The sequence below is a fragment of the Rhinolophus hipposideros genome (genome assembly GCF_964194185.1).
Source record: "Rhinolophus hipposideros genome assembly, chromosome: 10".
NCBI classification, from domain to species: Eukaryota; Metazoa; Chordata; class Mammalia; order Chiroptera; family Rhinolophidae; genus Rhinolophus; species Rhinolophus hipposideros.
Window position 1 is genome coordinate 61,928,741 of NC_138056.1, and position 144,179 is coordinate 62,072,919.

Below are 144,179 nucleotides of genomic sequence, written 5' to 3' on the forward strand. Positions count from 1 at the left end.
CACCTTCTAATCCTGAATTTTGTGTGGATTAAATGAGATCATGACCACAAAGTGCTAAGGACCATTTCTGCGAGAAAGTAGATTTCAATCCATGCTAATATTTCATTTCTCCCTCGTTTGCACATTTCTACCATCTCAGGAAGGGCTTTTATACATGACCTTCGAATGATCAATAAAAATACTGTATTGTCTTTTATTACCAGCACTTAACTATCACCCTCAGCTTTTATCTGACTCATTAAAAACAAACAAGACCCTTGTGTTGTATTACCTAAAAATGTCCCTATATATAGTCTCTGAAATTGACAAACTAGATGTATATACTTCAAAGATCCTATTCTTAACAAATGGCAGGCCACAGAAATATAAATAGGGCTTTTGACAGATCACTTAAAATAAAAATATCCATTCAAAAATATATCAAGTCTAGCATTGATGGTGGTATACCAATATTTTAGGAATTGAACAATTTCAGCATTTAATAATTCAATTTTCCAAAATCCCATGCTTGCACATTTATGATGATACTTACATAATTTATTATTTTAAAGGTATGTATATATACACGTGAAATTGTTCATTCATCACAAGCTCAAAAGCAACTCCAAACCAAAGTGCCAGAGTTAGCATTTTTTAAATAAGAATCTCTATCCTATATACTGAGAGTAGAATTACAATCACTAAATCATCCTGTCTCTGGAACATGTATGAACTGCAAACTAATGAGGTAAGCGATTTTGGTTAATTAGAATCAATAGCATCATCCTTTAAGAAAACAATATTGATTGCATTATATAGAGGGCAGCCATCTGAAATATGTTCTTTGCCTTAAATATACAATAAGTCTTTGCTTTGCAAAAATATGTAAGGGGATAAGTTTACTTTGATATGGGCTATCCCCTTCTACTCCTGCCAATATAATAGCATTTTACATTTCTAAAGTCAGAACTGAAGAGATTTCCAAACACTAACTATATGACTTTTGATACCACAATATGTGTGGTTAAAGTTTCTTTTAAACTGACACAGAAGCCTCCTTCTGGTAAGAGGAAAATATCATTGGTTAGTCATGGAGAGCTTTATTTCTTCTGGCTAAAGCTGACAAATATGATGAAGACAATCAATTATTACATAATGCGATAATTTAATAGAATTTTTCCTTCAATTACCTCAAAATGTTATGAAAATGTATTATTTTCATCTGAATGTCCCACTATATTGTAGGTTCCATGAGGGCAGAAACTGATTCTACCTTGTGGTTACCTTTTGCCAAACACATGCTTGACGCAAAGTAGGCATGCAACAAATATTAGCGAGTTACCAAATGTCCCACCAGATGTATGTGGATAGCCATAGGAGCCAAGAACGATGGGCCGACAGAAACATTTAATGCCCTGTTGCCCATGACCACACTTTCCTTGACTACAGGGAATTTATAACAATCACTCCTATCATTGAAGACATACTGCATTATCACCTTCAGTCTACCAATCTAATTTTTCAAAGTTGTCACCTTCAGGAAATCTTTTCTTATTTGCAATCCAAACGTCTCATGTTATAGTTTTAAGTCTATTTGCCTTTGTTCTGTCAGCAATGGAAATGGAGAACAGCTGGGCATTAAACCTATGAGTATATCTATATGAAGAACATTAACATAAAACCACCTAAAAAGAGGAAGAAATAACTAAGATGTCCTTAATACGTTACATTTCTTTGAAGTAAACGAGAAATTATGAGTGTATATTTAAAAATAAAAAACAAATGTAAGAACATTTTAAGAGTACACCTTCTCTTCAGTGGATGAAATTATTCCAGGTCCTTGATCATTTTCCCATAGGCTTTACGTTGCAATTGTATGAAATGAGTCTTCGATAAATACAGTTCATTGGTTGTAATTGAATGCCAGTTTTGAATTGGCTCTGGTTTATGTACTGTAAGAAAAGCCAAAGAAACAGAAAAAAAGTAGCAAAGTCTAGCAGTTACAGGCATGGGGATTTCAAGATCAAAGAGACCAAGACTGAAGTCCCAGCAAGTGTAGCTACTTGCACAGTGTATGACTTTGGACAGACATTTGACTTCACGAAGGTTCATATTTTTCTTTTCGAAAATCAGGATACCGATAGCATATAACTTCTTGGTCTGCTGTAAGGATTAATTGGCATATTGTATTAAAAGTACTTAGCACAATGCTGGTATGTTATAAACTTTCACTTTTTTTTATTAACTATGCTTTGTCTCCTCAAAAAGCTTATTTGGGACAGAATCCTGATTTACTGCTCCTCAGATCATTGATGTTTCCATTATACTTCTCAGTCTGTTACACAGCTACTCATTACATTCTATAAATCTGCAATCAGCAATTCTTTTGGACTGTAGCTTACCATATATTGTGAATGCTACTTAGGCTACTAGAAGTTAAAGTGAGCAGTTCGTTTCCAACATAAGCAGAAGGAAGCAGGGCATTTTGACTGGCCTAGTCTTGGAGCTCTGATATTATAGGTAAGTGGCTGGTTAATGGATGCAGCACAAGCAAAACTGCCTAGCTAGGTTGTTTGGGCACTCAGCTGGCTTCACCGGGCACAGGATACAGGTGGAAATACCATGACATCTCCTTTACCCTCAACTTTACAAATGAGACAGCAATGCTTATAAACAGTCCGTTACTACTGAGTTAAGTGGGTAGAAAAGCATGACAGGGTATGGAAAGTGTAGGAGTTGTAGCTCCTTTGCATTTATTACAAGGCTCCCTGCTAAGGTCTTTGCTGGAATTGAGCCTATAGATCACATTACTTTATTTGAACTACTGAACCAATACCCCAAATTCCCAAAACTAATAGCCCCATTAATTCCATCTTCAACTTAGGATGGGGATGTTGCCTTTGATTACTTCCTAACAGGTGCTACTCAATGTATCGTTCAGCCTGATCAGGAGGAGCTGAGCTATTCAGTGATATCACTATTCAGTGATAACAGAGGCATACTTCATATCACCATCCCCCTACCACAAACAAGACAAGGGATGTGACAAAACTGACATGGTATTTGCAGCAGAAATCAGGGCTCCTTTGAGATTACTTCTGTGAAATTGTGAATTTCTAATAGAAAAGAGACATACCTGCCACTTTATGGGGGAAAAGGAAGACAACAGAAAACACACACTCCACCAAAATTTCAGTTTGCTTATGAAAACATGTTGCTCTTGCCCCAAAAGGAGAATCATATCTAACATTGCAATAGTCAAAAGCCAACTTATACCTCAGCTCAATAAATTGAGATTTCAGGATCCTAGATTTTATTTCTGAGCTCTTCCCATTAGGTAAGTTTCTATGTCTTCTCTCAAGTGTCTATACTAATAATTGTTCTGGTAAGCTAAAATTTATGACTGCAAAACAGGAGATTAAAATCCTAATGACAAACATATTCTAATTTTAATTGATATGTGTTGACATATGCTTTGAAAATATATTCTTCAGAAAGTTTTTAATGATTTGTGGCATATGAGTTTTTGGGGGACCCCCTCAGACAGGCAAAGTTCATAAAGAGAGTTTCAGCTCATATAACACTGAGCTTATATAACACATCCATAGTAAACTCCACCTTTCATGCAACCCATGAAAGAAAGCCACCATAAGCCCTCACAGACAGTCTCCTTCCCTGCCACCACTGGCAGTCCTGGTTTCAGATCTATCAATGGCAAGTTTGCACAATTACAGAGAACACACATAGATAAATCATTTGTGCCCAAAAGTTTCATACCCTTCTCATCACTGACAGATTATACCATTTTAGATGCCAAAAGAGAAAAATCTTTGAACTCCAGTTATTGCAAAAGAAAACAAAAGAGCTCCTGGAGAATACTCAACGTTAAAGTGTTTTCTGAATTATCTGTCAAGGATCACAAATCTTTCTAAGAAATAGATCTATATAACAGTCAATGGTGAGCAGAACCATAAAGGAACAACATGATTGGTAATAATCTCTACTTTGATGATGATGTCTCATTCTGCATCTGTTTGAAGATCAAGAATTTCGCTTTCATTTTCAGGGGAAATGAGGTACTGTTCAAGAAATGCTTATTGTTTACTGCTCTGTGTAAGACATCATTCAACGCGCTGTGGAGATATGAAGGAAGGCTTCTAATATGAACAGCAAATAATTAGATTAAGTTTGTTACAAATTGGAAGTTAATTTATTTAGAAAGTAATTCTTTATTTGGACTCAGTCTATTCACTTATGCATTATAAGGTATATATCAGACGATACTTTAGGTCCTGTGAATGTTTTCATTTCATTGAGCCAGGGATCTCCAAACAAATGCCTCTTTTTAATAGTAATTTCTTTCCTTGATCAACAGCTACCCAAAATTTCTTATATGTTACATTTCTTTGGAAGTATATATATATATAGGCAATTACAAATGACTAAATAAGACAAAACAGTATGAAAATATTTTAAGAGAAGTCTTTCTCTTTTGTAGATGAAATTATCCCAAATCCTTTATCATTTTCTCATAGGCTTTGTTTTGCAATTGTGTGAAATGAGTCTTCAACTGATGCAATTCAGTTGATAGTAACTAGATGCCAGCTTTGAACTGGTCCCAAGTCATGTATTATGAGGCAAACCAAAGTAATGAAAAGAAAACAGCAAAGTCAAGCAGTTATTGTCATAGGAGATTAGTCCCCTAAGTAAATGATGCCTGTGGTGCCTTCATTGATAACTAAGATGCTGAATCTTCATTAAAGTGCATTTGTTGGAATGTAGGCATGACTGCTATATTTGAATTTTTTAGAAAATAATTGCTCTTAGGAATATCCTTTAGAAAGACTGAAGAGTTACATGTGCCTGGGGAAGAGGGACAGTCCACAGTTGCTGACTGTTCCCAAAAAAGAGTTATGACTACATTAAAATTTATTTCTATGGTCCTGAGATATTTTGAAGTTATTAGGCATGCATTTGGTTTATGCTATTAACTCCAAACGATTTTGATCTTTCCTTTGAATGGATAACGGGGCAGGTCTCACCACCAGGACGATGGTAAACCTCTTTTCCATGTATTGCATTTCACCGGGAACAATAAAATCTATAACCCAAACTCTGCCAGGGCTAGGGGTGTCCTCCTTCCTCCCCATCTGGACAGGAGTTAAATTTTTAGTTTTACTTGTATTTACTCATGTAAGTAGAGAGGAGGACATGTTCTGTTAGACCTAATTCTAGAACTCTGCATGATCACTCTGTTGTTTGGATAAGTTATTAGGTTGGTGCAAAAGTAATTGTGATTTAAAAGGTTAAAAACTGCAAAAACCGCAATTACTTTTGCACCAACCTAATAAATGCTCAATCAAATAGTAAACTGAGTAGGAAATGAAAACAACTTTTTGATTTTATAATGTTATTTTTTTGTCTATCAAGTCAAAAACCAACTACTGTAAGTGTGCTTCTATAAATGAGTTAGGCTGTCTTTACTAACTAATTGAAATATCACCAGCATATTAATGGATCAAGGAAACAATGAAATAATCACAATATTTTAATGATTATATTATAGTCCTCCATTCAGAGAATAGGAAATGTATGCATGCATATATATGTGGAGCTACATGAAGCATAAATATGTAATTGCATCATTTTTTTTTTATCTGGGAATAACACATACCATTTGTTCACTGGCCATCTTCTCTGAGTTTTAATTCCTTTTTTTCCTTTATGGCTTACTAGAGAATTCTGCAAAAAATGTTATTTATCTCCCTGACTTCAAAACACCTTGTCTCACATTGCAAATTGATCTTAATAGGAGATTGAGTTTCAAAATCATTCACCATTTTTTGAGCATTGACAAGGATTAGCAATAAAGTAGGCTAAAACCAATATGCAGATCATTCAATCTTTAATGTTTTGAAAATTGCAATTTTCAAAACTTAATATTTTAATATTAAGAACGAACACAGAAGAAGCTGGAGGTTTAATGGGGATTCTCACTAATTACATTTGTCATGACTATACGGTAATTTTCACATTGTTGTTGTTGTTGTATCCCTATTACAAACTACCCTGTAAGCCTATTCAAAGCAGAAATTACTTTTTATGTATTTATGTTAAAGCCCCAGCACATAGTACAGTAGGTCACATATAGAAGATACTCAAAAATGGCTCCCTGATAAATGTTTATAATTCATCTGAGGGTTTTGAAGTTAGTTTTGCATAATAAGAATGTAACTTGAAACCTCATTAATATTAAAATAATTATTAAAATTAAAAGTTATGAACACTATATATTATGTGTGCATTTAAATTATGAGTCAACGCTACAGTCTAATATTCCAGGCAAATAAGAACAAACATCTGTGTTTCCATTAATTGTACAGGTACCCTTAATTTCATTAAGAGAGCACGCATTGATTAGATCTGCTCGTGGCTAACAGCAAATTAAAATGTTTGGATTTCTACAAGTTGACTTAAATTTCATTTGTCACAAAACCAAGTATGTAGCCTACTCTTTTTTCGTATTGTCTCAAACATATAACTGAAGAACAAGGCCCTTCATAATAAATATGTAATCAGAATCATGCTTAAACTGTTAATTATCCTTTCCTGAAACAAACAATTAGAATTCAGTATTCACATGGACTAGACGCGATTAACATCCATTTGAGAGTATGATGGGCAAATCACTGTTATTAGAGTTGTGGGAGATTAAACAGGGAGTTGAGAAAGACATGATTCCCACCTCTGGGAGTTTACCACCTAATAAATTGAACTTTTACACACACACATATACACGCACGCACGCACGCACACACACCGACCGATACACACGTGCACACACACAATGAATGCATGTTGTTATTCCGCCATGAGTAAAACTTAAGGTTTAACCATTGTTCTGAAAGCAAGGAAGGGGAACTCATCTGCTTATACGTGACATTCAGTGGGTAAACTTTCTATGTTTCATAAAACTCTCTTAAATGTGCTGCTTACTGTAATATTTAAATCCCAATTATTCTTTTCTTCATTTTCGTGCTCTCTTACTCTTGCTCTCAATGTTACTCTCTTTTTCAAACTCAACTGTTCTTCACACAATGGCAAGACTAAGAAGACACTCCGTGAGTATGAATATTATTACAGAGAGCCAGAGCCACTAGTTAACATGCCTCAGGGGTAAGTGATTGCAGACTGGAGTAAAACAACAGAGATTCATGTGATATGGAAGTGTTATGTCTAACTCTTCACTTTCTGTTACTTTCTTTGTTTCTGAGTTGTCTTTTACTTAGCGTGCTTTTTTTTATTCTCATTGTGCTAACCTGGAGGGATTCTTTGTGTGTGTGTGTGTGTGTGTGTGTGTGTGTGTGTGTGTGTGCAAGTTAAGCAACAGCTTTGCTGAAATGCGTGCATCTTGCATTAAAATTTGTAGAATGCTTCTTAATTTCAGAAAATGTGTACATTTTACAGTTTTAAGAAAGAATTTGCTAAATGAATTGACGTGCATTCAGTTGCACAACGATTATGTTCACGGAAAAAATGCTTGTAAATTAGGTGATTTTCCTTTGGCTTCATTTTGTGATTGGTCTCTTGAAAACATAGTACTGTTATTATTACTCTGTATCTTTATTACACATTTCTCTGCTTCATTTCCCATTGTTTCTATCATAAGAATCAACTGTAGAATTTTTAGCACTAGAATAACTATAGAAATCATCCAATCCCAAAATTTACAGTCTTTTCACCAGCAAAAACTACTTTCAATAATCTCATCTACAAAAGTAACTTCTGAAAGAATTCTGCCCACCAAGCAATGAATTAATAATAATTTCAAGATTTTTATTAAAGATGTCTGAAATGAAGAACTTGTATAGTATATGCAAACTGACTAATATCAAGCTACACAGTAATAATTAAATGTTTTTGAGTGAGCCTGGGTAGCATCAAAAGGGTTGATATGTAATTTCTATTCGGTTTTTCAAAACATTGTTAATATTTTTCATTCCTTCATTAATTTTCCAAAGGGAACTCTTGGCATATAGGAAATCTTATCCATGGAACTTCTGATCCAGCTAACCAGCTCATCGTTCTGTACGTAGAGGCAATGTGTTTTTACAATTTAAAATTATTTAAATATAACTCATATTGAGAAAATTACATAGAACATAATGACATGTCAGTGAATTGAGACAGAATGAACATCTTTTTAACCAACTATTGTCAAAAACAGAACATTTCTAGTACTCTTTTTGTGTCCCATTCAATCACTCCCCAACCCAAGAGCAATAGGCATGTATAACCTCAGCTTTAGAAGATGATGCAAAACCATTTTCCAAAATCATTGCACCCATTTAAACTCCCCCACACAGAATATGACAACTGATTTTTCATCAAATCATCTCTCATACATAGTTTTGTGGGTCTTTTTAATTTTAGTATTAAGAGCTCATTATAATTTAACTTTCTTTTCTGTTACAAAGTTTATAATTTTTCATATGTTCAGTAGGCATTTTTTTGAAGTTCCACTACTAGATATATGCCTCATATAAATGTACTTACCTATGCAAGAATAGATATGTGGAAGAATATTAATAGGGATATCATTAGCCAAATACTGGAAATTACCAAAATATACAATAACATTAGAATGGATAAATTATGGATAATTCATACAATAGAATATTATAGAGAAATAAGATGAATGATCTTAATTTAACAAAAGAAGACAGTCTCTTGTTCCTTTTAAGTTGGGTTGGCTCTTTTCCTTAGTGATTTGTGAGCGTTCTTTATGTATTCTTAAGGTGAGCCCCTTGTCAGTTTATACGTTATACATATCTTTTCCCATTATGTGGCTTTCCTTTGTACTCATTAATAACATCTTTTGATGGACATCCACTCCTAATTTTAATGTAGTTCAATTAATTGATCTTGAGTCTAGTTGTAAAACTCTCTCTATCCCCATATCTCAAAGTTTTATTATTTTGCCCCATTCGGCCAACCTGCTTTCCTTAGCTACCTATAGCAAAGTTACTGACAGCTCCCACGTTGAAGGTCAAGGCACCACACTGCTGCTCTAATGCTGACAAATGAAAGAGACTTTGACTTACCATTCAGATGATCTTGGAATTGTACTCTGCCAAGTTCAGAAACAGATTCATCTGTTATAAATTCTCCTCTCACTCTGTGCCCTATTTCTTGGCAGCAGCGCTGAACTGATGCCATTTCTTCTTATACTTTTGCACAGGCTATTTCTTCTACTTTGAATTCTTTGTTCTCTGTTATCAAATTGGAAATATTAAAAATTCCTAGTATTAGCTCCCTCCTTGCCCTCAGTCCAATGGTCAGCTCCCACCTTAAATAAATAGATCTCTGCTCAGCTGGCCCTCAAATATAGCAGCATACATTCTATTTTATAGAGTAGTATTTTAAAATCATGTTACTCCTTTTCTCCAAACCTCTCAAAGATTTCCCATTACCCTTTTAAAAAATCTAAAACACTGCACAATTTACAAAGCTCTCATGATTTGCTCCATGGCTACTTCATTAACTTAAAGGTTTGCTACTCTCCCTTTCATTACCTTCACTATAGCTATACTGGGCTTTTTTGTGGTCTCTGAACATGTCAAATGCACTATTACTTCCTGTCTGTTGAACATGGACTTTTTCTGTCTGGAATGTTCCCTCAATCCAACCTGTCCCAATTTGCTTAATTAGAAATCATCTTGAAGTCCATTCCTTTTGGAGTCTTCTCATGACCATGCCAGCCTCATCTTCCCAAGACTGCAAGAGATTCCCTATTATACCTTCTCACAATATCCTGTGCTTCCATTTTAATTACACTCCTAACTTTTATCATTAATTATTAAAGATCTGTGGTCCCTGATTCTCTGAGACTTGTTACATTGTGGTAGTAATATCATTGCTAAAGAGGTAATGTCATGAATATAACAAAATAATATATATTAAAAATGATCTATAATCTGTAAAAGTTGTTCTACAAATGTTATGAAAATATTGTCTATTTATTGCTGGCTGCATCAAGCTTTCAAGAATAAGGAATATCTTATGCTTTTGTTTTATTCCTCTCAGTGCTCAACAGAGTAGATATTCAGTAAGAAATTGTGTATCAGACTGGAATAAACATCCTCCATTCTATTCTATGTTACCCATTAGAAGGAAGGGAGGAGGGAAGGAAGAAGGAGGGAGAGACGGAGGAAGAGAGAAAAGAAAGAGGGAAGGAAGGAAGGGAAGGAGGGAGGAAATACTGCTAGCTTTTCTCAGTCACTTGTTGCATATATCACAAAAGCCAGGCAAAAAACAGATAATAGCATTCTGAATAAGTATGCTGTGTATTTTCTAGTTCACAAGCGTTAAAATAGATAGCCTGGTCTTCATATTCCTGTGCCTCTATTTACAATTAAATCGATGTCTTTCAGTAAGACATTAGAGAGGCCTTGCTACTCACACAGTTTAGGAAAGAGAGTCTCCAGGTCAGAGCTTACATAAATAGGAATGTAGCTCATTTTTCATACTGGTGAAGGCAGACTCCATCACCAAGTGCCTATCTTTCCCTCCAGTTTTATCTAAATGTGAATCATAATAAACAACCTTCTTACTGCAATAGGATACTCACAGTCGTTTTCTGATTATGAAATGCTACAATAACTAAGGAGGAGGGAAGTGTTAATATCTTCATCTTACAAAGATGAAACTCAAAGAAATCATTTAAATAGCCAAGAACACATAGCTAGTAAGTGATAAGATAATCTTAACTGATTTCAAGTACACATTTTGCTGCAACAAACCATGATCATAATTTTGAGATTCTACTTTATTCATCCACTGATTAGCTTTATCCATCCACTAATTAGTCTGTAATATTATTTAATTATTTTTACAATAGTATTAAAACTAGTCCTCACAAATTCAATAAATATTACCAAAAGCTTAGAAAATAAGTTCAAAAAATTATTTTCCAAGCAGCCAGAAGAAAGGAAAGATTGGTAATAATATAGTTAGTGCTTATTGAGTACCTGGTTAATGTTCTAAGTAACTGAGATATACTTTTTCTTGAATCCTCTTAATCCTACGATAGATATTATTGTAAGCCCCATTTTGCACAAGTCTCATTTTGTGCAGATGTGTTTGAATCTGCACAAAGATTCAACAACCTCATCTAAGTCACGCAATGAATAAGTGATGAAACCAAATAGTAAATGTAAGCCAAAGTATTAACCATTCCCCCCGGGAGGCTGTACCACAATCCAAATAGAACTTTCATGAGGCTCCCGACACAAAGCACAGAGCTCACAGTCATATGAAGAATTCTTTGTCAAGAGCCTTAGTAAGTTGCAACATTTCCAAAGCCTGCAAGACTATGCCCCACAGAGTTTCAGCATGAGATCAGCCCTTTGTCACTTCAATTTTATCAGATTTATTATCCATGGTTCTCCCAAGCTCGCAATTTCTCCTAAGGAGAAAGATTGACACGAAAATCAAATTGCAGACCCCATAGCAGAAAAAAATATTGTTTTGGAACAAGTAAGTTTAAAGAAATATCTCTGGTTAACTTTGGCCTCTACAAAAGGGGCCAATAATACCTACATGTCAGGGTTAAAAGGATTCAGTCTCAGTCCACAAAGCAAAGTGGCCGTGTAGGCAACAGCCATGTGGACAACTGATAGCAGAAAACAGCGCAGAGAAATGGAACAAGCATTGGGCATTGAGTAAAATGGCACTAATTAAAGTCATTCTCGCTCTCCCCCTCTTTCTCCCTTTCCGCTCCCCCTATTCCTACTTTTCTCCCTCCTCTCCTCCTCCCTCTCCCTCTCTCCTGCACATACATCATTAGCAGTTATGGCTGAGCTGAGCCAGAGATGAGAATGCATAAAGCTGCCAACAGACGGCAGACATCAACACTGGAGAAGTAAAAATTGAATGGGTCAGGGAAGGGAGAAACAAGATGCTAGAAATCAGAACATTTCATTCCAAATGGTTCTACTCATACTACAGTCTCAATCTGTGTGTAAGGGCTCAACCTTCCCACAGTCTAGCTCTCTGATAGTTACTTTTCCTCTGTTCTGATTTGAGAGCTCTCTGGTAAAACAGGCTACACCAGTGACAATGCTTAAGCTTCTTGATCTCCAGCTGAGGCAAGGGCAGCGATGGTGTCAGTAATGGCCGCAGCAGCAAAAGAACATAATTCATACTGGATAAAAAAGGGGAAGTACAATGACTATGTTTTAATTTCCCCAGTGTCTGCTGACTGCCAGTTTATATCCTTCCCTGAGAGAACATTAGCTAAACTGAGCTTAGAACTTCCAGCACTATGTTGAATAAGAATGATTAAAATAAACATCTTTGTTTTAGTCCCAGTCTTAGCGGAAGCACATTCAGTTTTTTACCACTAAGCATAATATTAGCTAGATTTTTTTGAAGATGTTCTTCATCAAGTTGAGAAAACTATCACTTTATTCCTATTTTTCTAAGACAACTTATCAAAAGTGAGTGGTTAATTTTATTAAATGCTTTCTTTGAATTGATTGATATAATCATTGATTTCTTTTCCTTCAGCCTGTTGATATGATAAATTGTACCAATTGACTTTGAATATTGAACCAGCTTTGCCTCAATGGAATAAACTACTTGGTCATTTTGCATAATTCTTTTTGTATTTTGCTAAATTCCACTTGCTAATCTTTTACTAAAGAATTTACACTACATTCATAAATGATATTGATTTTGTAGTTTTCTTATTTTGTACTGTCTTTGTCTGGCTTTCATATCAGGATAATACTAGTTTTATAAAATCAGTTGGGAAATATTTCTTCCTTTTGTGTGTGTGGGGGGGGGAGGAGGAGGTGGGGGGTGGAATGTGTAGAAGTGTTACTCATTCTTCCATAAATGCTTGACAGACTTCTCCGGGGAAACCATCTAGACCTGAAAATTTCCTTTTGGAGAATATTATAATCATAACTTCAATTTCCTTAATAATTATAAGGGACTTCATATTACCTATTGGTTGAGTTCTGGTAGGGTTTGGGGATTTTTTTTTTTTTTGGAAGAATTGGACCATATTCTATAAATCCTCAAATTTGTATAGTCATATATATATATACATATGTATATACACATATATATATATATATATATATATATATATATATATATATATATATATAATTCCCTTGTTATCTTTTTGATGTCTGCAGTACTATCTGTAGTGATCTCCCAATTTCATTCCTGATATTAATCATTTGTATCTTTTTTCTTTTTTCCTTTTCAAGTCTTGGTAGAAGTTTGTCAATTTTATTGGTATTTTCAAAGGATACTTCTTTGTTTTATTACTTTTGCTCTATTGTTTTTGTTTCTAAGTTCATTGGTTTCTACTCTTATTATTTATTATTATTATTATTATTATTTAAGATCTTCATTAACAGGTGCTTGCAATTTGACTTTTTTGAAAAAATCAGGTTGTACATTTTTATTATAAATTAAAAATTAAGTTCTTAAAAATCTTAACTTGACCAGATATGAAACAGTTTAAAAATCTTTGGAAGTGTATTGAGAAAAAAACAGGATTTTGTTTGTGTGTGTTTGTTTTTAACACGTTTGTCATTACCAAAAAGAGACGTCTTTAGGTAAAAAATAATAATAAAAATAAAAAAACGTCGCATAGATAATGCAGATAGTTCTAGTTATCTGGTCAATAGGCAAAAAGCAAGCACGTAAGGTCTTTAGCTCCAATCTTTTGTTCATTTCTTACGGCTGGACTTTCATGTTCATTTCTTCTTGTTGGATGACTAAACAGAAGGATGGTAGAGGTGGTGAGCCGGCACTGACGAAGGCCCCGCTCTGCTCAGCCTCGGGAGCAGCCGAATTCTCAGCTGGTGGATCGGCTGCTTTTGTCTCTTTGCCATCCTATGGTTTAGGGTTTTCTGGGCGTGTGCGTCCGTAATTGAAGTTACTGTGGTAGGGAGGTTTAGGTGGCTGCTGCCCTTGTGTCTCATCTCCTTCATTTTCCTTATCTACTTTCATTGTCGTCCTCTCTAGGCTGTCTCTGGCGAGGAGGGCCCCTGCGGAATCGTGGTCTATAGCCCCATACATATTCTGTCTCACTGGTCTACCTTGTTCTCCTGCACCCTGGTTGTCAGCACCCTCCCTCTCTCTCCCTGCACAGGAGGGTTGTACTGTCGTCGACGCCCACAGGGTCTCCACACGTAATAAATAAGGTAACAACCATCGCCTGCGGTAGGGCCGGCTCTGTTGGGCCTGGAGTTGCTGATGGGAGCCTCTCCCATCTCTCATTCTTTTCCCTGCTCTCTCTGTTCTGGTAATTCTGCTGGTAATTGCGTAGAGACCCCTGTGACTTGGATAGCGTCTCTCGTGGTTACATACAGTCTGCTGCATACCCGCTGCCTTGCGCTGGAACTCCACCAGGGCCTGTAACATTTGCTGCCTCCGCACCCTTTTCTCCTTCAACAGCATCAAACTCCAGTCTCTCCATCTCCTGCACTGTGAAGGTGCTTCCTGAGGTTATTCTTTTTTATGGCAGTCTGGTATACAAATCCATCTTCCTTAGCGTCATTCCTGTTGATGAAACCACATCCGTTTCTCACACTGAACCATTTAACCGGTTCCAAAATCTTCCTTGCAATGACCTTGTCCCCACTCGCAGGTGCTGCTGATGTAAGGTCTCCAGGGCCACAGCTCCCTGCCTTGCTGTGGGCGGTGCAGGGCTTGGTGTTGGCAGCACTGAGGGGCTGCGTGGGGGGTGGGCGGCGGTGGGCCTCTGCTGAGCTGCTCCTGGTTGCGGTGATGGTGACCAGCCAGGTAACTAGGCTCGTGGTGCCGTGGGGCTGCTCAGGGACCTCGGGGGTCTGCTCTCCGCTTCTGCTACCTGTGGAACTCTATTTTTATTATTCCGTCCCTTCTGCTTCCTATGGGTATTTTGTTCTTTTTCTAAGTTACTGAAGTGGGAGCACGAATTACTGGTTTTAGATTATTTTCTTTTCCAATATATACATTTAGTGCCATATATTTTCCTTTCAGCACTGCTGTAGCTGTTTCCCACAAATTTTGATGTTATATTTCATTTTTATTCTGTTCAGTGTATCCTTTTGTTGTTGTTGTTGTTGTTTTTGTGTGTTTGTTTGTTTATTGAGACTTCCTGTTTGACTCATGGATTATTTGGAAGTGTCCTCCTTAGTTTCCAAATGTTCTGAGATTTACTTCTCTGTCTCTGATTTATACATAGATTCTATTGTAGTCAAGGAGCACCCTGTTCAAATATTTAGGCATGTAGTGTTTATTATGGAAAGGTAATATACCTAAAGTGCACATATCCTATTTGTGCAGCTTCGTGAATTTCCATTGCATTGTAAGAAACCACATTAAGAAGTCAGCCTTCCCTAAGCTGTTTGTTCTTTTACTCTTTTCTATCCACTACTCTCAAAGGGTAACCACTTTCCTCACTTTAAATGATGTATGTATTTTGCAGATACTCTTTATCAGCCTACTCTTTATCAGTACCATTTTATAACTAGTTTTCCAAAGTTTCCTTTTTAATTGTGTTAAAATATAAATAACATAAAATTTATTATTTTAACAGTAATCTGTAATTGTAATTGTTTGAAATTTGTTGAGATTTGTTACAAATTCCAAACAACACATACTGCCGTGACGTATGATCCATATACACTTGAAAATAATATGTATTATGTTGTTCTTGGGTGATGTGATCTCTGTATGTTTACTAAATCCTTTTAGTGGATGTTATTGAGTTCTTCTATATTCTTGATGATTGTATGTGTAGTTGTTCTATTCATCCTTGAAGGTTCTAACCATAGTTATTGATTTGTCTATTTCCCTTTTCAGCTCTATCAGTTTTTGTTTTATTCATATTTCTGCTCTGATTGCTATGTCCTTTTGGTGGATTGAACTGCTTATCATTATATAATGTCTGACTGTCTCTGATTTTTCTTCACTCTGAAGTCTACTTTACCTGATATTAATATAACTGGTCCTGCTTTCCTTTGATGAAACTATGCATAACATATCTTTATACATTCTTTTATTTTCCACCTACCTAATTGTCATATTCAAAGTGATTTTCTTATAGACAGCATATAGTTGTGTGAGGTTTTTTCCAATACATTCATCTAATTTCTGTCTTATAATCGGTTTATTTAGAAAATTTATGTTTCACGTAATCATTGCTATATTTCACATTAAGTCTGGCATTTTACTTTTTTGTTTTTGTTTGTTCTCTCTGGTTTTTTGTTTGTTTGTTTGTTTGTTTCTCTGTTTTCTTTTGTCTGTCTTTCTATGGGATACTTGAATAGATTTTACAATTTGATTTTGATTTATTAATAGTATTCTGAGTACATATCATTGCATAGTGCTTTTAGTAGTTGCTCCAGATATTACATTATATACACATGACTGGTCTACTGGGGTCATGATTTTATGAGTTAAAGTGAAATATAAAAACCTTACCTTCCTTTACATCCCTTTTCTCTCCCTTATTTATAATTTTATTAGATGTTTCCTCTATGTTCATTTAGAACTATATCACATTGTGTAATAATTTTTGCTTCAACTGTCAAACATAATTTAGAAAATTCAAGAGGAGAAGGAAAGCGTATTGTATTAACCCATATTTTGGTATATCATATGTTTCTCTTTGTTGAGGTTCCTAAGTTCATACTTTTTCATTTCCTTTCTGTTTACAGAATTTCCTTTAGCCATTCTTTTGTAGTAGGACTCTCAGCAACAAGTTCTCTTAGCTTTTTTCATCTGAAAATGTCTTGATTTCCCTTTCATTCCTGAAGGTTATTTTCACTGTATACAAGAACTCGGTTGGCAGTTTTTTTCTGTTAGTAGTTGAAAAATATTGTGCCACCTCCTTTGGCCTCCAGTTTCTAATGAGAAATTCACTGCCACTCAAATTGCTTTCCCCCATAAATAAAATGTTATTCTTCTCTGGCTGGTTTCAATTTTTTTTTTCTCTATTTTCAGTTTTTACAGGTTTAAATATGATGTGTCTTAGCATGGATATTTTTGGGTTTATATGTTTGAGGTCCACTCAAGTTTCTTTTCTTTAAATGTATTATTTTTAAGGTATACAATGAGATGTTTTAATATACATATATACTGTGAAATGATTACGAAAATCAAGTTAACACATCCACCCCTTCAAATAGTCACCACTTTTTTTATACAATGAGAATATTTAAGTTCTGCTCCCTTAGCAACTTTCAAGTATACAATGCAGTATTGCTAACTATAATCACCATGCTATACATTAGGTCCCCAGAACTTATTCATCATATAATAGAAAGTTTGTACATTTTGACCAACATCACCCCATTTCTACCACTATCATCACTACCACCACCAACAAAGCCCCTGGAAACCACCATTCTACTTTCTGGTTCTATGAGTTCGACTGTTTTTAAATTCCACATACAAGTAAGTGTGTACAGTATTTGTCTTTCTCTGATTGCCTTATTTCACTCAAGTCCTTGAATCTGTAGGTTTATGTGAGGTTGGACAATTAAGTTTGTGAACTCATCCTAGAAAAAGTGCTGCATACCTTAGAAGTGCTGTCACCTTCTAAGTACTCCCCTTGGGAAGCTATGCACTGATGCCAGCGCCTAGTCCACCCTTCAAAGCAATTTTGGAACTCTTTTTCTGTCATTGCATTACCCTTGATGTCCTGAATGTCATCAAAATGTCTTCCTTTCAATATTTCCTTTATCTTCCGGTAAAGAAAGAAATCATTGGAGGCCAGATCAGGTGAGTAAGGAGGGTATTCCAATACAATTATTTGTTTGCTGGCTAAAAACTCCCTCACAGACAATGCTGTGTGATCCAGTGCATTGTCGTGATGCCAGAGCCATGAATTGTTGGAGAAAAGTTCAGGTTGTCTAACTTTTTCACACAGCCTTTTCATCACTTCCAAATAGTAAACTTGGTTAACTGTTTGTCCAATTGGTACAAATTCATAATGAATAATCCCTGTGATATCAAAAAATGTTAGCAACATTATTGCAACAAGTTCATGAATTTAATTGTCAGAACTCATATATGTCTTGGCAAAATTGGGAGGCTCTACCCCCCAACCTGATTGTCTTTCTTCTCAACTTCTGGGATTCTGATTACATGGATATTAGATTTTTTATATAGTCCCACAGGTCCCCAAGGCTTTGTTCATTTTTGTCCTATTTTCTGTCTGTTGTTCTGATTATACTATCTTCCAGTTCATTGACTCTTTCCTTTGCTTCCTCCATTATAGTGTTAGCCCATCCACTGAGCTTTTTATTTTGATTATTCTAGTCTCTGGTTCTAAAATTTTCACCTGCTCTTATTTATATCTTTTATTCCTTTGCTGAGATTTTTCTGCTTCTTTTTTGAGGCTATCCAGTCTTTCATTTGTTTCAAGGTTATTCATAATTGCTTGTTGAAGCATTTTTATCATGGATGCCTAATGTTATTTGCCAAATAATTCATTTTTTCCGTAATTTCAGAGTTGGCGTCTATTGTCTTTTATCGTTCAGTTTGAGATCTTCCTGTTCTTCATATAACAAGTGATTTTCAATTAAAAACTACAGATTGTTGTATTATGTTATGAGACTAGATCTTATCTAAACCTTTTGTTTCAACTGACTTTCTCTGATATTGCTCAATCAGGAGAAGGATGCATGCATTTGTGTTACTGCCAGATGAACATAGGAACGTAGGATTCCCAATCAGCCTTCACTGACACTTCGAGGAAGGAAGGATGTGATCCTTATTATTTCTGGGCTAAGTGGGAGTTCTGGTTCCTCTTGTGGTCTTCACTAACATTGCACTGGGGGTGGGCTCATTATCTGTGGATGATGTTAAAAATTCTGACTCCCACTGGGCCTCCTCTGATACCACCCCAGGAGGGATGAGGAGAGATGCCTCATTACTGCAAAGTAGGGGTAAAAAAATAGGCTCTCTTTGTGATCTCTACTGACATTATGGGGGAAAGGAAGCTTATTACCTGCTGGCAGGGATGAAAGTCCTGTCTATTTGGCTTCTCTGACATCTGGTAAGGTTGATTAGCACCTTGTTACAGCCTCACAAGGGTAGAAGTCTAGGTTCCCCACTGCCTTTGCTGATATATGCAGGGGTGTGGCCAGTTTTTCTCTTGTGTTTGGATAGAGTGGTATAGTTGTTATCTAAATGTTTTCTGCCTTTCTAAGCTGTCCCTTTCCTTGATCATTTGACTAAAAGGAGGAGGCTTTGGTTGAGGATTTTTTAATTAGCACCTGTTGGTGTTTTCAGGTTGCTAACTTCCTCACCACCAAGTCTGGGATATCTGAAACAAAAGATAACCCAGGGGCACCCTGTGTCATTTCCCGAGTCTAAGATCCCTAGTTGGCCTTCTTCACTCCACCCTCCAGACTCTTATGTTTGTTTTATATATAACGCCCAATATTTTTATCTGTACTTAGCAGGAGGAATAGGGAAAAGTACATCTACTTCTATATCTCAAAAGAAAAAATTGTTCTGTTTTGTTTAGAATGTTTTTTATAAATAGATATAATTTATTAGTATTTGAATATCCTTGTTAATCTGTATTTCCATTTGTACTTTAACAGCACTGCTTAATAATATAGTTTAACAACATTGTTTTGTTATTATAGTTTCCTGTTTTTCTTCATATGGTTACCATTTCTTTCCATCAAACATACTAGTTTTTAATTAATGAGAGTATTGTAATGGGAGTTATAAACAATCATAAAAAAAAAAACAGAAAATTATTTTTAGGAAAAATGTCAGATGTATAAGTGCTATATGAGAATATAGCAAAAATTATGAAGCTATAACTGGAATTACAGATGTAAAAAACAGTGAACTCCTTCAAGTTCCTTCCCTCTTCCTATACATATCATGGTTTTAATTGTGCAGGTGTCAGTAAGTACACAGTACAACTTGAACTGTGCTCTTAGTCTATTAAATCTTAGTTTTGTCACTTCAGCTTCAACATGCAGAGACCTTATATGCCAGAATCTCTTTTGCTGGATATCCCAGGATCGTTGTAGAAATGCTTTTCATTTCATTGTCAAACATGCCAATACATGCTGTGTCCCCTGATAATATTTTGTGCACAGTTTTTGATTTTTACTCTCTAGGGATGTCCACAGTTCTGAAACAATTAAGTTCAACCTGGTACATAAACTGAAACATGTTTTGCAAACATGAAGTACATGTGGTGATCGCAGTAAAACTACACACTGATTTCTGACCTAAGGCCCTCCAAGGAGTGTCCCTAATCTCCCAAGGGTGAAGTTTTGTGAGGGAATCTTTGATTAAACTGTAAGATTAAAGAAAATTTAAGTGGCTGGACAGCTCCCTACTCACTGCATGTTTGAGACATCTTGAGAACATGTGTTATTCTTTTCAAAGTTGGTTGTAAATCAAACTCTCTAAATTGCTTCCAGATCAGCCTTTTCAGGCAAAGCATTAACATGATGGTTCTATCAGCCAAAACACTAATTTTTGCTCCGATCACACACACTATTATAAATTCCCCTTACCTAATATAGAAAAAGAAGATGCCAATCCCACCAGTCATTCTTTCTCTAGGTCAGCAGATGTTCTGTCTGGTTAAGAAGCTGCTGTCAGCAATTTGGTCACACAATTTAGCTCAGATTTTTAAAGAGATCAGTTGTATGTCTCTGTGAAAAGATTTTGACTAAAATTCCAAAAATATTTTTCTTCAGAGCACTGAATATATCTCCAACGAAAGTAGAATATTCAAGTTGAACAGAAGTAGCCTTTTTGACAGGAAAATATTTTATAGTTCTTCAGATTTTGAAAAATAAAGTGTCTGATTATCCTCTTTCAAATATATGCAATACTCATTTTCGAGATTTCTCCTTCAGTTTTTTCTAGTCAAAACTTCAATTTTAACTAGACTTTAATGACTGACTACTTAAAAGTCTAATTATGTAAATCATAACAGATTCTCAACTGATTCTTAACATATGAACTTAATACATCTGTGAAGTCCCTAAATTTTTGTGCTGTTCTTTCTGGAAAAGGAGTCTGAAAAAAAGATAAACATAAAATGTGGACCAACATTTTATACATACATATATATTCTTCTGAAAATGTAAAGAGAAAGAGAAAAAAATAACTTATAACTTACTACTAAAATTATAAATACACTAATATTACGAGGCCAAGCTCGAGTGTTTGCTCAATTTTGTAGCACTGATTATTTGTGCCATTCAGGAATAATTTATTTTGTAGCACTGATTATTTGTGCCGTTCAGGAATAATTTATGACAGTAAAAGAAATTTGTAGCTTCTAAAACATCAATAGGAAACTTTCAGCTTGCTGAGATCAGGCCTCGCTCAAGATCCTTTGAGTGACAGGTAGAACTATTGATAGTACATAAATGTTCCTGGTAGACATGAAAAGTTTTCCATAGCTCCCCCAACGATAACAAATATTTTTAAACAGCATATGAGATTTCAATATTGGACAAGATGCAATAGCACACTTCACTCTGTCTCTCTCACTAAATGCAGCTATAAAACCGGAACATAATGCATGGAGCAGATCTTTGAGGTCTCTGGAAAATAAGTAATAGCAGGCAAGTTGGGGATGAAGACCAGAATTCAGAGTACTACCAACCTATTTTCTTTACCAGGATATTCTTCCAGTATTCTAGACCTGCATTCAGTGCCACCTGAAAACTGGATATGGGCACAAGGCACACAGTAGGAGACCCCTCTAGTTCTAACTTAAGAGCAGGAAAAGCAATGCCTAATGTTCAGATAGAATGAAGAAACCCCCTTTTGGTATTTTTCAATTTTTTCTCCATTCTCTTACAATCCAGCACCCCCCACCCCCACCAAATAAAACTTCAGAGGGGACAACTGGCCTTGTAACAAGATCTCATGGGATCCAAAACCCAGAAGGGAATAAACATTCAATTCCGTCAATGGAGCTGTGGTCCCAGGAAAGTGAGATGATACTCTATTGCTTTTATTCTTACTCTGTGTTATCTCTGGTTTGTCCTAGATATGGGTGTATTTATAAAAGGGTGCAGGATAAAGGAGTAACCACAGCTCCAGTTTTCTGGCCATGTCACCCAAAGGAGAGTACCAGGGAACCAGAAACATCCAGAGAGATTGCAAAAAGGAAGGAGCTTGAGAAAGCAATACCAAAGAATAATTTATGAACTTCTGAGCTCATTCTTCATCTGCATATGTATGGAGCTGATAGTAATAAAAATACCAAACAATTTGAAAACTGAACTATCAGGCAGGCCACCATCCACGTGGGAGACACATACAAACAGTACTACAAAGTCTTTGAAAACTGAAATAATAATGGATCCACATCTGATAGATGACAGGCTAGAACTTGCAGTCTTAACCTAACTAAGAAGATTGATTGCTAAAACAAAAATAAATTTTCCACAGGACTTATACAATCATAATGTACATTCAAAATATAATATTCAAAATATCCATGATACAATTCAAAGTTACTCAGCATACATAGAACTTCAAGTCTTATGAGAAAAGCTAACAAACATCAATATCAAGGAGCCACAGATCTTGAAATTACCTGAAAAGGACTTTAGAGTAGCTACTATAAAATTATTCCAACAAGCAATCATAAACATTATTGAAATTAATAGAAAAAAAAAATCACAGCAAAAGAAAGAGGGGGGATTTAATAAATAAGAACCAAACAGAAATTTTAGAACTAAAATTAAATCATTAAAAATTTAAAATTATTGAATGGAGAAAAAAGAGGAAGGAGTCAGTGAACTTGAAGATAGATCAACAGAAATTATCCAGTCTGAACAACATAGGGGAAAATAAATACATGAAACTAAGTGGACAGAGCCTCAGAAACCTATGGGACAACAAGAAAAAAGTGTAATTTTTTTAAAAATAGAGCCTAGAATAGGAGGAGAATGAGTGTGGTGTGGAAAAAATATTTGAAGAAACAATGGCTGAAATATGACAAAAGACATGAACCTGCAGATTCCAGAAGCTCAGTTAACAATAAACACAGCAACTACCACCACCCCTGCCCCAAAAATATCCATGCCTAGACATATCAAACTGCTGGAAACTAAAGGTAATAAAAATAATTTGAAAGTAAGCTAGCAGAATAAGATGCATATTTTTATGCAGGGAAACCAACTTAAATTATAATAGATTTCTCATCAGAAATTATGGAAGCCAAAAAGAAGTAACACAGTTTTTAAATGCTAAAAGAAAAAGTGGTCAACTCAGTATTTTATGTCCAGTGAAAATATCTTTCCAGAATGAAAATAAAATAAATAAGTCTTAGAAATGACACTGAAAGCACAATCCATAAGGGGGAAAAACTGCTAAATTGAACTTCATTAAAATTAAATACAAAGAAAAACCATGATGAGATACCACCATTTACCCTATTAAGATAGCTAAAATTAAAACAACAAAAAACTGAGAACAGAAAGTACTGGCAAAAGAGTGAAACAACTAGAACATTCATATATTGCCTTGGGAATTCCAAACAGTACAGCCACTCTGGAAAACCATTGGGCAGTGTCTTACAATGTTTAACGCATGAATACTTACCATATCTCTCATTAATCTTTAAACTATTACCTCAGAGGGGAAAAAAGTTATGTTCACCCAAAAACCTGTACGTGAATTATTTTATAATTTCTATTCATCATCTCCAAAAACCAAAAACAATCCATGTCTTTCACCAGCTGAGTAGATAAGGAAACTGAAACATCCATATAAAAGAATCCTACTCGGCAATAAAAAAGGAACAAACTATTGATATTCACAAGATCCTGAATTAAGCTCAAGTTCATTATACTGAATGAAGGAACCAGTCTCAAAACTTTGCAAGCTCAGTGATTCAATTTAGGTGACATTTTCAAAAATAATGGTAATACAGTACAGATCAGTGGTTACTAGAGTTTAGGAGGTAAGGAGAGTGAAACTATAGTATGAGGCAGTTTTTTGAGTACGATAAAATTGTTCTGTATAGTCACTATGCTGGTAGATATAAATTTGCTGAACTATATACCAGAAGAGTCTATTTTACTACATAAAATTTTTAAATTTATAATCTGAAAATTGTGCATGATAATTTGACAAATAAGTAAATGAATAAATATGAAGTATGTTTGTATAATGTAAAAAATACTCTGGTCCAGTGCCACACATTTGGTGCTTCCAGGGAAGTTCCCTTTTTTTTTGGAATTTAATCGAGATTAATTTTCATCCCATATAGGTTATGCCATGTCTCCTTCATGATCTACAAAGCTGTTCAGACTCAGTGAATGCATTGGATCCATCCTGAAGCTTCTCATTAATTTCACGTAAATTTGCCCAACATCTTTTTTAGATCACCTATTTCCCCTGTACAGTTCTCTATCATAGCATCCATAGCAATATTTCCCTATTAATCTATAAATCCAGGGAAGGAAGGGACAATTCACTTTCCAGCCTCATTTCTTAGCAAAGATTTTGCATACACTAAACACAAAATAAATGGTTTTTGAATAAATGAAGTGTCTAAAGCTACACATTATTTAAGTTGCCATCTACCAGATAGTATTTTACCCCTTCTATGCTAAGGTTGCAATCTATAACTATTTATCTTCAGACAAAAAAAATATCATCTTGATGAAATAAACCACTTGTCCCAGCTTATTGCTGTTATTGTAAATTAGCTCTTGTATATTTGTTATACATGTGTGAAATTCTTTTATGACCCAAATGCCAATACTGCACTAATGAAAACATCCTTTGTTTAAATCTCTTAAATACTAATTAACATGCAAGATAAATTTTAAGAAGATTAGTACATTATTAGAACTACTATATCTCATTGTTCTCTAATAGAGACTATGGAAATATTTACTTTGTGGGCATGTAGAATGTTACGTTTACTACAATTAAACCATTGTGCCTCAAGTTTGAAATATTCTTACTTTGTAATATATAAGGGGAAAGTGCAGTCTGGGCATGAGAAGATGTTAGGGTAGTAACAATGATTCTAAGAACATATACTAATATGTAGGCTACATCAATTGCCAATAATTGTCTTTTTTCCTAATGAAAATAGAAAGATACACAGTAAATGGTGTTAAGCTTTGGAGTCAATAGTCCATGATTTAATAATAGAAGTTAATTACTACACTAGAACAAGAGCTTATCAGCCCTACAGACAAGCCCATCAACTATGTGGAGGTGGATGGGTAGGTATAAACACTTAAAATGTGGCAGACCCATCTGACTTTGAACATCATCAAATCCATAAAGCTGTAAATTCATGTTCATAGTATGATTTCATGGACCGACTGTGGACAAGTAACTATTAGAGCCTCTCATCTCTCCCAGAATCAGGGAAAACACTGTTTCCCCAATAATAAAAGCCCATAAGTTCTCATCTTTGAAAGAGAAAATGATGGATGAACAGAGAAAAAAGCAACTGAAAGAGGGAGAGAAAAAGAACTAAAAAGCAATCCTAATCCTTTTATAAAGACTTTATTAAAAGAAGGCTCTGGAGAAGTAAACTGAACTGCAGCAAGTAAATTAAGAACAAGATAATTATAGTGCATTACAACAGAGCAGAGCCTAGGTTGTCCCTGACATTAAGGTAATATGTAGAGCAGGGCTGTGACCAAGAGTATCTAGAGATCACGATTACTCTGTCCCCAGTCATAACCTGAGTATAAAGACAACAAGATACAATAATACCCACTGACAACTTTCTTCTGCTCTCTGAGAAAGTGAAAAACAGAGTTGAATGATTTCTAAAATATTAACCAAGCCATTTCTAGTGATGTCCCTATACAGATATTTCAGAGACCCAAATGTGACTGCTAGACCTGTGTCCACTCTTCGAAGTCTGGTCAAGATACTAATAGAGTAGGTAAACACTGTGCTCATCTCTTCTCACAAACATAAAAATTACAACTAAACAACAGAACAACGATCATTGAAAATCACCTGACATCTAGCTGAACAGAAGTCCTACAATTAGAACATATAGAAGAAGCCACTCTGCGACTGACAGGAGGGGTGGAGACAAAGAACATGTTGGTCCCACACCCACATGTGGAAGTTAAAAATTGGGAGGGATATCTCAGCTGTGAAGGTCCCCTCCCATAATGGAGTGGGGAGTCCCAACCCCATACCAGGCTCCCCAGCTCAGAGTTCCAGTGCTGGAAAGAAAAGTCCCCACAACTTCTGGCTGGGAAAACCAGTGGAGATTGTGGCTGGGTGAAACAGAGGGTGGCTGGAGTCCCAGGTGCTCCTCTTAAAGGGCCTGCACACAGACTTACTCCCTGATGGACTCACTCCTTCTGAGCTCCAGCACTGGAGCAGCAACTCAAAAGGTGCCAGGGATACACAGGGAGGAAGTGAATTGTCTGGCCTCAGAGTGAAGGCTGGACATGCAGTTTTCTCCCAGACAGAAGTACTGGCAAAATCCACAGTTCCTTTGCTGAGCCCTCCCAATTGCCGGTGCACAGAAGCAGGCTGGTGCCAGATCTGAGTCTCCATCAATCTGGCAAACACAGTTCACCCCTCCGTGGTGATTCCCTGACCCAGCCCCACCCAACTTGGGGACTCACCCAAGCCCCCTACCAGTGGATTTTCCATACAAAGTTTATCTTGGCTCATACTATGGACTTTTCCAAAAACTCTCAAAGATCACAAACCCCAAAAGAGCAGCATCTGACCTCAGTATGCCCTGTACCTATTCCTGAGCAGCCCTAAGCCCAGCACTAGTGGCAGCTGGCCTCAGTTCAGGTTTGGCCTCTCCCAGGCACCTCCAAGTCCAGCACAAGTGGCTACCATCTGTGGATTGTTTTGTGGCTCTTGCCAGTTAGCCCTGGGCAGGGTACAGGTTGCCATTGAACTTGGCCAGTGGCGGGGCTCCCTCCCAGGAGGTCCAGGGCTGGCATGAACTGTGGCCTGCTTGGACCAAGCAGAGCACCACCCAGCTACCTCCTCATCTGACACACCCAGGCTCGGGTAGGCTCAGCAGCAATGGAGCACTGCTAAATCGAATCCTGCTCCACAGGGCCAGCTCCCACATAATAGTTTCACCAATACAGTCATGGCCAGTCCTCACAATCAATCAGCTCGATGGTCAATTTTTTGCACTGATATGCAAATAGCAACTAAAGCTCAACTACAACATCAGGGCACATACAACACACACAAGGGGCAAACCTGCATCACCTGGCTGTGCTGACCAAGGAGATGAGACTGTGCCACTCAGCCCCACAGCACACCTACTACATAAGGACACTTTACGAAGACCAGGAGACACAGCAGTCCTACCTTACACATAGAAACAAATACAAGGAGGCAGCCAAAATGGGGAGATGAAGAAATGTGTCATAAATGAAAGAGCAGAACAAAGGTCAGAAAAAGAACTAATCAAAATGAAGATAACCAATCTACCAGACACAGAGTTCAACACAATGGTTATAGGGATGCTCAATGATTTCAGTAAGAACTTCAACAAAGAGATAGGAAATATGAAAATGGAGATAGAAAACATTTAAAAAAAGAACCATTCAGAAAATAACTGAAATGAAGAATACGTTAGATGGAATCAACAGTATAGTAGATGAAGCAGAGGATCAAGTCAGCAATTTGGAAGCTAAGGTAGCAGAAACACCCAATTAGAATAGCAAAAAGAAAAAAAATGACAATAATTAAAAGGGTTTGTGGGACAACATCAAGCATTGCAAGATTTGCATCATAGGAGTACCAGAAGGAGAGCAGAGAGAGCAAGAAATTGGAAACCTATGTGAAGAAATAATGATGAAAAACTTCCCTAACGTGGCAAAAGAAATAGACATATAATCAGGAAATGCAAAGTTCCAAACAAGATGAACCCAAAGAGGCCCACACCAAGATATGTATACACCATAATTAAAATACTAAAAGTTAAAAACAAAGACAGAATTCTAAAAGCAGCAAGAGAAAAGAACGTAGTTGCCTACAAGGGATCTCCCATAAGACTGTCAGCTGATTTCAACAGAAACTTTGCAGACCAGAAGGGATTGACACAAAATATTCAAAGTGATGAAAAGCAAGGACCTAAAACCAAGATAACTATGCAGCAAAGCTATCATTGTGAAACCATGGACAGATAAAGAACTTCCCAAATAAGAAAATGCTAAAGGAGTTTATCACCAACAAACCAAGTATTACAATGTTAGAGGGACATTTGGAGAAGAAGAAATAGGAGGAGGAAGAGGAAGAGAAGGAGGAGGAGCAGGTGGAGGAGGAGGAGGAGGAGGAAGGGAAGAAGAAGAAGGAGAAAGAGAAGAGGAGGAGGAAAATATAAAAATGTGAATAATAAAATGACAATAACTACACATCTATCAAAAATTACTTTAAATGTAAATGTATTAAATGCTCTAATCAAAAGATCAGGTGGCTGAATAGATACAATAACAAGACCCTTACATATGCTGCCTACAAGAAACTCACTTCAGATCGAAACACACACAGAGTGAAAGTAAGGGATGAAAAAAGATATTTAATGAAGGATGAAAAGGAAAAAAAAAGGTGGGGTTGTAATACTTATTCCAGACAAAATATACTTTAAAACAAGTTTAAATACTTTAAAATATACTTTAAAATATACTTTAAAGGCTGTAAGAAGAGAGAGACAAAGAAAGACCCAGTAATCCCACTTCTGGGTGTTTATCCAAAGAAACTCAAAACGCTACTTCAAAAGGACACGCGCATCCCTATGTTCACTGCAGCGTTATTTACAAGGGCCAAGACATGGAGGCAGCCTGGGTGTCCATCAATGGATGAATGGATAAGAGGAGGTGGTACATATATACAATGGGATACTACTCATTAAAAAGGAGGAAATCTTGCCATCTGCAAAAACATTGATGGTCCAAAGGGTATTGTGCTGAGTAGAGTAAGTCAGACAGAGAAAGACAATTGCCATGTGATTTCCCTTACATGTGGAACCTAAAGAATAAAACAAATAAACAAACAAAACAGAAACAAACTCAGAAATACAATAGAACATTTTGATGGTTGTCAGCTGGGTGGGAGGTTAGGGCACTGGGTTAGAAAGGGGAAGGGACTAAGAAACACAAACTGGTAGTTAAAAAATAATCAAGGGGATGTAAGGTATAGCATAAAGAATATAGTCAACAATATTGTAATAACTATGTATGGTGCCAGGTGGGTATTAGACTTACTTGGGGGAATCGTTCAGTAAGTTATATAAATGTCTGACCACTATGTTGTACACCTGAAACTAATATCATATTGTATGTCAACTGTAATTGAAAAAAATATACATTAAAAAAATAGATGTGCAAAGAGGACAGAGGATCCCATGGGTTATTAAGCAAAACGCTGTTACTGCAAAGATTAATGTGACTTTGACTGTCAAGCTTGGGAATTCTTTCCCCTCTATTTCCACTAACCTCCATTATGTGAATTATCCCTCATCGTCATGTGCTTTATTTGTATGCAGTCCTTTATATGTTTTCTTAAATGATAATAGGGAAATACCTTTCACATAATAAGTGCTCAAATATTTGTTTGAATGAATAAATGAATGAATGAATTTGGCCTTCAGCTCATGTGGCACAGTAGATAGACCAAGCACAACCAAGTCAGAGAGTAAACACAAAACTGCAAAACACCCATGAATGTCATGCACTTGGAGGTCATTTACTAAAACCCCTTCATTATACAGATATTGAATAAAAGTTCAGACAGGATAAGTTTTCTGTCCAGGATCTTACAACTAGTGAACGATAGAAACCAAGACCTGAACATAGGTTCCCACTCTTTCCAAATTCACTCTCACCATTTGAATACCTTGTACAAGGTTCATTTCTGGCAAGAGAAAACTCCTATAAGCCAACCTAAAGGTATTTTTCCTCTTCAAGTCAGTCCATAGCCAGAAGATGACTGCATGAAATGGAGGGAATTGTGTTCTCTAGAGAGGAGTTGATAGAAGCTGCCCAGAGTACAGACTTGTTAAGGGATGAGACAGCAGACCAAAAAAAAAAAAAAAAAAAAAACCTGCCAAAATTACCTGCACTTGGCTTTCTGTTCTGAATGACCCCTGAAATACTTTCTTAAGCTATCTAAGGATAGGAAGGTAGAAGCTAACAGTGAAATGTCAACACACTTTCTGGTAAATATGTGCGTCTTCACCTCAATCTCCCCTTCCCTGTGTTGTCCATTCATCTCATCCTTCCACTAGCCCAAGCCCTGGGATCTGCCCTAACTTTATCTTACCTAACAACGATTTGAAGTCCCCTGTCATAATAATTTTAAGAATTCTAAAGTTCAATGGCAGTAACCTCCTTTTTTTTTTTTTTCCAGCTGGAAAACCAGAGCAAGAAAATACCTTTGTTTTGCTTAAGCTTATCGCACAAACTATCATTTCTCTAAGAAGTGACAGCCTTGGCAGATACTCCCTTCATTGATATACTAGAAACTTCATTACAGGCTGAAAACACACATTGGAGAAATCAAAACCTGGAGCTACAAGGCAATTTTCAATTTGAAAGGAATACGATTTGTAACCAGGTTTGAAGAGGGAAGCCGAAGAATGAAACACACTTGATTGTAATTACAATTTTTTACCTGGGAAGGAAGGAAACAGAAGTGGGGGGGGGAAGAGGGGAAGAAGCATAGCATAACTAAGTAAATAAAATATCCTGTGAAGGAGCAGAAGCCAACCATGATAGAGAATTCTACTTCACACGCCAGGGAAAAAGAATACATGTACCATGAAGCACAGCTCAGGTACAACTTCAAACTTAAACCCCATTCCAACAATTTGATGAGAGCTTACATCTGTTACCATAAAAAAGGACCAATGTGGTCAGCAAATACTGAACCTAAAGGATCTGCATTGCTTAGAATATCTTCAAACCAAGACACTTGCAATGTCTTACATTAAATCAGGCTTGAGAAATTAATAAGAAAAAAATTGGATTCACTGTATTGAAGAATATGTCAATTCATCAGCAGCTATTAATTCAGCACCCAATAAATACAAGCCATTTGCCTATTGGTACCTGAAAATTGAGTGCTTTATAGGAATGTCAATAGAATTAATTATGGGTTGATGAAACATAATTCATAATTTGTTTTTCCAGTAGACTGTAATTTAGTGTATATCCAATATGCTAATATTCCAGCATTGTGGATTCAGCTACTTTTGGTAAGGACTGAGTAGCATATTATTAATAGGCTAAGTGACAGAGCTGGAAAGCTCTGAGTGACATACTTTGCCCCTGAGGAATTATCATAAAATCATAAATAATCTATACAACCTGGAGGAAGAGCTCACCTCTTTTATTTTAGTTACAGGAAATAGTAACTTTAACATGTAATGAAACAAATTATTTGGCTGCCTACTATATGCTAGAATGCTTTTATTGATTTTATGTTTTTTAAAAGCACAACAAACAATGTATTAACTATTTTAAAAGAAAATATAATGATTTTTTTTTTCTTTTTATGCTTGCAACCTATTGACAGATGCTGAGATCTTTGCACTGTAAGTAAATGTAATAGATGTCTTCAGTAGAGATTCGGTTTATTCTCAGTGGGGATTCTAAGCATGTTAGGGTTTGTTTGGCTAGCTACCATGTTGGACCCTCCAAGAATTGATTCCTAGATGTTCCTGGCAAACAACTGATCAGAAGAGAAGTGGCTTCAAACACAGCACCAGAATGGCCTCAGATGTGGAATGTGAGCTGCTCCAGGTGCCTGCTGTTAGTAACCCTAGGAAATGGAGCTACAAACAAGAAAGCTTGTAGCAATTGCCTTTTCTTTCCTCCATTTTTTTTTAAATTTAAGTATAGTTGGTATACAATTTTAAATTGGTTATTTAGTTTCAGGTGTACAATATAGTGATTCGACGTTTCCACATTTTACACTGTGACGGCCCAACTAATTCTAGTAATCATCTGTCACCATGCACACTTATCACAGTATTATGGACTATATTCCCCTTCCCCGTTAGACCAACCCCCCCACACACCCTCCCTTCTGGTAACCATCTCCTTAATCTGTTTGTTTTGTTTATTTGTTTTGATTTTTTATATTCAACATATAAGTGAAACCATATGGTATTTGACTTTCTCTGCCTGACTTATTTCACATAATATAGTACCCTCTAGGTCCATCCATGTTATTACAAATGGCAAGATTTCATTCTTTTTTATTGCTGCATCATATTTCTGTTTATGTGACAAATATATATATATATATATATATATCACAAATACATATATATATACATATATATACATACATATATATATACATATATATATACATATATATCACATCTTCTTTGTCAATTCAGTGGACACCTAGGTTGTTTTCATATCTTGGCTGTTGTAGATAATTCTTCGATGAACAAGGGGTGCATATATCTTTTTGAATTACTGTTCTCATTTTCTCTGGATGAATACCCAGAAGTGGAATTGCTGGGTTGTATGGTACATCTATATTTAGTTTTCCGAGGAAACTCCATACTGTCTTCTTCAGGGCTGCACCAGTTTGCGGTCCCACCAACAGTGCACAAGGGTTCCCTTTACTCCATATCTTTTCCAACACATGTTATTTGTTGACTTTTTGTTAATAATTTCTATGGAGATTTCGGGAATCCTGTGGTTATACTAGTTGCATTACTAATGAAGTGTATTATCTTAAGAGGTCATCTTAAGTGTGGTATCATAAGAGGTGAAGCATACAAATAGGTGCAGAAATGTTTACCAGAGATCAAGAACTTCAGCCCTATGAGATGAATTTATTTATAGACATTTAACTCTTTACTGTAGAGATTTACAAAAAAAAAGAATTATAATGCTTCCAAAAGAGTTTATAAGTTCTTTCTAATTTGCCACAATTCGCATCTCTTCCTATTGCTTTACACCTAGTCTGCTGCCCTCATTTATGTTACCTTACAGTCCATGGATAATTATCTCAATCCTTTAGGAATTTGTGACCTCTAGTTTAGACAAATTAATGAATGACAAGTTTTAATTGACCAAACCAGCAATCAGAAGAAATATGTAATTACAATTCTCTCAACCCTCCCTTCTTGACTTTTCACGTTTATCTGCTTTAACTCTACTTATACTCCAACCACCCCCACACATCCAAAATGCACCCGTTTCTCTAGCTACAGTCACAGTGTCACCCATTTGGGTGCCAACTAGCACTACACCAACCAAGCTCAGTGCTTTTTTTTTTTTTTTTCCTGTGGTTCTCTTGAGTGAGGACTGAACAAATCTGTTTTTCATGTAGAAGAGCTAGGAACAGACAGGAACTTTTTCAATAAAATATACTAAGAAGTTATAAAACAAAGAGAAAGATATCAAACTGCAAAAACAGTGACAACAAAGTGCAAATTCCCTAGCCTAAAATATTTTCTTATTAACTAATTTGTTAATTCTACATCCTTTAGTGGACAATAACTCTTAGTCAGCACTATGTGCTATCCTGGGAGTTTTCAGAACATTTGAGGATTGAGGAAGAAAATATGTAAGTAGTCTTGCTGTTACTGGTCCAAAATCCCTGTGCCTGACCCTTCAAAAGGCCCAAACTCAAAATATCGGAGTTTGGAGACAGGAAAGATTTATTGATAGAGAAGTTACCAACTGAGAAGATGGTAGACTTTGTGGTACCTCAAATCCATCTTAAGAATGTACAGAGTTCAGACTTCTTTTATGTCAAGGGAAGGGAAAATGGGAGTGAACTGACCATTGCAGACATCTGGGCTCCAGCAGGAAGAATTTGCTAGTTGCTGTGAGTCTAGTCACAAGGCTTCTGCAAATATCTGATAAACAATAGGTACTTCCTTTATCTCCTCAAGCTCCAAGCAGAATTTCTCTACTGATTAGCATATCTATCTGCAAGACTTATCAGAAGCTATTAGCCTGAAGGCTATGGGAACACAGCAGGCCTGAATGAGATGAAATCAGCTTGAGAATTTCATTGCTACAGTTACATTGCTGTTACACTGCTAGTGTGATGTGCTAGAGAAGAACACCCAAGTCTAGATACAGATGTCTTGACTGGCCCAGCTTAGCCCTTACACACTAAGGAACTCGGTGTGAATAAATCACTCCAAAGTCCTCTGAACTCTCACTCCCTACTTCCTGGAGAGGCTAAGTCTGTTATAATCCGATCCCCTGTAAAATGAACTATCGATAGAGGATTGGAAAAGAAAAAAAAACACGACCCCTCTCATGAATTTAGGAGCAGAGAAATAAACACACGGAAGGTATCTGGTTTCCCACCCTTTTACCAAACCAATGCCTTTCCATGGACAAAGTGTGTTATCTCACAGAAAAGCTGTGGGTGACCAAAACATATTCTACATTTCCAAAAGTTTATATTCTTTTATTTGTTTAGTAGTGTTCCACCTGCTACATGCCTGGCTGCTACATTCCCAGGTGCTGGAGATATCACATAAAAGACAATTCTCAGCTCTTGAGATTCTCACAATTCAAAGTCCAGGACCAACAAGTCAACGAATGATGTCATAAGGGTAACCATTATTTGCCATAGGAACTCAAAAGAGGTGTGCCTGACCCAGACTGGAGGAAAATAGAAAATAAATGGGTTACTGGGAGAGTAGCAACTGATCTGGATCTTAGAGAATGAGCCACATTAACAAGGTAGAGATGTAAGTGTGCTCTGGAAAACTTCCCCGCATAATATGCCCTGGTCCCAATGGCAGAAACCAAACACTAGGCTGATAGTCAGGATTATAGGGTAGTGATATACCATTAAATCTGTGGATATCAAACAATCAGCTGCTACATGTCAACCCACTTAAGATAAACAGCACATCTGAATCCTGAATTTTGGCAGATTTTAGCTGGCTATGAATCATCCTAAGAAGTTGTATGTACTAAATAAACAAACAAACAAACAAACAGAAAATACCTTTTACTTACTTTCCCTTGTTTTAGGCTTGGAGCACCATCACTGAGACAGTTACTACACAGAGATATTTGACATCACTGTTAGCAAAACGTCTATGAGGCTTCTGTTTAAATATGAATGCATCTCCCTTACGTAGGATTGTTTACAATGAGAGCGATTTTAATGGGCTATTCCTAAAGCTTGAGAGCATTGATATAGTAATGCGCAAGGCCAGGAGGATTACAACAAGTGCAGAGTCTTTCTTCTCTGATTCTGTGCATGATTTTACCTTAAAATCGATAGAAAATATTGTGTACCTGATAGAATTCAGGTAACCAGACAACTGGTTCTGCCAGAAATGCTAGCAGCAGATTACTTTGATTGTAATACAAAGCTGATAAAATATCCCTGTGCCCAAAATGAAATGAAGCAAACATTAAGAACAATGGGGATGAAGTCTGAGGGAGATTCTCACAGAATCTCCAGAGGAGATCTTTAGTAAAATCCTAGATCTGTACCTCACTTAGCACATGATTTTGAATGCCTGTCATTTTTAGGCATATTTGTGGATAGAAAGAGGTAGCAGTCATGGGTTCTGCCTCAAGGGGCTTGCAGGCTAATATGGAGACATGCTACATATATAAATAATTTTAATATAGAGTAGGTGGTAGTAAGTGTTTTAAGGGAGTACATATAAACTATCATGGGTCTTGTGAAGAATAAATGATTAATTCCACCCGACAAATCTAGAAAGAATCCTTTACGGAAGTGGCTTTGCTGTGTTGTAGTGGGTTTGTTGTGTATTGAACTGGCTTTTGGTCATTTCTACTTGTTAGTCCAAAGTATGCTCAAAGCAAAATCTAACATGTTTTCCCAATATACATTCTTCCTTTTCAACTCCATAGCTCACTGAATGACATGATCCATCCAGTCAACCAAGCTAGTGTCCTGGGAGTCATTCTCGAACTCTCCCTCCCTTACATGCCACTGCCCTATTTCATCAGTCACCTAGTCCTATACGTACAATGTGTTTAATACATTTGGAATCAGTCCTCTCTATTCACACTCCCATTATTATAGTTACATTCTAGTAATTTTTCAAATAAATACCTGCAATGGTCTCCTAATTTGTTTTGTAATCTAATCATGTTTTGCTCTACTTGAAATCTTGCATTAACTATTTGTCACTTCCAGGATAAATTTCAAACTCCTCAGGTCCTTCATAGTCCAGCACTTCATAGATTACTTGTCAGGCGGTAGGTACTCAATCAATACTTCTTGAATTAATGATGGGATAAATTATTATTGGATAGATTCAATATGTTTGAGCTATACCTAGAAATAAGGACATTTGGGACATGCTAATAGAGTAAGAAAATTCCAACTAGAGGGAATGTGCTCAGGAGCCCTGACCTAGGGTAGTCATTGAAAGAGTTAGGACTAAGTTCAGGAAGGCTCTCTGTCCTCAATAACTTATTTCTTATAAGAGAGGAAGAATAGCTTCATAAATGTCATTAAACCCTCTACAAAGAGAGACAAACTGAAGGTTGAGATGTCAAGCCACTTAAAGTCATACAGAAAACTAATAGTAGAGGCACTTGTACCATTCTTAGTCCCCCTTGTTTAAGAAATAAGAGAGAGGGGGAAGGAGAGAAGAAAACATTATTTTTCATAAAATGTTTTCTGCTTTTCAAATTCCTGACACATCTTGGCCTCCAAACAAGATGGCATGGTGAAGTTGGTAAAAGCTGTGCTCACCTCCTCCCAGACCACATCAAAATTACAACTAAACTACAGAATAACCATCATTCAGAACCTCCTGATGTCTAGCTGAGCAGAAGTCCTATAACTAAGGACATACAGAAGAAGTCATGTTGAAACTGGTAGGAGAGGCGGAGCTATGGAACAGGCTGATCCCACACCCACATCTGGCAGTTAAAAATTGAGAGGGATGTCTCATGCGTGGAAGTTCCCCCTGAGGATCCAGAGATCCCAGCCCCACACTAGGCTCCCCAGCCCAGGGTTCCAATGCTGGGAAAGGAAGTCCCCGTAACTTCTTGCTGTGCAAACCAGCAGAGATTGTGGCTGAATGAGACACAGGATGGCTGGAGTCCCACTTAAGTGGCCTGCGCATGAACTTACTTGCCAATGAACTTACTCTCTCTGAGATCTAGCACTGGGGTAGCAGCTCAAAAGGCACCAGGGACATACCGGGAGGAACTGAACTGTCTGGTATCAGGGCAAGGGCTAAAGGAACAGCTTTCTCACAAAGAGAGGTTCAGGCAGAAGCCACTGTTCCTTTGTTGAGCCCTCCTCTCCCTGAGCCTGCATGTACAGGCAGGTACCATATCTGAGTCTCCACCAACTTAGCTAATACTGTCCACCCTACCTTGATGATTCCGAGACCCCACCCTACCCAACTTTCAGGCCCCACAAGCTGCTTCCAGGGGCTTTTCCATAAAAATGGTCTGTTTGGTGCATGCCATGTACTTTCCTAAACTCTCTCAAAGGTTCACAAGTCCCAAACAAGCAGCATCTGACTTCCACATGCTCCACATCTCTCACTAAGCAGTCCCAAGCCCAGTACTACTGTGTTTCCCTGAAAATAAGACCTAGCCAGACTATGAGCTCTAATGCATCTTTTAGAGCAAAAATTAATATAAGACACAGTCTTATTTTACTATAAGACTCATATAATATAATATAATATAATATAATATAATATAATATAATATAATATAATATAATACAATACTGGGTTTTATATTAATTTTTGCTCCAAAAGAAGTATTAGAGCTGATGGTCTGGCTAGGTCTTATTTTCAGGGGAACATAGTCGCAGTAGCCAGCTTCAGTTTGTAGCTTAGCCTCTCCCATAGATCTAAGCCCAGCACAAGTGGCAACCATCTGCATATAACTTTATAGGTCATAAAAGGGTCCCAGGCAAGGCATACACTGCAGCTGAACTTGGCCTGCAACAGAGCACTTCCCAAGAGACCCCAGAACCAACACACATGGTGGCCAGCTTCAGATCACACCAGAGCACCACCCATCCACCTCCACAAGTGACATAACCAAAGGGCAGACTCAGGAGGCAATGGAGCACCATTAAGGCAAATCCTGTTCTTTGGGGCCAGTTCCTGCACAACAGCTACTTCACAGTAGTCATCACCACTCCTCACAACAAATCAGCCCGAACGTCAATCTTTCCCACTGATGTGAAAACAGCAACCAAGGTTCAACTACAACAGAAGGGCGCGCACAACTCATGCAAGGGACACACGTGCACCACCTGGCTCAGGTGACCAGGGAGAATGCACCACTGAGCCTCACAGGACACCTACTATAAAAGCCCACTGTACTAAGACCAGGAGACATAGCAGCCCTACCTAATACATAGAAACAAACACAGGGAGGCAACCAAAATAGGGAGACAAAGAAAGATGTCTCAAATGGAAGAACAGAACACTACAGAAAAAGAACTAAACAAAATGCAGACAAGCAATCTACCGAATGCAGAGTTCAAACACTGGTTATAAGGATGCTCAGTGACCTCAGTGAGAATTTCAACAAAGAGAACACATAAAAATGGACATAGAAAATATTAAAAAGAACCAATCAGAAATAAAAAAAATACAATAACTGAAATGAAGAACACATTAGATGGAAGCAACAGTAGATTAGATGAAGCAGAGGACTGAAATCAGCAATTTAAAAGTTAAGGTAGCAGAAAACACCCAATCAGAACAGCAAAAAGAAAAAAAATCCAAAAATTTAATATAGTTTCAGGGGCCTCTGTGACAAGAAGGGTAGAAACATTTGCTTCGTAGGGGTACTAGAAAGCAAAAAAAAATGAAGGAACTGAAAACCTATTTGAAGAAATAATGATGGAAATCTTCCCTAACCTGGCAAAGGAAATAGGCATGCAAGCCCAGGAAGTGCAGAGTCCCAAATAATATAAACACAGAGACCAACACCAAGACACACCATAATTAAAATGCCAAAGATTAATGACAAAGAGGGAATCTTAAAAGCAGCAAGAGAAAAGCAGTTACTTACCTACAAGAGAGCTCCCATAACACAATCAGCTGTTTCTCAACAGAAACTTTACAGTGGGAATGGCAGGAAATATTCCAAGTGATGAAAATTAAGGACCTGCAACCAAAGTACTGTACCCAGCAAAGCCATCGTTGTGAATCCAAGGAAAGATAAAGAGCTTCCCAGAAAACAGTAAACTAAATGAGTTCATCACCACCAGATTAGTATTACAATTAGTGTTAAAAGGACTTCCACAGGAGAAGAAAAAAGATAAAATCAATTACTTTAAACGTAAATGGATTAAATGGTACAATGAAAAGATATAGTGTGGCTGAATGAATGAGAAAACAAGAACTTTACATACGCTGCCTATAAGAGACTCACTTCAGATTGAAAGACACACATACAAGCTGAAAGTAAAAGGACAGACAATAAATTTCATGAAAATTAAAATGAAAACAAAAGCTAGGGTAGCAATACTTAAACCAGACACAAAGATTGCAAAACAAAGTCTATAACAAGAGATAAACGGTGACCCAGCAATTCCACTTTTCGGTATTTATCTGAAGAAACCCAAGCACTAACTCTAAAAGACATATGCTTCCATATGGTCATTGAAGTTTTATTTACAGTATCCAAGATATAGACACGGCCTAAATGACCATCAACAGAAGAATGGATAAAGAAGAAGTGGTACACATATTCAAAGGAATATTCCTCAACCATAAAAAAAGAATGAAATTTTGCCATCTGCTGTAATATGCATGGACTTAGAGGGTATTGTGCTGAGTGAATTAAGTCGGACAAAGACAATTGACATATGATTTCACTTACATGTAGAATCTAAAGAACAAAACAAACAAAACAGAAACAAACTCATAAATACAGAGAACATTTTGATGGTTGCCAGATGGAAGGGGGTTTGGGGGTACCTAAAAAGGGGAAGGGATTAAAAAGTAACAAATTGGTAATTACAAAATAGGGGGTTTAAAATACAGCACAGGGAATATAGTCAATGATATTGTAATAACTATATGTAGTGTCAGATAGGTACTAAATTTATCAGGATGATCACTTCATAAGTTATATAAATGTGTAATCACTATGTTGTACATCTGAAACTAATATTTTATGTCAACTCTCATTGAAAAAAATTAAAAATCATTAAAAAAAATTTCTCAACACATTCCAGAAATATAGACTGAAACTTTTCAGCCTAATGCTAAATTTTAATTGAAAGTCGACTTGAGATTATCATGCTAAGCAAAGTAAGTTAGAAAAAGTTGAGAACCATATGATTTCACTCTTATATGAGATATAAAACTGAAAGCAAGAAACAAATAAAAACTCATAGACACAGACAATAACAGTGGTTACCAGAGGGTAAGGGGGTGGAGAGGGGATGGTGGAAAGGATAAAGGGGGCAAATGTATAATGATGGAAGGAGAACTGACTCTGGGAGGTGAACACACATGCAGATGATGCATTATAGAACTGTACACTTTAAGCCTATTTAATTTAACTACCCAATGTTACCCCAATAAATTGAATTAAAACAAAAAAAAACCCAAGAAATTTGATTTGATTTTTCATGAAAAGCTATCACAGATAAATAAAACTTTTTTTAAAATCCGATCTCACAATTCTGCACAAACATACAGTAAAAAATTACCTATACAATAATCTAATAATATCTTGGATTCATACACTTGCATCTGTAACTGATAAAAGAAAAAAAAAACAGGCTAGTGTTTTTATTTGGAGAATCTGTGCTTTGTTTATTGATTTGGTTTGTTTATCTTTTAGATAAGTCAGATACTACACTGTATTTTTTATATAGTTTTGTGTCTCCAAAATCTCAAGTGGTAGTAAAAAAGGAGTAATTTATTAAACCAGCCAATTTTATAGTTTGCTATTTGAAATCTGGCAGTGCTGCAACGAGGAACTAATCCAGGAGAATGCCAGATCCATCTGCTACCAGACTTGGACCTTGACCTAGAAGAGCTACAGTCTTAATCATTTTTCACATTGAGACTATCCCACCTATTCCACCTCTAGAAAAATTTCAGTGCAAAAACAAAAAAAACTACTTGAGAAAATCACTTCTAAACAAATCAATGTCCCCTATTTCTTCTTCCTTTCCCCAAAGTTTCCAGGCAGGTCAAGGGGTATCTCTAATTGAACATATTCAACCATTTTAAGTAAAAATACTTTGTCAGACAACTTATGCAATTTATTGGTGTCCCAAAATAATGGTAAGTTATCTCTACTTGTTACCTGTACTTTTCAACCTTTGCATTGCTATCACTTCTATAGTAGAGAAGACTGGAAAATGCTGCTGATGCTATAGGTAGGTACTCCAATAGCTTTTCAAATGACTTTGCTGGTTGTGATCAGAAAAATACAGCTTTTCCCAAGAGACCATTTGTCTTCTAATAATATGTACATTAAAATTGCAAAGATGTGTTTTTCACCAGAGACATTTACCTACTTATCTAATGCAACTTGTCAGCAGAAACTAAAAAGGTTGACACATTTTGTGGTTAAGTATTGGGTAAACTAAAGTTGTGATTGTTGTAATTGATGTTGCCTTTTTAACCTTTACCACTTTTATTCTTGAAAAAAATAATATGTTCATATTTATACAATCAAGATGTCCTGAGAGGTTCATAATGAAAACCAGCACTCCTCAGATACGACCCCTACCTGCTTCAAGCAGGAGTCCAGCTCACCAGTGAAAATCACTTTGGCTTTTCTAGTATTTATCTTCTCTTTTCTAACAAATGTAGTCATTTCTTGATTTTTCTTAATTATGTAAATTATTAGTAATACCTTTTATAAAATACGAGGATTTAATTCTTTTACATGCCATATACCCAATACAGTTAGAATACTATTTTTTTTATAGACATCAATAGTCGATGTTTATATGAAGATTATAAATTATTCACAGTAATGCCATGTGACAATGAATACCTGTATAAATAATTTTAATTTTGTCCTATGATTCATCAGATACCATTAGCCTCTGCTCTGGCCTCTTTTTGTGACCAAATGCTCTATCATATCAAGATGTTTATTGATTCTCCTTTTTCTTCTTGGAAACCTTTTCCCAGAGCTTTCCATCTATCTGCTCCCTAGGCCTTCTGTGAGCTCCTTCCAAAGACTTCTCTTTACCCCTCTCCTGAGATTTCTTCACCATTTCTGAGACACCACACTTCCTTTCCTTACTCCCTAGTTTACTTGTTAGTTTTGCTGGGCATTACTAAGAAAAGGTGCATAAAAACTAAACTTTTTGTGACCCTATATGAATATGACATCATTTTTTGCTTATACTTGAATGGTGTTTTTTGGTTTTTTTTAGTATGAAATCCTAAGTTAAAGATAGTTTTCCCTCAGATTTTGAAAACATGTTGTTTTTATCTTCTGTTCTTTTTTTGTATATCATATTAATAAACTATTGAACTTTCTGGGTAGATCTTCCAGGTCTATTGCCTTTGTGTTATATTTTCTCCAATACTGTTCTTAGGTCTATGTTCTACGTGATTTCTTTGTTTTCATCCTCCAAACTTTCCATTGTTTTTTGTTTGTTTGTTTTACAATTGTATTTTTAAATTCCAGGATCTATTTTATTTCTTTAGCCTTTGTATGTTTTAATCTATGTGCATTTTTCAATGCCATAGTTTTCTCTATGTCTCTTGGGACACCCACTCTAGCAGGGATTTTAATGGGTAAGCATGAAGGTGTCCTGAAGAGGGGCAGGCCATTTTCTAAGGAAATCTTAAATAACTGTGGAGATATTTTCCTCAGCACTGTTTAGTTCCTCCAGAGGAGTAACCTCATTTTTGCCTGAGGATCCATTGCCTAGCTGCTTATGTTTTACACACAGATGGGGGAAAGTAGACTTTCCAACTAATATCTCTGTCCAGCTCCCAAGCTCCAACCTGGAGGGGGTGGGACAAGACCCCTGACTGCTGCTGATAGAGGCACTTCGCTGTTCAATATTGTGACTTTCACGCAGTTCCAATGTTTGTTTTCATCTCGTGCCTCGTCCTCACTTTCACCATCTCTCTACTTGTCTACATATTTCACTGTGCAGCTTACATTCCAGCATCACCTTGCTGTCTTCAGTCCCCCTTCTGTTTTGTACCTTCCAAAATTTGTGGATATCTATTGTTTACCCTCTTTCCTACCTTCTCTTTGTTCTTATGGAGAGATATAGAGTTATAGATGATAGAAAGATTACATATACTTGGGTGCCAAAAAAATGTATACAGGTGGACACTTTGGTCAATGTTGCTCAAGCAGTAGTTTGCCATAATCAGAAGTGTCTGGATGCTGATGGTGACCACTTTGAGCACCTCTTGTCATTGCAGAAGTCAAACGTGACTTGTATTCACCTTTTGTTATTGGTATATATTGAGTATTACAGTATTAATACAGTTTTTTTTTTCCTTTCTTAAAATGTGTATACATTTTTTGGCACCCCCAGTATCTCTTTATCTACATCTACATCTATATATACAGAAAAAGAGATTAGAGTTAGAGATAGTGACTAGAATTAGAGATTGAGGTAGAGATAAAGATAATCATTGTAGTTACCACTTAGAAGAGTGGTAATGTGTATGTTCATCCTATAACCTAAAATTCCTCAACTGTGTTTCAAGTTTAAGAAAAATATATTCTTAAATTCTTAATAGACTACTATATCTCTTTTAACTCGATTTGATACCTGTTCTAACTCAATAAAACCCCTAAGGAAAATTTTTCTAAGAGACATTTACCTTTTTCTTCTACTGAAAACTACATTAATTTTCATGGCCCATTTTTAGTGTTATTGAACTCTATTATAATATTCAACATTACAAGTTCCCCTTTCACTACACATGGCAAATATATCACCTTAAATTAGGAAAGGATTCTAACAATTTACAGAAATAAATCGGGTATCATCTGTCTTGGTGGGTATTCCTGAAACAATCTCATCTGGGGACGTGGTCACCCCACTTTGTATGAGACTTTCTTTGCACACCAAAATATTCCCTAATTTAGGAGAGCTTATAATCTAGCTGATGCAATGAAGCCGTAGCACAGCGATTTGTTTTTAGAACCTATTGCTATGTTTGAAATGTACACGTGATAGTCTTTAAACTCCTATCTGTGCCTGGAGATCCCAGCCATTATATGCACCTACTTGTCCCTATTAATAGAAAGCACCTAATAACCATTTGGGGGACAGTCTGAGGCAACAGGGTACACACACAGCCCATGCTGCTTATATTACCCCTGCTGAAGCCCTCGGGGAAATGTTGTTCCTTTCCTGACTATGTAAGAAATTGCCCACGTTCTTTGGGAACCAGTAAGCTACTTTAACAAATCTTTATTTTCTCTGTTAGCAGTATGCACCTCATTCTGCCTCACATGTTGAGAATGAAAAGGACTTTATTCTTCCCTTTGGCTAGGGGTCATTCTCTTTTTCCCCGATTGTGTTTATTAAGGATAACATGTAGTACTATAACTTTTTTTAGTTTTAGTCATTGTATCAGTGAGTATCCAGTTAGGAAAACAGGGACCAAACCAGCTATCTCAATAACAACAAAAATCATGATATAGAGCATCGTTTAAGTATTGAAGAACTGAAAGACAAAAAGGGGACATTGAGGTAACAGAGAAATAGTAACTAGAGGAAGCTGCTATCATTTCTACAGCTTGTGAAACAACAGGGTAAGGTTACTAGGATTTAGAGACTTGCAGGAAAAGCCACTGTTGAGCTGAGACTCAGATCTCCGAGGAGAAAACATATCACAGTGGCTCCAATACATAGTAGCTCTGGGGAGTACCCCTTCCTCCATGCTGGGTCTTAGTTTTCTGAGGAGGGGGTGACACTTGGCTGCTGCCAGTTAGGTGACTTCATTAAGGTGATTTGAGATCGTGGTGGGGAGGGGTAACCTGAAAATTGGAAACAACTGCTGCTGCTGGAGTCGATATCTATAGACAGAGAGGAAAATGATGGCTGGAATAATGCTGACATGAATAGGAATCAAACAAACAAAAAGTCCACTCTCCCTCTCCCCCTCCCCCTCCCTCTCCCTCTCCTTTCCAGTCTCCATTTGGTATTTCCACCAGGGAAGTTTATAGGGAGCAAGCTGGCCTAGGAGAATCGTGATCTGTAGAGTCTCACTATCACAAAGCAATGTACAATAGGGTGAGTATTGAGAAAGTAGGCAAGAGCTTAATAATTATCACACCCAAAACTTATGCAAAAACTCACTGCTTCGGGGGAAAGAGATCTGACTTCTAGAGAGACACTAAAACTAGAGAATCACTCCTGAACCAGATTAATGCATAATTCCAGTCTCATTGAGATAATTGAAGATATAGCTATGTGTCTATGATCCCACTTCCTGGCACAAGTTTCTAAAGCCCTTGTAATTTGTTATGTGATAAGAGCACTAGGAGCATTTTTTTACAGGGTGGGTAGTGTTCTAATATTTAGTATTTGAGCCTGCCTCCTGACACAGAGCTCCTAAATCTGTTGAAATTTCCTGGCTAATAGAAGTGGCTTTAGTCCTACTGAGGGGTTTATGAATAGGCTCCTGGATGGCTCCCGGATGGGAGCCAGTAACCAGAAATACCATGCCAAGATTGTGTGGGAGAGGAAAAATAAAAATCTTTCCTCTACCCGTCGAGGTTCTTTCTGCTGGTCTAATAATTAAATCTAAGTGAGACAAATTAATAAAAGAAAATAACCAAATTTACTTACATACGTACATATGGGAACACCATATACATGAGAGGTTCAGAGACAGAAAGGGAAAATAAGGTATACATGACATTCTGAGCTAAGGATGAGGTAAGGTGCCTGGGACTTCAGAGGGGAGGAAGGTCATTAGCAGGACTCTAAGAAAAGTATATGTTCAGTAATTAAGTCTGCCCTTTCGTATAGAAAGGTCATAAAAAGGTGATTTCTGGTAATAGCTCTTATTATGGGCAAGGCCCCTAATTTAAATTCTTTAAGAGAGAGGTCAAAGTTTCTCTTGAGCCTGCAAGGTCTCAATTGCCTTCAGCTCAAAATAATTAACATGCCAAAGTAGCATATCTTAGGGAGGTCTCTTCTAAACCCATTCAATTGGAAGAGTGCAATTTTTATCCCCCCTCCCCCATTCTCCAGAAAGGGGAGAAGGGCTGAAAATGGGAGTTAATGATTGACCATACCTTCATAATGAAGCTTTCATAAAATCCCAACAGTATGAAGTTTGGAGAGCTTTCAGGTTGATGAACTCATCCATATACCAGGAGGGTAGTGAATCCCAACTCCATGGGGACAGAAGCTTCTATGATCACACCCTCTCAGACCTCACTGTAGGTATTTCTTCATCTGGCTATTCATCTGTATCCTTTATCTTATCTTTTAACAAATGGTAAATGTGTTTCCCTCAATTCTGTGAGTAGCTAAAATCCAAGGAGGGGATCATGGGAACCTCAGCTTTATAAGTGATCAGATGAAAACCTAGATTTGCAATGGGCATCTGAGATGGAGAGGAGCAGTCTTGTGAGACTGAGCTTAACTATGCGGTCTGATGCGATCTCCAGGATAGGTAGTGTCAGAACTGAGTTAAATTATAAGCCTCTCAGCTGGTATCACAGAGAATTGCTTGGTGGGGGAAAAAAAACCCTTTTGGTGACTCAAAGAAGGAAAGACTGGGTTTTTCTAACTCGGTTACAAACACTATACTAATGCCCCCAAATTTAGGAAACTCAGGATATTTTTCTATACTTCATTAAACAAATACCCAGGATAATGCTACAAATGATTCCCATGGCTCCATGATCAAATTATTAGTTACCGAACAACGATTATGGTCTTCTACACTCCTTTTCAGGTTAGGACAACCACAGTTCTAGTTCTTTTGAGTGCCACTCAATTACTACAGATTTGTTGCTAACTTCCTTCCTTCCCTCTGAACTGAGCTTCCTCCAGCACAGGTATGCTCAAAACATTACCTGAGATATTCAAAGAGAGAAAATTTCAGTTTCTTTCAAAGATCTGAAAGCAAAACTACTCTACTTTATGCTTCATTTGGAGCAAGACTTTTCTTCCTATTCATGAAGTACTTGTTGGCATGCAGCAGCCTACCCATATTTCCCCTTGTACCTACCAGTAAAGAGAGAAGAATCTGTGAGACTGATCCTTTCAGGGACTTTGCTTCACCTTTGTGCTCACACCTTATGTCTCCCTGTTTGGCCCCAATGGATGGCTGGTTAGTCAATGACAGGTAAGATTCCTCCAGGGAGGACCGACCTAAGACAGCCACAGTCACATAGGGGCCATCTGGAGAACCCACGGGGTTGATAGAGGCGGGCATAGACTCCCACCTTCCCCCTGCTAAGGAGAGCTTCTGCCTCTGTGGCTATATTCCTTCCCACACCTTCTTGAGAAGAGATTCAATGATGTGATAACCTTAGTTCTCCACCTATTCATATCAGTAAGTTTCAGCATAAAGGTTTTGTCCCTTGGGGAGGTACGTACAACAATTACTAAGACATCCTGGGACTTTCGGTTCTGGCTGCTTGCAGGCAAAGGTGATTGATTTGAATCAGTTTCCTAGTATAATGTATGAAATTCACAGACTGTGAAGAAAACAATGTTACTTCCTTGTGTGTACAACAATAAAAGCCACAAGGTGGCCTGATTCGGGGCTCTCAGTCCTTTGAGGCTGTGAGACCCTTGGCCCCTAGTGCATAAATCTCTTGACTTCTGTTTCTTTTTTAACCCTCCGCCGCCCCTTCTTGTTCTCTCACTGACCATGTTGCACTGGATGCGACAGTACTTTACCATTTGTCAACCAATATTTACTTTTGCCTTCTGCCTTACTAACAGAATCACAATTTTGTTCAAGATGGTGATGTGGCCATGTAAAAAAAAAAAAGAAAAAAGTAAACAAAAAACCTACTACATTTCTTAGCCTTTCCCCCCCAAATGGATAGATAGGTGTTGAAAGGGAGCAGAATATGCCACCCCAAAGTATGCCTCTTTTGGCATAAGGATTATTTTAGGCTAATTATTTTTAAGAAAGAGCAGACATAGGGAAAGCTCTGAAAACTGAGTATAAGTTACTTTTGTAAGATACATTTACAAGGGAAATCTCCATTTGTAAGGGTGTTTCCTTCTCTGCACCAGAAAGAGAAGGATGACTCTAAATCTCCAGAATGTTATCCATGGAGCAGGCAGGACTTACATCTCATATCAACCTTGCCCTTATTGACTGTGCTGTTTTCTGGTAACCTCCCATAACTGGCCTCCCCCACGCCCAACATCTTCCTTTGTCTTTAGCTGAAGATGTTATTTAAGGTGGTGTTTTGGGCCATTTTGAGGAGCTACTCAGTTTTCCTAGATATCTCCCATGTACACAGAAGGTATACATTAAACTCCTGCTTTTCCCCATTAATCTGTCTTTTATTATGGGGAACAGGGGGTTTCAGTCAAGAAACTAGAAAGAGTAAAGGAAAAATTATTTTTCCTCCCCTAGTACAAGGGCCATAGTTAAAGCCAATGAGATAAGAAATCTACTTTCCTGTGGTTTTCCAGGAGAGGTTTTCTTGCTTTTCTCTGTGTTAAGATGCTTCCTGGAACATGAATGGGAGGTTGAAGGCAGAGCAGCTATCTTATAATGGTAAAATATTCATGAAGAAAATGGCACAGAAAGAATTAAAAAGCAGGAAGACAGAAAGAGCATCTCTGCCCTGGTGTGCTTATCCTAGATGTCTCCTTGAGAGAAAAATTAGCTTCCCTACTTCTTACATAGGAAACATGCTTTCATTGATATATAATTGATCACTATTTAATTGACACACCATTAAAATATTGCAGCAATATTATTGTAACTCAACCATTTTCAGTGGAACTTCTATTATGTGTGAAGAACTGTCCCGATCAGTGTAGGTGATAAAAAATGAAAAATAATCGAGAGCATATGCTGTCCTTAAGGACCATATAATATGGTGAAGGAGAGAGACATATAAAAATCTGACTATGATAAAAGGTCTTTCAGTAGTCAAATACTCATATCCTTTCTGTAGCTTTGGCCCCTAGAAATTCTGAGTGATCAGAGACTATTTGAAGTCCCAGATTCCTCGGAGGTTTTAATGAAGTCGTATGCCTGCCACACCTGGAAAGAGGCACACATTTCTTTGGTGGCCAATCCTAATCTAGAAACATAGAAAAGGAAAAACTTAAAACGTCAGTCTAGCTTACTTAAGTTGACACAACACAAAACCGTCATACACAGTTAATAGGCAATGGATCTGGGATTCAGAGCAGGCAGCCTGTTTCCAAATCTGTACTTCTAATTACACCACTATATTGCTGTTCACACAAGCATTACAAGGAGGGACTCTTCCCCTAATTTGGCTAAGATGCCATCTTATTCTTCATGTGAATTTTCAATATTCTATGTCTATCTGTTCATGATCATGGCAAAGTTTAGAAAAAACTTTTATTCTCTGTTTTTGCTCCTAGGATGTAACTTGGCTTCTCTCCCATGTACAATATGAGCAGATCAAATGAATAGCAAATTTACAAAAACCCCAACGTATTGATGGGGAAAGATGAAGATAACCTATTTTAATACAAAAAGAAGCAGATTATCACCCTGAAAAATAGATAATGAAATACAGGAATATAGAGAACTGACGTGAGGACTAATACTAGAGGCTAAAATATTAAATAAACCCTATTTGCCTTCAAACATTTGCCAGTTCATCATAATTTCCAGAGTACTTTCCCAAATTCTGGTTGAAGGCTCCCTCAAAACAAATGGAAATTAAATGTTGCTGTAATCAAAATATAAGCTGTGAAGCATGGAGGAGAGAGACTAACTTATCCCAAATGGGAGGTCAGCTTCATGGAGAAAAGGGCATTGTTCCAGCCTTTCATGGCTGTTAAGATTTAAAAAGAAAAGATACATGTGGCAAGACAGTCAAAAGACACAATGGCCCTGAGGTATTCAGTAAATATTTATATTTTCCATGTGCCCTGCACTGTGCTAGAAGATTAGTACTGTAGAAAAGGCAAGACAGATTCACAAATGATACTTTGATACAAATGGAATATAGGGTGGGTAGTGTGAAATAGAAGCAGATGAGTTTGGAAAGGTACAATGAGCACAGATTGTTTAATGGAATCTCTATTCAAAGTAAACATTTTCCCTTTTGTGGATAGAATTCAAAAGATACAATGTATAAAGATTTTTGAAAGTTCACAATAAGCAAAATTAATACTGTATAACAAAAGAAAATTGCCGCAGCCCAGTCTTTTCTCTCTTTAGAAATGTATTTGAATGCATTTATAATACAAATCATTTCTATTTCCTTTGAGATGATGAGGGAAGAGCCAACTTTTATAAAATTTATGGAGTTTAAAATTCAATAAGCACAATGTTTACAATGTTTACACGTCCTTTCTTACCTAAAAAGCCATGCCATTCAATGTGCTCTCTGCAAAATTGACTTGTATTTATTGGGAAACACAGTGACTTCCCCCATTCCCAAACTTCTATGGTGCTTGAATATTATTCAGCTCATTGTTTAATCTTTCTGGAGAATTTCTTATTTTATTTTCCTATGTATTTCATTTATGGATGAAATTTAACTTTTATAAAATTATGGCAAAGATTTCCTATTGACTGCATTCTGGACTTGCATGGCTACATTTCAGGGGTCTGTATATTATGGTCCATACAGTCTATGGGTTATCATTGCTCTTCGAACCCAGTACTAATTGTGTTCTGTAAGCCATGGACTGAGGTATGGTTCACAGAAGGAATGAACTAGCAGTGTGTAATCAAAGCATTTGGGAAAAATACTTCACAATATCAACTGGTGGCTTGACTTGCCTGTCTCATTAATACAGAGAGAATAGCAAGGTTTCAGAAATAAATACTGGCTAACATACTCACTTTACTTCAATCTTGAACCTTCTTGGCCCAAAATTACAAAGGAGAAAGATGGAAAAATCATACTGAGAAAGACAGAAAAAGGGTAGAGAATGGGAATGAGTCAGAAATTTCATATGGTTCTCACACATGCCATAACAAATATGGTTCTATAAATTAGCAGAGTTATCATGTCAATGTCATATTTAGAGCTGTTTTGAATGAAAACAATATGCATTGTATGTGAAGATGTTATATAGTATGGTAACCCTGGTGCTTATTAGAACATATTCCTTATTCAAATTAGAGAGGAGGAACTTCAGAAGAAGACAAGTATCAGACAGAAGTTTTGATTGGGGCATGGGAGATGGTAAGGAGAGGTATATGATCAAAGCAAGGGGTCCAGTTGAAAAGGAGTCAAAGTTGAGACCCTTGGTAAATGGAATTTATGGGTTTTTTTGGAATCCTATCAAGGTCAGAGAAATAAATGTGGAGCTTATGTTTCCCTATGTTTCCTATAGTCTGATGGTGTAATGGTAAATGACATGATTTTGGAGTCCTATTTAGTTTAGTGTCAGTTTCTGAAATCCACTAACAGCTATGTGCCTACTAGAGAGACTCCATGATCTCCAATTCCTAGTATCCATATCTTGCGTAATTCCCTCTCTTTCAGTGTGAGAGTGGACTGTGCCTTGCTTCTAATCAATATAACATAATAAAGGGGATGGGATATCACATCTGTGAGAGCATTTCCCATCTTGCTGGGAGATTGTAACCCATCTTGCTGGGAGAATACCTCTTCCTTCCTAGTTTTGATGTGTTAAGTGGTCATGTTCAGAAGGTCTATGTGACAAAGAACTGAGGGTGACCTCTGGCTGACAGCCAGCAAGAAACTGAGTTCCTCAATCCATCTACCCACAACGAAGGCTTCCAGTAACCCCAAGGAAGTAGATCCTTCCCCAGGTGAACCTCTCACGAGACTGCAGTACTATTTGACATCTTGATTCCAGCCTGGTGAGACCTGAAGCAGAGGATCTATTAAGCCACGCCCTAAATTTTGACCCATAGAAATTGTGAGACAATAATGTATGTTTGTTTCAGCTGCTAAGTATGTGGTAATTTTTTATATGTATCAATAGAAACTAATACACTGAGTTTGGGGCATGTTACTTAACCTCTCTAAACCAAAACTTATTATTTATTTTTATCTCTTTCTTAAATTGTCCCTCATTGTAGGCTAAACACATACGATCAAAGAAAGGCCCATTAAAATAATTCTACAGAGCACCAATGCCATGAGATCCTAGGATGCAGATCTCTGAAAGTTTCACAAGGGAAATGTGTGTTGGATTCAGAACATCATTTCCCCAAGTGTTCCACAGAATTATACGGGATGCGAATAAGTGATACATGAAAAGCGCATCCAGTGAAAAGTAAGTCTGAGAAAAGAGTACACTGAAGTTAATCAGATTACCTTGTTTCAGCTTTTCAGATGCTCTAATGTACATCATGCATCTCTGAAAAGAGATGAAAATTAAGAAGCTTGATCAAAAGTAGCCTGAAGAAGGACCTGAGGAAAAGCTGACAATTTCTTAAAGAAACCACTTGGAATCTGTTTCAAAAACAAATAAATGACCTAGATCCCCTAATGCCTATAACACAGAATACATCTACAGAAATTTCAGCCAGTTTTTTTTTAAATTATTATTACGAAATATCCATCTCAGAAATTAAAACAAATAACCTTCCAGAGTTCATCAGATTTTCAGCTCCCCAGGGTTACGCAGACATTCTCCTCCACAATTTGGGGCACTGGGTGGAATAGCTTGAGAAACTTGAGGATGCTTTCAGTGCATGCCTTAGCTGAATGTGGCTATCACATGTTGTCTGAGTCAGCAGGGAGCTGAGAGTCAAGGGCAGAAGGCTTGGGTACGGCAGTGGGGCCAGGGCACTAAAGCACCAGGGAAGCAGGCCAGCGGGAGGAACCCTGTCATTCACAACCTAACCAGGTTGCAAATGGCATAAAACCAGACCCCAGGTCGCTCCCACTGTGTCTAGCAGAGTGCTAAAGCCCTGAGGGTTGCTTCCTAGAAATGGACACCGTTAAAAAGGAATTGTTTTTTTAAAGAAAACATGTAAAGGAGGACTCCAGTTTCCAGGCACAATACACCACTTTCGAGTGGAGAAATAACAGCTACCAGGGGCATGTTGCCTACCATCAGAACAGAAAGTGGAATGCCTGCTAGAAAAGACAGTTTGTTTTTTGTTTTTTGTGTTTTTTCTAAAAAAAAACATTTTCATCCCCCAGACAGACATATGCTAGACATTGAAAAGCTCTCTTTATTTATTTTTACCTGTTGGCTATATACACACACCAAGTAAAGAAGTTCTAAGCAATTATCCTTGTCTAACAAAATCATCTTTAACAGAAAAATTTAGATAATTGAAAGCAAAACCAGGTTCTTTGGTTTTATTTTGCTTTAGTTATCAGGATAATTACTCTTATTCCAAGACTTATTGTAGGAAATAGAATCACTAAGTTTGAAATTTCTCTGTGAATCTGACAACATGTGCTTAAGGAAATTCTTTGTAGAAAGAGTATTAACCTTTCCTGTGTTTGATTTTTAAAAGGTTAATGGTGATGATTTCACAATCATAATGCAGAAGACACCAATTCTCCTCTACACATCATCAGCACTTTAATGACAAACTGATTTATATCCAGCTAATAGTTGTAAAGTATTTTATGTGTCTGTTGATTTCTCAGGTACATAGGCTATTAAACATAGGGCACAGGTCTTCTGAACTGTACAGGTACTAACTGTATACTAACAGAATGCCAAACTGGGGCAATATTTTTTTTTCTATTTTTAGTGACTCTAGTTACTCAAAACGAGAACTTAATGTTTTATAGTATTTCTAAAAAAAGTCCATTTAACGCAGTTAACGTGGTATAAACATAGATATAGATTCATTTATTTATTTTCCTTTTGTTAGACATTTAGGATTCTAATGAACTTTCATCATTCTTATTTTACTATGATAACTTTCCCTACTATTAATCTCTGTACCTATCGCTGAATATTCTCCTAAAATCACTTCCTAGACATAATATTAACAGATCGATACTAAATAACATTATTAAAATGCTTGGTACGGTTTACATATTAATGCCCAGAAAAGTTGTCTCAATTTAGATTCTCATCAGTAATAGATTAATGGTTTATGTCAGTGCAATCTCGGCATCACTACTGTTTTTGTAAGTAGGAGTTGGCCTATAATTTTTTTTTCCAATTGGTAATGATTCACCAAGATATAGCAATGAAAACTTATGGCTATTTGGTATGTTAATCCCAAGCTAAAATATACTCATATACTAAGTAGAATTAATATGTACATAAAATTATATGTATAGATATAGTAATGTAAAAAGATAGGTACAATATATAAATCATTTTTAATGTCCTTTCCAGGCTTAAAATTCCATGCTGCATGATCTATTAAGAAAAAAAAAAAAACTATATGTGGTAAACATCTATGCAACATTAATTCTTGACAAAGCCCAAGATTTAAGTGTAGCTAGGCAGAATCCGATCATACATTTTAAAGAAAGATGAACTCTTCATGAAGAAAGGTGATTCCTGAGCAGGCCTTAATGGACTTAGTTTTATTTATCTTCCTCAGAGGAAAACATAGCACTTTAAATATTGGCAGAAACCAGATGAAGTGAGGAAATAGCCACACACATCCATAAAGGAATAGTTAGAGCTAGCTAAAGGATTTGGGATTTTATTCATCCAGGTTAGAAAAATATGGGCATTGGAGAAAGAATATATTTTGTTGGAGAATTCATTTTAAAATATCAATAGTATATTATTATTATTATTATTATTACTAATATTATAATTCCTCAAAACCTTACCAATTCTCATCCTTTCTTCAGAGCACTCACCAAGTTGATAACTATGGTAAGCTGTCATTCACTACAAGTGCTTCTTTCTGCTGGTAAGAGGAATCTTATCTTTTCTTGCTTCCAAATGGCTCATTCACAAATATCAATATACATCCACATCTGGACAGCATCCATTATTGTGCCAAAGCCCACATTTCCCCTATTTTTCACAGTTTATTTTTCATAAACAATTGTTTTGAAAAGCTATCATTTAATGAGAGCTTATTATGATGGATATGTAAAAATGGTTCGTTAAGTGCCTGACTAGAAATAGTTTGTGGTAATCAATACTATCCCCATTTTATACACAAGTGATCTGAGAATGGAATAATAGCATTATGTGTGAGAAGGTAGGATGAGGCCATAACTTAGAAGTCATGTTACGGTCCTTCACGCAGCTAGCAGAGTCATATAAACAGTTCCAGAGATGCGCAATTCTCCCACACTTAGTGTTTCTCTTCGTAAGCCAAAGGCTCTCAGCAGCAGTGACTGTCTGATAGTTCTTTCTTCTTTCACTCTGCCTACCACCAATACCTAGTAAGTATACAAAACACATCTATTGCAGGGATAAAGGCATAACTCTACATTGCAAATAATCTCCCACTAAATTATCTGTTCTGTGCATTCTGATGCTTACAAGGTTTAAAATTTGGCATTTTAAATAAGGAAACTTAGAAATTATTTCAGGGTGAGGAGCAGAAATTACAACTTTTAGGAGGAAATTTGTACTTAGGCTTAACTAAATCAAGAGGCTGATTTGGAGTGGCAGTGTACTTTAATTTTGTCACTGTCAAGTTTTATATTTTTTTATTTTTTGTGTGTGTTTTGAATTTGAACAAGATCCTTGGTTATCTGAAAATTATGTAAATTCAAGAGTCATTAAATCAGGGACATCTTTCATTCACAGGTATATTCAAGAATATTAAATCATGTGTAAATGCAATTATATGCAAGACAATGTGCCAGGTGCTATGGGAATTACAAAGTTAAAAAATATAAACTCTGATTTCAAGGAATTTGAAATCTACTAGTGGAAATAAAACCTAGAAAATGACAAGATCCAAAACAGAATATATATCTATAACTAAAAATTCATAGTTCAGAAGAGTTATGGTTTCCATTAGGGGAAGAAAATGTAGATGGTATAGCATAGCAATTGAATTGAGAAGGAAGGAAAGGAAACAACTTTTTTGACCATATAAAACACATCAGGTATTGTGCCTAGTGTTTTAACATTTAAAAACAATATGTAATCCTCTAGAAATCATTTCAAGCGTATAATACAAGACTCATTATACAGAGGGAAACATGGCCAGAACACGGAAGGTTTTGATGCTATGTAGATGTTGTCAGTGCTTAGCATTATCCCTCAGGCACTATAATTTCTCACTATGCTGATAACTTCCTATTGCCAGCATATGTATCTGTGTTCCTGTGGGATTTCTCTGAAACTGCTGATAGCTACTCTACCCTAGCCCGTGACAGGTGCGTGCACCTCTGGGAGCAGCCCTCAGTGTGCTTACCCTTTGATTGGGATAAGAGTTTCCTCATGGAGCTAATCTCCAATTGTCCAATGTGTAAGTGACTGAAAAATACACTTGTTTCTAGGGATTACTTGCTGTTTCCAGAACAGTGTTCCTTGAATTTACCAAATAAACTATTTGCACTGGAATGTTTATACTAGGGAAACACAAACTAAGATACTACAGAGAGCTTACATTATATAATGTAATCCATGGGGAGCCGTTGACTGTTTTTCGTTTTTTTTTTAAGAACTACTATACCTAATGAAAGTTATGCTTTAGAAAACTCAATCACAATTAAGTGACTTTCACTCCCTTTGAAGAAAATTGAGCATTCCACATACTAAAGTTGATTAATAACACATCTTATATTTTTTCTATTATAGCAGAAAGGAACACCTGAGGTGTGATGTTATATATCATTTTAGAAAGCTAGGCTTATTTATTTACTTCACAGTATCTTTTGAATTCTAGATGAAAAAATCAGACAAGATATTAATATGATCTTATGCATGTGCACTTTGAACTACATTTTGGCCACATATCACACATTTATAATCATACTTCCAAAGTATTGTACACTATTATTGAGAACAAATTAAACTATTACTTTAGCATATGGCAAGTTATAATGGCATCATGTAGAAATTCTGCTTCCTTTACTGTTACTGGTCACAATAAATACTAACCGAACAAAGATGTCTTTGAGGGATTATGACTCACTACAGTGTTGGCTGCTGGCTAAAAATATACACGTATATGGACTAACCCTTGCTGTTAGGAGTTTATAATCTCAAGGCGACAACTCACAGAAATAAAATAATCGAAGTATAATAAAAGACAAAAAATAATAAAGAATTCAATAAATATGATTGTGAGTACTGAGATGTAGTTCTGAATTTATTACAATGCCTACGTTCTCTTCTACCAATCACCCTTGCTCTATATGAGGGAGAAATGGGAGATAAACACACAAGAAATAATGTAATGGAAAGCAGAATAGCACTCATTATGTAAATGAGACTAGAAGTGCAAAACACTTCCTTTCTCCCTCAAACTTAAACCTTGATTCTTGTCATTCTCAACTTAGTTCATGGTAAAAAAGATATCAAAGACAGAAGTGTCTCAGAAAGATAACCAGGATTAGGTCCCAGCTCAACTCTGCCCCTGTAGCCAACCGCATGTGACAATTTGGTACCAGCTGTGACCCAATCAGGAATCTGGGATATGACCAATGCATAAGTGGTAGTAGATATGACCAATTCATAAGAGGAGTAGAATGGCAAGGCATGGGGAGCGAGAGGAAACTTGAAAGCTTCACTGGTAAAACCTGTGAGAGATTTGTATGTGGCAATATTGTCTGAAAGCATGAAAGATGTTTGCATAAAAAAGATGTTTTGAGATTCACCAAGCAAACAAGCAAACAAAAGTACATCAGATAGGAGAACACATACACATACAATGTGTCTTAGTCTGCTCAGCTGCTATAACAAAATGCCGTTACACTAGATGGCTTAAACAACAGAAATTCATGTCTCACAGTACTAGAGAACAGGAAGTACTGGATCAAGGTGTTGTCAGTCACTTCCTGGTGAGAACTCTCTTCCTGGCTTGCAGATTGTCACCTACTCACTGTGTCTTCACATGGCAGGGAGAAAGAGGAATCTGGCTGTCTTCCTCTTCTTACCCAGCCACTAATCCCATCATCAGGTCACTATCTCATGACCTCATCTAACCCTAACTACCTCACAAAGCCCCCATCTCCAAATACTATCACAATGGGAGTAAGGGCTTCAACTTGTGAATTGTGCAGGGGCACAATTCAGTCCATAGCACAATGACATTTAATAGGAATGAATCATTTTAGTTTTCACATTTTATTGGCAACATCATTTTCTAAGTCAGAAAGCCAGAGCCATCCTCACTATCTTCTCCCACTCATCATTTCAATCAATATCCAATAAGTTCCTAGGTCCTGTGGGTTCTATGTCCTACAAAACATCCAGCTTATCCCCTCTTCTCCTTGCTCACATCCTTAATTCAGATAATCTTATGTGATAACATTATCTCAGATTAATTTATCTTGTCTTCCTGGGATAATCTCAATATTCCATTTACCCTTACCATAGATTCTGACACATAGTTGATGTTCCAATAATACTTTTTGTGTCATTTTTTTTAAGTAAAATATATTTTTCCATTTAATATCAATATAAATTTTATTCTTAGCAAACACTTTCTAGCAATATTATCCTTCTGTTAGAACACTTAAAATTATGGATAAAATATGACACATGCTCTTTTAAATGAATCATTGTTTTAGAAGAAAAGAAGCATCAGAGACCAAAAATGAATCAGGATCTTGTATAGAGTGGTAAGAAAGTAGTGAAAACTGGGCCCAGAAATTTAGTGTTGGGATATAGTAGCCAAATAAAATGCAAAAGAAAAGGGCTTTGATCTATACAAAGCAGGAAACTATAACAGAGATGCAAACATAAAGCTTGGATCTATGAAAGATTATACCCTCAGTGAAAGACTAGAAGAAAATTGTACTCCACCATCCCCACAGCACCAATAAAAACAGATAGCAAAGAAATCTATCTAAAAAAATAATAATAATAAAGTCTGTTTAACCTAGCTCTGGTTTTGAGGTGAGGAAAATAATAAGATTGCTAATCTATAAACCGGCCTTCTAAGACAGCTAAGGTTCAAAATCATACCAAGTGGCAGGTCTGAAGAACTATAATCATACAAATTAAATTAATTTAAAATAGTTCCAGGTCTCTGTTTGGACAAAAATAAAATCAAATCCTCTCATGACAAAAGGATTCACTATCAGACCTCATTAGAGTTGCACAGATAATGTCACAACAAGTGTAATCTCATTTTCAAAAATCACAACTAAATTGGCAGGAAACGCCAACACAAATAAGATCCAAAACTGAAAAAACAAAAAAAAAGGGCGGGGGGGGGCAGGATTCAAGCTCAAATATTGAGTGTATGAAATATACTTCAATATTGGAAATACTGGCTACAAAATACAAAATACTGGGAAAATATTGGAAATACTGGCTACAAAATACAAAATACAGAATATTTCAATATAATTCTAAGAATAAAAAGTAATTAAAATGGTCAACCAAAAAATATAAAATTTTCCGTGATCACTTGGGAAAGTAACAAATGCATGTAGAAGTAAAAAAATATAATTGCTGAAATTAAAAGCTAGATGAATGTCCATTCTTAGGTATTTACATAAGAGAAATGGAAACAGCCCACCAAAATATCTGTATATGAATGTTCATGGCAGTCCATTTTCAACAACAGGAGAATCACTAAACAAATTATGGTAGATCAAAAAATGGAATACTACTCAACAAAATAAAATACTAAACTACTGAATCGTGCAAGAATATGGTTAAAACTCAAAAGCTTTGGGTTGAGACAAAGCTAGACACAAAAATGTTGATATTTTATAATTCCATTTATAGGAAGTCCCAAAACAGGCTGAACATTCTATCATTATGGGAACAGATCAGTGGTCACCAAGTTTGGGGAAACATGATTGAAAAAGACTACGAAGGAACTTTTGGGGGGCCATTCTTTCTATATTTAAATTATTGTAGTACTTACGTGGATGTATACAACTGTCAATAATGACCCATCTGTTTGTTTTATTGTATGTAAATTGTACCTTAAAAAGCCATTTGGGAGCAAATTTTTTGTGCAACTGGGGAGAGAAATAGTGAATTTATAATAATAGCTAACATTACTGAGTGGCGAGTGTGACTATTTTATATATATATATAAACTGTTAATCCAATGACGTAGGGGTTGTTTTCACCCCTAGTTTTCCTAGTTTTTCCTATAAGGAAACTGAAGCACATAGAAATTAAATACCTATTTGTGGAAACTTTCATAGCTAATAAGTAAATGAGTTGAGATTTTCACCTAAGAAATTAGATCCTCTAGCCCACACGTGGAGATACATCAGGTACTGATTCCAGGCTATCATCAGACTTAATGAATCAGAAACTCTAAGATTAGGTCTGAGTCAGCAATGAAAACAACTACCCTAGGCAAACTTGTAGATTTGCACACTGAAACATTTACAGAAATGTTCATAGCATATTTGTTTGTGTTAGCACATAAATGAAAGCAACTAGAAATAAGAGAGATGAATAATATTGGATTCTATTTATGTAAGACTATTTAGTAGTAGAAATAAATGCCCTTCAGCTATTCTTATGGATATGGATATAACAAAAAATAATATAGAATGAAAACAGCAAGTTGCAGAAGATTATGTGCAATATGCCATTAATATTAATTTCACAAACATTTAAACTAATCAATATATTGACTAGGTGGAATAAAACCATAAAGCAAAGCAGGAGCGGTATAAGTACAAAATTCAAAACAGTGGCTCTTTCAAGGAGTGGGAGTAGAGAAATAAAGAGAATAAGCACACAAGGAATTTCAACTATACTGAGAATATTCTACTGCCTCAATTCAGTCATAAGTATAGGTGTGTTCCTTACATTATTCTTTATACACACAATATTTTGTTATTAAATATTTATATAAAAATTAACAGTAAGAAATATAACAATTGTACTAACAGCCAGAAATGACTAGTTATTTTTCATAAAATTCAGCTAATTCCATACATACAGATTTTAAAGAACAGAATACACATTATAAATCATAGGTTCTAGACCAAATTTGATATAAAAAAAGATTGAACATGCCGCTCACTTATTCATTATTTCTAGTTTTAAATGAGGAACATTCAAAAATAGTTTTGAAGAATTAGTATTTCTTCTCTCAAGTTCCTTGGAATTAAAATTGCCATGATGTTGCTCCATTCAGCACCAGTTTCTGGTGAGTTAAAAACATAACTTTTGTCAATTATTGTTGGAAGCATGTAATCAGCTGTTAGCAACAGCTGAAATAATAACTAACATTTGTATTAGGTTGGTGCAAAAGTAATTATGGTTTAAAAGGTTAAAAAAAATTGCAAAATCTGCAGTTACTTCTGCACCAACCTAAGACAACCCTCACCACACGCCAGGCACTAACTTATCTAGTTTGCATATATTAACGTATTTAATCTTAGGGACATTACTACGTCATATGTTTTTGATTGGCATTATTATGCAGCAGTGTAACTAAGGAACAGAAAGTTTACATAACTTGGTCAAGGTAACACCTCTCGTTGGAAACAGAGCTAAGGTTTAAATCCAGCTGCTTGGGCTACACAGCTGGATTCTCAGTCTATGAGTGATAGGATCTCAGAGTCTCCAATAAAGGTAACAGGATGTACTCCCAATGCCTCTAAAGTGCTGGGGACAGAGCAAACACATCAGGTAATTTGTGTTATCAACAAGAGACTCCATCTGCATTGAGTGGTAAGGGCCAAGACAGAAAATAAAGGTCCTATTTCCAGGAGAGCAGAGGAGATGACAGCCAGTAAGAGATCCCCAGAGTATGTAATCCACGCACTTTTGGAGTGCAGGCCTGCACTAAGCAAAGGAAGGGGCTGAGTGGTACATTTTTTGAGACCTTGAAAATCTGAGCTAATATTTCACTTTCCTTAACAAAAGAAAAATATTTTGGTTTGGTATAAAGTTATTGAGTCTCTTTTGTTCTCTATCTCAAAATTCTGTAGACATTGTTCTTTTAACATTTACTTTTGCAAAGGAGACATCTGAGTCAAGGTTTTCCTTCTTTTCCCCTATTCCGACACCGGTTTGTCTTTTGTCAGTCTTTAGCTTTTTCTTTGTAAATGTATTTCAAAACTCTTTACAAGTTTAGGTACGATTTTTTTTTATTTTGACTTTGGAAAGGGTGAGTATAGATTTGCATATCCATTCCGGTTTCCAATTCTGAAAGTTTTCCTTAGCCACAGCTTTAATATATAATTGTTTCACTTTTAATTATTTCGACTATAACTTTAGTTAAACACATAATTCTTAAGCTGAATCTTGTGTTCTTTATGTCTTCTCATTGTTTGTTTGTTTGTTTTTATTAGTTTCAGGTATACAAAATAATGTAATAGACATTTACACCCCTCACAAAGTGATAACCCTCTACCCCAACCTACTACCCCTCTGACATCGTATATAACTGTTACAATTCCATTCACTCTATTCCCTTTGCTGTGCTCCACATCTGATGACTATATATACATATTAAATTATAGCTGACATTCAGTATTCTTCAGCTTCAGCTTCAGGTGTACACTGCAGTGATCAGGCATCTACACTGTCCATGAAGTGGTCTCCCTAATAAGACAAGTGCTCATCAGACACCCTACAAAATCTTTACATTATTGATTAAATTCCCCAAACTGTCATTATCGTGTTACTTTTTGTTTGTTTGTCTTTGTTTTTCATCTCTGCATTCTGGACAGCCTACTCAAATTCATTTTCTATATCACTGATTTAGTTTTTCAAGGGAAGTCTTCTTCATTACCTCCACTGAAAACTATTATTTCTCCTATTACGTTTTTAGTTTCTTTATAAAACCTTATTATCTTATCCATTTTCCTAATTTTTAATCTTAGTAGTTCTCTATTTATGATTTTCTGAACAGATTTTTAGTCATATATTTTAATATCCTATTGAGAATACGTAACATTTTTCTAAAATTTTTCTTGTTTCAGGTAGGTTGCAAAGATCTCCTCTTGCTCTGAACATTCATGATGATATTGCTGAATTTCCTTGTTTTTCAATGTTTCCACATAGACTTTTCTTTTGTGAGGTGGATGAGAATAATCTTTTCTAAAAGATGATAGCTCAAAGTTCCTGTCCATTCTTTCAGATTCAAACTATAACCTGTATGGCTAACAGGTTTGCGTACCTATTGGTAAAATTCCCAAAGTCTTGTGTTCTTTCATTGACTTTGGATCTGTGGCACTGAAATAGCTCAGTTCCCTCATATTTGGAACATAATAAATATATGGAAAAATAAACCCACTAGGATGCATGTCTAACAGAGCTGACCCTGCCTATTGACATTTCAACTATGGGAACTACACCTCAGGATGAAGGCACAGCCATAGGGACCACCACCCAGTACTCCTCCAATCCAGCCAATTTATTTTAAAACAAATACTGCTGTTGCAAAGAGAACAGTACTCTGTCTTCCTCAAAGAGTAGCTGCCAATCAGTACAGTTGCTACTTAACACAGATCCAGGAGGCAGACAATAGGAAAAGAACAAAAGGTTTTACTAGTTCTGATTAAAATGGCAAAGTAGGTAAATGCTGTGCTTACCTTCTCTTGTGACCACATCAAAATTACAACTAAACTACAAAGCAATCATCCTTGAGAATCACCTGAAGTCTTGCTGAACCAAAGCCCCACAACTATGGACATACAAGAAGCCACCTCGAGACTGGTAGGAGGCGCATAGACGTAGAACAGGCTCGTGCCACATCCGTGCATGACCATTAAAAATTAGGAGGGATATCTTGGCTGCCCCCAACCCCAAAGGAGCAAGGGGTCCCAGTGCCCCAGCAGGCTACCCAACCCAGGGTTCCAGTCCCCATAATTTCTGGTTGTGAAAACCAGTGGAGATTGTAGATGAGTGAGACAGAGGGTGGCTGGAGTCCCAAGGGCTCCTCTTAGAAGGGCCACACATGGACTTACTCACCGACGGAATCATTTGCTTGGAGCTCCAGCACTAGGATAACAGCTGGAGAGGGAACAGAGACATATGGGGGTGAGGTGGGTGGAATTTGAGTTGTCTGGGTGCAGCACAAAGGCTGGAGGGGCAGCTTTCTCCCAGACAGAGGAGATGGTGGAAGCCATTGTTTCTTTGTTGAGTCCTCCCCTTTCCCAGGTGCAGAGCAGGTGGCCACAATACATGAGTCTCAATCAAGCTGGTTGACACCATTCATTTGCCCCACCCTGGTGATTCCCTGAGACCACACCCAACCCAAACTTTAGGCACACCCACGCTGTTTACAATGGCTTTTTCGAACAAACCGCCTGCCTTGGCTCATGCTGCATACTTTCTTAGGGTCTCTCAAAGGTTTGCAGAAGTCAGACCAATAGCATCTGGCTTGAGCATGTCCTATACCTCTGGCTGAGCAGTCCTAAGCCTGGAGCTAACAGAAGCTGGCCTTACATTGTGACTTGACTTCTAAAGGCACTTCCAAGGCTGCGGCCATCTGTGGATTGCTTTGTGGCTCCTACCAGGTAGATGCAGGTGGGGCATGGACTGTGGCTGAACTTGACCTGCAGTGGGTCACCTTCTAGGTGGCCCTGAGGCTGGAGTGCACAGAGGACAGCTTCAAAGTGAGTTGGGGCATCACCCATCTGCCTCCAAGGAAGACACACCCAAGGGGTGGATTCAGCAGGCACCAGAGCTCTTTTGAGGCAGATCCTGCTCTGTAGGGTCAGCCCCTGTACCACAACATCCTCCCCCAATATAGTCATGGCCAGTCCTCAACAACCAATCAACTTGTGGCTCAATCCCTCCCATTGATGTGAAAATAGCAACCTAGGCTGAACTACAACAGGAGGGCACAGGCAAACCACACAGGGACACACCTGGAGTACACAGCTCAGGTAACCAGGAAGACTGCACCACTGAGCCCTATAGCACACATACTACATAAGGCCACTCTACTAAGACAGGAAGACATAGTAGCCCTACCTTATACATAGAAACAATTACACAGTGAGGTAACAAAAATGGGGAGACGAAGAAACATCCCAAGTAAAAGAAAAGAATGACGCTCCAGAAAAACAATTAAACAATAAGGAGAAAAGCAATCTACCAGATGCAGAGTTCCAAACACTGGTTATAAGGATGCTCAGTGATCTCAGGGAAAACTTCAACAAAGAGAAAACATTAAAATGGACATAGGAAACTTAAAAAAGAACCAGTCAGATATAAAGAATACAATAATGGAAATGAAGAATACAATAGAGGGAATCAACAGCAGATTAGATGAAGCAGAGGGTCAAATCAGCGATTTAGAAGATAAGATAGCAGAAAACACCCAATCAGAACAGCAAAAAGAAAAAAGAATTGGAAAAAAGGACAGTTTAAGGGGCCTCCAGGACAATACCGAGCATACCAACATTCACTTTCTGGGGGTACCAGAAGGAGAAGTGAGAGAGCAAGAAAATGAAACCCTATTTGAAGAAATAAGGATGGAAAACTTCCCTATCCTGGCAAATGAAATAAATATTCAAGCCTAGGAACTGCAGAGTCCCAAACAAGATGAACCTAAATCATAGTTAAAATGCCAACGATTAAAGACAAAGAGAAAATCTTAAAGGCAGAAAGAGAAAAGCAGTTAGTCACCTACAAGGAAGGTCCCATAAGACTGTTAGCTGATTTCTCAACAGAAAATTTGCAGGCCACAAGGGATTGGTACAAAATAATCAAAGTGATGAAAAACAAGGACCTACAATCGAGATTCCTCTACCTAGCAAAGCTATCATTTAGAATCAAAGGAGAGATAAAGAGCTTCCAAGAAAAAGAAAAGCTAAAGGAATTCATCAACACCACACAAGTATTACAAGGAATCTTAGAGGCACTTCTTTAAGACAAAGAAAATAATAATAATAATAGTAATAATAATAAGGCAATAACTACATACCTATCAATAATTATTTTCAATGTAATGGATTAAATGCTCCAATGAAAAGATAGGGGGGCTGAATGGATAAGAAAACAGGACCCTTACATATGCTGCCTACAAGTGACTCACTTCAGATCAAAAGACTCACACAGACTGAAAGTAAAGGGATAGAAAAAGATAGTTTATGAAAATGGAAATAGACTTTAAAACAAACAGACAAAGAATGACCTAGTAATCCCATTTTTGGGTATTTATCTAAAGAAACCCAAAATACTATTTCAAGGGGACATGCTCATTTATATGGTCATTGCAGCATTATTTACAATAGCCAAGAAACAGAGGTACCCTGGGTGTCCCTGAATGGATGAATAGATAAAGAAGTGGTACATATACGCAATGGAATATGACTCAGCCATAAAAAAGAGTGAAATCTTCCCATTCATGCGACACATGGATAGACCTATAGGGTATTGTGCTGAGTGTAGTAAGTCAGACAATAAAAGACAAATGTCATATAATTTCACTTATAAGTGGAATCTTAACAATAAAGAAATAAACAGAAACAAGCTGATAGATACAGAGAACATTTTAACGGGGGCCAGATGGGAGAGGGGTTGGAGATTGGTGTAAAAGGGGAAGGGATTAAGAAGTACACATTGGTTGTTACACAGTACTCATGGGGATATACGGTACAGTGGAAGGATTATAGTCAATAATATTGTAATTACATGTGGTGCCAGATAGGTAGTAGATCTATAGGGGTAATAGATGGGAGCAGGGTTAGGGGTATAATGAAAACAGGTGAAGGGATTAAGAAACACAAATTGGTAGTTACAAAATACCGTGTTTCCCTGAAAATAAGACGTAGCCAGACAATCAGCTCTAATGTGTCTTTTGGAACAAAACTTAATATAAGACCTGGTCTTATTTTATAACATAACATTAACATAACATAACATAACATAACAATATAATGTAATGTAATGTAATGTAATGTAATATAATGTAATATAACATAATATAATATAATACGATACCAGGTCTTATATTAATTTTTGCTACAAAAGACGCATTAGAGCTGATTGGCCAGCTAGGTCTTATTTTCGGGGAAACACGGTAGTCATGGGGATATACAGTAAAGCATAAGGAATATAATCAAGTTTATGGTAATAACTACGTATAGTGCCAAGTGGGTACTGCTGAATAATTATGATATATACTTGAAACTAATATAATATTGTATGTTTGCTATATTTTAATAAAAAATCTTTTAAAAAGATCTTACTATATACTTTAAGGCAGGTAGAATCATTTTTATGCTTATAAACTACAATTTTTAACCCAGTTCTGTAGTTTTTGTAGTGAGTTGATATTTCTTTCAGAATCTAACAATGAGTCGATTGTCTAGGTAATAGTTAAATTTTAAGTTTTCATCTATCTGAGTCCATGGATTTATTTTAGTGTAAAATTTGACATATTGTAGCTGAAGCTGTTATCCAAATAGCACTGAATTCTTGCTGGCCCCATTATTATGAGATTTATATAACAGTATTCGCTGTGTCTATCTACCTCATATCTTTATTGTTCAAATGTATGTTAGGTTACAGCTTGTCTATCCTTTCAAATCTGCCAGTAACTGGAGAAAGAGGGTATTGTTGTTGTTGTTGCCATTGATGTTGCCGTTTTTTACAGGTGTTATAGACTTGACATGGAAATATTGTTAATCGGGATTTTTTAAAAAATAGACATTGGTACATTAAAGTTTCATTTCATCTACTTTGTTTCCAATGGATTTCATTTCCAGAGAAAAATCTTAACCAATAGTGGAATATATAAAAATATCTCATTATGTGATCTAAATAAATATCAGTTTCCTTTCCTTTCACCCTTTGGATGCTTGTCTAAGCTAATAGGCTTTGAGGGGCATTATAAAGACTCTCTAGTGCCATTTTTATAAGCTGGACAGTTCATGAATGGAAATTCATATTACAGAGTTAATTGGTCATGCCTGTAATCCTTTTTAAAATAAAAGCCTCCTAGCAGTAGTTAATTGATTTTATTCTGTCACTAATAATGAATGCAACTCACCTCAATAGGTATATTCTACAGATAGCTTGGAGCAGGGAACCAAGGGCAATCACATTTCATTCCAATGAGGAAAGAAGGGCTAGGGAGAATGAAGGCCAAAATCGCAGAAGAGAATGTTACTACCAGTTACCACTTAGCATGGGAGGGAACCTAGAGGTGCTAAGGGACAGCAAAAAGAAAAAAAGAAACAAAAAGAAAACAAACAAAAAAACCCATCAACAAAACCACAAATTTGCCTAAGGCCCCTTATGTGTCACACAAACCGTTATAGAGCTTTCAGAACAACTGCCCCACGATCCCATCACACATCTAACATCTTCACAAGGTTTCCCTTTCTTATTAATATATATCTACAACATTAAAAATCTGCATCTACATCGCTTTTTTTCTGACCTTAAGATAAACAGCAAGTTTCCAACATCCATAAAATACGATGTCATGTTCTTCTGGGTAAGATCAAGGGTCACAGAATCATAGAAACAGTGTCTCAGTCTAACAGCCTCACATCTATAGAGGGGACAAAAAAGCATCTCAGGCCAAGAGAGACTATGCATCAGTTCACAGGATGGCTTATGTCAGAGCCACCAATGAAATGTATTGGACACAGTGCTGACAGAGGAAAAGGTGGACCTGCTCTCACCATCTTGAAGGAGAACTGTTTATTGGATCTCTGAAGAGGACATCTAAGCCTGCTGCTCTGTATTGATTTCTTTCCTTGACTTGTATTGCGTTTCACACTCTATGAAGCGAAAGCTTTTCAAAAGTTTTTAATGAGCTCGCTAACGTTATTAGCTGCTTGAATTATTCCTGTATAGGAACAGTGTGTCCTCCAGTAAAGTTAAGATGTTCCATTGAGCACACTCTGCTTTTAAGAAAACTGGACAATTCTGAGGAGCCCCACATTTCTTATGAATCTGAAATCCACACTTTGTTAATGCACCGAAGAGCCAATTTGTTGTTCCATGATACAAACTTACAACAAGTGATAAATAAGTCCTGCAGCTCTAATGCAATAGCATTGTGATTATAGGCAACAATATTGTATTGCAAACTTCAAAGTTCCCAAGGGACTAGATCATAATTGTTCTCACCACACAAAACAACAAACACAAACAATCATGTGACATGATACAGGTGTTAGTTAACACTAAGATGGTAATCATATTGAAATACCTAATGACACACACACACACACACACACACACACACACGTAAGCCCAGTTTCACAATAAATGCCAAGGTTGATAATAAGAGACTTTTCTATTTCAACTCATCAGCCTATTTCATACTTTACCAGGGTACATATTTAGCCAAAAGCTTTTTAGGAAAACAAGGACCAAAATTCACTGAAAGCAAAACATGACTTACAATCAAAATTTACATAAAAAGAAGATAAATTTTCTGCTGTCATAGGAAAAATTCCTGGAAGGTACTTGAATGGAAGGCACTGTGTTTGGCTCTTGAAGTCCCTACTTGAGATTACACGAAACATTTTAGAGTTTATACGAGAAACTGCACCACCGATTTTCTTTGGAGAATTCCAGGTAGAAATTACAAAGTATACTGTAAATACTATGAACAAGAGTTTATTCTGTGTGGTAATATACTGTTTTTCGAAAATAAGAAATGCATCATTTAAGGCATTAGGAAAAAAATAATGTTTACCTAGATTTGGAGTTAGACCTCTCTGCTTCATTTTTCACACATGAGAAATTACAGTTAGGATTGAACCACAGTTATTAAATATATTCAATTGAGACATGGTTCTAGGGATTAGAAATATAGCTGTGAGCAAGCTAGGTAAAGATCTTGCTCTCATAAAGTTCACATCCTATGGAAAAAGTTGAGAAAAGGTTAGATGGTACTGTACTATAAAGAAACAGAAATAGGGCACTAGGAGAGTGACTGGGACTTCTTTTTCCTGGATGCTCAGGGAAGGCTTTTTTGAGGGTGTGATGTTTCACCAGGGAGCTGAGTGAGAAGGAATAAGCCATGTACAGATGTACGGGAACATCGCTGCAGACAGTAACAAGTTAAAGGATTTAAGGCAGAAACCAAGTGAGCAGTTTTGGGATCAGTAAGACCTATTACTGGAACTCAGTGAGGTTGAGAGTGGTATTTGAAGAAGTCAGAGAAGTGGGCAGGTAGGTGGCCCCATCATATTGGGCCTCAACACCGGTGTTCTGGAACATGTTTAACAACCTGCTCACCTGATTTATAGCCTTCACCAATTTCCCATTATCATGATGTGTATCTTCCCCTTGTGGATGATTTCATGCTATGAAAAGTTTCAAAACTCGCTCACAAAATTCCTGAAAATTTCACAATCCAGCATGAGCCCATCCAACAGAGTAGGGACACTGGATTGCATTTGCTCCAGTGGGGAAGTAGGGGTGACCCCAAACAGGATTTTCCTCTGGTTTCATCCATCTTAGTTCTCAGCAGGTGATAATATGCAGGAACCGTTCCCCTCTTCCTCTGCTCTCACCAGAGAAAGGAGGTGTGACTTACCTGATTGGTGAATTTGGGAACAGGACCTGGACATGTCAGGTAGGGACTCTTGCAGATATTCTGTTTTTCAGATCTGCCCCACCACAGGCAGAGAGCACGCAGACCAGTTCACACATGCAGGAAAACATCTGGAGGAAGCACTGCCCGGGGAGGGAGAAGCCAGCAATTCTGGAGAATGAGTCAAGTTCAGGGAGAAGTCACAGGCCCACTGTGGCTTCACAATTAAGACACGTTCTCCAATTATCATTATCACTAAAGGTGACACTGGGATCTCCATTTCTCTCATCTCTTGTATGGATTTCTCAGTTCTAAACTCAGGGGATAAATTAAAGGATATCATAGTTTTTTAAAGCCAAGATTATTATAGGAGCAATATGGACTTTAGCATGAGAATGATGTGATCTGATAAATGTTTTATATAAACAGAATTCTGTGTCAGAGAATGAAAGAGAGAAGGTGGTAAGAAATGTCCATTCTAAATAGTTATAATTTAACAGAGACTGTAGGATGAGAAGAAACCAGCATCAAAAAGATCAGGGAATACTGTTTCTGACAGAGAGCAAAGATCCCCTGGTGGGAAAGAGTTTGGTAAATTCTAGAAACTAACAGGGGCCAACTTGACTGGAACAAAACGAGTGACAGAGAGATTGGTACCTAATGAGGTAAGAGAGAGAAAGGGCCAGACCTTGCTGGGCCTTGTCAGGGCTGTGTGAGCACATTTGGCACCTCGGTACAAATTGTAAAAACATACTTTCTCAGAGCAGATAAATTAGAAAAAATTGGTCTCAATGGGCAGGAAAATTAGAACAAGGTGCTCCAACCCCTCTGTCGATGAAACCCTAAGCCCTGGGACAGAGCTTGGGCAGCAGCGAACTGGCAGAAGAAATACAAGCTGTACAACCAACCATATGGAAAGGAGTGGGATTTTATTATAGAGAGTGACTGAGGAGTTTGAGCCGGTGATTGAATGAGCACAGTATACAGTAAGGACACCCAGCTGCTTCACTTTCACTTTGGGCTACTTAGGCTAGATGCTGACCTTCTACATGCCTCCATTTCCCGACATATACAACAGGAATGATAACGGGCCAACTTTATGGAATTGCTCTTCATAGATGAGTAATATATGTAAAGCCCTTAGAACAGCACCTGACTCAAAGTATGTGCTTCATAAATGTTTGCTAACAGTATTATCTGAATTGTGTGTTTAGAAGATCATCTGGCTGACATACTGAGAATGAACTGTAAGGGACAAAGAGAAGAAGTGGGGAGACCAAAGAGACATCCATTGTATTAGTGCAGGTGATGGATGAGAGCAGTATTAATGGAAATATAATTACATGATATTCAAATATAGTAGTGGACATCATCCATATCAATTTATCCATGACTATTTCATATCTATCTTAAAAACATAAGGAATATTTTTAAACATAGACATAATACCACTATTATACCTTGAAATATTAATTCCTTACTGTTATCAAATATCAAGCCAGTGTTCAAATATTTTAAATTGTCTCATAATTTTTACAGTTGGTTCAATTAAATATGCAAATAAAATTCATATATTGCAGTTATTTGATGTCCCCTAAGTCTTTTTCTATCAATAGATTACCCTCCAACCAATTTCTCTCTCTCTCTCTCTCATTCTTTCTCGCCCTCTCAATCCCACTGACATGCTCTCTTTTAAACAGACCTTCACATATGTGATTCCATTGCCATCTTTTCCTGGTTCTGATGGTTCTGTGAGATGAGTTTCCTGTAATCTCAAGAGGAGCCTATGAACCACATTATCTTTCTTCATTTCACAGCCCGATTTTGTTCATTAATCTTCAGAAGCATGGCCTTGCCCTTCCTGAAATCTGTGTCTGCTGCTCCCTCCCCTACTTTTATCTAGTTGTTCTCTTTCCCTTCCTCCTATTATCCTTGTTCTCTCCAACTGAGGTGCTAATCTGGCAGTTTCTCCTCAGTTTGCATTTATTTCCTGGAAAGTTGCTTTGGCTTTTTCCTAAGGCCTACACTGCTCCAGTGCCATCTAACTTTTTCTCTCACCAATGAGTTTGAGCCAGCTAGCTTTTTTTTCAGGTGTGGCTGCTGTTTTCAGATTGGCCCATACACATTCCCGTGAGCATCTATGGGAAATGTGGGGGTTCTCTGGCTGTTTGGTGTGGTCAGAATCCTCTTGCCTTCCAACTGTTACGTACCCATGATTGCTGGTACCTTCTTGGTTTTCATAGCTGTGAGTGCTTCCCCTGGTCCTCTACTTGCTTATATTTTGGGGGTTTTACACATACCTTCCTCATATGTAGAAAATTTGGGAGAGCTTTGATAACTATGCCACAATCCCACAATCTCCCCTGCAGTCATCTCTAACCCTCGCAACCATTCAGAAAAACTGGAAGGAAGCTTTATTAAACCCATTGTTTATATGAGGAAACTAATGCTAGGAGATATTAAGAAACTTAAACAAATTATCAAAAATTCAAAGGGGCAAATGTAGGATTTGAACCCAGGTCTATCTGACATGTTCTTTTCATTAAAAAAAAAAAAAAAATTCTCCCCATATCCCTTGGAACATGATTGCACTTGATTTCTCTATTTATTGGTAGGAAGAGAAACAAAGATGACTAAAAAGAGATGCTGAGAAATGGGCATGAGTGGGTCATAAGACAAGGCGGTAAATGCGGTGGCTCTTCCCAGAGTCACCATGGCCGAACTAAATGGTCTTGGATGCAAAGGAACTCAAGGCACAAGCTCTTTACTGGCCAACTGGCAAAAGAAAAGAAAAGAAAAAAAAAAAAAAAAAAACCCTTGAAAAAAGTGAAAAATTTTTTTTGTTATTCATCTTATCAAAATATATCTCTATATGGGATGATTTTCCCATGGCCCTGAGCACAGTTGGGGGTGCAGTACATGATCTCTCAAAGTTTCTTTTACAAATGGAATTCCACAATTGAGTAAATTCATTGCTTCTGGCATTCAAGTTCATTGAGTTTCAGCTGACTGGGGTCCAAGTTAAGGAAAGACAGTCAATGTTCCAAATTACTTTTAAGGAAGAACTAAATGTCTGAGTGGAGCCCAAACATATCTACAGAAAGTCACACAGGGCATACATGAGAGAACAACACATTATTTTTCCTCGGCTCTAAGGATAAGCCAAAGTGAAACAGTTGTTCAGATTGAGTGACTGAGGTAAGACAATAACAGACGAACAGCAAGGTCATGCTGCAATTAGAGTTGAAGTTCCCACTCCAAGGGACTGGCTTCTGAGTCAGGAGAAAATTCGGTATGCACAATGGCCCCAAACAGCAGACACGCATTCTAACTGGAAGCTTGATTAAACACAGGAAGTTCACAAAGTCACATGTTGTAAGCGTTCATCCATGTTATTTTGCTCAATTTCTTTTTAATTAAAACAAAAAAGACCCTGGAATATATTTTGCCCACTTTCATCCATTTCCATTAATATTAGATTAATTATTTATATTTAATTTGTTAAAAGTTCAATGTTTAATTTTAAAAATCCAATGCATTAGCAGCATTTTAATAAATAATATCTAACAATTATTAAAGATCACTCAAAATGCACAAGTGATTTAATTTCATAGCACAACTCTTTTGGGCCCTCACAAACAGAGACAAAATGTTGCCTATAAGAAAACTCAAAACTTTGACATGTTAAAAAACATTATATTGTCCTTAGTTCTTCCTGCACTATTAATGTTAAAAGTACCTTGATACCCTCTTAGAATCTGTGACTCAGAGTACTTTTGTAAGGGGGAAAAAAAAATCTAGAGGAAGGGCAGTCCAATTTCCAAAGGTGAAAGAGCATTCCACTCCCACAAACCCCGCTTAGCCCCAAGAGAAGTTTGGGGCAACTACATAGAATATTTAATAATTAGTTATAGAGTATCATAAATTAGTAAACACTACATCTTCCAATATCTCTTCTGATTATTCTCTTCCCATATTTCGCCAAAGGATCAACTGTAAAACAGGCTGACCTTACATCAGACTTAGAAATCGGAAAGAAATGCATACTAAATTAACAAAAGTTCATAATGAAAATTCAATTTTTTTTATCAAAGAAAGAGTGAGAAAGTATATAGATATGCATTATTATACTAACAGTAAATTTTATCAGTATATAAACTTACTCCAAACAAAATTTAAAATTCAGAATGAGTAGGCCAATTGGCTTATATATATATAGTGCCATAATATTGCATCCAATATAGTCCCCACCCACCTTTTTAGCCCTATATCCTGTCTTTTCCCAGCACCAGTAAGTTCTTGTTACACAAATGCTCTCTGTGCTATTCTTACAAATCATGCTTCTTTAACTGAATTAAAAATAAAGTTGCAGGGATTAGGAACAATATATCAACTTTCTGTTCAAAATGCATGTTTTTAGCATTAGATATAGTGTAATAAATATAATGCCATTGTAACTAAAATCAAGCTTTGGATATCCTGCCAAATGCATGTTTTTCAGTCATGCAAATAGTGTCCTTTCAAAACATGTATTTATAACTTACTCTGAAAAAAATTGTTCAAAGGATTCTTTCATTCTTTTTTAGGTTCACTGTTTGTATAACCAGCTCATTTTAGAAATATTAGTGAGCTAAACATAAATATGGCTTTCATTTGGCTAGCCACTGCCATTTATGATACAAATTCCAAAGGTTGATCTTGACCAAACAAATTTACCTGGGAGAGAAGTGGGACACTGTCAAAGGGAGAGTTGGCCTCAACCAGTCAAACACCATTTACTTGTTTCCAAAGTTCTCTCATAATCAGACTTTTAAATACAATCATACAAGGGAAGGAGAAAGTACAGCATGAACTTCAAAGCATCAGTTAGAAAGATACAGAAACCCTGTTCTTTATTAACTGAATATCTGAGGACACAGTACTTCCCATGCACTCCTTTCAAACTGTACCCCTAATGTCTATATAGTCATAGGTGCCTAGGAAATTCAATCAAGACTATCCAGTTAGATGACACCAATAATCATGTGGCTTGCAAATATTTTCAATGGTGTAGGTTTATGATCAAATTATAGGTATCATAACTGGCACAATAATAATAATACTCACATCAATATATCTATTATTTGTTCATAACTAAAGGACTACTTTTAAGGCAGCCTATTAACCACTGATCATAAAGAACTGGTAACTATCAGAATACTATTAGAAAATACTAAACTATATATGTAAACTTGTAGGCATATTCACATGCACCCAACCATGCATTATATTAAGCAATACAGCAAAATGTTTGAATTTGCAATCATAAACATCATCTAGTAGGGTATCTAAAACTGATTATTTATTTCACATATATGAAGGGTTCACAGTTTAAGTTACTCCAATGGCTTAAAAAGCACACTAGTGACTTGAATAAATTGGAATTTCCAATCATATCTAATATACAAAAGTATCTGATCATCATATATTAATAAATCCCTTTAACCATATTGTAAAATGAAACATCACTAACTACGCTATGCTTTGAGAAGAAAATGTGACTGACAATCCTCTTCACAGTAACTATGTAAAATAAGTTTTTTCACAAAGTTAGGTGAAATCATGAATACTGAACTCAGGTTTCCCTGGCTTCACATCCAGGCTTTGCCATGTATTCGCAACACGAATATATGAAAGTGAGCCTATGATATAGCTTCCCTGTGCTTCAATTACCTCCTGTGTAAAATAAGGACAACAATTTGCCTCATGGAATTTTTTGGAGGAAGAAATGTGGTAACAAATAAATACTGCAGGCATTTAGCTCATGCTCAATACATGTTTGTTTCCTTTTACCTCTTAAGAATGAAGCAAGAGTATCAACCTTCACAAAACGAGGAGTTAGGAGTTAGGTTTGACTTCTGAGAGCAAGCATGAGTTTAAATTTGGCATGGCTCTCATTACCATCCCAGACATTTCCAAGAGGAGCAACTATCCTTCCTTCCCAATTAGAATGCTCCAGGACCAATAGTAAACACAGAGTCTGAATACAGACTTAGCAGATAAAGATTTTAAGTTTGCTTAATAAACCCTTCCTTAAAGGTTGAAAATTCCCTGAAAAAACAAGTACCTTAGATGTTAACTTTTGAGGTGCATGTAAACCACATACAGATACCAGTAGCTTTCCTCATAATATCACCACAATTGCCCTCTTCCCTGTCATCAACTGACCAGTACACATTCAGGGAACAGAGCTAGGTGTTAGACATCTCTATTTCACATCAGTATAGAAGGCTTAGGTCATAATTTCTTAGTAAGATGCATATGATACCCAAGACATGTAACTTCACAATCTATTTCATTAGTTCTCTGTCCATGCTACAGACCATCAATCCATCAGAGACCTTGTGATTGATGCAGATCCTGCCTCACTGATAGCAGATTCTCTGTGAATCTGTGGTTTGCGCTAAATTAGAGATTAGGTAACTGCTAATTTCTTTCTGTTTTGCCACAGTTAATAGCACAGACCAACATCAGGATATATATAGCCAACTATGCCCTTACTTCTGAATGTAAGGGCTTAGTTGGCTATATCCCCTGATGTAAAAGCATTGAATGTAGAATTCCTTAGTTTGGAAGGTTATGGTCCACTTCCCTGGGAAGTCTTTCCTGGCATTCCCTGGACAAGGAAGATATCTCTACTATGACGTCTCAGACAATATCGAGCTTCTCTGTGATGTCCCTCTAATAAATGATCTGAATTGTTGCTTTAATTGTTGGTCTTCACCAGCAGGCTCTATTCTCTGTGGAGGCAAAGGCTTTATCTGCCCTGGTCCCCATTGTACCCTAGGGAACTGGCATTCTGCTTCGTTCAGAATCAATGTTCAAACATATTTGTAGAATGACTTAAGTTAGCCATATAATGCTTCTTTTTCAAGGTATTTAGGGAGGTCATTTCCTCATATTTGGGGAGAACTTTTTCAGTCTAATCAGTGAGTATTTTGCAAATACACATCTTCATTTAGTACTTGAATGTTTCCTTTCTTCCTATTTGTAGGTACACACCTATACTAGCACAGGGAATGGTACAGAGACGGCAATTAACTATTAATAATACTTTTGAATGAATGGATTTAGCTAATATATTAAGACTTAATGTTTTAATTTTTATTTTCTATGGACTCTTATCTATAATTAAAAGTCTCTGTGCCATATAATATATTTCTATTGTGTTCCTCACTAAAGCTAGAGTTTTCCAGTGCTCAAATTCACTTTTTCAGATTTTCCCTTCTATAGCCCATAAACCTTGAAACCACAAGGTGTGAGATTATTCTGCTGTCAAAGTATTTTAAAGGTAAGTGTTGGCTTGCTTTATTTCTTGTTAAATGTTTATGTAATAATAGCTTCATATTTAACATGTTCCTGTTAAAGTAAATACGGTACTTGATTTAAAATAAACAGTTTTAGTTAAATATGCGAGTATTAATGGTTTTGTTCTTAACAGTTCTATTAAAATGCAAACATTCTAAGACATTTCCTATGTGCTCAAAAGTCTTCCACAGTTTTGTTTTTAATTTCAAACCCATTCTATCTTCTCACAAGACCCATGTTAAAAATAAATAGAAATTCGTAACAAGTATTATAATTCAGTCACATTAAAAAAGCACAGAAAGAATTTCCTTCTCTGGTTCAAGAGGCCATTTCTGTAAGTTTCTATGTAGAAATGCCAAGAATGGCCAAGTTCTTGTAGTTTAGTTGACCAGAGGCAGCATGAGGATAATTTATGTTTTCACTGTGAATCCCAATGTTTTACAGCCATTTTTAGATATTCCATTTGGCTCTAAAATCCAAAATAACCTTCTGTATTTGAATACAGGAATCTTGTTTTGAAACCGTTACTTCTTAAGATCACATGAAACTAAAGACTAAAATCTATCAGGCCCGCTGGCATGAGGGAACAACAGCTTAGACACAAAAATGACTGAGGAGTCGAGAGAAGGAGACTCAGCTCAGCTCTAAAATAATTCAGAAGAGGTACCAAAGTAAATTACAATTGCAACTTGTGGATTTTAATGTTGGTTTCTTTTGTATAACTATATGGTTTTAACACAGTGCTATCACTGTAATCTATAACTTCAGTACAATTTAAAAACATCACCTTAACTCTGCTGAGTTATAAGTAATAATATGCTGTTAAGCAAGTGAAGGAGATCCCTCTGAAACCTACAAATTTAGTCTGTCTGACTCAAGGGGGTGTTAAGTTAAAAAATGGAAAAAGCAAGCTTTGAAAAATTCCCAAAGTCCCTTGAAAAAACATTCTTTGATTTTATATATATATATATATATATAAAACCATATGTATATATATAACATATATATAATGTATATATAATATATATGTATATAATGTATATATATAATGTATATATATACATATATATACACATATATATATAATGTATATATATGTGTGTGTGTGTATATATAATGTATATATATAACATATATATAATATATATGTATATATATAACATATGTATATATATAACATATGTATATATATAACATATATATATATATATATATATATAACCATATGTGGTTATATATATATAACCATATATATATATATACCAGGTCTGTGGGTTTGTACTATAAAAGAAATTATACAGCTGACAAAAATAGCCCCGTAGGTGAAATCTGGAATATGTCTTTATAACCAATTTGATTTTTTTTTGAGTCATGATTTAAGATAGGCAACGCTAACCGTTGGTTGCTTAGTAACCAACTACTAGGAACTTAAGATTAATATTGTTTTACCCTTCCTAATGTCCAAATCCTTTGTTTGCTACCATGGAAATTATGTCTGTTTAATGCTAGTTTCATACAACTACCATTCCCAGAAACCTTAGGAGCACACCTTTACATTTATGCAAAGGTAAGTCTTGGCATTTATTAAATTTCCCACCCTGATTCTCTTGAAGCATTCAGAAAAGACCATCCCCTGGGCAGTATTCTCCAAGCTGAAAGGCAGCGTCTCTTCTTCCAGGAGGCAACAGTAAACCCATTAGGAAATCCCTGCCACCCTGGTGCCATTACTGCTGCCTAGGTTCATGGTTCCTGGGACATTCTTTAAAGTGTCCTTCTGTTATTTTCTGCTATCCCTTCACTCCCACCTCCTTGTCTCAATTGTGTTACTCTCTCTTCTTTCTTACCCAATTCTGGATTTGGAAACCAACACTTCTTGCCTACCCACACCATTAACACGACACACAAAAGTGCTTGAGACCCCTAAGTCTTAATTTATAAACAGCTTCTTCATGAGCTTTGGTAAAGCGCCTACTGGCTTTTGTTAACTGTGGAGCCTAATTATGTGGTAGTTTACTGGCTTGTAGTGAATGCACTTAGTTAACCTTCTTTTAGCCTTATTAGGTGGTAAATTTGTTAATTTGGCACAACATTTGTTTTCTTGGCTTGGCATCCTGGGTTAATAATAGCTTCTCTATAATCGATGGATTTACTCATTTACTAATAAATGCTCCTTTAGCCTACCTGTAGATCTTCATCTTTATTTAAAAGCCAATTTAGGAAAAATGGCTTCTTTGCCTCTTTAAATTTGGACACTTAGTAAGAAACAGCATTTGCTTCACGCAGTAAGCATTATTGAGTGCTTAGCTTGGTTTTAGTATTGTGCTGAGTGTTACGGATTAAACAAGGTAACCTCAGACTCAATCTGTCTTCAAGGAAAACCTTAAGCCCCCATTTCAATTGCTCTATTTGTATAGCACCCTGTATCTGAAGTGTGTTGTGTCCTCCACAGTGCCTACTTGGCCAACCTGGCAAACACATTAATTTATTTCTCTTGGCCTCGAGGTTCAATTTCATATCTTGTTGTTGGTGTTCTGTACCCTCCAGCTCAGGAAAGGCCAAATTAATTTTCTCTCATTAACTGTGTTCCCAAACCATTTTATGGATACCACTGGCCATACTGAATAATAGCTATGAATTATAAATAAGCCTCATATATCTATCTCTTCCCTATGTGAAACTTCCTAAGTGCAGACATTTTTATAAATTTCAGCATTCCCAAGGCTGAGCTCAGAGTAGATCCATACCTCTTTAAGCCAGAATTCTGGAGATTGCAACTCCAGTTTCATAAAACCAACAGTAAATCTTCTACTACATTAGAGGGGGGAAAAAAGGCATCATCATTGGGCTTCAGAACAGTCTCTGGTGGCATATAGCCTACACTGAATAATGTTGGTTACATTTTAAATATCATCCAAAGAAAACTGGACTAGGCAGAAACAGAGCCCTGCTTGCCACGCTCTGATACTATGACCTAGAGAAGGTTATTAACTTCCTTGGATGTTAGTTTCCTTATTAATATCACAAACATGGTAGAATTACAACTTGTTAAGAGTACCTTGCAGTAAGAAGTTCTTTTGATTGTATGCCATGAGATTGGTGAAGTATACAAATATTTTTGTAACATGCCACAAGTCTTGGTAAATGCCAAAATTTTTTGGGTTAGATAGACATCATACATTAGATAAATTTAGAAGGGAAAGACTTCAGGACATTTGAGCTGAAAAGTCAATTACAGACTTTATAACATAATCTGGATGATCCCACGTGATGACCAGAGTATAAAGCGCACACGCACATGAACAGGGCAAAGTAATTAACCTTCCTTAAGCAGACAGGTCCCCCGGTGTATTAACACTAACACATGTGAGCCTGCAATGAGCGGTTACATCAGCTGTTATTCCTAGAACCTTCCTAGATAGACATTGCCAGGTGTGTTGACTTCAAAGTAACTAGATATTACATTTGATCAGACTGAGCAAGAGGAAAAAAAGATCAGGTTCATGGTAAAGATATAGAGTATGATCGTCTTTCCTCCATAAGGTTTCTGGAAAAGAAAAAATAAACACTACAGGCAGATTACTTATAAAAGCTGTTCTACTATAAAATTACAGTTGATGAAAAAGTAGTGGAAAGTGAGTCATGGTGTTCAAGGAAATAGCAAGCCTCTGTTAGACTAACGGGGTGACCAAAGCACCCACTGGGAATTACAGTCACTCAGGCAACTGTACAAATCAATATTCTACGTTTAGAGTGTCAGATATCCAGATTTAGAAGCCAGCAACTGAGTAAAGCTAGACAAACACTCTAGGAAGGCTTTACAAATGTGACTTGGGAGATCTCCTAGGAGAAATTACATAAAATTTTGTCTTTAGAGTTCAGGTTGGTCTCCATATGGGAGAAGAGATTCATTCTTTAAATAAATAGTAGTCTAAGCCTACTCTGCTATGTTCTCTGCTGGACACTGAGTATAGACCAGTGGTTCTCAACCAGCAGCAGTTTTGCATCTCCGGAGACATCTGGCAACGTCTGGAGACATTTTTGCTTGTGACAACAGGGACAGTGTGATAAGTGGACTACTACTAGCATCTAGTAGGTAAGGCCAGGAAACCTGCTAAATGTCCTACAATGCACAGGACAAGTCCACGTACCAAGGAATTATCTGGTCTAAAATATCAGTAATGCTAAGGTTGAGAAACCTTGGTATAGGTTAAAGAGGAAGCAAATATGTTCTTTGCCCTTATGAAATTTACTTAAGATGGACCTTAAATCAACTCACAAATTAATATATAACAAAATATTGTCACAAGTGCTTTGAAGAAAAGAACAAGCATTAGTAGAACATATCAATAACACTGGAACTAGTTGTTCATTTGATCAACAAAAAAGAAAGGGTCCAACAGATGATACTCAAATTGCTATTAAGATAATAAAACTCCTTCTATCACCCACTAATTATAACAGTTTGCAATATAAAGATCTCTTCTTTCAACTCTTTTTAATCCCCTTGCTCTTTGAATAATATCACCTTCTGTGAAAGTGGTCCATCCAGAATGCTCTTTGAACTTTACACCAACTCCAGCTATGGCAGCTATTCCTCCAATGCTTTCCTAGACTTGCCATATATGGCCTCTCCACAGTATAAATTCGGCTTCAGCTATTTAATCTAGTCTTCTCAGTGTAAAGATCAGTGGCTAGGAGGGGGTGAGGGAGATTTTCTCTGATGACATTAAGATGAAATATGGAATTGTAGAGAAGCACTAGCAGAAGAGGCAGTCAATTACACGGTAGGTCTTCGTGCTAAATTGAGGGTCTTTAGCACCTGCAGAGGCCCTTTCAGTATTCCCTCACACTTTTTCTCATTAGAGCACCACTATTTTCCTTGAACCACTTCCTCACTGTGGGTCAGAACTTTCTGGCTTAAGGAAAAGGCCTAAGTAACCGGAGTCAATGGTACTCAAGTGTGGACATTGGAATATGTGAAAAACAAGTATTTTATTTTCCACTGTGGTTGCTGACAGGAAAATATAGGAGCCCAGATTTGCTGACAATTATTTTACCACAAAGAAAGTAGCCCCTTCCTGAAAATAGAGGCATTATTTGTTTCCAGAGGGAAACAAATCAGGGCAGTGTACTAATGATACCATTTGAGTCCCAGGATCCAGCAATGCCTGATACCAGGTAACCTGAGTGAGGTTGTGAATTTCAGCTAACTCATAATATAACTAAGTAAAATTGAACATATGTGTGGTCCTAAGCTAGACTCCAAACAACCTCACAGATAAATAAGACATGATCCTGGCATTAAGAATTTCACATTAGGGAAAACAATTTTGCTTGTGAGTCTCTATCATGTTTTACTCACCATAGCTAGATACTGCATAGGTACAAACAAAGTAAGGTCTACCTTATCTTCATTGTATCATACATATGCTTAGTAACTTTCCTAAAGTCACAGAATAAGTAAGTGATCATCCAGATTTGGAACCCAACCCTTTCTGATTCTAAGACTCCTATGCTTTTTTCCATGTTACGTGGCCTGTCTGCAATTATCAAACAGAAAGTGTAATTCAATTGTAATAAGATTCAAAGAAATTTCTACTAGTGTCCAGAAGAAGAAAAATGTAATTGTGAAAGTGTTTCATAGACCAAGTTTTGAGAGTTTGTAGGGTAGGGAAAGGAGGAAAAAAAATGGAAGAAGGTCTTTTAAGGAGACTAATTTTCACTGGCACTTTGAGTCAAGCACTATTCTAAGTCTTAACTCATTCATCCTCACAGTAACCCTATCAAGTGATTGCTATTATTATCACTATTTTCAAAGATAGCATGAAGCATGGGGAAGTGAAGTAATGTGCCCATATAACCCATTTGCAGAACTAGGATTTGAATCCAGATAGTCTAGCTCTAGAGCGCACAACTGACACCCCATATAGCCTTCCACATGAATGGGAACAAACCTGTATCACCTCCCTATGACTGTACACAGTGAAAGAAAAAAACATCAATAGCAAGAAAGAAATGAACATTGTGATTTAAATATCAGCCCAGTATTTTCTTAAAAATTTATTTTTAAATTGCTTACAGATGGTGTATAGCTATTTATTTTCAAAGTAGTTCATTTGGAATTTCCAATTCTACACACTATCGAATAGAGATTTTTTGATAGAACCAGGACAATTATAAGAGTTAATACGGTATAGCTAAACCTTAAACTTTAGCTAGGGAACAGAAGACAACTCTTTTGACAACTCATTTACTTTCCATGCTGTACAATTACATTCAATATATTTATTCAGCAACTATTTTGTGTTTCTACCCTTACCAAACATAGAGGCTAAAAAGCTATTAATAGTTACAGACTGTCAAATAAAAACAGAATATCAGGTTATTCTCTTAAATGATATCATTTCTTAGTGTCTCTGTGTGTATGTGCACACATGTACATATTCATATGTATACATATAATGTGTACACAAACACAGATATAATTCCCCTTTCCATTTTACATACAGTGGGCTATATCTGAAAAAGGAGAAACAAGTCCTAAGATTTCAGTTGAATCTACTTTTGCCTCAAAACATTGCATAGAAATGGTTACATTTCATATCAAAGTCAGATTTCAAACAGAAACTATGACAAATATCACATTAATAAACCCTACTATTCCTATAATGTAAAGTTTTTTTATGTAGATAAATAGATAAAATCAGACAATTTAACAAAATATTATATGGAATTTATTGAGAGAGAATATGGTGTGCTATGAAAAAATGGCTGTACCAGTTACTGAGTTTCATCAAGTTACTCAAACTTTCTTAAGCCCCAATTTCTTCACCCATAAAACCGGATTAAAAATTTAAACTCGTTTTAGGATTGTTGAGATAATTAAATTAATTATTTTGCTGCCCTATAAGAAAGGCTCAATAAATATTAACTTTCATTCTTTGAATATGTAATTACTAAATACCTATATATGTAAATATATACAATTCTAGTATGTGACATAAACTGTATATTATTCATAATCCTTGACGTTGTTTTCTGAAATAAATCAGAATGTTAAGAAACATCATAATAAAAAAATATTGAAATTTAAAAGGAATTTTATGGAGAATATTTTTAGGTTGTTTTTGAAAAGATTAAAGGTAGTTAGGCAAATCTTGAACCATTTTGAGAACATTTTACTGGGTTATCTTTTTTCTTGCCTTCTTTTTCTCTTTGTATAACCCATTGTAGTAAGCATCGACAACTGAAAGGAGACCATATCATTTGTTCTTTGGCTGCCTTGGAAGACATACTCCCTATGAAATTACTTCACAAAATAGCACCTTCCATTCTCCACTACGGGCTATGAACACTAAGTATGAGATACTACCCTGCTGCTGCAGTCCTTTAATCCCTCCCCAACCCCTTTAACTCCTCCCCGTGATATAAAGAAAAAAAATATAAAATATGGTTTGCTTTCACTAATCATTCAAGAAACATAGCAATTAAAATAAGAGATTGCGTCAAATTAGAAATTGTGTGTCCACCTTGATGCAAGAATTCTATTTTCAGAACATACCTGTAGAAAAGTGCTCAAGCACAAAAAGGTATGTTACACATGTGTTATACACACATGTAGTGTTGTGGCACTGTTTTAATAGAGGCAGACTTAAGCATCAATTTATGATAATTGATCAAATTCTGTAAGAAATTTTAAATGGAATCCTATACAGTCATTAAAAGTGTTGTATATCTGTATGTATTGAACCAGAAAGAAATATGCAATATATTCATAAGGAGGAAAAATCAGGTTACGAACAACATTTATTTTATAAATCTATTTATATAACAATCTACACATAAGTGTAAATATTTATAGATAGAACAATATCTGGAAAAATACTATTTCCAAAATGTCAGAAGGGATTTTGTTTTAATATTATAATTTTTGGTAATTTCTACATCTTTATACTTCTCTTACGTTTCTTTTTTTACATTGAGGAAGTACATTAAACATTTTTATTTAATAAAAATAAAGCCACTTTCTTAAGATGCAGAATTTTAGCATTTATTGTGTCAAACTAAAGACAAACTGTGTTTTAATTCAGAGAGAAAAAAATGACATCTGTTAAGCTGCTCTTCAGGCCTATAAACATTTAATGTGCTACCTCAGTTCGACTTCACATCAGTATTCTGAGAAAAGTACCATCATAACTATAGTTAAAATGAGGAAACTGATGCTAAGAGACATCAAGTAACTTAGTGGAATTCACACAGCTAGTAAGTAGGCAAAGAAATAAGGATTCAAACCCATTTTCTTTCCAATGTAACCACACAGAAAAGATATGGAACCAAAGCAAACCTAATCATCACCCTTTGTTGCTTCCATCTCTAGATTTGTTTTTTTAATTCAATTTACCGATTATTTTAAAAGAATATTTAAAAGTTTATGTGGTTACTTTCAGTGATTTTATTTTATGTCACATGAAATAATAATAATAACCAACATTTCTTGAACCAGGTTCTTTTCAGAGGACTAACATGGATTACTACATCTAATTTTTACAACTAGCCTATGAGTTAGGAACAATAATTATGAGAGTCAATAATGAAGAAGCTCTGACACAGAGCGGTGAAGTAACTTGCCCAAGATAACACAGAAAGTAAAGGGTGGAGACAAGGATTCCATCCTAGGCTATCTAACTCCAAAGCCTGAATTCATAACTACTACTCTGCTAAATTTATACAACCAGGTAAGTTCTGACAGTGGTCATCTTTGGAAGCTCATGGTTTATCTCATTAAGCTGCCATTGTTCAACATAAGTTTAAAATGTATTTTTGGAATAACCCTCAGGGGTATTTTATTAGCTCCATGATTTTTCCTGATTACATACAGACACTTTTTCTTGGACTGGTGATTTTGGGTGTCTTTCTTCTTCTTGTTGTTTCTTTTTACACAGCTCATTTGTACTCACAGACCTCTTCCTTATGACCTACTAGACAAGAGTGAAAAAAATCACTATGGAGACAATCTGCTGTTGCCTTTGGCTCTTAGCTGCTACTCATGAACTGAACAGAGAAGAAGGACCACATGCAGGGTCAGGAAACAGCCAGTCTGAAATCAGTTTATGTGCACACAGCCTGCTGGTCTAATGAGTCATAATGTGATGACCTGGGAAGACTGAGAACCGCATAAGGTCACAAATTGAAAACTACCTGTGTCCTAGCAGAAAATACCAATTTACACATGAAAGGATAATCTTCTGTTTACGTTTCAAAATAAGGCAGTAAGTGTTCCTCTGAAGACTGACAGTTAAGGGCTGTTCTGTTAACTGACAGTTAAGCAGCCATTAATAAATAGCCCTTTCGTGTATTTCTCCTGTACACTGAACTTTCATACCAGGAAGCAACATTCAAATAAATTCACATCTGATCCAGAAGAGAGACGAATAAATATTTAGATTTTAGTGTGTGTGTGTGTGTGTGTGTATATATATATATATATATATATATATATAAAATTATTAGAATTCTGTGTACATATGCTACATATATTCGAGTCATAAAAGGTAAAAGATTAAATTTATGAGTAAAGAAATTTGTATATATCCCAAACCAATTAAAAATAATATTTGATGTTTTCATATAATATTTGATGTTTTCATATAATAGGAACCCTGAAATCTGTAATAAAAACGATCTAAGCACGTCACAGCCACAGAAAGACACATGCCCAGAAAGGACTCTCTATCAGAGCCAGTCATTCCCAAGTGCATTTGGTCTTAGCATTAATCAAGTGAGGACTCACGGTGTCCTGCTGTGGCTCCTGGCCTGAATCCTGGGCTGGCTTCTCTAGGGGAAGCCAAAGAATGAGGAGCAATTTCCCACACACAGTAGGAGGCCATGGGATTCAAATCACCAGCCGCTTACCTAAGGATGCAAAAATTAAAATGAAGAAAGCAATTATAGAGCTGCAGAATAAATGTATAATTAATCTTAGTACTCCTCTCAGTTTGAGGTATTCCCCCAATGGTTAGTCAGATTGCGCTAATGTTACTCTTAGAAATACTGAATATATCAATCCCATAGCATGATTAAAAACCTGATTTTTTTTTTCTTAAAGGCATCACAAATCTTTTTTAATGAATCTTTAAATGGAATATAAAAGAATTTGCCAAACTTACTACCTTCTAATGAACTAACCAGTACGAAGTTTATTGGATCAGAGAAAAAAGTCAAATGATTTCTCACCTGTTTTATATACAAGGCTTACTCAGATAATGATAGATTTAGAAAATGATAGATGATAGATAGCTAGATAAAGAAATAGATTCTAGGCTATATAAATATATGCATGTACATATGTACATATATGGGGGAGCACGCACATGGATATATACCTCCTTGAATCCCTGCATAGCAGGAACGATGTCTTGTTTAACATCGTGATCTAATATATGATATATTTGATTAATTGAATTGAATTGATTTTACTTTGACTATGCTTATTTTTCACACACGCAACTGAGCTTCACTTAAGTCCCACAGATGCTTAGTCAAGTGTCCTCTGTGTTTCTGATCCTGTTAACCATGCAGTTAGGGGTGGAAATAAGGGTTAGGAAAGGACAAAGGATCTGTCCCTAAGAAGCACTTAATCTGATTCATGTGACCTAGGCAAACACAGACCAGAGAAACACACAAATCAAAGTTCCAGGACTGAGGAAGAGTACAAAGAGAATCATCGGCCGTTAAGAGACAAGTTTTGCAGCTCTGGCTCTGCCAGCAAGTACCTGCAGGAGAACTTGGGTTACTAGCTGGCTTTCTCTAGACCTCACTTGCTATCTCTGGACAAGAGGTCTGAGCAAGCCAGCGAGCCTCAAAGTTGGTCAAGTCTTTCTGAGTAATATCTGCTTTATATCTAGATTTAGCTAGCAACAATAGCTGTACTGGTCAAAATGCTTAACTGCAAGCAACAAAAAGCAACACTTGATTCAAAGTAAAGCACGAAAAAAAAATTAAGTAAAGACTTGGATACCTTACAGAATCACCAAGAGGACCCAGATGAGAAAAAGGACAGAAAAAGTCTTGATACCTAAACTATAGCCCAATCAATGCCACAGAATCTGCTTCTACCACTGATCCTGGGATTCCATAGCTTATGCTACTGCATGGCCTTCAGTGGACGCTGGACAGTGCTGCTGGTCTGCGGGGCCGCTGCTGCTCCCATTGCCAAAAGAGCTTCTCCATTAGCCAGTCTACGTTCTATACAACAGAAGCCAAGAGGCCAAGCCTGGGTCAAAAGACACAGCCCAGCTGCCAATAAAGATGGGCAATTGTGGAATGGGTAGTGTACAGTTCCTTCCACACCCAACCAAAACTTAGCAACTAGGGATTCTCCGAACACAAGAGAGGGTTCATAAGCTGGATAGACAAAAATTGAGCCTTATTCAAACACGAAGTACCTGCTTTAAAGCCTCACCCATACAAAGGATACCATTCAGATATGGTGAATTACTAGAGCCAAATTTAAAAGAATGTTGAGTACAAAAGCATATTTTCAACATATTGCAGTGTGATCCTTCTTTTGCTCCTTCACACACTACTTCATAATTTTCTCATGAATACATATTATATTTTAATGTGGTTAGTGATGAGGTCTGCCCTCCCCTAGCAAGACTGTACATTGGTACCTGTCTTATTCTTTTTTTGTATTCTTGGCACATTTCAGGGATGAAATACTTTGCTTTGTGTGGTTTTGTTTGTGGGCCTTCACAGAAAATAAAAGCACATTTGAAGCACATATGATAGTCAAAGGCTAATTTTGTTAATGTGTATAAAATCCATGCAATCAGTAAGAAAATTACTAATACTTTAATAAACATTATAGCACAGGACAAACGGAAAATTAACCAAAAAGGAAATGCTGCTGGATAACAAAAAAATAATCCCCAAAATAGAAAATAATATGAAATAGCATTTTTATTTATCTAATTTGCAAAGATTTTTCCAAGGTCATCATATAATATATAGTATATATAATACACTATATTAGGTTGGTGAAGGATTCAGTGAAATAGGCAGATTCACATATTTCTAGAAGGGCATAAATTCATAACATTTAAGACAAACAATATGTATCATGATTCTTAATATTTTGATACCCACTGACTCAGTAATAACTATTCCAATTATCTACGCAATAGGAAAATGCAGAAAAAAAAACATTAAAATCTTCACTGGAGCACCACTTATAATAATAAAACATTCGGGTAAAAGCATAAATTTCCAATTAGAAATGGTCAGGTATATGATGAAATATTTACTTAAAAGTGTATTATGCCACCATTAAAAATGATGTTTATGAAATATTCATCTGACCTAGAAAAATGTTGCCATGTGTATCTCATACAGACAGACAGGCATTGTAACTAATCACACACAGTTACAATTGTTTCCTTACATGTCTGGTCTCTATGAAACCATAATCTCTTCAGTCTAGCATCTTCTCTTGGTTATCTTTTTATCACTAGTCACTAGCACATTGTTATCTAATTTGACCCCAAAATATTGTTGAAGAATGAAATTCGTGCATGAATAAGTGAGCAAATAAATATGTATACATCTTTAGAAAGTTGTTTCCCTGAATGGTATCTCTGTCTGTAACTTTATGTGTTTTGTGACAGCACGGTGCAACAGAAGACAATTAATCAATATTATGCAAAACCTGAGCTCAAAAATCCATTTTGAAATTCAATGCCTCATCTGTATAAAAAGCACTTTTCTTTCCCTTTTATTTTGTTCGGCAGGGATAAAACTAGACACAATGAGTTTCTGATAAGACGCAATACTGACTGGATTTTCAAAAAGCCTCTATAATATAAGTGAGTAGATCATTTCCAAAGTCCTTGAACAATATGATAAAATACACACACACACACACACACACACAGAGGCGCGCGAGCAGGACCTGTCATGCTATGGCTGCTTGCCTTCCTCCCCTCCTGGCTCAGTCCTACAAGCACTGAGTACTGCCTGCAGAGGATGCCAGAGAGTGTGAAACCACAAAGCTTATAACAGCATTGACAATCTCATGACTTTCAGATTTAAAGGAATGTTGAATGGTACCCACTGGAATTCCATTCACATGTGTCGTACCAGTTGTTTCATCTTCAGATAAGGCAGAGGATAACAGTACTACCAAACTAGGTCAATTGCCAGATATAGGCATGTGCCTCCAAGACTGTATAATGACTAGGACACATGTGCCGGAATCAAGGAATTTTCAATGAAAAATTAATCTTCTTCGGACTCTCAAAAAAAAAATAACTAAAATTCTCTGACCGCATAGGTAGCATGGGGATTTGCCTATAGATCATCAATTATTCATGAAATGTTTTATGCATTAAGAGTTTCTTCCAAGGTTATTTATAAATAGGAAATTTTCATGGAATGAAAAACATAATGTTCACATATCTACTCATGCTACAAGATTCTTATGTCAGATACATGGGCTCTAAAAGACGACTCATAATACATAATGTCACCGGAGTTAACAAAGTAAATGGAGGCAGGGGGCGGGGGGGAGTGAGGCAGAGAACTGAGCCCTGTTAGTAAAAGCACGGGCTTTTGAGCGAGGCATCAGAGTGTAGCTCCTGGCCCTGCACTTACCAGCTGAGCCTCCTCAGTTACTCAACCCCCCTTGCTCATGTTTCCTCACCGGTTACTGGAAATTATAATAATCAGACCAATAATAATACCTCCTCAGAGATTCGTTGTGAGAATTAAATGAGCTCACAAGGTACTTAGCACAGTTCATGGCTCACACCAAATACTAAATAATACTATTTAGTTGGCCAAAATTACAAGAGTCCATGTAACTCAGTTGATTACGTCTACAGCCCTTGACCACAATGGAAGTTTTGCCAATGACCAGCAGCTTGAAGTTGCCAATAGTAAAGACTGAGACTCTCCGGACTATCTTTTCAAAGGCTAATAAACAGAGAAGCATCTAAATTTAAGTAAAAGAGCAATATCCTTCTATGAGCCTCACTCGGGTCTGGTCACATGCTTGGCATCGGGCAGGGGAAGGGGCAGATGTGCAGTGGTCCTGCTGTGGAGTGCTTTTCTCTCACTTGCCTGCATTCCCAGAACAGACTCTTCTGGAGAGAAGAAAGGAAAAATAGGATGTTCTGAGGGATACCTTTAAAAGATGAGATAGGATCCTCAATAATATGATCCAGCAAGGAAATGGTGAATTCCTCCCCTACAATATTTGTTTTACATACTATCTTCTGGCTAATGAGCATTCTAACTAGAATTGCAGATATTGCAGTAATAAATTTCAGGAAACATAGCTTTTACTAAAAACATCACTTACATTTTTTGTGAACAAAAGACATCTCAAAAGTCTGTAGAAACTTTACAAACAAGTAATAAAATGAGCCTTCCTGATGTTCAGGTCCAATTTCTCTAAGCAGCATTTTAAAAGATGTTATACCTGCAAGCATTACTTTTCTTCTAATGTTTTGGCTCCCCCTTTATTTTTTTTTCCTTATCCAATAGTGTTTGTTTGTTTGTTTGTTTATTTGTTTAAGGACATATGAAAGGAGGAAAAGAGTAAGCTAGTACTTAGTATTGTGGTATTTTGTCACACTTTCTATACTGCCAAAAATTGCTAAAGTGGATGCCTAATTTTTCTGAGACCACTTTTCTCATAATTCAATCACCAAGAAAAGAAAGCAAAATTTTATTAACATTATAATTAAGACCTATGAATAGGTGGATGAGAGAGAAACAGCACAGAGCTTAGTTTAACTTTTCTGTACTTCAGCTTCCTTATCTGTAAAATAGGAATAAAGTAGACCATATTGATATATCGTAGGCTATTCTAAGTCCTATAAATAAATTACTTTATTACATAACAGCCCTATGAGGAAAATGATATTATCATTCCCATTATATAGATGAGGCAACAAAGTACAAAAAGAAAAAAAAAAACACACCGAATAAGTGGCAGAGCCAGAATTCAAATCCAGGATTCTTTAAACTGCATTCTTAGCCACAATGCCATATTTTGGAGTATAAAGAAAGGAATCATCAGAAGACAATGTTGTATTTAAAGGTACATAAATCTTTCCTGAAGATCAAAACAATTTTTAAAGAAATTTAAAATGAAGCATTTCAAATTCCTTCATTCTCTAATCTAAGAAAAACTCCCAATAGAAATCAACATTGTACTTCATAACTCTGTAATATTCTCTTGGGCTTTGAAATAATCCAAGATAGAAATGAGTACTGACATAAGGATTTTTGACCAGATCAATGTGCAATTATTCTTTGGGTATTAAATTCTCCTGGGGAAAACTGCATTTAAATCCTCCTAAGAGACCCAGTTCAAGATTATGGATGATTGGTGATAAGTCACATTAGGAAGAGAAAAGAATTAGTGATGAGCCACAGCACACTATTAGAAGCATCTTTCCCAAGAAAGCCTGCCTCAGCCAACACTCCAGGAAGCCCCAGGTCAAGAGAAGAATAGCATTTCCTTTTTTGCTGGTGACTGAACCACTTGAGCATAAATTTATACAAAGTGTAATCTCTTTAAGGAATGTATATGTGGATTTTTTTTGTTGAAGATGGGAGTACGCGCATATGGCATAATGAAGGTGATCTTTCAACCACATTCATTCAATCTCTATCTTCTACCTCAGAGGACAACTGCTTAAAAATGTAAATAATAGGTTTAGTTTTCAATTAAAAGTGTAAAACAACCCAGGAATTAAGAGATGACATAATAAAAGTAATAATAATAATAATAATACATTTAATAATAGTAATAATAATAATAGTAATAATAATGATAATATAATGATAATAGCTGACTCAGTAGCCACCAACAAAATGCACAGCTCTAAGCTCACCACTCACTGTGATCGTCTACACTATAAATGGTCCCTTTAGAATTATGCAACCTCATGGCCAAAGTGTCAGGTACCATTCCAACCATTTTTTATATGTTAACTCACTCCTCACACAACCCTATAAGGAAGTGTCTATTTTGTCCCCATTGCACAAATTTCAAAAAGACTAGGTGCTACTTTACACAGTAAGCAATGGAACCATAATTCAAAGCAAGGCTTTCTCATCTTAGAACCCACTTATAACCACTACACTTTGTTACCTCTCTAAGAAGAAAAAGAAGAAAGCAGAATCACATATTAGTAACCACATTTAACATTGTAGTCCAAGATGGACTAAGCACCCTAAAGTTATTTTTACAACTGATGACAATTTAAACCTCCACACAGAATTGCAAAAAATAACTACCTGAGGACACTGAAAAATAAATAATAGCAGAAGGAGGGCAGGGGGAAAATCAAAATGTGAAAAAGGACCCCTGGGGCATTTTGTTTCCCTCCATTCTCTATCAGCTTGAACAGAATGAGGGCCCCATTGTGGAATAGTGCCGCAGCTGCATAGCACAAAATATCAGATTGAAACTCCTACTTTCAAGCCAGAGGAGCAGAAAAGAATCCCCTGTGAGCTGAAGAGTGTGGGGGGAAAAAACACATTTTCTCTTTCTCTCTCTCTTCCTTTCCCTTCCCTTCCCTTCCCTTCCCTTCCCTTCCCTTCCCTTCCCTTCCCTTCCCTTCCCTCCCCTCCCCTCCCCTCCCCTCCCCTCCCCTCCCCTCCCCTCTACTTTCCATGTCCTGCTAATGGGAAGCCCCAATCACCAAGCTTCACTACAGCAGTATCAGTATGGGCAACTAAACTAAAACCCCTCCAAAAAAAAAAAATTTTAAAAAAGTGTTTGTCCAAAGAAACTCAGAAAATGAGCCCTGTGTATAAAGACAGTGAATGTAATCTGTTATTTTTTTCTCTTTCTTCTTATCTTGTCATTTCTCCCCTCAGGACTGCCACAGTTATATAGAGCTCTGTGACAGAGCACGAGGCTAACACTATCGGAAAACTTCAATTTCCTGACCAGTAAAACTGGGAAACAAGGTGCCCAGTATGCTGAAAAGTGGGGGGTAGATTCTGCAAAGCAGAAAGCTGGAGGGAAGATCCTTAATTCTGTGTATGAATGAACACAAGTCCCAGACTCATCCCCAAATGGTGTGTGTATGGAGTAGACACAAAGAAACATAGCAAAGACTCTGAGAATGAAACAGTGATATAAATCACCCCCCCAAACCCCAAACTAAGACTTAAGAGGCACACACAGAGAGCAGACCTAAACAGCATAGCAAAGGATTGGAAAACTAAAGTTGAAGGTTAGACAGAACTTGCTGTTTGAATCTAACTCTAATGATTAACTGCTAAAACAAACAAAAAACATTTTACAGAGTATTTTAACAGGGCTCAGAACCTGACAGGCAATGTTCAAAATGTCTAGGATACAATTCAAAATGAATTTATATACAAAGAACCAGGAATATGTAACAAATTAAAAAAGATAATTAACAGATGCCAACCCGAGATGATCTAAATAAGACTTTAAATCAGCTATTAAAAGCATACAGTGTGAGATAAAAATAAACACTCTAGAAATGCATTCGAAACACATACATTCATACTAGAGAAATAAAAACTATAAGAAGAAAAAATAGAAATTTAAAACTGAAAATATCATATCTGAAACTTTAAAAACCCACTGAAGGACATCAATAGAACAATGAAGAGGACAGGGAAAGGAGTCAGTGAACTTGAAGATAGAGCAATGGAAATAATCCAACCTAAAAATCAATGAGAGTGACACTTCAGAAACACGGTGGATTGAGTGGGTCCCCCTTGATCTCTCCCCTTGAAGTTACAAAATGGTGAACTGCTATAATTCAACAACGGATTCCCTACACAATACACAAACACATCTGAGAGAGCTGCACATTGAAATATCTGAAGGTGGGTGAATCTGGGTAAACAGGGGAGAAGGGAAAGAAGTGTGGAGACAAGGGAGACCAACACTGCCAGGAGCTCACTGCAGTCCCAGAAGAGGGGACGACTGAGACTGCAAGTGCACTCCGTGTGGCCCCGAACAGTCCTATCTAACTGATCAGCATATAATACGGCTGAACCCAGCGATCGATGGATTGGGCAGAGACCTCGGGGCAAAAGCCAAATACAGAAGGGCAACAACTGCAGTCTAACAGCCCTCACTGCCAGGCAGGAAACAAGGCCATGGATCCTGGCCATCTCCCACAACCTTCCCAGAGGTCGCCTCCCCCACACCCTACCAGCATTAACAGCAGGCCCCACAAAACACTGTAGCTAGGTGGGATTAAAGAGTAGACTATCTACAGGCCTGAACACTGGAGGGGCAGTTCCTGAGCAGAAGACACACAGTGTGGCCAATTCCAGTGACAAAGGAGGAGCTATAGGAGTGAGGCAGCTGTGGTCTGGCAGTGCCATTACTCAGAAAAGAACAAAACCACAAACGCACTAGCGGCCTCTTCCAGCCCACCCCACCCCCACCTTTTGTGGCTAATCCAAGGGGGACACCCAGGGCTGCTGAGGCGCACAGCTCTGCATCTCGCCGCAGGAGCAGCACTGGCATTTCAGGGGCTCAAAAGCCCATCGCCCACCACATCCTCCCATGGGGGTGGTGCCCTTAGACTGAGGCAACCTGGCCACAGAGGGGATGCTCAGCTCCCCAGGAAATCTTCCGTTGTGAGAAGCCAGAACAAGGCAAGAGAAAATAAAATGCTGCAGTGCTACCAACTGGAAAACAAAAAGATCTCTTCATATCAACCTGCTGCAGAATTCACTCTCATAGATGCCCAGGAAACTAAATAATTCATCAATTACCATGAATAACCAAGGTAACAAGTCAGCTCAGAACAAAAATGAACAATCTCCAGAAAATTAAAGACATGGAAATATGTGACTTGAATGACAGAGAATTCAAGATTTCAGCTCTGAGAAAACTCAACAAGATGCAAACAACTCAGATAAGTTTTATGAAGTCAGAAACAAAATCAATAAACAAAATGAATATTTTACCAAAGACACTGAAATTTTTTAAAAGGACCAAATAGAAATTCTGGAAATGAAGAACTTAATAAAAGAAATGAATGAAATAGCCAGCTTAGGAAATGCACCTGAACAAATGAAAGAAAGAATTAGCGATATCAAAGGTAGAAATCTAGAAATGACATTGATGGAAGAAGAGAGAGACTTGAGAGTTAAAAGAAATAAAAGAACTCTAAAAGAATAGTCTGACCCCATCAGAAGGAGCAATATAAGAATAACAAAAAACATAAGGAAAAGAGAGGGAGAAGGGAACAGACAGCATATTGTAGCAGTCTATGAGAACTTCCCAAAAGTATGGGAAAAACTGGATTTTTGAATCCAAGAAGCAAACAAAACATGTAATTACCTCAACCTCAACGGGCCTTCTCTAAGGCACATTATACTAAACCTGTCAAAAATTAATGATGAAGAAAGAATTCTCAAGGCAGCCAGGGAAAAGAAGACAGTAACCTACAAAGGAAAGCCCATTAGATTATCATCAGATTTTTCAGCAGAAGTTCTACAAGACAGGAGGGAATGGAATCAAATATTCAAACTACAGAAAGAGAAATTACCAGCCAAGAATACTATATCCAGCAAAGTTATCCTTTAGATATGAAGGAGGAAAAAAGACCAGATATACAGAACCTGAAGGAATTTTTCACCTTATTTCATGTAAGGCCTGCATTACAGGAAATACTAAAGTAGGTTATTCTACCTGAAATAAAAAGAAAAAAAATGATACAAAACTATGAGTAAAATTACTAAAAGACAGAAGCAGGAAATGACAACCCCTACACAGAATGGAGCACTATATACTTAAGCCTAACATAAAGGGTAAAGGGGATTTAAAAAAAAATAATAAAAATAAAAAATAAAAAAAATAAAAAAATAAAAAATAAAAAACGAGAGAGAGAGGAAGACAATTTGCTATTGCAACTCAGAAATGAACTCACAGCATAAATAGACATAATTTGTGACAACAAAAAACATAAAAGGGAGTGGGTAATGGTCTGAATTTGCAAAGGGGAATGGAGATAAGATGCATGCTGAAGAAAAAGGACTACTGAATATATGAAACTTTCTTTTACATAAACTTAGTAATAACTCAAAAAAAAAAAAAAATCCCAAACTTAGACACCTAATATTAAAAAGAAACAAAAAACAGGAAACAAAAAAAAGTCATAGAATACCGCCAAACTAAAATAACAGACAGCAACACAACACAAAGACAAAGAAACAAGGGAAACACTGAGCTATCAGAAAAAAAATGATTAAATGGCTACAGGGAATCCTCATATATTAATAACAACTCTAAATGTAAATGGACAGACCTCACAAATATAAAGGCGCAGCGTAGCAGATTAGATTAAAAAAACAAACCAAAAAAAAAAAAAACAACAACAACAACAACCATATGCTGCCATCAAGAAACACATCTCAGCTGCAAGGACAAATATAAACTCAAAGAGAAAGAGTGGAAAATTATACTCCAAGCAAATGACATCCATAGAAAAGTGGGTGTAGTCATACTTATATCTTATGAAATGGACTTCAGGATAAATAAGGTAACAAGAGACAAAGATGGACATTTCATAATAATAAAAGGGGGCAATACAATAAGAAGACATAACACTTAAACATATATGCTCCCAATCAGGGAGTACCAAAATATATAAAGCAACTACTAACAGAAATAAAGGGAGAAACTGACAAAAACACATTATAGTAGGGAACTTAAATACGTCATTGATACCTATGGATAGATCATCCAAACAGAAAGTCAATAAGGAAACATCAGCTTTATATGACACATTAGATCAAATGCCATAATTTACATTTACAGAGCTTTTCATGCTAGAATACCAGACTATATATTTTTTTGTGTGTACATGGAACATTCTCAAGAATAGACCATATTTTGGGAGACAAAACTAGCCTCAGTAAATTTAAGAAGACTGAAATTACACCAAGCATATTCTCTGACCACAATGCTTTGAAATTGGAGATCAACTGCAAAAAGAAAGTGGGAAAATCCACAAATATGTGGAGATTAAACAACATGCTACTAAAAAACGACTGGGTCAAAGAAACAATAAAAGGAGAGCTCAAAAGATACATAGAAACAAATGAAAATGAAAATACACTGTATCAAAATTTTTGGGATACTGCAAAAGTAGTAGTAAGAGAAAATTTATATAATTATAGGCCTATCTCAAGAAACAAGAAAAAGCCCAAATAAATCTATTATTACATTTTAAATAACTAGAAAAAGAATAATAACCAAAATCAGCAGAAGGAAGACCATGATAAAACTCAGAGCAGAATTAAATGAAATAGAGAAAAGACAATAAGGAAAATTAATGTAATAAACAGCCGGTTCTTTGAAAAGGTTAATACAATTGACAAACCCCTGGCTAGATTCATTGAGGAAAACAGAGAAAAGACACAAACAATCAGAAATGAAAAAGGAGAAGTTATGATGGATACCACAGAAATACAAAGGATCATACAAGAATACTATGAAAGAATATATGCCAAGAAATTCAATAACATAGAAGAAATAGACAAGCTCTTAGAAATGTATATCCTTCCTAGGCTGAATCATGAAGAACTGGAAAATATGAATATACTAATCAACAGCAAGGAAATTGAAACAATCATCTAAAACCTTCACAAAAGAAAAAGTTTAGGGCCAGATAGCTTCTAGTGAATTCTACCAAACATTCAAAAATGATTTAATACCTCTCCTCTTCAAACTCTTCCAAAAAATTAAAGAAGAGGCAATACTTCCTAACTCATTTTATGAGGCCAAACCCTGGTAAGGATAACACAAGAAAAGTATAGATGAATATCTCTGAGGAATACAGACACATAAATTCTAAACAAATATTAGCTAATTAAATACAACAGTACATTCAAAAGATCCTACATCATGATCAAGTGGGGTTTATTCCAGGGACACAAGGATGGTTCAAGATGTGCAAATCAATCAATGTGATACATCATATAAACAAAATACAAGATAAAAATCATATGATCATATAAATAGATGCAGAAAAAGCATTTGGCAAGATACAACATTCATGATTACCACACTTAATACATTGGGTATAGAAAAGAAAGTACCTGAACATAATAAAGGGCTTGTATGACAAACCCTCAGCTAATATACTTAATGATGAAAACTGAAAACTTTTCCTCTAAAATCAGGAATACAGGGATGCACCCTATCATCACTGTTATTCAACCTAGTATTGAAAGTCCTAGGTGCAGACAAGTGGCTCAGTTGGTTAGAGGGTGAGCTCTGGGCAACGGGGCTGTGGGTTCGATTCCCACACGGTCCAATGAGCTGTGCCCTACAACTAGAATGAAGTCAATGAGCTGCAGCTCAGCTCGCGGGTGGCCAGATAGTTCAGTTGATTGGAGCACAGGCTCTCAACCGCAAGGATGCCAGTTCTACTCCTCGACTCCCACAAGGGACAGTAGGCTGCTCCCCCTGCAACTAACAATGGCAACTGGACCTGGAGCTGAGCTGCGCCCTCCACAACTAAGATTGAAAGGACAACAACTTGACTTGGAAAAGTCCTAAAAGTACACACTGTTTCCCAATAAAGTCCTGTTTCCTTTCCCCAATAAAATCTTAAAAAAAAAAAAGAAGAGCAGACAGAAAGTCCTAGCTAGAGCAATCAGGCAAGATAAAACAATAAAAGGCATCCAAATTGGGAATGAAGAAGTTAAACTGTCACTTTTTGCAAATGACATAATTCTTTATATAAAAAGCCCTAAAGACTCCAAAAAAAAACAACAACAACAAAAAAAAACTATTAGAAACAATAAACAAATTAGCAATAAAGTTGCAGGATACAAAATCAACACACAAAAATCCATTGTAGTTATATATAACAACAATGAAATTTCAGAAAAATAAATAAAAAACAATTCCTTTTGTAACTGCAACTAAACTAATAACTAGGAATAAACTTAAAGGATGTGAAGGACCTACACACAGAAAACTATCAAACACTATTTTTAAGAAATTGAAAGATTCCATGTTAATGAATTGGACATAGTTCGATGGCCATAGTTCAACATAGTTAAAATGGCCATATTACCCAAAGCAATACACAGATTTAATGTAATCACCATCAAAATCCCAATGGGATTTTTTAAGAAAATAGAGCAAAAAATCATCAGTTTTTATGGAACCACAAAAGACCCTGAATCGCCTAAGCAATCCTAAGAAAAAAAGAACAAGGCTGGAGGTATCATATCCTCTGAATTCAATTTATGCTACAAAGTAACAATAATCAAAACAGCATGGAATTGGCAGAAAAATAGACACATAGACCAATGGAATAAAATTGAAAATCAAGAAATAAACCCATATATATATATATATATATATATATATGCAGATAATTTTCAATAAAGGAGCCAAAAATATACAATAAAACACAAAGAAACCCTCTTCAACAAATGGTACTGGGAAAACTGGATATCTACATGCAAAAGTATGAAATTAGACTGCTATCTGTCACCATATACAAAAATTAACTCAAAATGTATTAAAGACTAAAACATAAGACCTGAAACAATAAATTGCGTAGAAGAAACCATAGATACTAAACTTATGGACTTGGATTCAGAGAGGATTTCATAAATTTGACTTCAAAGGCAGGGAAAGTAAAAGCAAAAATAAATGAATAGGACTATATCAAACTAAAAAGCTTCTGCACAGCAAAAGAAACCATCAACAAAACAAAGAGGCAACCAACAGAATGGGAGATATCTATCAAATACTGATATTTGCAAACAACACCACTGGAAACAAGCTAATTTCCAAAATATATAAAGAGCTCATACAGCTCAACAACAACAAAAAACAAACAACCCATTTAAAAAATGGGCAGATAACCTGAACAGACACTTCTCTCAAGAAGACAAACAAATGGCCAACCTCACTAGCTATTAGGGAAATGCAAATCAAAACCACAATGAGATACCACCTCACACCTGTTAGAATGGTTATTGTCAACAAGACAAGTAAAAACAAGTGTGAAACAGGCTTGTTGTTGGAGAAAAAGGAACCTTCATATATACTGCTGTTGGGAATGTAAATTGGTACAGCCACTATGGAGATCAGTATGGAAGTTCCTCAAAAAGTTCAGAATAAAATTACCATATGATCCAGCAATCCTTCTATTGGATATCTAACCCCCAAAAAATCTCAAAACATTTATCCATAAAAATACATGTACTCCTATGTTCACTGCAGCATTATTCATAGTGACTAAAACATAGAAATAACTAAAGTATCCTTTGACAGATGATTGAATAAAGAAGATGTGGCATAGATATATACAATGAAATATTACTCAGCCATAAGAAAAGATGAAATATTGCCATTTGTTACAGCATGGATGGATCTTGAGATTATCCTGCTGAGCAAATTAAATTAGATGAAAAAAAATCAAGAACCACATGATTTCACTTAAGTGGAATTCAAAACTGAAAGCAACAAATGAGCAAGACCAACAACAAGCAAACACAAAATCATAGACACAGACAACAGTTTAGTGGTTACCAAAGGGTAAGGGAGATGGTATAAGAGAGCAAAGGGAGTCAAACACATGGTGATGGAAGCAGAACTAACCCTGGGTGGTGAACACACAATGCAATATGTATGATGTATTATAGAATTGTACACTTGAAACCTATATAATTTTACTAACCAATGTCACCCCCAATAAATTTATAAAGATAAAAAATTAAAAAATAAAATTCAATGAGAAACAATATTTTTATAAGAAGAGAACAGAGCCTCAGAAACATGTGGGAAGAAAGAAATTTGATGCATTTAAAAATATATACACAATTTTTCATTTAAAAATACATATTATATATAATGTAACATTAGAAAAATAATACATTACATCATAGAAACAATGATTCAAATGTATGTGGATTTCTAATCAGGAACAATTGCAATCAGGAGAGTGAAACAGTACCTTTAAGGATAGAATTACCTACCAGAGGGTAAGGGGGGTCGGGGAGTAGTAGATGAAGGTAAAAGGGAATAAATATATGGTGATGGAAGGAGGACTGACTCTGGGTGGAGAAAACACACAATGTGATATATAGATAATGTGTTACAGAATTGTACACCTAAAATCTATGTAACTTTACTAACAATTGTCACCCCAATAAACTTTAATTTAAAAAAAAATAGAATTACCAGTGCAAAAAGAAAAGAACTATAAGACTAGAATTCCATGCTCAATGAAAGTATCTTCCATAGAATAAAGGCCAAAAAATTCCAAATCAAGGAAAAGATAATTTGTTGCTATAATGCTTACTCTAAACGAAATACTAAAGGAAGTTTTTCATACAGAAGAGAAATGATACAAGAGCAAAACTTGAAACTTCTGGAGTGAAGGAAGAGAAATAGAAATGGTAAAAAGGTAAGATGATGTTTTTACTTTTGATTTCTTTAAAATATGAATGACTATTGAAAGTAAAAGTAACATCATTGTCTTATTAGCTCAGAGAATATAGATGAATTACATATGACAATTATAAAACAGAAGTTAAAGGAATACAGTTATAAGGCTTCTATAGTTTCTTTGCGGTGATAAAATCTAAGTAGATGGTAAAAAAAACAAGGCATGTATATTTTAATCCCTAGAATGACCTCTAAAAAAAATAACACAATGAGACAGAAAATAAAATCAATAGATAAACTGAAAAGGAATATTAAAATATTTAAACAATCCAAAAGAAGATAGGAAAAAGGGAAACAGGGAAACAAAAGCATAAAAACAAACAGAAGCAAATAAAATAGTTAACCAAACTCCAGTCACATTGGATCATTTATTGACCCAATAAATGCATCAATCTCTTTCATTAAATCTAATAATCTAAAGACACAAATTAAACCAAAATTATTGACGTATTGGACAGAAAAAGAAATCCCCATACCCAAACTATATGTTGTCTATAAGAAACACACAATGCAATATGCTCTAAAAATAATATGCTCTAAATATAATGATATAAATAGCACAGCAATAGAAAGAGATACCATGCAAATACTAATCAAAAGAAAGCTACAGGAGCTATCAGACAAACTAATATCAAACAAACTAGATACCTTAACAAGAAAATTTTCCAGAGATATTACTGAATTATTTTTAAAGGCCTACATTTAGCAAGAAAAAAATTCTAAATTTATATGTGTGTAAAATCTGAGCTTTGAAACATATGAAGCAAAAACTTTAAGAGAACTGAAAAAACAAATAGGCAAATGTATTTGCTATGTGAAAGACACTGTTGTAAGAAGAGAAAACCAATTAGACTAATTGGGAAGAATCACTTTATAAATTATATAAATGTCTAACCACTATGTTGAACACCTGAAACTAATATAAAATAATACTGAATGCCAACTAAAATTTAAAAAGAAAAATAAACTTATGATGAAAAAGTTTAGATAAAAATTTTTTTGAAATGGAAAAACAAGGCACAGACTGTGAGGAAAGATTTACATATCTGACAAAGTACGAGCTTCCAGACTTTGTAAAGAATTCTTAAAACTCAACAATAAAAAACAAACAACCCAATAAAAAAGGTGATTAAAATATTTTTTAAAAAAGTCACCAAAAAGATATATGGATGGTTTGGGGAGCTGTATAATAGCCCCTCAAAGATGTCAACATCCTAATCTGTAGAATCTATGAACATATTAACTTACTTATGATAAACGGGACTTTGAAAATGTGATTACACAAGATGCCAGAGTAGCTAAACACTGTGCATGCCTCTATCCAACAACACATTAAAATTACAACTAAATTATAGAACCGATAACCTGGAGAACCATCTAAAGTCCGGCTGAACAGAAGTTTTATAAGTAAGGAAAAAAGAAGCCATGTCGAGATGGATAGGAAGGGTGTAGACACAAAATGGGCTAGTCCCAAACCTCCCTGGCAATTAAGAATTAGGAGGAATATCTTGGCCACGGAGGTTCCCCACCAGAGGAGTGAGGGACCACAGCACCACACCAGGCTCCCCAGATCAAAGTCCTGGTACTGGAAGGAGGACCCCCCCCACAACATCTGGCTGTGAAAACCAGTGAAGATTCTAACTATCCAGGTGAAACAGAATGCTGCAGGAAACCCAGACATCTTCTTCAGGGGCCCGCACACAGATTTTCTCATTCCCAGGCACTCACCCAGGCTTTAGGGAAGGGAAGTCGTCAGAGGCACATGGTGGGGTTGGGGGGGTGCCTGAGGTGTGTGGATATGGAGCGAAGGCTGGAAAATAGTCACCATTTTCCCTGTGTGGCGGTCTTCCTCCTGTGCAGTGCAGTTGGCAGGCGGGTTCCATCTTTCTTGTGTTGAGACCTCTCCTATCATGGACAAATCTGAATCTGATTGGCCTGGTGAGTTCTGTTGGGACCCCACCCCACACAATTTCCCCAGTGTAGAAGGCACTTTTTCTCCATAAACAGCCAGCCCCACACACATTGTGCTCTTTCTTAGAAAACAGAGTTTTCAGGTCTCATGCCAGTGGCAACTGGGTTAGGTAAGCTCTGAAATTTTTGCTGAGTAGCTCCAGGCTCACCCCTGCCACCAAACTAGAGTCTGCATTAACCTGGTGACCACAACTCTTCCCTGAGACCCTGCCTCACCCAATGTGCGTACTGCACGAGGCTTTATCCGTGGCAGAATCTTAAGGGAGCCAGCAGGTGGCAGTAAGCCTAGGAGTGTTGTGACTTTTTGTGGAGCTACCCCAGGCCCAGCACTGGTGCCAGCTATCCTCAATTTGCAGCATGGACTCTCCCATGTGCCTCTAACTTTAGCACAGGCAGCAAACAACCACGGATCACTTCCTAGCTCCTATCAGGTAGTCCCCAGCTGGTCACAGGCAGTGGCTGACCTGGGCCTGCACCTGAGACCCTCCAAAGAGGCCCCAGAACAAACATATTTGAACATACTTGGAGGCTGGCTTCAGACCACAGCAAAGTGCCACCCAATTAGTCCCACAAGTGGCACACACAAAGGGTGGTCTCAACAGGCATCAGAGCCCACTGGGGTAAATCCTACTCACTGAGGTAAGCCCTCCACGCAGCATCATGTAAGCTGTGGACATGGTTAAACCATACAGCCAATCAGCCTGAGGGCTAATGCTACCTGCTGACGTGCCTATAGCAATTAAGTCTCAACTATAACAGGAAGGCACACACAACCCATACAAAGGACACAACTTGAGCACCCAGAACAGGTGATCAGGGAGACTGTACCAGGGCCCCATAGGGCACCTACTACATGAGGCCACCTGGCTAAGACTGGGAGACATAGCAGATATACATAACACATAGAAACAAACACAGAGAGGGAGCCAAAATAAGGACAAAAGGAAATACATCCCAAATGAAAAAACAGGAAAAAAACTAAACAAAATGGAGGCAAGCAACCTACCAGATACAGAGTTCTAAACACTGGTTATAAGGATACTCAAGAACTTAGTGAGAACTTCAACAAGGAGATAGCAAGCATAAAAAGGGACACAGAAACCATTAAAAAGAATGTCGAAAGTGAGTAATAACTGAAATGAAGAATGCCCTAGAAGGAATCACCTGCAGCCTAGATGAAGCAGAGGACTGAATCAGCATTTTAGAAGATAAGGTAGTAGAAAACACCTAACTGGAACAGCCAAAAAAAATTAAAAATAATTTTTTTTAAAAAATGAGGAAATTTTAAGAGGCCTCTGGGACAACATCAAGAGTAACAACATTCACATCACAGGGGTACCTGAAGGAGAAGAGAAAAAGGTGAAGGGATTAAGAAGTACAAACCTTCACTTTTTTCACCTGCTCTCTAACCCCTTCCCATCTATCACCCCAACAAATCTAGTGCCCATCTGACACCATACATAGTTATTACAATAGTATTGATTATATTCCTTATGCTATAACCTACCTTCCCATAACTACTTTTAACAACAATTTGTACTTCTTAATCCCTTCCCCTTTTTGTGACCCACAGCCCCAAACTTACTTCCCATCTGGCAACCATCAAAATGTCTAATCATTATATTGTTTTGTACACCTGAAACTAATAAAAAAGAAAAGAAAAAATAATTTTTTTAAAAAAAAGTAAAAATTGGTAGTTACAAAATAGTCATGGGGATGTAAAGCAAAGCATAGGGAATATAATCAGTGATATGGTAATAGAGCCAGGTGGGTACTAGACTAATCAGGGGGATCACTTCTTAAATTATACAAATGTCTAACCACTATGCTGTACACCTGAAAATAATATAAAATTATATTGAATGTCAACTGTAATTGAAAAATTAAAAAAGGGGAGGAAAGGTGAAGAGGAATACGAGGTCCAAATTTCCAGGTGCAAAACAAATAAGTCATGAGGATATAATGTACAGCATAGGGAATATAGTCAATAATTTGTGATAAGGTCGGTACCGTGTCAGATGGTAGCTGTACTTTTCATGTTGCTTACTTCTTTAGTTGTATAAATGTTGCATTATTATGGTGCACCGCTGAAACTAACACTGTATGTTATTAGCTATATTTTTCAATAAAAACCTTTTTAAAAATAAGAAAAAAAGAAAATGTGATTACATTAAAGAGTTTGAGCTGAGATTATTTTGGACTACCTACGTGAATTTAATGTAACCACAATGGTCCTCATCAGAGGGCATGTAAGTGTCAGAGATCAAAAACATAAGTATGAAAGCAGAGGTCATAAATGAGAGGTGTTATGCCGCTGGCTTGAAGATGCAGGAAGGAAGGGATCACAAGCCAAGGAATACAAGCAGACTATAGGAGCTGTAAAAGGCAGGGAAATGGATCGTCCCACAGATTTCTAAAAGGAACACATTCACCAAAACCTTGATTTTAGCCCAGTTAAACTGATTTCAAACTTCTGATCTTCAGAAATGTGAGATAATAAATCTATGTTGTTTTATAAGCTACTGTTTTGTGGTAGTTTGTAATAGCAATAATATATGGACAGATCTAGAAATTAATATACATGTCAAGTAGTTAAGTGAAAATCATTAACATCATTACCATTTGGGAAATGCAATTAAAACCACAATTAAATACCACTACATAGATACTAACATATAAAAATACTAACACTATCAAGTGCTGATAAGAAAACTGAGCAATTAAAACACTCATACATTGTTGATGGCACTGCAATGTGGTATTGCCACTCTAGAAAACAGTTTGGCAGTGTCTTCTAAAATAAAACATATGTCTATCATATGACGAGGCAATTCCATGTTGAGGTATTTTCCCAAGAATTGATAAAAACTGAATGCAAATGTTTTTGACATCTTTATTCATCTTTATGGCATCTAACTGCCAGAAGCTATAAACAACCAAAATGCAAAATGTCCTTTAATTGGTGAATAAACTGAAAAATAAATAATAAATCATGATACATCCATTGTAGAACACTACTCAGCAATAAAAGGGACTGGATCAATTATTGATACATGCAACAATATAGATGAATCTTAAATGCATATGCTAAACGAAAAAAGCCAGACTCAAAAGGCAATGCACTGTCCCGGTCCATGTATGTATAACATTCTGGGAAAAGCAAAACTGAAAGACCAGAACAGTCAGTGTTTGCCAGGGGGTTGAGGCTGGGAGATGGCTTCACTGTAAAGGAACAGCCAGAGGAAATTTTGGGGAGAGATGGTACTGTTCTATATCTTAATGATGGTGAGAATTATATGACTGTATTCATTTGTGAAAATTCATATAATTGTACACCAAATTTTAGAGTAAATTTTTACACCAAATTGTACACCAAATTTTAGAGTAAATTTTACTTTATGTAAATATATACATTTTTCTAATAGTAGAAACTAAGCTGGTATTTTCAACTAAGGGGTGTTCTGATTGCACCACAGATCTTCACTGGGTTTTCAAACAAATTTCTTTATGTCTCTGGTCAAAAATGTCCTCTCTAGATTGTGGGTTTATGATTTATATCTTAATATCATGCATATCATTACTACAAAACACATCAGTTAGGTAAGCATATTTTGAAACTATTGAGATTTAAGCTATGCCTGCTTTATGGGATAACCCTATTTGTCTAATTCAGATATAAGCAGTACCAGTTTGTGTCCTCTCTGTCCTTTCTGCTTTAAGTCAGCCTTAAAGCAGGGCTCATTACAGCTCCCCCTGTCCTGAAAGAGTCCATACTCCTAAACACAATGAGCTACTTAGATTTCACTGGAGAGCTCATAGGGGAAGAAAGAGACATCTAATATACAGTGCCTTACATATTCATTTGTCGTCTCTTCCAAATTTCCCTGAACTCAAACTTGAATTATTCCTTCTTTACTTATCCCTATTAGTGACCCAAAACAGCCTAAACCAGGCTTCTGAGCTGTGGAAACTTCCTTAAGTGTTTCTTAATCTCTCACCATGTTCTTCGCCAACACAGTTTAAGACTTACCTATTATTGTATTTGTGTGCAAATGTATGTGAGAAACTCCAATGGAAAGGCAAAGCCAGCAACCAGATTGAAGTGTTCTGACTAAGGGCAACATGAGGAATTAGAGGCAACAACTAAAAATTCTTTTAGAAAACAATATTGGATAAACAAAACTTTGCACATAAAACAATGTCAAAACTTAAACTAGAGAGTCTATAAAATGTTAAATTGTACAGTACAAGTTAAGTGATGAGAGATTTCAAACAAGAGAGAATAGGGTGTTTTCCTTTAAAACCAGGGGTGTCAAAACTTTTTTCAACGTTTTTTACCAAGGGCCATATGCGGTAAAATACACAAACAGCCGGGCCACTCACTCCAGGTGAAGTACATATTGCCTCATCTGGTTTATTTAAGTAAACTAAATATATTTTTGGAATTTGCTGCGGGCCAATTAACAATGGATTGCAGACTGCAGTTGGCCCACGGGCCGCAGTTTTGACATCCCTGTTTTAAACAGTAAGGTATGTCTATTGGGCACCTAGCACAGTCTTATATTATTAATAGTCACTACCACTCTCCACTCCAATCTATACACACACACGTCAATATATAAATGCATGAATCAGTCACATAACAACCCAAATAGGGTGGTTAAATCACTACTAGTTTATGGAGGAACAATAGAACTTTCTACCACTGGCTGACCAGCAACCAATTTTCCTTTAGAGAAAAATGAAAAACATTTGCTTCCAGATGAAACAGAGCTAAACCCCAAAAAGTTTGTTTTCTCTTTTTATATTTCCCACAATCTTGAAAATAATTACAAGTACAATTTGTAGTAGAGATTAGAAGGCACAACAGTTTCTATTCACTCCAAGCAAGGAATATCAGAATTTTGTGCTTTCAGACTTAGAAAATATTCATTACTGTCATGCAGGGTCTCTGGTCCCGCTCCCTGCATAAGAACGCAGGATATGGCGAGGCCAAAAAGGAACACCAACAGAGCCATGGATGGGGGGTTCATACCACTATTTCCCGCTGGCAACTGGGTTGGAGAGACAGGAAGCGGGCTCCCCGCGATATGCAATCCGCCGTCCGCTTCTCTGCCAAACAACCAACCAACCCCCAACATAGCCACAGCAGTTATATTAGTGGTTAATGGCTAACTGCTTACAGCTGATGGCCAACTAGTCACAGCTAATGGCCATCTACTACCCGAGCCAGCACCTTTCCATGTGAGGTGGAGAGCCTGGAAACTGCTCTCTGGGACTCTGTCCCCACAGAGTGACAATGAAAAGACTGTGGAAAAAACATGAAATCCAACAGTTAGAAATTTAGCCTGAAATAATATTTGTCTTCTCCATACATTACAGGTAGTTTGATTGAAATTAATGTGGTACAAGAATTTAAGTTATTTATTAAAAAATTGTGTATTGAGCATCAATTATGTACAATGCACCATGTAGGAGGTAAATTAACAGAGTACATAATTTGATACTAACATTATTGAAATAACATAGGAATCAGCAAGCCTATTTGTATAAATAAAGTTAAATTGGAATATAGCTACACCCATTTGTTTATGTATTATCTACGGCTTTTGTGTCCCAACAGCAGAGGTTAGTCATTGTGATAGAGCCCATATGTTCAAAAAGCCAAAAATATTTATTATCTGACTCTTTACAGAGAATGTTGCTGACTCCTGGAATAAAAGATTTCAGTATATGTTTTCTGTGTGCTTCTTTAGAAAACATTGGAAGTAGAGCAGAAAGGACTCAATGAAGGGTTTGATGAAATAAATGAAGGAAAAAGAAAAACTGAGGATAGCTCAAAATTTTTACCTAAGCAGTTATGGTACCATTTACTGAAACAGGGAAAATCTGGGGGAAAGGTAAATTGTTTGTATGTGGGCAGGGCATGGAGCGGGGTGGTGGAGTGGAGTGATGGAAATCAATAGTTCTATTTTGAAATGGTATTGTCTATCGACGGTATTACTCCATTTTGTTTCTTTGTGTATTTTTACCTTTGATGTCTCTTTAATCCAAATAGTTTCACACCCCATGGTGTAGTGCTGAAGAGTTCCATTCTGGAGCTAGATTATCTTGGTTTGAAACTTTCATTCAGCAGTACAAGCTATGTGACATAGGGCAAGGTTCTTAATGTCTTTTTCCTTTGGTGTCTTTGTGAATGAAAAGTAAAATAACAATAATATCTTATTTGAGCCTAAAATGAATTAATAATTATGAAACAGTAGCAAGAGTAAAGCATTTCATATTTGTTAAATGGATAAGTAAAATTGAGCATTATGTAGGTTTTGCTTTAATGCCAAATTAAAGTTGTCATCAGTAAAAGTAAAACTAACTCTGTATTGAGGAGCAGGGGAGAAAAAACTTGGCTTGGTTTTAGATGCCCTGGCTACACACAGATTGGAGATCAGTCTCTGTACCTTTCAAAGGTTCTGAGGCTGCTGCTGAGAAGGGTGCCTACTGGTAGGCATTCCATGAACCTAGAGGTCTTCCACTGATAGTTCAGAGGAGCAAGGTTTTGGGGTTTATTATGAAATTATTATCCACCATCTGGAAATGACTTTTATAGCTGCCATTTAATTTGTTTCTCCTAAGAAAGAGGCTGCTGAGGCCCATTCCCACTAATTTTCTCATCTGCCTACTAAAGGTAACCACTATCCTGACTTGTTTTATATGATCATCATACTTCCTTGTGTTGCTTTGCGGTTTCATCTCTAAATCATGCATACCTAAAGCAAGTAGTTCAGTTTTGTTTTCCAAACTACATAATTGGACTTGTACCACATTTATTCTTTTCAGTTTCTCTTTCTTGTTCACCATTATGTTTGTGAAAATCAAAAATGCTATGGATGTAGATGCCTGATCACTGCACTGTACACCTGAAGCTTAAGCTGAACAATAATGAATGTCAACTACAATTTTATATATATATGGTTACAAGAAGCGGAGTACAGCATTAAGAATAGAGACAGTGGAAATGTAATGGCTGTGTGTCAGACGGATAGTGGATGGGGCAGGGGGGTTGACACGGTGTGAGGGATATAAATGATAAGTATCTATTACATTGTTTTGTGAAACTAATAAAAAATGCTATGGATATATTAATGGAACTAATAGTTCCATTCACTCATTGTACTACTATATGATACTCCATTATATTAATATATTACAAGTTGTTTATCTATTCTATATTGATGGTAATTTTTTTCCAGTTTTGTGACAATTATAAAAAGTGCTTTTATAAAATAACTCCCATGTTTCTCCATAAATATATACACACATTTTTGTGGGTATATTCACTATCAGGAATAGAACTACATTGTCATAGGGTATACCCATCTTAAATGTATTAGATAAAGCTAAACTATTTTCCAAAGTGAATGTACCACCAGCAGTATTTGAGAGTCCATTTTGCCCATATATTAATCAACATTCGTATTATTCAGCTTTATAATTTTAGTCATTGTAATGGTTACACATTAATATTTAATTGTGGTATAATCTGAATGTCCCTAGGCTTTCTAGAAGCTGTGGTAAATATAGAAAGAAACTGAGGGGAAATTGTATTTTTTGGAGCTGAAACCATGGAGCAATGATGGCAGAAAGCTAATGGATATATATAGGCTAGGACTGGGAGAAAAAAAGAAATATTTGATGGAGCAAGGGTTTGAGGAGATGTGGAGAGAAGTGTGATCAAGAGTAAAACAATGAGCCTGAAGCGAAAACACGTCTTGCACCAAAACTGGAGTGAAGAAAAGTAAAGATAGGTACAAAGGCAAGGCAGGGAGTGGGGTAAGGAGATAGAGAGACACCATGAACCTGTGAAATTTCCTAACTTGAGTTTCCTATTTTACCTTTAAGAAGGAGTAAGTTATCCACTAAGATTCAGTATGGAGGTAACTTAGTGACAGATAATGGTGACATTAAATAGCTACTGTGGGAAACTGCAGTGAAAAAGCTAAGTATCTTTTTATATCCAGCACATAATACAGCACCTACACTATTTGAATACATCTAGAATAGGACTTGTAAAACAGAACTTAAATTATTAATATGTCTTTCTTTCTCACTGCACTGTAAATTCTTTTAAGGTGGGGATCATATTTCCTCTGGTATCTCCAGGGCTTATTATAATATCTGCTATCTCGTTGGTATCTAATATATTTTTGTCAATTTTGTTTTTATAGAAAAGAGGAAGTTCTATATTAAACCACTTCTGAACTTAGACATGCCTGGGCATTTCTCAAAAAGGGGTAGGGAAACGCCACGAAGAATTTACTTGTTGAAGGTACTAAAGAACTTCCTGGGATTGCAGAGCAATATAGGCACCCAAAAGTTGGAGTTCAACTGAAACAAAGAGAACATTGTCCTTAGAGTTACCATCAGAGGTAAACAAACGACTGTCCCAACGTTGAAAAGGAGTGAACATGACAGACAATTGAGAGAATTAGTCCATGAGCATTTATATGAGATCAGACAATTAAGTTCAACAATTAAATCCTAGAAAATGTGCTACATACATCATTGCTGAATATCACTACGGTCACCTTCAAAGTACTCCCCTTGGGAAGCTATGCACTGATGCCAGTGCCTAGTCCACCTTCAAAGCAATTTTGGAACTCTTTTTCTGGAATGGCCATCAGAGCTGTTACCATATTACTCTTGATGTCCTGAATGTCATCAAAATATCTTCATTTCAATATTTCCTTTATCTTCAAGTAAAGAAAGAAGTCACTGGGGGCCAGATCAGGTGAGTAGGGAGGGTGTTCCAGTACAGTTATTTGTTTACTGGCTAAAACTCCCTCACAGACAGTGCCGTGTGAGCTGGTGCATTGTCGTGATGCAAGAGCCATGAATTGTTGGTGAAAAGTTCAGGTCATCTAACTTTTTCATGCAGCCTTTTCAATACTTCCAAATAGTAAACTTGGTTAACTGTCCATAAAAAATAATCCCTCTGATATCAAAAAAGGTTAGCAACATTGTTGTAACAAGTTCGCGAACCTAATTTTCGTGAATGTTGTCTGGACACACCCAGAATTATTCTGTAGAAGTAGCAGATGTGGTTTCTGCAGATTCGATAAAAGAAGGCCCAGGAAATACTGCTTCTCTTTTTTAAATAAATATTATGGATCAAGATGGTGACATAGATTGTTCCTGACTTCAGCTGCCCTCACAAGGAGACCAATAAGCAACTCTCCACACACAAGACACCATTGTGAAAATCCCAGAACCCAGGGGTGAGTTAAAGCGCGTGCACACACACACACACACACACACACACACACACACGGAACACAGAGACTGAGAAGGATCATGTTAGAAGGATAAGAAAGCAGCTGCACTCTGACCACATCAGTCCTCCCCTAGGCTGGCAGAACCCCACAGTGAGAAGGTCTCCCTGGGCCTGTGGTTACTCCAGGGAAAAAGAGAGTGCAATGTGGCCATCAGTTCCCCCAGCATTGCAGGATGCTGAGAGGCCCACTCGAGTCTGGTCTCGTGGGAATCACTGAGGGAATTTGAGGGACTTGACCACCGGGGATCAGATAGCGACGGAAAAGAAGGTGGGGGCTTACAGCAACCAATGCTCAGATCTTGGTGACCCATGTTCCTGCTTGTAGCAGCACCCATGTAGAGATCCCAGACAGTGGCTCTGTCCATCTGCATAGCTAAGGGTGGCTCTGTCTGGTCAGGGAGCTCAGTTGGCAGTTCTGGCTGATTTGGGTCCCCAGTCTACAGGCTGTATTGGCCATGGAGCCCTTTCTATCACTCCACTGGGGAAAGGAAGCAAATCTGCAGCCCTGCTCAACTGCTGAGTGCAGCCTTCAGTCCCTCCTGACTGGAGAACATGGGGAGCCGCACAGCCCATCCCATGGCCCTGCCCAACAGAACACAGCCTCTGTCCCGCATAACCAGGGATCCCGAACAGTAACTCTGGCATCCTCTGAGATGCCCCTCTGAGATGCAGACTGTGGTACCCCACAGCTGTGGAGCCCAACCTACAGTCCTCCAAACCGTGGAGCCCAGCGTACAGCCTTGCCCAATCACTGCACACAGCCTGAGGTCTCACCCCAGCAGGTAGCCCAGGTAGTAGAGACACCCAGCTAGAGCATAACCGGCAACTCCCTCTGGTCAGGGAGCCCTGATCAGAACCCTGCCCGACCACAGGGCATAATTTGTAGCCCCACCCAGTGCAGGAGAGAGCCGGAGGCCCCCTGGAGCAGAGAGACCAGCCAGTAACCTTGCCTGACAGCACAGAACAGCCAGTGGCCTACCTGATGGCAAAGCCCGATTTGCAGCCCTGTCCCACTTAGGGCGCAGCTTGAGGCCCCAACGGATGACACAGCACAGCCTGAGGCCCCGTTAATCTGCACAGCCCTGCCTGCAGCCCCGCCTGAACCCATGGTCCAGCCAGCAGCACCTCCCAGCCGGGCAGTACAGCCTGAGACCCCAGGAGCAATTTTTTTCCGTTTCATTCAGGTATCCTTATAGATAAACCATCTGTCATCAGAATTAGTTTTTCTCACATGGAAAAACAATCTCATGGTTTTTCTATTGTGGTAACACGTTGGATATGAAAATATTCCCTCATTTTCATTGCTACTAATAACGACAAACATTCTATTTGAAAATTTGCTCTAACCTCACTGTAACAGTATCCCCAGAGTCTACTCCCCAGCTGTGCCTTAAAGATGGCACTGACATATTAATGACATTTTTTTATAATTTCATTTACATATGCATATATCCCTAATTAATTCTATGCAAGGCACTGTGCAAGACTCCATGGAAGATACAGAAATGAAGATGAAGCAGAGCTCATTTTTCTTCAAAAATACTAATAAGAAAGATAAAGTAAGTACATAAGTATCGGGAACACAAGCTAGAGGGTGATGGGATATTTTTGTTCTGAGACTCCCCCTTGTATAGGAGCCAACTTATTCTAATGTGTTTCTATGACCTCCTCATTTATACCTCATTTATCAAAATGTACCGGAAGCCATTTGAATGTACCTCATTTCAAGATTTTCTTCATTCAAAACTGACAATACACTCTAATGATCAAGTGACTTTGTTCTGCCTGCCCATGAGGTATTGGAATTGCAGTTAACGTGAATGCATCAGTGCGTATACAATAAGTAAGATATGCAAGTAATTGCAGTGGACTTGCTATGTTACTCTGTCCCACAAATGTCACAAGTGAATTTAACAGCAGTTGTTGAAACAGTATGGGCACAATTTTTCTTTTACATTATTCCTATGAATTTAAAATATAAAGACATGAAAATTATATCATAGGATTATTCATAGTGAATTATATATTCTGTTATGAAAATAAAATATCCAGGGCCGGCCCGGTGGCGCAGGCGGTTAGAGCTCCATGCTCCTAACTCCGAAGGCTGCCGGTTCGATTCCCACATGGGCCAGTGGGCTCTCAACAACCAAAAATAAAAAAAAATAAAATAAAATAAAATATCCAGAGTCATCAAAAAAATACTAAAAAGTTTAAAGTGAAGAGTGGCACTTTAGGACCCCGAATCTTATAATCTCAGATTCTATTTCAAATGGACATTAGTTCAGGGTAATGGCCAGAGTACAGGTCTTCTAGCAGGAAGTCTTGTATGCAGGTGACACCAGCTGGCAACTCCAGCTTGCATGAGAAAAACAGAAAGACTGTCTTGAAAGAGTGGTGAGATGCCATTTCCTCTGCTTAACACCAGTGAGGTTTTTCTGCTTACGTTAAAAATCTGGAACACCCTGTGTAATAAAGACACCACTAGCGTGGGCCATGAAGAAATCTACACTGAACCCATTCAATGCTACTCTAAGACACTAAAAAAGTTACAAGAGCTTAGTTAGGAAGCAGCATATTCCTTCATGATTTTATTTGTAAATGTCAGAAAATGGGTATTCAAAGGCTGTTGTAGTTCAGGAAATCTCTGTGTATAAATACAAAATACAAACCTGCATACACAACATTTCTAATATACAAGAGGTAGAGCATGCATAGGAATGGCAAGTCGTGGTGGCACAGAAAAAAATTCACATGGGGAGCTCAGTTTTCCTGACCACCAAGGCTCCAAAGCAAGGGTGATGATAAATTAAGGGCAGCCCATGTCTGCCCTTGTTGGTCTCAGAAACTAGATTTATTCAGCACAGGAAGAATTGGAATCATCTTTCAGGAGGTGACTCATATTTACCAGATCCATATGGACTGATACATAAAATCATAGTTTATTAGTAGAGAATGAGAACTATAATATCCAAAGAGAACAGACACAAAGAGAATATGGCCAGTACAACCTCTCCTCGTAGGCAAGTTGTATAGCAAGCCAAATTATTATCAAAATCCCAGTTTATTAATTGATGAAGAGAATTCTAATTGCCGAGTGGGCCCAACATAAAAATTTTTCAGCAGTATATTTTTTTCACATCCACAAGTTACATGGAAAACTATTTGATAATCAGATGCTTGTTTGTATAACATGGTCTTGAAACAGCATACATTTTGCAGTTTTAATGCTTATTGACTCAGATTAGGGCAGATCCACTCTCCCCTGGAATCAGACAGATGGTATATTGGGAGTGCCCCCTCTCCTTGGACTATGCTTGGAACACTAGAGTCCCAAATGCTAGTTATACCCTCCTCTTCAAAACAGTCTCCCTAATGTTTATGGATGGTTTTTAGTCCATCTACTTCAAGTCATTCCTTTGGGTTTTGAGTTAAACGTACCTCCTAGCTATTTTCCTCCACATTGGAGTCCAAGAACTGAAATTCCTCTTCAATGTGATACGTCAAGATCTTAGAGGTTTGACGGTGGTGGTGAGCCAGGTCATTTAATTTCATGGTTTGTTTCTCACCTCCTTTTGCAAACCTATACCATTTAGAGTTGTGTGGTATATCAAACAATTTTCCCCTAACCCTGCTTTCTTGTCCTTGGATCTAGTCTTATTCTTTAAAAGCTGTGTCGGTCTCCCATGACAACTTTTAGGAGACCTCACCCTTCTTGTCTAGAATCCATTGCCCACCTCTCTCCCTGGCAGTGCATTTTTTCAAGTCTGTTATTCTACCTACAACAAACTAAGGAAATTAGTCCAGCAAGAATATGACCCTCAAAGACACACAAACAACACATTTTTTTATGCCTACTTTAACATACTAGCACGGTCACAAAAATGCCTTATGATTCTTGCAGAAGCTCACTGTCGGACAGGACATATGTAAAGCCTCCCAAACAGAAGTATTCATTCGTTCTAGGGAAACAAACATTTTGCTAACTTTTCTGTTACTTGCAAGCCCACACTGTCCATACTGAAGTTAGCTCTTAGGATTATCATGCAGAAGAGGGCAGAAAGGCTTCGTTTCTTTTATGACCTCTCCATTCAATCCTTGTTCCCACCCCATCTTTCAAACTATGCTTGCTAAAATCTATATATATATAACAAGAAATTAAGAAATAAGCATATGACTGGGTCATGTACATCCTAATGGCTACCATGCTAAATGGCACATTTAACTTGTTAACAACACAAAATTTCATCTAAGGCTTTAAAAATTAACACACAGAAATGTTTAAAATGTAGACTTTATGTTATGTATATTTTACCACAAAAAAAGAGAAAAACAAACAAACAAAAAATACCCTTGTAAGGTATTGATCGAGTTATCATCTTCCTTCCCAGACTGAGGAGGGGAAGGATGACAGTTACCTTAGCCTAGAAACACCTATTTAATTCTTCTTTAAGTGTTGTTTATTTCCATTGCAGAATAATATCCCTTATGATTGACACATTCATTCTTTAGATGTTAATACCTTAATACCATAATGCTTACAACAATATAGTTTAGCTGGCCTGGAAATTATTCTTCTCCTTCAAAGGGCACTCAGGTACAATATTACTGCTTGTGTTTCAGTGTTTTGCAGGGACGTTTCAACATTATTCCAGTTCTTCACCTATCTTTGAAGTAGAACATTTTATTTTATTTAACTTCTTACATATAACTTTGTGTTTGTATTCATTAAAAGCACAGATTCCAAAGCCAATCTTCCTGGGTTTGAATTCTAACACACCCACATACTAGCTGTGTGATTGTTGACAAGTTATTCGGTCATTCTGTGTCTCGGTTTCCTTAGATGCAACATAGAAATAATGTCCCCCTGACTGGGTTGTTGTAGGAGTAAATGAATTAGCACATGTACTTGGAACAGTGTACAGCGCACTAAACATTATTTACTGAGCTTATTATACTAGGGGCGAGGCACTAGGAATACAATGGAGAGAGAGAGATGGATCCTGGAAAGTGAAAAAATGCACTATTTTCTTTTAAACTACATTCACCTCTACTTCTGTCCACCAAATTTATTGGGGTTTATTCCCACACTGACCGATTCTCTGACACCAGATGACTGTTCTACCACTCAGTTTAGTTCTGACACTATCTACCTGGAACTAGTATCAGATAGCACAAGTTAACAGCTCAACTCCCACCAAACTGTCCCCACTTTAGATGTCAAAGACAAGTCCCAGGTTGTCCCTGGTATTTTTTTTTAATTAGTTTCACGTGTACAAAACAGTGTCATAGTTAGACATTTACACCCCTTACAAAGTGATACCTCCCTCCCCCAATATACTACCACTCTGACATCGTATATAGAATTGTTACAATTCCATTGACGCCATTCCCTGTGTTGTACGTCACATCCTGTGACCATATATATATATATATAAGAAATACATATATATACCAATATATGTATAAGAAATACATATATTTCTTATTATTTCACAGTTCCTTATTATTTCTCCATTCCTTATTATTTCTCAGTAGAATATATGAAGCTTATATTCTATTTAAAGAGGCAGACCAAAAACTCCAAAAACATAGGAAAACACATAAAATAACATATTACCATAGGGCTTTATGAAAAAGAAGGAGGAGAGGAGGAGAAGGAGAGGAAGAGAAGGAGAACAGGAGTTGTAATAGAAAATGATACAGAGAAATTAGTTTACATAGAACAGTCAGAAAATCTGCTCCAAGCTGATAACAGTCAAGAGAGTGAATGGTTACCAATTCAGTGAATGAAGGGGAGAACATTCCTGGCAGGGGGAATAGCAGTGTATACAAAATGAAGAACTTGGTGTCTGAGCAGCTGAAAGAAAACAGTGTTGGGAAAGATAGAATGCACCATTTGGTCTTATTTCATAAAATCAATGATGGGCAAATATTAATGTAAAACTTCTTTTTACATTCATAAGTGTGAAGCCCAGTGCCTGATACTCAGTAGTTTCTCATGTTGTTTTTTATAATTCATGGCAGCTCTTTATCTGTCCTTAGATTCTAAATAATAGCTTTGCTGGATACAGTACCCTTACTTTTCATCGCTTTGAATATTTTGTACCAATCCCTTCTGGCCTGCAAAGTTTCTGTTGATAAATCAGCTGACAAGCTCATGGGAGCTCCCTTGTAGGTGACTGTTTTTCTCCTGTTGCTTTTAAGATTCTCTTTTTGTCTTTAACCTTTGGCATTTTAATTATGATTTGTCTTGCTGTGGGCCTCTTTGGGTTCACCTTGTTTGGGACTCTCTGCACTTCTTGGGCTTGTATGTCTCTTTGCCAGGTTAGGGAAGTTTTACATCATTATTTCTCAAATAGGTTTTCAATTCCTTGCTCTCTCTCCTCTCCTTCTGGTACCCCTATGATGTGAATGTGGATACACTTGATGTTGTCCCAGAGGCCCCTTAAACTAGCCAGTTCTCAAGTAGAGATCAAAAAAAAAAAAAATGAAGTGCTATAGAATTTTAGTGCAGAAGGAATTAATTTTGCAAATTTACTGATTTAACATGTGTTTTGAGATAACTTGACTTTCCAAGTTTCTAGTTATTTTACAATTTTGGTTTCAATTCCTATATTTACATTTATGAAAGTATCTAAATTGAGAGGCAAGCTGTAAGACTTCACCTGTGACATCATAAATGGCACTTAAAACCTGCTGAAAATGATCTCCTGTGAGAAGCACAGGGAAAGAGAGTGTCTCATATAGAGCCAGAAAAAGGAGGGAGATGGAGAAAAAAGAGAAAGTGGAGGAGAAAAACACAAATGGTCAGGAAAAAAGGACTGCAAAAACCAGTCAGGTGTGAAGAGATCCAATGATTTGGGCCAAGACAGAGTCTGACATGCAGTCCTGAAGGACCGAGGAAGTCATCTGTCCTGGATCGCTATCACAGACAGTGCAATACTACAGCATCAAATTATTCTTTGATATTTAATATCCCAATTGTTACTGTAGCATATTTTTATGTAAATAATCTGACCTGCAGGTTTTCACAAAAGAAATTCTGGCAGATGGAGCCAACTTCCATGCACAGAGTAACAACAAAAGTAACATCTGTTTGAGCCCCTGGAGAAGTTCAGCGAACCCTAAAGTACCTGAGAGGTGGTATGCTTATTTGATGAGGTCACAAGGAAAACACAACGGTATAGGAGGAAACACAACTGAAATGACAGGAGCAACTGTTCTGTAAGAGTGGATGTATAATGGGTACATCTACAGGTTCTGGACACAGCAGTCCTTACCTTTATGATCAGATACATGTTCCTGCCTTGAAGGCAGAAGTGACAGTGACATACTAAAATGAGGAACCAAAGATCCCACTGACATGAAAATTATACATAAAATTATCATCAATCCAGGGTGCTACCCCATTATAAGTGATAAGGTAATTAAATAACCATTCTTATATTCCTGTAACCACTTGTCATTGACGGTATATTAATATTTCCCAAACAGCATTCCACAGAACAGTTCCACAGGGTGGCAATAAATTGTAGCTGGGGGAAAAGGGATATGTTATACAAATGTATTTGGGAAACATTGAGTTAAACAATAGCAAAAATAAAAAAGTTTCTTTATCATGAAGCTTCTCACAAATTTTATGACATTGTACAGGAATCTCTAACATAAACTCTAACTTAAATCTGACAATGGTACCTTCTTGCTCGTGGAGCCTATTAAGAAGCAGCTACAGTTCTATAGACATCAATTCTGAATCCCCTGGTCCAAGTGAGTCTCTGCCATAAAAGAGGGACAGAAAAGATAGGTTCTTCAAACTCTAAAGTTTATTTTTTTAAATTATATGAAATCATTGTTTCACCAAACCATGAAGGCATACAGAAGATTTTTCTTAAGGAACCAGAGGGAAGGCAGCATTATTCAGAAGCTCTAAAAGAATAAGGCAAACAAAGGACTGCAGAAGTGGAAGTTCTTTGCTTCACATAGAACGAGAATTTTCTAAAAAAACACTTTTGCCTCTGAGCACTATTCTAATCCCCTAGAAACCTGGTGGCTATACTTGACTGTAAAATCTTTTTATATATTTTAGTTTATTTTTTCTTTTAAGGTGCTACTTCATAGACATCATACTTGCAAGACTGAGTTACTATCTTCCAGCTAAATTTTAATGTACAGATTTTGTTTCCACAAACAGGTAAGTCATAAAAGTCATGTATTTATTAGTATATCCGGTAACACTAACCTAACGGATGATGAACACTGGCTTTAAGGCTCACTAGAGCAAAACTCTACGTAAGATGCAGTTGCTTGTTTGTATTTGTAAAGAGTTAAAAACTTAAGAATCTCATGTGATTCTGTACCTTAAAAAGCCATCATTTGGGTCCTACCACAGATTTGAAAACTATATCTTGTTAAATGCTATGATAGGTAAGCAATGCACCTTTGGTAAAGCCACGAAAAACATCAAATTACTATTATAATTCAAGAAATATGAGGTGTTATCAAACGACATGGTGAATGTTTAAATAAAAAAATTATTATAATAAAAGACAAACTGTCATTAATCCCCCTCAAAATACTCCCCTCTCTTCGAACACACTTATCCCATCCTTCTTGCCACTTTCTGAAGCAGTTCTGGAAGTCCTCTTTCATGAGTGTCTTTATACTATCGTGGCTGCCTTGATGTCCTGAATCGTTTCAAAACATTTTCCTTTCATGGTCATTTTAACTTTGGGGAAAAGCCAGAGGTTAAACAGTGCCAGATCCAGTGAGTAAGGTGGATGAGGACACACCATAGTGTTTTCATTTGATAGAAATTGCCATGTACCAGAAGCCATGTGTGACATGGAGCTTTGTCACGATGGAAGATGATTTACACCACACTTTAAAACACACCTTCCCTCAACTGTAGCACACACATGACTGGCTGCACTGAACAACTTGAAACTTGTCAGACTGTTACTAGGGTTCTACACACCACTTCCCGTATTGAAGATCCCTGCCTTTCTGGTGAATGGCACTCAGCAGCAGCATTCACTGTAGTTTTTTATCACAACAAAAAGTCTCTGTGTCACACATTGCTTCTGGTATGGCAATTTCTGTCAAATAAAAACATTAAGTTGTGTCCACATCTACCTTATTCACCAGATCTTGCACTGTGTGACTTCTGGCTCTTTGCCAAAGTCAAAATGACCATGAAAGATAAATGTCTTGAATGGATTCAGGACATTGAATCAGCCATAACAGCACAACTAAAGTCACTCACGAAAAAGGACTTCCACAAGTGCTTCAGAAAGTGGCAAGAACAATGGGATAAGTGTGTTCGAAGCGAGGGGGGAGTATTTTGATGGGGATTAATGGCAATGTGTCTTTTACTGTAATAATTTTATTTAAACATTCACTGCATTTTTTTTTTATCATACCTCATAAGTTTGTTCAATTCTGCCTTCAAATAACACTGGTAGATCCTGGCTGTCCTATCCTTCATTGTCTATCTCAGTAATTTGCTTATAGAATATGGAATTCTTAGGCTTTAAAATAGGTGATGATCACATTCAATGGGTGAAAATATTTGTTTATATAACTTGTTTATTGGTGCTTAATATATATGCCAGTTTCTTTAAGCATTTAAAGTCTTAAATCAAGTATCCAAAGTCACACACTTAATGAATGGCAAAGCTGGATGTAAAATTCATGGTTTCCTGACTTTAAATTCTATGCTATCAGGGACTGAGTGACAGTTGTTCAGAAGATCAGCACTGGTTGTTTTTATACTCTAGGCTATTGGGTTTGAATGGTGAAATACATGATGCTGATGAGCCTCAAGTCACAGGATTGCCACTGGTTTCACAATTGGCCCATGAAAAGGTGAAAAGGTTTAGGCTTAGCTAAGGTCAGCTGAGACTACAAATCAAAGAACAGCTTTGGAATGGACAGTACCTTCTGATCACCACTACACATGCCTTTAGGTATTTTATAGTGATTTTTGCTGTTAGTGATTTGCAGCTAGAAATGTACATCAACTAACCCAATGTAAAATTGCAGAAACTATAATAGATGTGTAGTCTCAGTGTAGATACCCCTATCTTTATATTTCGTGTTTCTTCTCCAATAGCCTACTCTTCCCAAAGCCAAGGCATCTTCAGTAACCTTACTTAATCTCTCTTACATTTCTTCAATATGTCACATTTAAAAATGATAATTTCTGCACATCACAACTTATTTCATAAACATGGTACAGTCCATACTGATGTCTTCATACTCATTCTTTTTTCTTGTGCTTCATTAAGGGATAATTGGCAAATAAAGTGGTAAGATATTTAAAGCATACAACATAATGATTTGAAGTATGTATATATTGTGAAAAGGTTCCCCCCGCTGAGTTAATTAACACATCCATTACATCAGATATTTATCTTGTGTGTGTGTGTGTGTGTATGTAGAACATTTAAGTTTTACTCTCTCAGTAAATTTCAATTACACAGTATTATCAACTATAGTCAACATTACACATTAGATCCTCAGACCTTATTCATCTTATAACTGAAAGGTTGTACCCTTTACCATCCTCTCCCTATTTCTCCAACCCCCAGCCTCTGGCAACCACTTTGCTACTCTCTGTTTCAACAAGTTTGACTGATTTATTTTTCATTTTTTTAGAATTCAAAAAAATGTGATACCATGGGATATTTGGTATTTGTCTTTCTTTGTCTGCCTTATTTCACTTATCATTATATCCTCCAGATTCATCCATGTTGTCACGAATGATAGGATTTTCTTCTTTTTTATGGTTGAATGAGAATACATTATATGTATAATATATGTAATATTACACATATGTTACACACAGACACACACATGGCCAGACAATTAAGTTCGTGAACTCATCCTAGAAAAAGTGCTACATACCTCATTGCTAAATATCACTATGGTCACCTTTGAAGCACCCTTCCCCCCCTTTGGAAGCTATGCACTGACACCAGCACCTAGTCCACCCTTCAAAGCAATTTTGAAACTCTCTTTCTGGAATGGCCATCAGAGCTGTCGTTGTATTACCCTTAATGTCCTGAATGTCGTCAAAATGTCTTCCTGTCAGTATTTCCTTTATCTTTGGTTAAGGAAAGAAGACATTGGGGGCCAGGTCAGGTGAGGAGGGAGTGTGTTCCAATACAGTTATTTGTTTACTGGCTAAAAACGCTCTCACAGACGTCATGTGAGCTGGTGCATTGTCGGGATGCCAGAGCCAGGAATTGTTGGTGAAAAGTTCAGGTCGTCTAACGTTTTCATGCAGCCTTTTCAGCACTTGCAAATGTTAAACTCGGTTAAGTGTTTGTCCAGTTGGTACAAATTCATAATGAATAATCCCTCTGATAGCAAAAAAAGGTTAGCAACATCGTTGCATCAAGTTCATTAACTGTCAGACCTCGTGTGTGTGTGTGTGGGTGTGTGTGTGTGTGGGTGTGTGTGTGTGTGTGTGTGGGTGTGTGGGTGTGGGTGTGTGTGTGTGTGGGTGTGTGTGTGTGGGTGTGTGTGGGTGTGTGTGGGTGTGTGTGTGTGGGTGTGTGTGGGTGTGTGTGGGTGTGTGTGTGTGTGTGTGGGTGTGTGTGGGTGTGTGTGGGTGTGTGTGTGGGTGTGTGTGTGTGTGTGTGGGTGTGTGTGTGTGTGTGTGGGTGTGTGTGGGTGGGTGTGTGTGTGTGTGTGTGTGTAAATAATCACTTTTTTTTTTTACCTATTTATCCATTGATGGAATTTGGGTTATTTCCATACTTTAACTCTTGTGAATAATGCTGCAGTGAACATGGGAGTACAGATATCTCTTTGAGACAATGATTTCTTTTTCTTTGAATATGTACCCAAAAGTAGAATTTTTGGATCATATAGCAGTTATATTTTTAATTTCTTCAGGAACCTTCAAAACTGTTTTCCATAGTGGTTGCATCAGTTTACACTCACACCAATAGAGTACAGGATTCTCTTTTCTCTCTATCTTATTTATCTTTTGTCTTTTTGATAACACTTTCAGGTGTGAGGTGATTTTGATTTGCATTTCCCTACTGATTACTGATGTTGAGCACCTTTTCATGTACCTGTGACCTATCTGTATGTCTACTCTGCAAAAATGTCTATTTGTATCCTTTGTCCCATTTGTAAATTGAGTTGTATGAGTTACTTGCTTACTGTGGATATTAACCTGCTATTGAATGTGCTTTGCAAATATTTTCTCCTATCCTGTAAGTTGCTTTCTCATTTTGTTGATGGTTCCTTTCACTGTGTAGAAACTTTTTTAGTTTGATGTGAATTCACTGGTTTATTTTTATTTTGTTGCCTTTGCTTTTGGTGTCAAATCCAAAAAAATCATTGCCAAGACCAGTGTAAAGGAGCTTACCTGCTCTGTTTTCTTAAAGGACTTCTATGGCTTTAGGACTTATACTCAAGTCTTTAAACACTTTTGGGTTGATTTTTGCACGTGTTCAAGCTCATTCTTGACCCATGCCCTGTCATTCTTCCTTAAATACAGCATCTAAATCCAAGACATCTTACCTTTCTACATTCTTCATCCATGGTTATGATTTTCTTTTCATTTAGGCTCTATTATCCCTACACTCCTGAGAAAGAGTCTACCAAAAAAATATTTTCTGGTCTATATCCAGAAGGGCATCACCATGATTCATATTTTCTCATTCTGCCAAGCCCTACTACTTTGTTCTACCCGACACGTGGCAGATTGTGGGACAAAGACTTTATAAAATTCTTCATTTTCATAAAGTACCCATTTTGGGCACTAAACTTTTTTTTTTATTATTAAAGATGTCTAGACTTACAAGAAATTGAAATATATTAATTCAGCCACAGTATGCTAATTAAGAAATTTTTAAAACTTCAGGAAGCTTCCACAGAGACAGTGCCCGTTTAAACAAGAATGCAGCAGAAGCTCTGCTAAAATGTTTCCCACAGTATTCTTTTCATTGAAGTGTCAGGTTACAAGATTAAAATGCTCTTTCTCAGGTAATTCCATTAAGCAAAAGTCACTGTGTGTGGTTTTGAGATTATTGTATAATTACCTTTATGCATTTAACATTCATTATCATGGGAAGGTGAATCTGGGCAATCAACATTTGTTTAGTCATGATGTTTTGTCAGTACTTGGGTAGCAAATGTCCCTAAGCTAAATAAAAGCATTTCTTATATATGCTTGTGCAACAGGAAAGACACCTGGGAAGTTAATTCTGTCCTGTTGCTAATTCCCAATGTCAATCAGCTTTGACAGCCACAATAACAATAGGTTCAGGTAGTGTTGACAGCTGGTGAGGATGGGCTAGAATAGGCAATGCATTGTTGATTCAGAATCTTACCACTGTAGAGCTTGAATTGGGAAACTCAGGTGACTGACATGTAATTCAGTAAGTGCTAAAATGAGTTATGGATTACTTTTGTTAAATTGATACATATTTTTAGATGATATCAAATAATAAAAGATACTCTCATGTCATCTAGACACTTTGATAAGGTTCTTTAATATAATACCTTAAACCACAAATTAAGGGCAGAACAACTCATGAAATGTTTTCAAAGACTGGCATCACAGACCATTTACACGGAAAACTGGCACCAAAGCTATAAGCCAGACCGGGGGTCAGCACACATTTTCTACAAAGGGCAAAATAGTCAATATAAAGGGCCATAAATTTCTGTCACAAATTACTTAACTCTGCAGTTGTAGAGAGAAAATAGTGACAGACAATACATAAATGGATATGTATGATGTGTTCCAATAAAACTTTATTTACAAAAATAGGCAGTGGGATAAAAGTGACCTATAGGTAGTAGTTTATTGAACCCTGGACTAGATTATAACCTCCCAGAAATGAAGCTGATGGTAGGTGTGAGTAGAAGACTATTATTCCCACCAGCACAGGGTGTGGGTGTGTGTGTGAATGAGAGAGAGAGAGAGAGAGAGAGAGAGAGAGAGAGAGAGAGAGAGAGAGAGAGAGAGAGATCCTTCCAGTCACCTTGAAAGGCTCTTGGGTTCTGTATCTAGGTGTAGACAGAGGAGTCACACAAGTTTAGGATCAGCCTATGAGGGCAGAGAAGCAGAGTACCACATGCATGATTCACTGGGTATGCCCATCACAGACCTTCCTTCTAATTAAAAATATAAAATCAAATCACTTAATACTTTGGCTTAAATATTCCATCCATGAAGATACTCTGTTTAAAGGTTTATAAATTTGTGAAGTGGGAAAACCATACAAGAAAAATATTGAGTCCTAATTCTGGTCCAGTCTCAGTGACAAATAAGTATGCAATCTTGGGTATTTTATTTTATTTTTGAGCTTCAGTTTCTTCCGTACGATAATGGCATTGAATTTGATTATTTCAAATCTCTCCCAGGTCTAACATTCTATGACAAATATAGTCAATTTTGATTATTCCCAGTAGTTATGCTCTATAAAATTGCTATGAACAATAAATTAGCAAATGCTAAACGACTGCTCCTAGGGAAACAACAGTGTTAGGTTCCTAAGAGCCACTGGTCACAACATCTTTGTCAACTTATTAATACATAGCCTTGTGTTATGTGTCTTTCGGTTTAAAGACACCATTTTAATAGATAGCATCCTTTCATTAATATTGAATTCATGGCCAATATTACTAACACTGATGTTTGAACAAAGCTTATCTAACACATATTTTCCTCCCTAAGGCACATCACAAGCTCCCTGCACTTATGGGCACCAGACAGCACCTTGGTATCATGTTTGGGAACCATTTTAAACAGCAAAATCACCAACACAAAGCACAAAATTGTGAGAAATGGGCCACTAAATACTGTGAAAAGGACACTTGTTTACAGTTTGAGGCTTGAAAGCGGTCAGAGCATCACCCTGCTCGACTTCAGCTGGAATGATGCATGGTGGGCAACTCACTGTTTTGGCCACTGAACCCATGTCTGTGAGTGACCCCAAAGTGTCACAAGTTTTGATTTTGGGGTTACAGTAAATTCAGTAAGTGGACAAATTTGCAATTACAGAATCATCAAATAATAAGGATGGACTGCAATTAGACATAAAATTATTACGCATATCTATGCTCCACTAACCCTACTTTATTTCCTGATGCTTTGCATAAAATATCTTACATTACCATCCCTCAGGACTCTTCCATATGCTGTCCCTCTGCATCACAAGCCACATGTCCTCAGCCTTTAGGCTTACACAACTACAGGAATCTTCTGTTTTCTGTCTCTTCTGAGTCTACTCTTTCTTTCCCACTGAATCCAGAGATCTTGCTAAAAACAAATTTGAGCTTTCACTTTACTGCTTAGCTATCCATGTTAGTTCCTCATGAACCATGGGGAAAAAATCCTAAAATCCTAACTTCTTAGTTTGCTATGTAACATCCTTCATATCCTGCCACCACTTTCATTATATTTTATATATGACCCACCTTCACATTCTTATTTATCCACCCTTGTTTTTTATGGGCCTGTGCCTTTGTGGTTGCTAATTTCTTTGTTTGCTATGCTCATAGCTCAAAGTCTAACAACTCTGAATTATCATTGATGATCTCAGTGAAAAAAATGTTACTTATAGCATGAAGTTACCTGTTTACATTAAAGTTTGTGCACTAAACTGTCATCTCCTTAAGGACAAGGAAAATCTCTTATAGATATTTTATGTTCCAAGACCTCAGAATGAGGCCATGGCATAACAGGTGTTCAAACAGGCAGGATAGTATGTACAGAAGCAGTGTGTATTTATTTATTAAAAATGTTTATTTGCTACACACTATTTACCAGGTACTAATTCTAGGTGTTCAGGAGACAACATGAATAAAACAAAACAGGTGGTGTTTGAGGGTTAGGCAAGTTACTTAATCTCTTCAAGTCCCAATTTCCTCACCTATTAAATGAGAGTAAAAATAGTCTTTTCTCACAGTGCGGTTGTGAGGTAAATGAGATAATAGAGAAATACACGCCATACTCAGCACTGTGCTTACAGGTAGTAAGTACTCAGTACATATTCATTTTACAAGACTTAATATTGAATAAATTATTATCAGTTATTTACAGTTATGTACATCGGAAACTCCTGTAATGGTTCTAATATTTTCTTGAGACTCAGAACTCTTCGCTATCTGACAAAAGCTATAGAATCTTTCCTAGGGAGTGTAGACGGGTTATATAGTCACATATATAACATGATTTACATATCTTTCAGCCAGTCTACTAATTTCTGACTTAGAGTTATTTTACATCTTTCTTCCTATTACATAATTATATTCTTAAACTTCTCTTGTAAAAGTTTTTTCTACTTCTTATTGAAGTGAAGTGTTCTTTTGAAAAAGGAAATAATCTCCTATGGATATCTGTAATAAATCTAGTCTAATGTCTGACACAAGCTATAGAAAATCTTACTGCACTGGCTTAAAAAATATGGGTTTGTTTTTCTCATAAAACAAAAGTCTGGAGGTAAGTGGCCACAGGCATTGGCTCAATGCCTCAGTATGAAGGCAAGATTGTCCCTGATTCTCTGGCATTTCTATCATAATTTCTAAATGGCTGCTGCAGATGAGACAACCATGACTACATTCAAGGCAAGAAAAAAGGAAAGAAGAGGGAACAGCATCTGCTTCAGGAAGATAGATCTTTCTCAGAAAATCACAGTGTGATCGCATTTACATCTCATTGGAGGTGTGTGTATTCTGTAACTATCCTACAAGCTGCATGTAAAGACAACAGGGATAGCAAGGATTTTTAGTTTGACTCGCTTGTTCATTACCATTTCCCAGAGATCTTATTTCTGTTTGTAAGAAAGGGGAGGAATAGATATTATAATCCCTAGTCCTATTGACGGCACAAAGCAATGAGCCTAGGGAAAGTTTCAAAAACCCAAAAGGAGTTACTCTCTGAACACATTCTTTGATAAGCACACATGTATTTCTCTGACTCTTAGGTCTCTAGAGCATGAAATATAAGATACCACTTTGTATTTGTGTAAATAAAAATTCACCTAATTCTAATGTTCCTTAAAGATTATTTTTCCTTCTGTCCCTCTAGCACCTGTATTTTCAAGCTGTGTGTTTCAAAATCTAGACGTTTTACTGAAAAAAAAACAAACAAACAACAACAACAAAAAAAACTTCTCTTAAAAATATCATTTCAAATGAGAATAGGTATGAGAGATGGACAAAAATAGTGGAGTATGGAAGTATGTATCCTAGAGATGCGAGAGGAGACTAGATTTACCACTTATATGATGACTTGCTACCCATGTAGGTTTTAAAACCAACAATTATTTTTAGGTTAATAGATAAGAGTGCCACTGACCAATAGGTTGCACTGCTTCTGTCAATACAAATAAGTTGGCAACAGCTGCTTGAAGCATTGTATTGAGGAGTTTGAGGTATATCTGGACTCAGAGGAAAAGACTCACATAATTTCTTAGCAATGTCTCCTGAGTAAAGGAAGAGAAGTAGATGGGTGCCAAGTGTTGGCTCTGTCTCCTATAAACTAATATATTCAAGACTGCTGGCATTAGAACGTGATTTCCCAGCTCCATAATCTCTTTTTGAGGATGAAGTAACATAGATTACACTACAATCTGTTCACCTGACCTCACTGCCTTGTTAACTACAGGAGGTGTCAGACACCAAGTGTGAAAAATAATTTGAAATCTCAACCTCTCTGGCCTCTAGACAAGAAGATCCCAAACATCAGGGGGATGGTAGTGACCATCCCTTTCTGATGTCACTAAAAGTTCAATAATAGATACAGTCCAAGGTCCCAAGGCCTACATGGCTTTTAGAACTGGAAGCTATTAATTCTTCACTTAACGTCCCATTGGTTTCTGGGGAATAAGTATGCTCTGCTCCTTCAAGCCATTCAGAATACAGGCCCTTCCACCTGGAGGCTCAGGCCTCCTCTTGGACACCTGGAGTAGTTTCCATTCAGCCACAGAGGGAGAAAGAAGAAAGAATCACTTGGGAGAATTTCAAGGACCAGGACTGTAAGGAACATATATCACTTCCAGTAGTATTCCATTTGGCAAGACCTCAGTCACATGATCACACATAACTATGAGAGAGGTGAGAAATATAGTTCATCTACATTATCCAGAAGGAAAGAAAATATGAGTTAAGTAATGACTCTGCCACAAAAATCAATCATCTTGCAATCATCTTTTCTAGGAAACGGTCACTAATTAGTTGCTCGATGTACCAGTGTGGGTATTTTGCACCAGTCTTTATTTTAATATGTGTTCACAGTAGTAAAGACAAACAGATATAAAAAAGGCACATATTTTTGTTTTGAAATGTTATGCAGTTTGCCCTGATTTCTCATTTAAAAGTAGAAATAACTTACTGGAAATCAAGTTGAGAGCAAAAATTCAAATTTGTGATACATATGTTTCTTTTTTCAACTTTTTCTTTTGAAACAATGACAAATTTGCAAGAAGTTGGATAACAGTACCAAGAGGTCCCCAGTACCCTTCACCTAGCTTTCCTCAATGGATACACCTTCCATACCACATTTTGATACTGTACATCTATAATACAATATGAAAACCAGGAAACGAACATTAGTCCAATACGCTGGGCTGCACTGCGAGTTCCAGCTCCCCACTGGGCATCTCCCTGCTCAGAGGGCGAGAATGCCTTGCCATTGTGCCCCCATCGCCCCGTTGATGCCTCATTACCACGGGACATGGTGAAAATCCTGACTCTCCTCTAGGCCTCTTCTGATACCACCTCCACAGGCAGAGAGAGAAACATCTCACTTCTTCTTACTGCCAGGTAAGGGTGAGCCCACGCTCCCCCAATGCCCCTGTCACGCGGGGGACCCTGCTCGCTGCACCATTTGTCGTGCAGGGTCTCAGCTCCCGCTCCCCGCCCAAGAACGCAGGACACGGTAAGGCCAAAAAGGAACACCCACGGAGCCATAGGTAGGGAAGTCAAACCAATATATTCTCGCTGGCGGCTGGGCTGGAGACACAGGAAGCAGGATCTACATAATCTGCCTAACAGCAGTCCGCGCTTGCCAGCCACCATCTTCTTGCTAGCCCCCATTCCATTCCTGCTAGCGTAGCCACAGCCGTTATATTAGTGGCCAATGGCCTACGGGTTACAGCTGACGGCCAACTAGCCACAGCTGCTGGCATCTGATCACAGTTGATGGCCATTTACTACCCGAGCCAGCACCTTTCTATGTGAGGCCGAGAGCCTGGAAACTGTTTTTTGGGGTTTTGTCCCCACACTCCACCCCTACAGGGTCTCGCCTCACAATCTACGCGACAAGCGTCTTCTGCGAGGGGCCCTGTGCAAGGAGCCTGGAGGTGAATGCACTATCCTGAACACAGCCAGGCTCTCTGGGCACAGCCAGGGTTTCTCAGGGCACCACCAGTACTTCTGGGCACAGCCAGACATCCTGGGCTTCTTAGGGTACCACCTGTCTCCCCGGGCACAGCCAGGTTTTCTCAGGGGACCACCACAGTACTTCTGGTCACAGCCAGACTTCCTGGGCTTCTTAGGGTACCACCTGTCTCCCCGGGCACAGCCAGAGTTTCTCAGGGCACTGCCACTCTCTCTGGACACAGCCAGACTTCCTGGACTCAGCCAGGGCCTCAGGGCACTGCCACTCTCTCTGGGCACAGCCAGACTTCCTGGACACAGCCAGGGCCTCTCAGGGCACTGCCACTCTCTGGACACAGCCAGACTTCCTGGACACAGCCAGGGCCTCAGGGCACTGCCACTCTCTCTGGACACAGCCAGACTTCCTGGACACAGCCAGGGCTCTCAGGGCACTGCCACTCTCTCTCTGTGCCTCTCGGGGTACCGTGCTGGAACAACAGCGGCTCACATCAAGGTGCTTACATATTATCAATGGCGGCCAGTCAAGACACAAAAGCAAACATCAACCAGTCCCACTACATGATGGTATGTTCCCAAACAGTCAAGCGTCCATTAAATTAGGGATAGAAGGCAATTCCCCATAGTCCATAGTCATTCGCCAGGGCTGTCCTGGGGGTGAGGGATGACCTTGACCTCACCCTCATGTCCCACGGAGGACTCAGCAAGCGTTTCCTCCTGGGACTAAAAGTCCTGCATCCGGGCTGCCTCAGCAAGCAGTTCCCAGCCCACAGGGCGGCAACAACCTTCGCTTTCTCCGCTTTCTCCGGCCTCTGCTGGTTGGGGAACCATCCACATCTTTCCACCCCTCCACGGGGATCGAGCTCTCCGGCAGCTGCTCCTCCTGGTCCTCCTCAGACTGAGCTTTCATACGCACAAACTGCTCCACTGCCCTTCGGAAAGCTTTGGCCAGCACCATATCCTGCCGACTACGCCAAGTGTCACGCGGGGGACCCTGCTCGCTGCACCATTTGTCGTGCAGGGTCTCAGCTCCCGCTCCCCGCCCAAGAACGCAGGACACGGTAAGGCCAAAAAGGAACACCCACGGAGCCATAGGTAGGGAAGTCAAACCAATATATTCTCGCTGGCGGCTGGGCTGGAGACACAGGAAGCAGGATCTACATAATCTGCCTAACAGCAGTCCGCGCTTGCCAGCCACCATCTTCTTGCTAGCCCCCATTCCATTCCTGCTAGCGTAGCCACAGCCGTTATATTAGTGGCCAATGGCCTACGGGTTACAGCTGACGGCCAACTAGCCACAGCTGCTGGCATCTGATCACAGTTGATGGCCATTTACTACCCGAGCCAGCACCTTTCTATGTGAGGCCGAGAGCCTGGAAACTGTTTTTTGGGGTTTTGTCCCCACAGCCCCCCACTGACACTCCTGAGAGGGAGTTCATTATCACCTGGCAGCACTGCCTAGGGTAGTTTGAGGCTTCATCTGGATTCAAAGGGAAAGACCCATGTAAATTTCAGCGGTAGCATGACAGCCTGGGAAGGGTAGAATTCTAGTTCTCCACTCACTCTTCACTAGTGCAGGTGGGGTGGAGCCAAAGCTTGTTCTGTGGTGTTTGGTTGGTAGAACAGTTATTGAAAAATTTTCTGTCTTGCTAAGCTGCCCCTTTCCTGGTCCTTTTGCTGGAAAGAGTGGGCTTTTGTCAGGGCTTTTAGTATCTGCACTTCTTGGTGTTTCTGGGGTGCTGGATTCTTCACCTGCAAGAATATGGGAGTTAAAAGGAAAACCTAAAGAACTTACCACTGTGTTGTTCTTTGGGTCTTGATGTCTCCAGGCAGTCTGCCTCCTTTCACCACCTTTTAGAGTCTCCTTATGTTTGTTTTATATTTAATGTCCAGGGTTTTTAGTTGTACTTATCAAAAGGAATGGGCATTGTCGTGCAGGGTGTCAGGCAGGGTCTCAGCTCCCGCTCCCCACATAAGAACGCAGGACATGGTAAGGCCAAAAAGGAATCCAAGGAGCCATAGATCGGGGAGTCAAACCAATATATTCTCGCTGGCGGCTGGGCTGGAGACACAGGAAGCAGGATCTACATAATCTGCCTAACAGCAGTCCGCACTTGCCAGCCACCATCTTCTTGCTAGCCCCCATTTTTTCTCTGCTAGCATAGCCACAGCAGTTATATTAGTGGCCAATGGCTTACGGGTTACAGCTGACGGCCAACTAGCCACAGCTGCTGGCCATCTGATCACAGTTGATGGCCATTTACTATCCGAGCCAGCACCTTTCTATTGTGAGGCCGAGAGCCTGGAAACTGTTTTTTGGGGCTTTGTCCCCACAGGCATCTACTTCATCTTTCTGAAAGCTGAAATTTTCTGCCTTGATTTTCAAAAAAGCTTTATAAAGACTGCCTCTATGGCAAATGCCATACACCTGGGATGCCATGCATACTTCTCCCAGGCTTCATTCAGTCTGGACATCTGTTCTTTATGAAAGCACCTTCCACCCTATAAAAGGGCTTACAAATTAGAGATATTAAGCACTTTTCCTTCACAGATTTCATGAGTTATAAAAAATAGACCTTTTTTTTTTCATGTATGTATTTATTCTTTTATGGAAAATCAAGTATCTATGGATACTAAAATGAAGTTCTCACTTGTGGTAGGTATTCAATAAACCTTGAATAAATATTTACATAAATTAATATTTGAATGAACTAGAACTAGTATATAGATAACAAAAAGTTTTCTGATAGATAGTTAAGCCATTAATTTTGCCCAGCCCATTAGAAAGAGAATGTTGCTGATGGTCTCCCCAGGCCCACCAAAAACATATCAAGAATTAAGGATATAAGGTGTCTTTAGGAGATTAAGGATACAATGTCTTTATTTCTCAAAACATTCTTGAGGCTTCATGCCTTAATAAAATAACACCAGAAAATATTAGTGAGAAATCACGGGAAAATCGCACACTGGGAAATACTGGGATCGCAGCAGAAAAGAAGACAATGTGAATTTATGATAAATTCAGGTACAGGAAGTACACAGGGGAAAGTAGCACTAGTCATTCTAGAATCTTCACAGTTTCTCCACCACTGTGCTTTTTAAATGTCAAATACAAGGTTACAATGACAGTTGACAGCAGAGAAGAATTACAGACCTGCAAAACTACTCATTCAATTCCAATAACTTAGCCCTCTTCCCTCAGGGAAAAGTCTAAGTAAACAACACACAGATAACATTTACCTGACATTTTCTCTTTCTTCACCTTGATTGGTAATTCACCAGTAATTCATGTTCCCTTAGGCACACCTCTTGGGATCAACATAATTCTCAAAACTTGAAAGAGAGAGAAAATGGACAACTTCCCTCATGCCTCCAACCTTCACTCATATTCTGCTCACTAAATAACTCCACTCTTGCTAGAATAAGAAGGCTAAACATGTCAGAAAAGCATAGGCAACCACAAGCAGACCAGTGGAGTCTCAGACTCCATGACAGCCAGCTGATTGACTAACACAATTACCCTGACTCACTATTGCCAATTCTATCTGATGGTAACAAGTGGCCTGTGTCTTACCTGGACAGGAAATCACATCATCACCACTTTTTCTTGGAGCTCTGAACATGTGAGAATCTCTCAACACACATGTTAATTATTCAATAAATAGCAACTTGGTTGCTGAACAAAGCATTCCTGAGAGGCTCTGACAGACTATTTGACTCAGGATGAAACATTGTATCAGGGGCTTCTGCCTTCCCTACCCCAGGATCTTTAAAACAGAACTCCTCAAGGAGAGTCCCCAGGAAGAAAGCAGATCAAGCTATTCTAGCCATTAGCACAAAACTCACAGTGCAGCTGAGACCTGTCCTCAGAAAGTTTTCTCAGGAACCCTGTACCTTTGTTTCTGATGTTGCTCTGACTCTGAACTCGGAACACTGACTAAACTCCCACCCGGCTTCAAAGCTTGATTGCTTTGTCTCCCATTTCTGACACTTTATTCACTGATTATTGACTTCCTTGCTTTTGACCTCTTTTCTAAGAACTCCAAACTTAATCTCTTTCTAGTTATTTCTGCAACTGGCCGTTTTAGATAAAAACCCACCAGAACAACTTCTTAAGTTCTTGCCAAGAGTAAGTGCTCCAGCTAGACTCCTGGCCCTTCTAGGATGAGTTAAAATATATTAAATGGACATAACTGTCTGAAAGAATATCTCCAATATTGTGTTTTATAACACTTTTCTATATCCTATTTTTATTAGTAGTCAAGTTCTTGAAAACAGTGAAAAAAGAACATCCCCAAATTTTAAAATGTTGAAATGTTATTGGTTTTAATTCCAGTTTAAACAATGAAAGAATATAAAACAATTTGAATTTCCTTCTATTTCCTTACCCATTTTCGTTCTACTCTCTTTATCCTCAAAGGCAACTGTTTTTATTAATTTAGTGTAAAATCTTCAATATCTGTATATGCATATCCATAAATAACACAGAGCATTACCTTAAATGTTTTAGCGAGATAAATACTATTACGCTGCATGTTCTTAATAAAAATGTGATGTTTTCATTCAGCATTGTCTTCAACATGTGTACATCAATTTACGTATCTACCTATCTATTGTCTGTCTATGACTCTGTCATTCATTCATTCAGTTTACACCAATGAACAGTGCTTTATTATTAATATGTGAATAAATAATATATTACATACTCATTTCCCTCCTGAGGATCATTTAGGATGTTTTCAAATTTCGTTCTTATATTGATTCAGAGGACATTATAGTACTCTTCTATACTTATGGTTCATATGTGCTGGTTTTTCTAGAACATTTGTTTATCCAACTGTGTTATCAAACTATTGGAGTGTTATCAGGTTAATTTCCTATATCAAGATCATCATTTAAAAGTGGCTCAATAGAATAAAAGCAAATCAAAGTGATCAAATCAAATAGAATAGAATCAAATACCAGGGTTTGTAACACGTAACAGTATAGATTGTCTACCCAAGATGACCACCACCCATTCTTCTTGCCCAGGTATGTTCCCTCTCCATCGGGAGGTGACATCTATTACTCCTCCCCTGAATACAATCAGAATTTATGACTTCCTTTGGCCAACAGAACGAGATGAAGTATTATCCAAGTTTCGAAGCCTGGGTCTGAAAAGGTCTGGCATCTTCTGCTTTTATTCTAATAGAGCCCTGAGCCACCAGGTAAAGACAAGCATCTTCCCTCTGGAGAGTCCCCATGAAGAACGCAGATCAAGCTATTCTAGCCATTAGCACTGAGATGCTGCACCTGGGACCAAGTACAACTTTGATCAATCAGCTCCAGTCTAACCTCACTGGATGATGCCTTTCTATGAATGACCTAGGAGATCAAGAAATAAACTTCCCTGCTGGGTCCACGTGAGAAAATAGAATCATGAGCAAATATATGGTTTTTGTTTTAATAGCATGCTAAGTTTTAGGTTGATTTTATTAGCGCTTGCACATAAGAGTAAGAATATTGAAATAAGCAACATAGGCTATGCAATGCTGCAGGTTCATGATCTCCAAAATCTGTTGGTTTGTAAAAATCAAAGGCCTATTGTTCAGTCTCAGTCTATATGTTCATTTTAGGTTGGCTGGGAGCTCTGGCCTCCTCACTCCAGGACACAGGCACACAAGCTGAGAGAGCAAGTAAATATACACACACATACACACACACACACATATGTACACAATGTATGTATGATCTTGCAGTATCAACTTCATGCTTTAGTACAGAAGTGATACACATCATTTCTCTTCACAATTCATTGGCCAAAACTTGCCATATGATTCGCTCAAGCTTAGTGGGATTAAGAATTGTGAGTATGTAGGCCTGATTTAAAGATCATGTAGCAAGAAGGCAGGGAGCCAGCAATATTTTGTGAACTACATTATGTTTGTGTGCTTATCTACTTTCTCTGAGGTCACATATATTTTTTGCTGTTTTCTTGTAATTAAAGAAAAAGTTTGTAAAGAAAAATAGCTCTAGATGTATTTCTCAGAGTGAGATTACTAGGTCACAGAGCAGTTTCATTTTCAACTGTCCTGGGTTTTATGAAAATACCATCCAAAGTAGCTGTACCAATTTGTACTCTAGAGTTTTGTAATGCAGCCATACCCACTAGTGCTTTCTGAGAATTCTCATTCCCTCACATTCATGCCAAAATTTAGTATTGTAAAATGTTTAATTCAAGCAATTTGTTACTTTTAAAATATCCTGTTTTTCTTTTTTATTTGTAATTATTAGTGAGTCCTTAACTAATAATTAGTGAGGTTGAGTATCACTTCCTGTATTTACTGGTTATTCTGGTTCATTTTCTGTGATTTGCCTGTTTGTATTCTCTTATTTTATGCTGGATTGTTTGATTTTTTTTTATTGGAATTTTATGTATATTCTGGATACTAATCTTTTTTCAGTAACATACTCTTCTCTTCCTTCCATTTATGATACACATATTTCCTTGAGCAGTTATATGTGTCAGACTTTCCCTTTATGATTTGTGCTTTTGTCTTGCCTAAAAAAAATATTTCCCACCCTGAATTTAATGTTTTCTATAACTTAGATATTTTCCACATGAAAATATTGTCCCTTCACCATTTAGAGACTCATTTATTCTTGTTCCACCCATACATAATGCTCTCTTTGTTTTATACCAAACTTCCATACATATACTACATTTCAGGTATATCAATGGGCACTATCTTTCCTAAAAGAACGCAGTAGAACAATACATTATCTATAGAAAATTTTAAAAATAATAAAACTGACTCTAACCTATTTTTAAAAATTATTTTTATCATGCACCAGCAATTCTAAACCATGTCAGTCACAAAATCCGCTTCACTGCCAGGGTGGACTGCTCCCATTGCACCCCTCCCCCATGTCAATATATATGCATTGCTCCATTCTGTCTTATAGGTAAATTTGTGTATCAGAGAACATATATAAACAGACGACAGGACTTAAATTCCAAAATGTGTGATAAGCATTGATAACTGACAGGACAAAGTTTCCTTCCTTGGTTTTTTTTGTTTGTTTGTTTGTTTGTTTGAATAGTCCTGTTCTTGACCTTTACCTCATTATTATTGATTATGTCATCAGTTTGCTTAGTTCCACAAAAAATAATACCTGTTGATATTTTAGTTGCATGGCATTACATTTATAGATCAATACTGGGAAAATTGTCATCGTCTGACATATGGAGTATTCTCCTCCATGGGTATTATTTACCTTTTCATTTTGTTATTCTTTAGTACTCTCAGTACTATCCTATGGCGTTCTTTAAAGTAACTCTCTGTGTTCTTGTTAGATGAATTCCTTAACACCATGGCTTTTTTTGTTGTTATTGTAAATGGGATTATTTTCCTGCTATACATTGGTTCTAGAACTACCTCTGATTTTTGTATGAGTTTATACCAGGAAGAACACTGAATTCTGTTTCTAAAGTTTGTCTATAGATTCCATTACATCTTTTTTTTCTTTTTGAGTCTGTATTTTTATTTTTCTTGTCTAACTGCAATGCCTAGTACACCATTACACTGAATAATAAATTGTGCCACTTTCTGAGAATGATTTAAAGAGAATGCTTCTTATATTTCATTATTGAATATGATCCTTGCTTAGGCTATAGCAGATATCCATTATCAGGTTAAGAATTGTGCCTTCTTGTTATAGCTTGTTAAGGGTTTTTAATCATCATTACATGTTGAATTGATTTTTTTAAACATATACATTAAGATAACAAGAGGATATTAAAGTAGAAAGCTAAAATAGGTTTTCTAATATTAAACTATTATTAAACTACGATTATTAAACTATCAAACTATTCTTGCATTCCTTGTGTAAAGTCAATGTAACAATAGTGTATTTTGATAGATTTTTGCTGATACTTTTTTCTAGGATTTTACCTCTATATTTAAGTGAGATTGATCTCTATTTTTCCCACTTGTACTTTGTTTGGTTTTCTTGTAGATTTTATGAGCGTGATAAAATATAGGAGGGTTCTGACATTTTCTAGTCTCTACAAATATTTGTATTACATTTAAATTAATTGTTCCTTAATCAGTTAGTGGAACACTTCTCTATCCATGTGTAATTTTGAGGTATGTTTTTAAAATCTCCCAATGTATGATATTGTGTCACTTTTTTTTATTATATTCTCATAACTGAATTTATTTGGGGTCAGAAAGAGGAAATGTAAAACTAACAATTTTAATACGTTTTGATCCATTTTATGGCATAGAATATGGATGGCATACATATATAATTTTCTATTATACTCGAGAAAAAATGTGTAAAATGTTTTTGGGCAAAATGTTCTATGTATGTCCTTTTTAAAAAATAACTCCTACATAAATATCTCTCAGAAAATGTTTCCTCTTAAATTCTGTCTTTGTCTAATACTTGCTTCATATTTCCATCTTTTGTCAGCATAGACAACCCAACAATCAACATGGTCAACTTGACCTAATAATTCTCTTCCTTAATATTTTACTCCTCCTGTATCATACCTAAGTAGGTATAGAACTGACTTCCACTCAATTTACTACTTCCTAGCGTGGTCATTTTTGTTGTCCTCTACTTTAGCTGCAAGAGTGATTGCTCTTGGTAATTTAATCTTGCCATTGTCTTGCTTAAATGCTTTAGTGAATCCCAAAATGTACAAGTTAGAATTCAAATTCCCTAATAGTACCTTCTAGGATCTCTGCGCAGTAAACCTTGCCTAGCTCTCCAGTTTCAGCTCTCTTCATTTCTTGACTCATTCTTTTTGCTCACACTGCATTATCTGTAGTTCTCCACAAATATCAGGATATTTCCAATTACTGTTCCTTTCTTCATGCTTCTCCATTGACTTATACATTCCCACTCAATCCAACTAAATCCCACATCGCTTAAGACACAGTCAATTGTCAACTCCTAAGGAAAACAAAACTCTAACTCCATTTCTCCTTCACCTCTGATACACACATAATAAAAACCCATTAACAGTATTACTACTTCACTTCAAGTTTATTTTTTAAATAATCTTTGCTTATGTCTACATTCTCTTTTTTAAAATTGGGATATAATTGGCATATAACATATTAGTTTCAGGTGCACCACATATAATTCAATATTTGTAGCTATGTAAGCACTTTTAATTATTTTGTTGTTTGAATTTTCCTTAGTCTTACTGATTTTATCTTCTTGATATATCAATTGCTGAGAAAGATATATTTATATCTCCTCTTATGGCAATAGTGTTTTCATTTTTCTCTGTGTGTATCTGTCAAGTTTTTGCTTTATATATCTCACAATTATATTACTTCCTGTGCATAATTATGAAAAATGGTATAGCTGCATGGTGATACAATACTTAGCAATTAATTTTGCCTTAAAGGCTATTGTCTAGATATTAATTAAGCTATACCACCTTTCCTTGGGTTAGTATGATTTAAATTACTATGGTTATGCCCCTGTCTAGGCTCAAAGGTGAGGCAAGTTAGCCCAATGAAACATGTAATTATGGTTCTAGAAAGATAATAAAACTGTGAGCTTCAGTTGCCTCACTGATATAACGAATGTTTTGATTATTTTACAACTCTGACACTCTATGATCTTCCACCTTTCTACCTAGATTTGTACTGTGCCAAAGTCCTCCATCTACTCTAACTTGCATTTGCCCAGCCTATGAAACAATATACATGTCAAGACAGTCCAGGTAACTCTATCTCCTAAAATGGAAAGAGAAATCAGAAGCCCATGCTATTTTGTTGAAATAACAACAACAACAACCAGTTATTTTCACAACTGTGGCTTTTATTGTCATGCAAACAAAATATTCAAGTTGAAATCTGTCTTGGATTTTGATCTATTCTACAAAGTCTTTGGGAGATAGAATAGCTAAGTAGAAACAGAGAGAAGAAAGTTCAATGTAAGGGAAATGAGCAAAGATGATGCCTTTACTCAGCAGGAGAAGGTAATTTTCAATAATTTGTACACCATTACCTGTATTCTAGCCAAATACATTTCATTTAAAGGCTGCTAGCCAGCAGGCATATCACCAAACA

At 37.0% G+C, this 144,179-nt stretch overlaps 1 pseudogene across 1 annotated transcript; it reads right to left on the reverse strand.

Moving 5' to 3' along the window:
- Positions 1-13,737: 13,737 nt before the first annotated feature.
- On the reverse strand, positions 13,738-115,918 carry LOC308503442 (Y-box-binding protein 1-like; annotated as a pseudogene). The gene is made up of 2 exons: positions 115,718-115,918; positions 13,738-14,885 (listed from the first exon to the last, which is right to left on the reverse strand). The product of its transcript is annotated as a Y-box-binding protein 1-like (transcript).
- Positions 115,919-144,179: the final 28,261 nt, after the last annotated feature.